Source organism: Mytilus edulis, chromosome 14 (genome assembly GCF_963676685.1).
Source record: "Mytilus edulis chromosome 14, xbMytEdul2.2, whole genome shotgun sequence".
In the NCBI taxonomy this organism is placed as follows: Eukaryota; Metazoa; Mollusca; class Bivalvia; order Mytilida; family Mytilidae; genus Mytilus; species Mytilus edulis.
The window spans coordinates 29,276,558-29,420,736 of NC_092357.1; the positions used below are offsets into that span (position 1 = coordinate 29,276,558).

The 144,179-nt window shown below is 32.4% G+C and overlaps 1 protein-coding gene and 1 long non-coding RNA gene across 4 annotated transcripts; both read left to right on the forward strand.

Annotated features, from left to right (window-relative positions):
- The first annotated feature begins 14,035 nt into the window (after nucleotides 1–14,035).
- LOC139503640 (tyrosine-protein kinase JAK2-like) lies at nucleotides 14,036–68,267 on the forward strand. Of its 3 annotated transcripts, none has more exons than XM_071293460.1 (23): nucleotides 14,036–14,195; nucleotides 23,140–24,135; nucleotides 24,515–24,676; nucleotides 26,257–26,414; nucleotides 26,669–26,931; nucleotides 29,595–29,735; nucleotides 30,505–30,635; nucleotides 34,762–34,974; nucleotides 36,440–36,591; nucleotides 37,139–37,298; nucleotides 37,955–38,402; nucleotides 42,021–42,170; nucleotides 47,417–47,580; nucleotides 49,312–49,516; nucleotides 50,946–51,064; nucleotides 51,634–51,806; nucleotides 52,237–52,503; nucleotides 54,816–54,877; nucleotides 58,161–58,708; nucleotides 59,798–60,103; nucleotides 62,282–62,451; nucleotides 64,279–64,557; nucleotides 65,404–68,267. In XM_071293460.1, the coding sequence occupies exons 2-23, from the start codon at nucleotides 23,215–23,217 to the stop codon at nucleotides 65,432–65,434; spliced, it is 5,223 nt and encodes a 1,740-aa protein (XP_071149561.1). In that variant the 5' UTR covers nucleotides 14,036–14,195; nucleotides 23,140–23,214; the 3' UTR covers nucleotides 65,435–68,267. The 3 variants fall into 3 exon arrangements, with proteins under 3 accessions (XP_071149561.1, XP_071149563.1, XP_071149564.1); XM_071293462.1 differs by having other exon boundaries at nucleotides 14,063–14,195; nucleotides 23,188–24,135; XM_071293463.1 differs by lacking the exon at nucleotides 14,036–14,195 and adding an exon at nucleotides 17,930–18,175.
- Nucleotides 68,268–80,557: 12,290 nt separating this feature from the next.
- On the forward strand, nucleotides 80,558–85,366 carry LOC139503181 (uncharacterized). The gene is made up of 3 exons (XR_011659051.1): nucleotides 80,558–80,713; nucleotides 82,741–82,999; nucleotides 84,541–85,366. It is a non-coding gene; the product is annotated as an uncharacterized lncRNA (long non-coding RNA).
- Nucleotides 85,367–144,179: the final 58,813 nt, after the last annotated feature.

Genomic DNA, 144,179 nt, shown 5'->3' on the forward strand with positions numbered 1-144,179 from the left:
AAAAAAAAAGTCAGGATAAACTAAAAAAAAAAAAATGCAGGACCGAATAGAGTGAAAAATAAAAAGGCAGGACAGAGATTACAGCTAAAAAAAAATGCAGGACAGCATTTTTCATCCTAGCCCCCCCCCCCCCCCCCCCCCCCCCATAAAAATCAAATGGTAGCTCCCTTAAAAGGTTACACAAAGTCACCTTTTCTTCAACAAAACCAAAAGCGACATGGACAGACTGGGGATGTAAAAAATATTGATAGAAGCTTTTCAATCAACACTTGAATCAACAAATGACCATTTAAATAAACCTTAACCCTAACCTTAAACCCTATTACAAAAGACAACCAATGAGAGGGTTCATGTCGAAATTCAAAAGGGATGAAATAAATGTTTTTTTTCAGAGTTTGTGTTATTTATTTATTTGATTCAAAATATGCAAACGTTACCAGAAACGATCAAACTCAAAATGCATGTTCATAACTGTTTATATATATACTCAGGTCCATGTACAGCCTTCAACAATGATCAAAGCTCATACCGCATAGACAGCCATTAAAGTCCTCGAAATTACAAATGTAAAACAATTGAAACGAGAAAACTTACGGCCTTGTTTATGTACAAAAAAGGAACGAAAACAAACATGTAACACATAAACAAACGATAACCACTGAATTACAGGCTCCTGACTTGGGACAGGCACGTACATACAGAATGCTACCTATTTTTATCCTTCACAGTCCTCCTAGATACAAGACAGTATATTGTCTTGATATCTAAGTTGTGACTTACATTGCCAAAGATGTCTAACTCCTGGACTCTGTATTTGTAATTCCTGCTTAGAGGGAGTATAATTCAGTGTTAACCATGCAATAATAGTACTTAAAAAAATGTAGGTGATTATCCTGATTTTGCAATTTCCTCAAGTCATCATTTGAATAACTGGTAGGCATTCCCATTATACTTATATCATTGTCTGATGTTACATTTTTTATTGACCTTCCCATGATGCCGACTGGTGAAGTACTGCTGACAGATCTCGCTGTCAAAGGTACCACAAAGTCAACATCTTATTCAAATGTCTGCCACTGGTTCCTTGCTCGAGTGCAGTACTTACATCCTCCACAAGGAAGCAAATTAAGTGGTATCTCTGAGCTGTAGTGTGAGCAAATGTCTTGGTGATTAGATATCCTGGATAGCCCATCTGTATTTGAATGTTTCTTACCTGGTCTGTGTTGAATGATCAGGTTATACTGTGATAAATCTTCTAGCCAGCGAGCTAACTGTCCCTCTATGTTTTTGAAGTTCATGAGCCACTTCAAACTGTTATGGTCTGTGCGTATAGTGAACTGGCCACCGTTTCACAAAGCCTTCTTAACTTACGATGATCGTATCAGTTTACGATCGGTTTACGTGTGGTTCTACGTTCCCGTTACGTGTGTTTCACAAAGGCATCGCAAAGAACTACTAAGTTGATCGCAAGTTACGTCGTGTGTATCATCGTAAGTGTATCGTAAACCGAGAAGAGTGCTTTCTTTCACGTCCGCACTTTTATCGAGTATGGCATGCCAAATAAACATTTTTAAAAATAATTATTATGGATGGCGAATTATGGAGATATTTTTATATCAATATTAATACAACTAAAGAATTTTAGTCCGTTTTCAATATTAATTCAAGACATATGACGCTTACAGTCATAGAACAAAAGTGAGTTCCCACTCAAAAAATGTCCGATCATTTCAACTAAAATCGGTACTTTTCAAAAAAATATTACCAAGTAAGTCTATGAGTGATTTTTATAAAATAGATACCATAAGATGCAGAAATGTCCGAAGTTTAATTGTTTATTTGGCCATATTTTTAGTGAGGTTCTTTTTCATTATTGAATGGGTTAAACACAAATGCATTTTTTTACGATTTTAATTTGGTTAGAACTACATAGCAAACTTTGCCGTGAGTCAAGCAATATTTTTCTTTGTGTTCACCTCGTCAGTAATAATACATATATTAACAACACTTTGTACCAATATTCTTTTCGGAGACAAAAACAGTCAAATATATTAAACGAAACTATCCGACACAGTGATGGTCTAGATTAATGGCAACGAGGGGGGGTGCATTTCTTTGTTCTGTAATTCTTTTAGCCATTCTTATCTTTTCAGCATTAAAAATATGCTAATACTTTAAGTTATGTGCCCCTTTAGAATTTGCACTACACAAATGAAACCATTTATCTATTTGGTTAAATGTCTGATTGAAACGAAACACAGAAAAATATAAATATTTTAACTTAGCTTGACTGTTTGTAATAATTTGGATATATGGGATAACAATTTAAGCAGTAGATAAGATGAAATTAGTTATATTTAATCTTATCTAGTTTGTGATATATGAGGAAATACTGAGTACCGAGAAGCTAGCGCTGAGCATAAAGTTTTATAACATATACAGCAGCATTAGTTATCCGACATTAAGAGTAATCTAGCTGGAATCTTGACAGAGTAAAAATGTTATCACCAGAACAGGTTAGATTTTATTATTGATCGCCCAAAATAGAAAAATGCTTATCAATAAAGTCGTTTTGGATTAAAATGTATTTAACTTTTATTCGTAGTGAAAGAAAAATAGGTTTTCCCAAACCCCCAAAAATCAAAAACAATGTCATCCGTCTTCGAGCATTCGTCTTCCAGATCTATAAAATATATTGTTGGTTTTTTTTAGTTTTTTTTTTTTAATTGGAATGAATTATGGATCTCTCAAATATGAAACTGAAGACGTAGGAATCATTCCGGCGAAAGAGACGTCCCTTAAAATTACCCATAAATTTTGAAATTATAAAGAAACTAAGGTTTCAACTCCATTAGACAAAGTTGATCTTCGTCTGCATGATTTGGCTATTTATTAGGTTCTGTTTGGTCTGATAGCTCTTCAACTGTTCAGTCTGTTCTTTGTGTGCATGCTTCGTTCCAAGAATCGAGAATTATAGCTCTTTGATTGTATGACTAGTTGTTGCATGTTTTTTTTCAGCTGTACATAGCTTTTTGTTGTCAATGGTTATTTTTGTCGGAACTCTTTCACGAAATTTCATTGTTTTAATAATTATTGACACAATGTAGGAGAAGGATGTAAGGTTAACTAAGTCTGCAATGGTGGACGAAATACCGATGCTTATTAATGAACATAAATTGCATGGCTAAAATCATTGAACCAGTTCTGATAAGGACCAGTTCAACATTTAATTCCAAATGATATATGTATATCAATATTTAATTTGGTATGCAGAGAACGCAGAGTTTAGTTATTTTGTTAATCAACTTTACTTTATATTCTCTTTTTTTTAGGGGGTGGGGGGGAGGGGCATTATTCTCTATTCTGTAAACCTCATTCACAACCTCATATATCTTGTGCTATTTCAAATAAATATCTGATATGCAAGCGCCTATTAGCGGGATAGGATGCTTAATACTATAAGAGTATCCACAAAGAGAGTTTTGGTGGTCTCTTTTAAAAGTCGGTGCATGAGAATATTATGCTACAACCAACCAACAAAAAGGGTTGCCTTCTAAGTATATAAAAGCTAAAGAATATGCAAAGCATGTAATTTTTACGACGCAGGAGTTTGGGTTAAAGGGGTTCCCAACCGTGAGTATTAAATAATATATACCGATTTGATTGGCCAATAACTGTTTTAACACACGACGCCATCAAATTACGTGAATATTTTGGGAATATACGTCTACGATATTCCGCAATCCACGGCTCCTAGGAAAGTTTCTTGTAGTGTAACGAAAAGCGGGAAATACGCGTTTATGTAGTTAAAAATTGGTAATTTTAAATTATTAACTTTTTTTACATTTAGGCTTCTTCCTTTTTTTTCTAAATTGTTACATTATTCGGAGAATTGCGATTTAATGTTATTTTTTAGTATCGTTTCTATCAAATTTCATTTTTATATTGAAACTAGAAATTGACCTGTTGTCTCACAAGGAAACAGCTGTTTTGACGTTTTTTCTAGAAAAGTTCTTATGTTCTTGTTCGTCAACTCAAACGAACATAAAATATTTATAAATAAAAAACCAAACACTATTTGGGATATCAGCTCGCCTGGACAGTACAGTTAAGCATATTTATTCATTTATTTACAATGTTTGTCTGCACGCCCGTAGCCGCTGCTTCAACATGTTCAACATATCATTTTCCAATTATACACAATCTACAAAAGAAATATCTTTGTTAACAATCTTTTCAAGCACGTATAATCTTAAAAAACATCCACATAAATCTTAAGCATGAATACATCAATTTTCAATATTGACAAAATAAAAGTGGGTGGGTGGGTGGGGTCAAATGACCAGACTTAACTGTCCGAAATGCAAGCGTCGAATGACAAATAACTACACATATATTTACCGTTACAATTCTTCCCGCTTATATTAGCTCGTGAAATACTCATTACTCTATAGAGAATACCTTCAAACCGGTATATCTAGTCATGTGACAAATGTCACAACAAATACACGTGTTCTTTATAACATTGATAAATACATTTAATATTCTAAAAACTTTGCACCCACATTATGTCTTCAATTCAGTGAGCAATATTGGATTTCATGCTAAATACAGGAGTTTACCAGATTAAATTTACGCGACCTATTAAAATAGTCAAAACAACAAGTTTTTATTTCAATTACAATTGAACTTTTTATATCAATTCGAGATTTATGTCATGTTGATCTGTAATATATTTATTTGTATTAAAACTTGACCAACTTCTTAAAATCTGGCAGACCGTACGCGAACAGTCCGACGTATGCGTATTTTGAAAAAGTACGCATACGGTGTGGAACATAGACATCTATCTATATTGTTGAAAACTATACTATACTATATTGCCTACTTACGGAAGCCGATAAGGGCCATTCAAAAAAAAAAAATATGTCGTAATTAAAATGTCAATTGTTCTTGAACAATTGAGAGGTCTTTCCTTTTCGAAATGTAATGTACATGTTCCAATAGTCGTAGAATGCATTGAAAAGCTCTCAAACACACACAAAACCGTTAAAAAATGACAAAAACAACAAATTCGATAATTTGGACATGACCTTGACTTTTGACCTTGTAACTTTTGTGAAGGTCATTGGTCCACAATGTCATTATAAAAGACCCCATGGGTCTAGGACTTTTCGTTCAAGAGTTAAAGCTAATTTTACCTTTTCAGAAACCGTTAACGGGGGTTATGCCCCTTAAGAATATGTCAAATCCTTTCGGTCAAAATGTAGAAAAGTTGTGCCTTAGTCACCCAAACATTTTTCACTGTTTACTATTTCTGTAAGAGTAACCGTTTTTGAGATATCGACTAAAAATTTGAAAGGTCAAAGGTCAAGGTCAACCTTAAAAAGCTTTAAAACACACTAAAAATCCTTAAAATAAGGTCAAAAACACATAATTAGCTATCTGGGACTTGACCTTGACCTTTGACCTTGTGACCTTTGTCAAGGTCATTAGTCCCAAATGTCATTGCTGAAGATCCCATGGGTCTAGGACCTTTGGTTATATAGTAAAAGCTGATTTTGTCTTTTCAGAAACCGAAATCAGGGGTTATGCCCCTTACAGAAAGGTCAAATCTCTTCGGTCAAAATGTAACAAAGTTGCGCCAAAATGACCCAAACATTTTCCACTATTTAAAACTTCTGTAAGTATAATGGTTTCTGAGATTATCCCATAACAAGGTGTTAGGTCAAAGGTCAAGGTCAACATACAAATTTGACCTTGAGGTATTTTTCAAAGATACATTAATTGATGATGATTGGTGAAGATCCTAGGTGTCTACGACTTACGGTTTCTGAGTTTTGGTGGTCAACCGACACCGGTTAATTTTCAGAGGGGCATAACCCTACCAATGAGTCGTTGAATCTTTTCGATCCAAATGTAACGAAGAACCGGGGTCTGGTCCTGAACAAATTTCACCCTTTGTTTTTTTTCTACCTATTACGGTTATGGTGTTGGAACGATAACAAGGTTTTTGGGTTTCGGAGGGATTACTCCGAACCGACAAAATATTTCGACTCACAGGGTGAGTTCCAGATAGGTATTCATGACACCTATACAAAGTGTGAATATGAAAGCGACACGTCTTACGGTTAACGCGGCTAAATTTGTCAAAGTTTAACGGAAGAATAATAATAATAAACAAAAGAAATACAGTAAGGTCTTTCCCTTTAGTAAAAGGAAAGACCTTAATTACGACAATTTTTTTTTTTTGAATGGCCCTTATCGGCTTCCGTACCTACTGGATGTCCTTAGTTTGTCTTTGTCATTTGATTGCTGTCTTAATAACGTATAACCTACATTTCCAACAGTTTTGTATAGCTAAAACGGCTATTGTGTATATAGAATAATTGTCTTTCTTTCCCTAAATATTATGCTTAAAAGAAGATGGACTGAGGAGAGATGTGCACAGGCACTTGTTTCGATCTACCAATGGGAAGGTCGACAATCCATATATATATTACATATTGATAGTCGACCTTCCCATTGATAGAAACAGGTGCATGTGGCAATGTCTCTAAATAAAAAAAAATATAAGGTAAACAGAAAAAAATGCTTCGCTTTTCAATCTTTAACTTCCCGCCTCCCCCTTCCATTTTTTTCTACTGTATTAATTTTTTAAGACATGTCGCATCTACACAAAGTCTTATTGATCTGCAGCTTACCCCTCCCCCTATTAGTTTTGGTATATATGATCTACATTAAACTCGATCCAAAAATAGTCACTAGAAAGGCATACAGTAACATATCTAAATAGTTGCAATAAATTCCATTAACCACGAAACTAATTACAGTCAGATATTTATTTCGATATTCTAATTTAAAAAAAAAAAAGACATTTCTTTTTTGGCCGAAATAACAAAAAAAAATAATTATTATCTTGTTTTGACTGTGAAACACTGATTTCAGATTTATATTGTACACATAACTTTAAAAATGGGAATAAAACATCCTTCTTTAAACGTTTTATCGATTACCACTGTGCCTGTAGTGATATAATTATAAATAGATTTCAGAACGCGGACGTGATAGAAAGCCTATTTATTAAATTGTTTTTTAAGACGTACGCCGGTAGGACATAAGATGAGTAAACAATGATTAATATTATACCTTAGATTTGCATTAAGTAAGTTGCTTGCATATACAAATAAACAAACGAAGAAAGACTTTAAGTGTAGTTCTATAATATTGAAGATTCTTCTTCGTCTTCTAACATTTGAGGCATCTCAAAGTGACCAAGAATAAAGAACGCTGCAGCCATGTTAGATGGATTAATTCATTTTCGTAGAAAAACTACGATGGAGTTACGACTGGGTATAGCTGTAGTAAGTTACGCCAGGATTTACGCATTATTTACGATCATCTTAACTTACGACGGCTTTATGAAACGGCTGTAAATCCTACGATTTATTTACGATGGACTTACGATGACACGTAGAGCTACGAAGGCTTTGTGAAACGGTACTAAGTAGATAGTGACGATATTGTCTGGTAAAGGCTACTATTGCTAGAAGTTCATTCCTTGTGGTGCAATATTTTCTCTCAGCTGGTGGCAATACCCTACTTGCATAGCTTACCGTAACACACTTACCATTTTGATTTTGACTCAATTCTGCTCCAATAGTATTTTCAGAAGCATCAGTATCCAAAATGAATGGAAAGTTATGATCAGGATATCCCAATACAGGTGGTGTAGTTAATGCATTCTTAATGCTATTAAAGGCATCTTGATGCTCTGATTCCCATTTAAACTCTTTTCCTCCTGTTAGGACATGTAAAGGTGCGGTCAGAGCGCAATAATGAGACACAAAAAGACATGTTCCCTGTGGTTATTAGCAAATCCCACATATTATGTTTCTGGTTCTTTCTTACTTTTTGGAACTGGCTATTTCTGTACCGTATCAATGTTTTTACGATCTATTGAGATTCCATCCTTGTTTACAATCTTACCGAAATTTTACCTCTTGTTGGAACAGATTACACTTTGATGGTTTCAACTTGAGATGATACTGCTTGAATCGCTCTAATACATGCCTCAGCTTCTGTAGATGATCCTCAAAACTATAACCCAAACTGATGACATCATCCAGATATGCCAAACACTCCTCCCAATTTAAACCCTGCAAAACTAACCGTACAACTCTACTAAAAGTAGCTGGAGAGTTACAGAGACCAAATGGCAGTCTGACGTGGGTACTTATAAAGTGAGAAACGGAAACAAAACGAAACGAAACGAAATATAACGAAACGAAACGAAATACAACGAAACGCAACGAAATACAACGAAACGAAACGAAACGAAATGAAAAAATGAAGAAACGAAACGAAATGGAAAATGAAGAAACGAAATACAACGAAATAAACGAAATAGGCCTATATAAAATATATCTTTTACATTGTTATAGGAGGTTAGGATTTTGATTTTAAACAGAAAATGTTGTATGAGTGCGAATGAGACAACTCTTATCCAAGCCACAGTGTAGTTTAACTTAGCAATTATAGGTTAGAGTACGGCCTTTCAATACGAACTCATGAACAATCACCGAACAAGATATAAAGGGTCAAAAATGATCAATGTAAAACTATTTAAAAAACCAACGCTATATAATTAAGATGTGGTTTGAGTGTCAATGAGACAACTCTCCATCCAAGTCGCAATGCATTTTAAAATAACAGTTCAATGAGCATTGACTTGAAAACAGAGTCTTTGCTAACACTAAACAGCAAGCTACATATAAAGTCCCCAAAATTGCCATTGAATACAAACTTTAAACAAGTAAATCAAAATATAGAAAACGAGAAACCCCTTTGAACCACACCAACCACTGAACAACAGGTTACTGACAGTAGTATTGAATATGCATCTGGTTTAAACAGTTTAACAGGCTCGCCAACCTTCAACCTAACCTTAGACAGAAGTTAAACATTATAAAATAAAAAGACGCTATAAAATATTAACTCTATGAAAAAGACGCGATTTAAACAATATCAACACTTCAGAATATGTATGATCCGCGACAAAATACAATATATACAAAACGAGAAACAGAAAACACATATGAACTACAACAACCACATGAACAACAGGCTCCTAAATAATCCAGGACAGGCATGACAGGTGCATGCATACAAAATATACACAATTAAGTGTCTTTTAAAATCTGCATGCACGTCAGTGTTAAGTTTTCGTGTTCAAATCCATATCGCCTATATTTTAAGCATTAGGTGCACTATATTTGCTGTATTCAAATAACAGGTATCATCTGACTTGGACCCCATTTCTATAGTTCATTATAAGGGGTGTACTTTATCAATAATTTGGTTTATATGATGCTAATAAGATGAAAATTGCCGTTTAAAAAATGTCATCTGACCTTGACCTGATTTTCATGGTTCATTGGTCAAAGTCCAAATTATGTCATGTCACTGAGTTTGTTTCAGAGATACTTTAAGCAATTGTTCTACTAGATTTCAGGGAAAGGAATGATTTTGTACATACAAAAAAGATGTGGTGAGATTGCCAATAAGACAACAAGAGACCCAATGACACAGTTATTAACAAATATAGGTCAACGTACGGCCTTCAACAATGAACAAAGACCATACCGCATAGTCAGCTATAAAAGGCCTGAAATAATAAATGTAAAACAATTCAAACGAATCCACCCGCCCTTTAGAGTAGTCTAGTCTGATGAACAGAACGTTGTCTATATGTCGGACTAAACTACTTTCAAAAGTAACTACACTCAAAAGTAATGATTTCATGGTTCAGTTTGAAAGCAACTTAACCAAAGATATTGGTTTAATCTACACACAAGTCCGAATTGCTGTCAGTAAGATGTTTCAATATTGAGATAATCAGCTTGCAACACGATGTAGATATTTGTTAATCACTTTAAACATGGTGGACTCTTTCTGACCATCTAGGTATGTTGATTTTCTTTCTCATCGACGTCAGCAGCGGATCCAGTCATTTTCAAAAGATTGAAGGGGTCTCCAACCCAGGAGAAAAACATTCCAAATTTAAATCTCCATTCAAATTCATGTTTGGTAAAAAAGGGAGTAACACAGAACGTTCACCTCAGATCTCTTTTTCAGTTCAATTTGGGTTTCGTTATGGCTACTCGTCAGCCGTTAGCATTTCACATTTTTAATGTCTTGTCAAATACAACTTCGCCAATTCAAACTTAGGGAGATACCATTTGATTTTTATGGGCTAGGATGAATTTTTTTGGTCCTGCATTTTATTTAGTTGTAATCTCTGTCCTACCTTTTTATTTTTCACTATATTTGGTCCTGCCTGTTTTATATAAATTTATCCCGTTTTTTGGCCCAGTTGCTCATCCTGCCTTCTTTTTTACTAAACAATCCTGTCTTGCCTTTTTTAGACTCAAATCCCTGTCCTGCAGGTTTTTTTTTTATTTCATCATAGCCCTCTCCTCCCCCCCCCCCAAAAAAAAAAAAAAATTAATCAAATGGTAGCCCCCTTAACTTGGACTCGGAACCTCGGAACTTGGAATAAAAAAAACCAATTAATTACACCACCTTTTTAAAATCAAAATCCTAACCTCCTATAACAATGTAAAAGATATATTATATATAGGCCTATTTCGTTTATTTCGTTATATTTCGTTTCTTCATTTTCCATTTCGTTTCGTTTCGTTTCTTCATTTTTTCATTTCGTTTCGTTTCGTTATATTTCGTTTCGTTTCGTTGTATTTCGTTTCGTTTCGTTATATTTCGTTTCGTTTCGTTTCGATTCCGTTTCTCACTTTATAAGTACCCGTCTGACGTGCACTTACTTCTGCATGAGAGTGGTTATTATCAGCTTTAATGGATAAAATTGTATGTGCTGGTGGGACCATATTTGAGTTTTCGTTTGTTTCTAAAACAGACTGTAATAGATGAACATCATCCAAGTATTAAAATTATAAAAGAAAATAAACCAGAAAAAGAAGAACTAAATTTTAGCCCAGTAGATCCAGAGTTTGTTAAAAAACAAATCAATAAAATTAACATCAAAAAGGCAACAGGAAAAGATGGAATATCTTCAAAAATACTAAAATTATCCGAATCTGAAATATCCAATCCAATTTCTAAAATAATAAATAAATCATTTGAATCAGCTGTTTTCCCAGATAAATTAAAAGAAGCACAAGTAATACCCCTGCATAAAAAATCAAACACTCTTGATAAAGGAAACTATAGACCTGTAAGTATATTGCCCATGATTTCAAAAATTTTTGAGAGGTCTATAGAAAATCAACTTGTTGAATATTTTAATTCATTTTTCCACATTTTTCTGTCAGCTTTTCGAAAAGGATATGGATGCCAAACCGCTTTATTAAAAATAATTGAAGATTGGAAAAAGGCTTTAGATCAGAATAAATATGTAGGCTAGCAGCTATATTAATGGACTTGTCCAAGGCTTTTGACTGCCTACCCCATGACCTCCTCCTACTAAAATTAAAATCTTATGGTGTGTCTGCCACATCTCTTAAACTTTTGGAAAGCTATTTAACTAATAGAAAACAGTGTGTTAAAGTAGGTACTAATTCAAGCTATTGGCAAACAATGTTTAAAGGGGTGCCACAAGGGTCAATATTAGGGCCAACATTATTTAATATTTTTTTAAATGACATTTTCTATTTTATTCATAAAAGTGAACTCTATAATTATGCAGATGACAACACCCTTTCATACGCAGATAACAATTTAGATAAATTAATTAAAACTTTAGAAGAAGAAAGTAAAATTTTGATAAACTGGTTCTCAATAAATAAAATGAAAGCAAATCCAGAAAAATTTCAGGCAATAGCTGTAGGTAAAAAAACTAAAGACAAAAACCTAAAATTTAAATTAGAAGGTAATGAAATAGAGTGTGAAGATAACGTTAAACTGCTAGGTGTAACAATAGATTTTAAACTAAATTTCAATGAACATGTCTCTATAATATGTAAAAAAGCATCCAAACAATTAAATGTATTAAAAAGAATAGGTAAACACCTGACTAAACTCGGAAAATTAACAATTTATTATTCTTTCATAATGTCCAACTTTAATTACTGCCCACTAGTTTGGCACTTTTGTGGGGAGGTAAATACAAAAAAGATAGAGAAAATCCAAGAGAGAGCACTAAGGTTTATCTACGAAGACCATTCAGCAAGTTATGAAGATCTACTCTGCAAATCAAAATTACCATCTTTAAAAGTAAGAAGAATGCGATCTTTGGCGATTGAAGTTTTCAAAATTATAAATAAAGATTGTCCTGTTTATCTCCATGATTTGATTCACTTAAAGGAAAACACTTACTCTTTCAGATACCAGAATACAGCAGATCTACCACATGTAAGAACAACTGCATATGGCCTACAATCTTTCAGGTATGCAGGTGCTAGGCTTTGGAATGAGCTGCCAGATGAGCTTCGTAAGCAATCATCTTTAAATCAATTCAAGAACTTGATAAATTCTTGGTCTGGCAGCTCATGCCAATGCTTTGCCTGCAAAACCAGTTAATCTCTGCTTATTATTTTTTTGTTTTGTTGCTTTATTTTCAGCATGGCAAATTTATTCTAATATCTTTACTATAGTGCTTCTGCTGCTTTTGTGCTAATTTTAGAAACTTAATGTGCTTTTATGCTTTTTATGTGCAAACCATTTCATTTGTGCTTTTGTGTTTTTATCTCATAATTGCATGTACCAGTATGTGTTAAACTTGTAAGATGCTTAAAGAACTTTTGTGCTGCATGTTTATATACTGATTGAACTCTTGCTTTATATGTTTAATGTTGTGTGCATGACTCGATATGTATGTTTTGTTTTATTTGTTGTTATGTCGGTTTTAAAAGCTCTTCAGAGCTTATGTTTGTAATTGCTTGCTTATACCGACTCTAAATAAAGCTTTATGTCTTATGTCAGTTGTCAGGCTATCAGATATTCTGTCAGCCTCTGCAGCTTGATGTGTTACAAAATATGGCTCGAAATTATTTAGTAACTCGTCAGAAAACCTGTCAAGTTCATTTACATCTGTCAAAGGTACAAAGTTATTAAACACAAAACCAATAAAAATTGGGCGCGAACGTGTAGGGTGCGAAAGTGTATTGGGCGCGAACGGACCTGATACCTTAACTGCACATGTATACCTACCCTTATATTACTGTCATTATACTTTGAACAAGGAATGAAGTGATTCCTATTACCAAATTTGTTTAGGGTGGAAATTTTCAAACTTCGGATGGGTTTAAATCGAAACTAAAACAATATGTAGACTCAAATTTTTATCTTAAAAAAAGTGCAGAATGGAATTGAAGAGTATGCAATTCAAACGTGTAAAATGCCGCATCACTGGTTTGTTATGGCTGCTTGAATCGAGTGTGATCAATCGAGTGGTTTCGCCAAAAATGCGTCGAACTAATACATGCTCCAAAAATGACATATACTGGATTTGTTGAAACTGTCATTGTATATAAGAATTTCGTAAATTGTATGCAATATTGTTAATATCAAACTTATCAAAAAAATTGTAAATGCAAAGAACTGACTTTTCAGTATTTCAAAACTAACTTTGCCGATTCTGCTGTAAGCCAAGATGATGATTTTTTACAAAACTATAGGAGAATGATTCAAAGTAGTCGAGATTTTTGTTTCGGATGTTTTCTTTGTTCGTTTGCCTGTTTTTGTGCTTTTCGTTATTTTGAAAAAAAATTCTTTCAGTGTATTTATTTTAGGGTGGTGTATTTTTCTTTTCTTTTTTTCTAGTATAATATTATAATTTTATTTGTTTTTATTGTAATTATAAAATATTATTATTACCTTTTTTTGCTAGAGGTTTTGAAATTTCGTCGTAAGCTGTACAAGTAACATAACAATTTACGGGTTGTGCATATCTGGTTCGGAGTCACCCACTTATTATAGGTAATCTTAATATTAGTCTGGGACCCTAACTCACTACACGAAGGTTGCAAATACTTGATACGACCAGATCCCAGACTTTTCCTTTCGGAATGTCTTGAGCTTTTTCTCTATTTTAGATTATGCACTTCCAGGAATTCTCGTCCTGATTCTACTTTCAGAAAACAAACGATGAAAATTTAAGAACAACAACTGACAGACTGTGATCTCAGTCTTTAAGATTGTTTACTTTGTAAAGGAATGATGTGAGTAGCTTTATCTAAATCTGATACTGACTGTCATTAACTAATTTGATATTTATTTAATAAATTCAACTGTCAGCAGTGATCAACAAAAACTGTTCATTTGACATTTGTCAACAAGTGAATTACGATGTTTCTTTAAAGGTGTGGTTTAACCAGCATCAATATTACATATACGTTGCTTTTAATACATTGGTGCATGACGAGTTGACATAAGTATCTTTTGAAAATATTAAGGCCTAAAGAAAAAATGAAACACGACATGCTCATGCAGTGTTTTCTCTAAGTCCAAAATTATGACATGTTGTCATGAAATATATATAAAAAAAAAAGAAAGATGTGGTGTGATTGTCAATGAGACAAATCTCCACAAGAGTCCAATTGTTCACCAATGAGCAAAGCCTGTATCGCATACTCACCTTCAGTCAGAGCTCAGACATAAACAAGTCTGAATCTGATTTTGACTCATAGAGGTCTAAATTTGTAAGTTTTAGGATTAGTCTCCCTTTAATGCAAGACAAAATACGACTTACATAAGTCAAATGTTGTTAAGCAAGAAATAATTGACCAGAATCAAAAAGTTGCAAATATCGACTCCTACAAGTCGATAAGTGATCAAAATTGGTTAACTTCAAGACCCACGCATATTTATAAGGAGGTCATGCATCTAAATCAAATAATGACAACATTGAAAGACAATACTTTGTCTTCTAAAGAAAAATATGAATGAGAGCCTAAAAAATCGGAGATAATGTTAATTAACCTTACAATGCAACCACCTGGAACTACACTTAATGAGGAAAAACATCTGTGTTTAGCAAGGATGTTCAATTAGACAATTACATATAGATAGCTCAAGTCCTTGTGAACTCTCAGACAGGTTTTTGCTGTCATAGGTTGTGTAGCTTGGCCACCAAGTGAAATTAAGTTTTTTCATCAACATAAATAGACCTAAATAAGTCTGTCATTTTATGACTTAGATAAGTCTAAAATTGAAAACTCATTTTATGATAAATACATGTTTTGACTTCTTAAAGGCCTGATATGACCATGTAAAACAATTCAAACCAGAAAACTAACGGCCTTATTTATATAAAAAAATGAATGAAAAACAAATATGTAACACATAAACAAACGACAACCACTGAATTACAGGCTCCTGACTTGGGACAGGCAAATACATAAATAATGTGGCGGTGTAAAACATGTCAGCGGGATCCCAACCCTCCCCCTAACCTTGGACAGTGGTATAACAGTACATTACAATAGGTATGTTTTGAAACTTTTAGGTTTATGACCCCTTCAGTCATGTCTGTAGCCCTTTTAGCATGGTTAGTTACAAATTTTTCAAACTGAAATAGTATAAAACAGCAAAGATAGTATATAATATAGTAGGAGTTGGCCCAATTAATACATATACTGAGGGAAAACTTCGTCCAATGCATGAATATTTTTTGATTCATTGCATTTTATAGTAAAAGGGGATTTTGGGGATTTTTTGGCAAATAAAACCAAGATTTTTGAAGAAAATCTTTAAACTTTTAATACAGAGATTTTTTATTTAGTTTTTTTTTTTAGGAATTGTTAACAAAATCAAAATTTCATGTTTATATTTAGATATAAGACATGTAAGAAGATGTGGCATGAGTCAGAGTGCAAATGACACAATTCTCCATCCAAGTCACAATTTATAAAAGTAAACCATTACTAGTAGGTCAAATAACAGTATTCAACATGGAGCTTTGGCTCAAATTGAACAGCAAGCTAGAAAGGTTCACAAAACATTACTAGTGTAAAACCATTCAAACGGGAAAAAAAACCGATCTATTCTATATAAAAAGCGAGCAACGAGAAACACTTATGAACCACATCAACAAACAACAACTACTGAACATCAGATTCCGGACTTAGGTCAGATGCCAACAATTGCCTTGTACAAATAACATTTATGTTTCGAGACAATGTATGGTTATTCTATATATGTACAAAATGTATCTATGCTAATCAATGAATTCAATGTTTTTTCTGTATCATAATGTTATGAGTGGCACATAACACTTTCAATACAATATATTTTTTATAGATAGTGTTGTGCGCAGCACAGTACATTCTATTGAAAATGTTCTATCTTCTTTGTAATAGAAAGTGTTGTGTGCAGCAGAGAACATTAAAATACAGAATTTTGAACATGGAATTTAATTAAAATTTCAAGCACAAGAAATTATGCAAATTCCATCATTGCCCATTATTAAAAATAATTTCAAGTTTAGATAATAGCCTGTTTGTTGTAAAAAGTAAAATCTAAGTGTTATGTATATCTATAATACTAAAATAACGAGGTTCAATTTGTCAGCTGTCATCGGGTAAAAACGACAAATCAAAGAATTCAACTTTATATATAGCTTATATAGGACAATGGTGTAGATTAAAAATTACACCACTCCAGACCCTTTTGTTTTCCACATAATTAATATTGCCAATAATTAACAAGTTCAGGGTGGAATCCCATACCGATACAAATAGTATATAATTCACCTGTGATCTATTACCTTATCTGTACGTTCCGCATCTGACAGGCGCACCACCAAACGGTGTATTTAGGATTTTGCTATATACAATGTACACAGGTCATAATCACAGGGTTGACACTACTAAATTCAATCATTGTCAAATTGTTCCATTTCAATCAGTAAGACTTTCTAAGATAACAATACGAATACAAAAAATCTGGACTTAAAATAAGGTACACATGGTACAGTTTTCAATTTGTTAGCGGGCATGACGTAAACCAGCGAATAAAAGAATTCAACTTTATTTATAACAAATATAGGATAATGCTGTTGATTAAAAAATACTCCATTTCAGGACCTTTAATTTTGTTTTCCAAATAATTAATATTACCAATAATTGGTAAGTTCCAGGTCGACGGGTTCAAACAGTTGGTTTTGAAAGCAGAGAAAACTGTGTATCTTATAATCGGCATGACTTTATCAGATGACAATACCAATACTGAAATAAGGCTTACGCATAGTTATATACTTTAATTCAATCACGGACCCGCGATATCACGGGTGTGTTCTAGTATATATAATTTTTCTTACATTTTAATGCATTTAAAATGTTTAACCCTTCCCCCCAAAAAATAATTATTCAGAATAAATAAAGTGGCTATAATTTTAATAAATTAAGCTGATGCCCACTGTCAGTTAATTCATAAACTATTTATAGTTGACCTAGTTCAATTTCCTTCAGTGTTGTCATTTGGACTAGGTTACTTTTTACTTCCTTGTTTTACATTGTTGTGAAAATCACAATGAAAAATAATCATTTAAATTGACAAATAACTGATACAATTCAATAACAAATAGAATGGATTTCCTTTTAACAAAGTTAAGTATTGTTCTCCTTGTTTAATAGAACTTTATGAAAACATTGTTTAAAATTCACTTGGGAGAGGAATCTTGTATAGCATGTAAAGGTTGCCTATCCATAAAGCAGAGTACTTTATCAAATGAGGGCCCTCATGGGGTTTTTGATAATGTGATTACTTGGCCGTTTTTTTAATGATTATTTGATTATTAAGCCAAATATTTCATGATTATTTGATTACCTAGGACTGTATTTTTAGTTTATGATTATTTGATTACTAAAGATAAGCAAATATTAATGATTATGTGATTATATTGGCAAAAAAATGGTGATTATGTGATTACTAGGACCCCCCCATGAGGGGCCTCTCAAATTAATGAAGAGCAATTGCAACATTTACAAATACATGCTAATAAAGAGATATTATGTCTTTGGTTTTTACTCCATATTGTGTCCAGTATTTGCTAAACCAGCTCAGATTTTTTGGAAATAATTTGACTTTCATGACTTTACAAACTAAGGAATTTAACAGATGTAGCAATAATTGTTTGATAGGATTTATTTTTAATGAAAATTTCTTGATTCAACTGATTGAATGGACCTTAAATTTACAGGTAAGACATATATTTAAATCCAATTAAGATGGACCCACATTTTTAAGATTAGAATCTGGTCTGATAAATTTATGTACATGAATACATAACATGTATAATACTGGACATTTATCATCATGATCATTGCCTTATCTATGGTACCATTTCTTTATTGCTAGCTAGTGTCTATCAGATATTTTCCATATATCTCCAACCATTTAAAAAAAAAGGGGGGGGGGGGGGGTCCCCAACCCAGGACAAAGGGGGGTGGTTCCAACTATATGTCCCCATTCAAATGCATTGATTGGCCCAAAAAACGGCAAGGTTCCAACCACGGACCCCGCCCCCCTCTGGATCCGCCAATGCTGGCATATTTGTGTCTGTGTTTGATTAAATTTTTGGTCATGTTACTAGTCTGAGGGTCCGTGTAACACTTATCAATTCAAAGTTTTAAAAAGTGTTGAAATTTTAGATTTTTGGAATTTTGATCAAAGTTTTAAAATATCAAAATTTCAAATTGTGTAAAAGTTTTGAAATTTTGAAATTTTAACCAAATTATTAAAATATTAAAATTCTAAATATCGTTTATAAATTTGATAGTTTAGGAATTTGATCAAACTTTTAAAATACTAAACCTAACGTGCAATTTTGATTATTTCACTTTTTGAAAGTTTGATTTTTAAAATTTTTGATTAAAATATCAAAATTAGAAAAGGGGCGAAAAGAGGCTGTAAACACTGATGTAAACACGGCTCTGATAACAATCATTCTTAGTTATAAATAAATAGCACGAAATATATCAAATCAATTTTAATTACAAGATAAATAATGAAAAGAAGAAGTCGGGTTTTTTTATGAAACATATTAGACATCACATGGGATAACAGTATCCTGAAATTTTAAGGTAATGCATCTATCAATAAAAAAACCCTATTTAAATCGGAATCAAATAAGTTGATTTAAATCTCTTATATAAGGTTAGCGTTTGAGATAAATAATTTAGAGCTATATATTTGGTGTTCCGAGTGCCCAACATTTAGAAGTATCAGTGAAAACTGACCAACTCGCAGTAAATAAATAGTATTATTCGCCTTTTTGACGTTCCTGGTAAAGGTAGATCCAGAAAGAGCGCTTCGGTCGCATGCAACTTTAAACGTTTTGTTTTCTTTTTTTATCGATTGCATGACGATACTATATTGCCTATTATGATTTATTTCAGTTCCAAGAAATGATACGGAAGGAATACTTAATGTATAGTGTCGCAATGAATGTTGTGCTAGGCGTGCTTCAGCTGGCCCCTAGACAAAAAAAGTGTACTGGTTCAGTGATTATAGACGTCATACTAAACTCCGAAATTTAACAATGAACTAAAATTAAAATCATACAAGACTTAAAAGGACAGAGGCTCCTGAATTGGGACAGGCGCACAAATGCGGCGGGGTTAAACATGTTTCGTGAGATCACAACCCTCCCCTATACCTCTAGCCAATAAAGAATGAAAAACACACAGTAATACGAACAGTAAAACGCACTAGAAAAGGAAATACAAGTCCTATGTCAGAATAGGAAACAAAAGAAACTAATCAAAATGACAATGCTAATAAATTAACAAAGGACTACTATATATAAGGCTAGCAGTTACTGCCATACGCCAGCTCCAGACCTCAATTAAACTAATTGAAAGGTTTTATATGTCTTCATTATGCACACTCTCTCCCTGTTGCATTTATTGCTAATTTGTTCCGGAACATTCATGAAATATTTGTCACTGGCAACAAAAAATCGATAATTTAAAATAGGTTGTTTACATACAAATTACGAAGAAACGTAGGATTCAATTTCCTTGGACAAAGTAGCCCTTATAGATGGATTTTGATATGTTTTAACTTCACTTTGGCCAAACACCTCTTCAATTGTTTCGGTTCTTATTTTTCTTGACTTTCAAATTTCAGTTCAGCGTTCCGCAGGTGAATTCTTTACTTAAAATTCAGCGTTTTACATTGTACTGGTGTTTCGAGAGCAACATTGGTGTACGGCCAAAAATGGAAAAATCCATCATGCAGCTGACAGTGTGGCTTCTCTTTACACGCCCCATTCTGACTGGATGTACATGTGTTCTTTTAGTTTGCTTAAAGTCGATTGTCGTACGATAACTTAAAAATGCTCAAATAACAATATGCAAATGCGGAACAATAATATCCCTTAATACAAAAAAATCCCTTTCCTTTTATTTACTATTTAAAAACAGTGGTTGATTTAGGACCCATAATGGAGCTACGTATATGATAACCAGTCCAAACGTTGTCTATAAGAGAGCAACCATTTAACTTTAAAACTGTGGTGTGATTGTTTGTCGAAGCGCTAACAATTTTATTAAGTTTTACATCGCTATTAATCAACTTGTCAGCTTCAAAATTTAACACTATAAGGCATGGAGAAAATTTGGATTCAGAATTTTTCTTTTGTCCTCTGCTGGCACAGCGGAATTTAATTTTTTATCAAATTGGGGATCAGAATATCTTAATGTACCATTATCGAAGCCCCTCTTGGTAGTATCAAAGTAAAAAGAAGTGACTATCTATATATTGGATTCCCCAAAAGATTACCATTTATCGCTGATATAAACTTGAACAGAATTTTCAATTTTCAAAATGCCGACACCTACAAATGGATAGATGGGCGCTTAATGTAGTACAGTGGCAACTATTACATAAATATGAATGCTAGATGGGCGCAATGTAGTACAGCGGCAAATATTACATAAATATGAATGCTCGTGAAAATAATGTTTATGACATACGTTTATATATGATATGAAAGGTTTCAACTTTTACAAAACCAGAGCTTTAAGTACCAAAAAAATATTAACTATAATCATTGATACAACTCAATATAATTATGATCGTCATACAACCGATAAAAATGAAAACAAAACGTTAAAAGTTACGACCGAAGCGCTTTTCTTGATCGACCTTCTTAGGGAACGCTCAAAGCTGAATATTTAGGGCCAACAACTTACAAAGAACAGATTAAAACGTTAAAGATGATCGTTCATAATGTACATGAAATGATATTCTTTAGCCAACATGATTGCAGAAAGTAAGAAGTCGTAGAGCAAAACAGAAAAATTTTTAATCAAAAGAGATAATACACCGTGTATTGAGCCTTTTATTGCTTAGAGATCAGTAGAAAATATATATACATGCTCAACCTAATCATACTATTTGACCTACTGCAAGTTGTTCAGTTTTTACTGTTACTCCTGTTTCTCCTAAAATATGGGTGCTAGAAAAATCAGCAAGTAAAATGGCCAATGTCAGAGCAGTACGTCTGGTTTTGAAATGAATTCTCTTCTTTTGAGAAATATTTATTTTGTCATCCAATTTTTCACCGCTTACAACTGTCTGTCTGTGGTTTTATTTCATACATAAACTTTTAAGTATCTGAGTATGTTTTCAATTCATATTGTTTCGTTTCGTTCCGCTTTTATTTCGTTTCGCATTTTACAGGTACCCCTCTTTTTGCCCCTTTTCTATTTTTGATATTTTAATCAAAAATTTAAAAAATCAAACTTTCAAAAAGTGAAATAATCAATATTGCACGTAAGGTTTAGTATTTTAAAAGTTTGATCAAATTCCTAAACTATTAAATTTAAAAACGATATTTGAAATTTTAATATTTTCATAATTTGGTTAAAATTTCAAAATTTCAAAACTTTTACACAATTTGAAATTTTGATATTTTAAAACTTTGATCAAAATTCCAAAAATCTAAAATTTCAAAACTTTTTAAAACTTTGAATTGATAAGTGTTACACGGACCTCTGAGGCATTGGACTTAATAGGCTTATTTGATATATATACATGTATTATACATGTAGTTAATGAAAAACTTGTCACTATCATATGGACTACCAAAGGAGTGGTATTGACTAAGACAGCAATAATGACCTAGATGTAGAAAATTTTATGTTTATTTCATTCAGTTACCATGGTTACCATGTTTTGAAAAATTCTCATGATTTCAAATTGTTCAAAGCACTGGAGTTATGATACAATTTCTTTAGGAAAGACTGAAGACCAGTCATAGTGATAACTATAAGTTACTGCCATTCATTTAAGTGCAATATTTCAGTCATGTCAGTATATATACATGATATAGGAATACGTATAAATAAAGTTTTCTATAATTTTATAATTAACAAAAACCTACGATAAACATTCCAACAACCTGACAACTTTGATTTAAAATTGTTGTCACTAAAAGAGAAACCATGCCCCACTGGTCATTACCATGAAAAATTCTTTAACAGATGGATTGTTGGTCTGTTTTCATGCCTCACCTACAATAGTAGAGGTGCATTATGTTTTCTGGTCTGTGCGTCTGTTTGTTCGTCCGTATGTCTGTCCTTCCGTCCGTTCTTCCGTCTGTTTCACTTCAGGTTAAAGTTTGTGGTCAAGGTTGTTTTTGATGAAGTTGAAGTCCAATCAACTTGAAACTTAGTATACATGTTCCTTATGATATGATCTTTCTAATTTAAATGCCAAATTAGAATTTTGACCCCAATTTAACGATTCACTGAACATAGAAAATGATAGTGCAAATTTCAGGTTAAAGTTTTTGGTCAAGGTAGTTTTTGATGAATTTGAAGTCCAATCAACTTGAAACTTAGTATACATGTTCCTTTTGACATGTATGATATGATCTTTCTAATTTAAATGCCAAATTAGAGTTTTTACCCCAATTTCACGGTCCACTAAATATAGAAAATGATAGTGCGAGTGGGGCATCCTTGTACTACATGTACTATGGACACATTCTTGTTTTGTTTTTTTGAAAGACAGATTAAATTTTTTACTGAAGAATACAAATTTCATGTGATATCTTGCTATCCAATAAGAGAAACTAGTTCTTAATAGAATAATTGCTGTGTTGTCATACCTTTAACAGGTTCATGATCACTAATACCAGATTTTTTGTTGTAGAAATTTTAAATGAATGAGAGAGAACAGAATTCACTTGACATTTTTGAGTTACCATAACAACATCAAATAACATCAATGGGGAATCATCATAGTAGTTTAAGACAATCTGGTGCCATATACATGAGAGGGATTGGAAATGACCAGTACCAGTCAGTTAACATAAAACTACACGGAATAAAAACCGATAACTACAATGTACCAACAGAGGATTTCTCACTTCCTGTACAAGATCTGTGTTACAAACTTCTTCAGGACAGATATCCGGTCGAGACTATCGGGCCAGCAGCTATCCATCTATTTGGATTGGCCTGTTTCGATCAAGATAGAAAAACTTGCACATGGCTCAATCCAAGAAAGAGTTTGAGTGACAGTATGAAAGATGGATTCAGAGGACTAAATAATTTATACCTTCGAATACGATTTTTGCCTGTTAAAAGTCAATTACAAAGCCATATCATACAGAGTTTATGCTATGACAAAGACCAATGTCCTAATCATGTAAATTACTTGGTTCATTATCTCTTCTTCCAAGTCAAAAACGACTTTGTTTCTGACAGATTGAATACTTTTTACGGTGAGCTTGTACAATCAAGCAAAGCAAGAGGAAATGCAGTGTTAGACTTACTAATCATGTCCAGGCTGTATGGTGATTCTCCGGAGAATGTATTCGATCATATCGACCATGAAAAAAACTCAAATTGTTGTTGTTATTTTGGTAAGATGAAGGAAGTAGATTCCAGCTTGAATCATGTGTTACCTAGCAGAGAGCGAAACAACTGTTGGAAGGACTATAAACTGGAAAAAAATATGAAGGCAACGTTAACAGAATACAGCAAGGAAAATCGTGCTGCGACTACGGTTGATTTGATGGTACATTATATCCAAGAACTTATGATGGACGTTAGAGAGAGATATATTTCAAAAAGGGCTGAAATGGAGGGAAAAGTGGAAATAACAGTCAATACGCAAAATGGGTTTGGTGTTTTTATTAGAGAGGTAAGGCATTCCTGTTTTGACCTGATAAGAAGTGTTATATAACATGAGGTGAAAATAACAGACTTTCTTAAAAATATTATGGTTGCAAATTGGAAACATAGTTTGAAAGTAATTTACTCCTTAATCTTGGTTATATAATGTTTCTTTTAATATTCAGTGAGCTCGCACAGTATTATCCACCAAGTAAACTAAACAGCTATATGACAAAACTAGTAAAAACATATGATATAACACACAGAACATACATACATACAGAAACCAACATCAAACATGTGAATTATATTCCTTTGTAAAGTAAATTATGACTACAATGTAATATGTATTGAACCTACATGCTACTTGTAAATATTATACATGACATTGATTGGTAATTTTGTAGCAATCAGATCGCAGTGTCCCATCTTTGTTCTGCGCAATTGATGAGCTCCAGTCAATTGATATACATCATGATAACTATATGATGGCAGACAAGAAAACTGGAAATAACAACATGAATAAATCATGGACTGTTAGAGTCCACAGAACGAATGGTACACCATTGGTGAGTACACTATAATCATGGACTATTGAGTCCACAGAACTAATGGTACACATCTGGTGAGTACACTGTTTCGAGTCCACAGAACTAATGGAACACTACTGGTAAGTACATTATAATCATGGACTGTAAGAGTCTACAGAACTAATGGTATACCACTGGTGAGTACATTATAGTCCTAGACTAAGATTCTACAGAACTAATGGAACACTACTGGTGAGTACATTATAATCCTGGACTATAAGAGTCTACAGAACTAATGGTTAATCTGTGGTGAGTACATTATAATCCTGGACTGTTAGAGTCCACAGAACTAATGGGACACCACTGGTGAGTACAATATAATCCTGGACTGTTAGAGTCCACATAACTAATGTTAAACCACTGGTGAGTACACTATAATCATGGACTGTAAAAGTCCCCCTAAATAATGGTACACCACTGGTGAGTACATTATAATCCTGAACTGGAAGAGTCTACAGAACTAATTGTACACCACTGGTGAGTACACTATAATCCTGGACTGTAAGAGTCCACAGAACGAATGGGACACCACTGATGAGAACATTATAATCCTAGAGTAAGAGTCTACAGAACTAATGGTACACCACTGGTTAGTACATTATAATCCTGGACTGTAAAGAGTCCACAGAACTAATGGGACACCTCTGGTGAGAACATTATAATCCTAGACTGTTAGAGTCCACATAACTAATGGTTAATCTGTGGTGAGTACATTATAATCCTGGACTGTTAGAGTCCACAGAACTAATGGTACACCACTGGTGAGTACACTAAAATCCTGAACTGTAAAGAGTCCACAGAACTAATGGGACACCACTAATGAGAACATTATAATCCTGGACTCTTGAGTCCACAAAACTAATGGTACACCACTGGTGAGTACTTTATAATCCTAGAATAAGAGTCCACAGAACTAATGGGACACCTCTGGTGAGAACATTATAATCCTGGACTGTTAGAATCCACAGAACTAATGGTACACCACTGGTGAGTACATTATAATCCTGGACAGTAAGAGTCTACAGAACTAATGGTACACCTCTGGTGAGAACATTATAATTCTGACTGTAAGAATCCACATAACTAATGGGACATCTCTGGTGAGTACATTATAACCCTGGACTGTAAGAGTCCACATAACTAATAGTTACGGTAACCACTGGTGAGTACATTATAATTCTGACAGTTAGTGTCCACAGAACTAATGGTACACCTCTGGTGAGATCATTATAATTCTGGACTGTAAAGAGTCCAGTGAACTAATGCTATGTCATTGGTCAGTACTTTATAATCCTGGACTGTCAGGGTAACCATGGTAACCATGAATTCCATGGGCATATATTGTAGGTGAACGATCTGTATCGTAGTTACATTTTCATAGGCTTGTTACTGCTTGTGCATGTTGTGTCCAAATTTTGCTTAATCACAAAATAAAAATATATATACTGAAATAAAATAATTCCATTTAAATCATTACTCACAACAAAAAGTGTATTCAATGTACATTGTATGTACAACATATTAAAATAGTCATCAATTTATCATTTTTTTATTGGTAGATGCTGATTTTTGACACAGTGGAAACTGCAGAATCCTTCATTTCTGGCTTAGATGGTTACTATAGAGTTATACACAATTACCATCATTTACTCTGTGACCAGGTGGCGCCACATTCACTCAAACAACTTGCCAACCTGAAATGTCATGGACCTATCAGGTAATCTTAAATTTTATAATATAGCATCATGAAATTATAAAAAAAATATATCCTTTATTGGGGGAAAATTATGTCTCATTGATAGTGGTATTTTATTTCATAATTTTGTAAAAGTCTTCATACAAGCTTATAGAAAATTTCAATTTTGTTGAACAATTGATTTATGATTTTACCTAGCTTATACCCACATTACCCCCAACATCCTGAAAAATTTGAATAACATTTTATTGAACATTTCTTTTTTCATTTTTTAGTGAAAAGCTTGCAGTAGAGAAACTGAAGAAATCTGACCATGAATTTTTTATTGTGAAACAAGATATTCATAAACAGGACAAGTTTGCTATTGTCTACACAAACGAAGGACAAATCAGGACAAAGTATTTCTTAAGAGAGGATGACAAGTTCTTTTTGGAGGGAGATACATCACAATCATATAACACCACACGGGAACTGTTCAAGGCTTTATCAGAGAGTGGTATTCTAGCCAAGACTCCTATAATAGTCAGACCAAAGAACGGTAGGAATAATTCATTATTATAGCAAAGGGGGGTTTTGGGGTTCATATAACATAACAAGGGAACTGTTCAAGGCTTTATCAGAGAGTGGTATTCTAGCCAAGACTCCTATAATAGTCAGACCAAAGAACGGTAGGAATAATTCATTATTATAGCAAAGGGGGTTTGAGGGGTTTATATAACATAACAAGGTAACTGTTCAAGGCTTTATCAGAGAGTGGTGTTCTGGCCAAGAATCCTATAATAGTCAGACCAAAGAACGGTAGGAATAATTCATTATTATAGCAAAGCCGGTTTGAGGGGTTTGTACAACATGACACGTGGAACTGTTCAAGGCTTAATCAGAGAGTGGTATTCTGGTCAAGACTCCTATATTAGTCAGACCAAAAAACGGTAGGAATAATTCATTATAGCAAGGGGGAGGAGTGGGGGGTTTGAGGGGTTTATATAACATAACAAGGGAACTGTTCAAGGCTTTATCAGAGAGTGGTGTTCTGGCCAATAATCCTATAATAGTCGGACCAAAGAACGGTAGGAATAATTCATTATAGCAAGGGGGAGGGGTGGGGGGTTTGAGGGGTTTATATAACATAACAAGGGAACTGTTCAAGGCTTTATCAGAGAGTGGTGTTCTGGCCAAGAATCCTATAATAGTCAGACCAAAGAACGATAGGAATAATTCATTATAGCAAGGGGGAGGGGTGGGAGGTTTGAGGGGTTTCATATAACACCACACAGGAACTGTTCAAGGCTTTATCAGAGAGTGGTATTCTGGCCAAGAATTCTATAATAGTCAGAACAAAGAATGGTAGGAACTATTCATTATAGCAAGGGGAGGGGTGGGGGGTTTGAGTGGGTTCATATAACATAACAAGGGAACTGTTCAAGGCTTTATCAGAGAGTGGTATTCTGGCCAAGACTCCTATATTAGTCAGACCTAAGATCGGTAGGAATAATTCATTATTATAGCAAAGCGGGTTTGAGGGGTTTGTACAACATGACACGTGGAACTGTTCAAGGCTTTATCAGAGAATGATTTTCTGGCCAAGAATCCTATAATAGTCAAACCAACGAATGGTAGGAATAATTCATTATAGCAAGGGGAGGGGTGGGGGTTTGAGGGGTTTATATAACATAACAAGGTAACTGTTCAAGGCTTTATCAGAGAGTGGTGTTCTGGCCAAGAATCCTATAATAGTCAGACCAAAGAACGGTAGGAATAATTCTTTATTATAGCAAAGCTAGTTTGAGGGGTTTGTACAACATGACACGTGGAACTGTTCAAGGCTTTATCAGAGAGTGGTGTTCTGGCCAAGAATCCTATAAAAGTCAGACCAAAGAACGGTAGGAATAATTCATTATAGCAAGGGGGAGGGGTGGGGGGTTTGAGGGGTTTATATAACATAACAAGGGAACTGTTCAAGGCTTTATCAGAGAGTGGTGTTCTGGCCAAGAATCCTATAATAGTCAGACCAAAGAACGGTAGGAATAATTCATTATAGCAAGGGGGAGGGTTGGGGGGTTTGAGGGCTTTATATAACATAACAAGGGAACTGTTCAAGGCTTTATCAGAGAGTGGTATTCTGGCCAAGAATCCTATAATAGTCAGACCAAAGAACGGTAGGAATAATTCATTATAGCAAGGGGGAGGGGTGGGGGGTTTGAGGGGTTTATAAAAACTTTATATAACATAACAAGGGAACTGTTCAAGGCTTTATCAGAGAGTGGTGTTCTGGCCAAGACTCCTATATAAGTCAGACCAAAGAACGGTAGGAATAATTCATTATAGCAAGGGGGAGGGGTGGGGGGTTTGAGGGGTTTATATAACATAACAAGGGAACTGTTCAAGGCTTTATCAGAGAGTGGTGTTCTGGCCAAGACTCCTATATTAGTCAGACCAAAGAACGGTAGGAATAATTCATTATTATAGCAAAGCGGGTTAGAGGGGTTTGTACAACATGACACGTGGAACTGTTCAAGGCTTTTATCAGAGAGTGATTTTCTAGCCAAGAATCCTTTAATAGTCAAACCAAAGAATGGTAGGAATAATTCATTATTATAGCAAAGGGGAGTCTACTGTATAAGTGTTCTTTTCGCAAAATCACAAAAAGAACACAATGGAAAAACTGTGTAACCAAGAAAATTGAAACTAAAGTTTGAACATTGAAAATTTACATTATATAGAACATTTAATTTGTTAAATCTAACCATGAAACTTATTTTCAAAACAGCGCTTACACTATACTGAAATGACTTATTTAACACATAAGTATTTTTAGTTAGGGCTATTCCAGAAAAAAATGTATGGGAGGGGGGGGTTGGAAGGCAGTTTTTGTCAGCACCCGCCACCCAGACAAATGTTATTGAGAATTATAGTGCATTAAAGTGTGAAAAGTTGCTCTGATACCCATCACCCATGTATTATTAAAACAATGTGCCTTCCAACCCCCCCATACATTTTTTTCTGGAATAACCCTTACACAAAAATACTAATGACTAAGATTTATTGTAAGTTTACTGCATTGTTCATAACTTACGATCAATCTTAATCGTAAGTTTACTTAATTGTTCATGACTTACGATCCATCTTAATCGTAAGTTTTTTCATGAAACCAACTACTGACTGATAACTGAATTATGAAAACTGTGTTAATTTTTTTTTCAGAATGTTGTGAAGTTCTTAAGAATTTGTTTGTTAACCCATCAGATACTCCAAATACAGAAGACGAAGATTCCGGTGTTATTGCAAAGAAAAAGCAGCCATTAATCTACATGCAGGGGGACATCATGACAGACGAAAAATTAGGTACTGCTGAAATTCATGTTTTGGTCCGTGAAATATTCAGTTTGGCAGCATTTGTAAGGTTTGGTGAAAATTTAGTTCTGCAGTAATTGTCCCTTGTAGAACATATATTGCACTTGCAAGCTTTTGCAATATAAAATTCTACTCTGGACAATATTCACCAATATTCATGCAATAACCCTACATTATCATGATAGATAAGACATCTTTTAATGGCTCAAATGATAAAATAAATTCATCATAGATACCAGGATTGTAAATTTGTATATGCTTCAGACACTTTTCGTCTGCAAAAGAATCATCAATGACACTTGAATAAAAAAAAGGCAAAAAGGCATAATAAAAAGGAATTTGAAGAGCATTGAGGACAAAAGGGGGTGAAAATATGGGGATTATTTTGTAAAAGATTGAATCCTACCTAACAGGTGACAGGGTGAAAAGGGAGAGTTTAAAAATGTTTTAAAGGAAAAAGAGGTAATCACACTTTTAGAACTGATGTGTTGATAGGTAGTCATAGCAAATTTTAATTGCCTGTTAGTTTAAGGCTATGGTTATTTTACGTGAAATGTAATGGTAGCTATATTATGTAAGGTCAGATGTAATCCTGATTGCCTGTTTGTTTTAGGCAATGGTTATTTTACAGAAGTGAAATGGTAGGTTAAGTAAAAAGTACTCCTTAGATTGCCTGTTTGTTTTAGGCAATGGTCATTTTGCTGAAGTGTGTTGGTAGGTAAGGTCAGAAGTAATCCTAATGGCCTGTTTCTTTTTGTAGGCAATGGTTACTTTACTGAGGTGTACAAAGGTCGTGTGAGAGGAAGTGACAAGTTTATAGCTGTAAAACAGATCAGACATCACCATGATTACCGACCCAAAGAAAGGAATCAGGAGTTACTTTGTTATGAGGTATTGTATGATTTCCCACTTCATAATCATATTGATAAAGAAATATTGTAAATTCAGAAATTATTGCTAGGTATTTATTATTGAGAATAATGCAACTGGGCAATTATGTATAGATTATAGGGTTTTCTACGCATTGATATCGCAGACCTGCCAACTATCCCTATTTTCGTGGTATCATCCTGATTTTCATCCCTCAACCCAAATCCTGATATCGGGATCTTAAAACAAGTCAAAATCCTGATTTTCACAAAATATACCTGAAAAAATTATTTGGTTTCCGGTTTTGATTTTTTTCTGATAAATTAAAAAAAATCTTTACTTGGGGACATATTATGACAAGTTTACAATCCTACTCTTATCAACGGTCACAACAGGTGTCATGATTAGTTGTTGCAGGTTAAATCGGATTACCTGATGGGTCATAACAATCCTCAAAGTTAATTGATTCTTAATTAATATTATTATTTGTAAACAGAAATTCGGTCACTTGGCCTTTCATTTTTAATCAAATTATCATATAGCACAATTTGCAATTTTATCATAGTTCCATAACGAAACTGTAGTTAACTTAAAGATGAGAACTGTAATGAACTCTTAAAAAAAACATTGTTTAGGCCACCCTTAAAAAATTGTTTGTTTGGCATTGCCGACCCAAACTATCAGCAGGTGGGTAGGTAGGTAGGGATTTTTTTTTTTTACATTTAAAGCCTTATACATGTAAATCATGAAGTCTCTAGATCAATGTTGTCTAAAGCATTGCAGCATTGTTGTGTGTACATGCTGGTGGTTTCTTTGAAAGGGGTCAACCGTCAATGTCACATTCTACATCATATGGATAATTTCATGTAAGACAGTCAGTTTTATTGGCAGAGTTAACCAAAGTACCCAGAAAAAAACACAGAACTGAGACAGGAAACTGACAAATTAACCATATAAAATGTATGACATGAAAATTGAACTTTTATTGTGGGACTGCCCATTGAACAGAGGCCTGATGTCACATCTTGAAGTTGTGGTCACAGTTTGGTAAAATTACCATAAGTTAAATGGCTCAACCACTACGGCTCCTTGTACAAATGGACAAAGATTTAAAACTTTGATTGTTTGCTTTGGTTTTATAAACATCACTTTCTACACCATATGGGTAATTTCATGGCAGTCAGTTTTAGTGGCGTACTAAACCGTAGTACTTGAAGGAAAACGCCAACCTGCGGAAGGAAACTGACTAACCTTATCATATATGACATGAAAATCAAACCTTAATTTTGCAACTGCCCAAATAGGGCTCAAGCCAATACCTAGAGGCTTAAGTAATCATACATGTAAGGTGTGACGAACTACCATACAAACATGCCTACTGCCCCTGATAAGTTTTGAGGATAAAGGATCTGTACCAAATTAGGATAGCAAAATATTAAAAATTTGGAAGGATGGCACAAATAGACATGGTGTTTATACTAATATTATCCAAGTGCAAGGTTTTTCAGGGCTAGGTTTAAAACGTATGATAAATTCAAAATGGAAATATGCAGCAGGACAGACAATTTTTGCAGATAAATAAATTATGGGTTGTAATGCTTGTTTGATTAACAGAAATCTGGACATGCATTACATGAATACAGATAAATTAATGAGCCCTTAGAATTGTGGAAAAGGAGGGGATTTTATTCATCACTAGTACACTAGATACATTTATAAATATGTTTCTGTCAGTATCTTTTATGTTTTAAGAATTAATATCTTATTCATGTTAAGAAGAAAGGCAAGAAAAGGGGGAAGTTCTTCAATTGACACAAGATGCTCGTCTTTAAAATATGTATGTTTTGTACCAGGCTAGCATCTACTGGTACAAAACTACTATAAACCTGTAAATCTGGGACCATTTTGGTCTTTAAGCTTTGGTGCTTACAGCCATAATTATCTTGAATGCATCATTGTGGTTCTGGCTATAGTAGATACTTTGTTCTCTGGTTCAATGAAAATTTGTCAATGATAAAGGAGAAGGTCCGGTAAGACCCCTTTTTGGCCCCAAAATATAGCAGTTTTACCAAATTGTTAAAATGTAAACTTTTAGTTATTTATTGGACAGTAGAATGCTTCTACTACATAAATATGGGCTGTTTTTGACAATACAATGCACATATATCGAGTACTAGCACCACTAAGTCATGCTAAATTGCTGAAATCTTCACAATTCTATCATTTTAGTTAAATTTTAGACGGTTTTTGCTTAAAACGAAAGTGGCCACATTCGTGTTCATCCTTAATATTGGAATGAGAGTTGTATTTTATGATAATACATAACATATGTAAAGGTTTAGGATGAACACGGATGCGGCCACTTTCATTTTTGACAAAAACCATCTGAAAAGTGACATTTTTTAACAAATTTGGTAGATTTTTCATTTTGAGCTTGAATCGGATCGTTTTTAATGACTAAATCAGTTAAAATCTTTCACAAAAACTAACTGAATCAAATGAAATAGACACTTAAGTGTAAAAACAGGTCAAAATCTCTTCGTCAGATGAACCTGAAATTTGAGGCCAAAATCGGTCCTTACCGGACCTACTCCTTTCAAATATTTAATAAGTTCAACAAATGTAAGAGCCACGCATATTTGTTCTGTGATGTCCCGGTGAAAAACTTCTATCTCATGAAGCGACAAAGTCAAGCAGAAATCATCTGTTTCTGCTTTACAAAAGATAAAATTTGAGTCCTCTACAAGGTCTCTTAGAACGTTTTTTCAAAGAATAGCTGAAAATTTGATTTTTGATACATTCCATCTCCCTTAACCAATGCATTGCAGCATAGGGAGATGCTTTCCCCTGCCGGCCTCTTTGACATTACTTTTGGCAGACTTTTTCTATTCCATGTCATTTAAATGTTTGCTCCCAATACAGTGTAAGACAAGCGTTTTTAAGATCGTGATTTGAAATAAGTAAAACCAGGAACAAACTCGGCGGATACGATCAAATTCCGGCACAATTTTAATTTTTTTTAAATAAAAAAAAATAAATTTCTGAAACGCAAATAAAATTATTTGGGCGGCAAGTTTTTCAGTGGGTCGGGCGGCAATGCCAAACAAATGAAATTTTATTTTAGGCCTTATCTTGAAATCAGACATGTGTCTGTTGATTTAAAATCGAGGCCATTTTGTATTCTTCTATTGTGAATAAACATCCGCCAGTAAGAGCACCTCCGAACTCAAAGAACGATAACTTTCCATTTTCTCATTAATACTGATTGACTTAATCAAAATCTGTATTTACCCTTCTAACTTTAGGACATATAGCATGTATAGGTTAAGGCCTTTTGAGTCATGGTCCAAAGATAAGAAGGTCTTTGATAGGGGAAAAGGTTTTTTTTCACTTAATATCCTTTATTTTTTAATGCCATTTTTCTGTATTCTTCAGTTATTTTGTCAATTTTAAAATAAGTACTAGAATCATGCAAATAAAAGAAATCAAGGCTTATAAGATCAGCATTAGTATACTAAAAGAAAAAGAAGAGACCTGAGACTATTTTAAGATTTAAAAAACAGTGTACACAGAAACGCTGCAAAAATTGTCCCTTAAAAATCTGGTCGCGTACTAAATCCCCCATGGAGATTTTCAAAAGTTGGCAGGTCTGATATTGTATAATATCAGCTGGGAGCCACAATGTGAACCTTTTTGGCGGGTGAACGCAGCGAACAAGCTGAAAAGTTTCACATTGTGTCCAGCAGCTGATATTTTACGATATCTATATGAAGAAAACCGATTATCTTTTTTATCATTCTATTACTGGTCTTTTCTTTCTCTCTAAGACAGTTTTATGCGTGACGAGGGAGCAAGCTTGATAACGTCTCCTCTCGCATTGTGACGTTGCTCATAACTTATCCTCTCACATTGTGACATTGCTGATAAAGCCCGGTCTCAATTTGAAGTCTTGATACAAGAATTACTGAGCGACAGAGCAGGGTGATATAGGTGTAGGGAAGGACCATAATACAGGATATCCTCACTTTTATAGTTCTTGAGTTATGACTCTTTATTTATTATGATTTATTAAAATGATGGCATCATTTGTGTCCTGTGGACACATTCGCTGTTTATTTGCCTTATATACAATATTCTTTTTTTCCAGTCACTACAAATGGGAATTTGCCGACAGCTAGGATTTGAAGATAACAGATTTTTTGTTGGTATCCAAGGTCTTTGTTTGACATCGCCATCACAAGTTATTGAGGAGTATGCACAGTATGGGTCCCTGGCAAAATTCTTTGACATGAGAAAGCCGTTTACATTGCAACATTTTATCTACATAGCAATACAGCTGGCTGAGGCTTTACTTTACATGGTAGGTCACAATGGATTTACATTTCAAGTCAATTTTTAGTTTGGAATTATTAGAAATTATTTATCCATCCTCTTTTACATGATATATGTTAATTTTAAAGACATTATGAGTAATTTAGTTTGGGTCATTAATTAAAATACTGGACATTAATGTTCTGGCAGAAATGTTTTATTTTTGTTTTTTACGAATGTTTTAATTCTAAAATTCCAAATAACTTTATTGATTTTTGTTGAAACTTTTCTCATGTTTAACTCTTCATACTTGATTTTTGCCAATGTTTATTTTTGTTATTTTCGAACACTGTTGATGTGTATACATATAAGAGATAATTGATTTTTTTTACATACAGTGACCTACAATTTCTGTGTCATTTGGTCTCTTGTGGAGAGTTGTCTTATTGGCAATAATACCACATCTTCTCTCTTTTATTATTTCTATATTAGAATACTGTAAATTCAGAAATGATTGCGTGCATTTATTATTGCGATTTTGTCATTTTAGACTTAAATGCGATTTTTATTTTTACAATTTTGAGAAAAATCCTGTTTTAATTCATATAAAATATTTCAAAATGTGAGTTTTAATTATTGCGTTTACAACTCTGTGCCATTTTTTCGCAATAATAAAAACCTTGCAATAATTTCTGAATTTACAGTATCTGTTTTTAGATTATCTCCCCTTTTGTGAAATAGTCTCCCTTGTTATTATAACCATTTAAATTTACATATAGAGAAATTTCAATTCTCAGTTCTTTCATATAAAAATGTTATTACTGTGATGATCAACAAGGATATTATTCTTATTTTCCTCGTTTATTGTATTTCAAGTCGTAGTCAAGTAAATTCTTGTCAACTACAATGCAAATTCCTTTTTTACAAAATGATCAGAATCTTGTATTTTGATTTTGAGAACATGATTATCTTGATAGTACTGTCACGAAATAGAAATTCTTCCATGATATAAGTTCCAAATAGAAAAAGTATTCTGGAATATTATTTCGACAGGAATAAATAATATTATTATACTTCACTTTAAAATGCCAGATTTTAATTGGCTAATATGAGGGAGACAATTTATTCTATGCTATGGCTGAGTGGGAGACAATTTGTTTTTGAATGTCACCCTCTCCTACAGACCAATCAAAAGTTGACAATTTAAAGGACAATTATTTGAATTTACATCAAATAATTAATTGCAATGCTCAAGTTGTAGTTGTATCTTTTGAATATACATGATATATGAGGGGGAATAGGACCTTTATCGGGACTCCGGGATCGGGTGTTTTTAAGCTCGGGATTTCGGGATTGACCCTTTCGGGATCCGGGAATCCTTTTTTTCGGATTTCGGGATGTCGGGATTTGCTTTCTTTAAATTCGGGACCTTGGGATTTTGTTTTTTCAAGTCCGGGATTTCGGGATCAAGACCCCTCCTATCCCCCCTCATATATGTTGTAATATATTTTTAGGATGAGAAGAACTTGCATCATGGCAGTATCTGTTGTAAGAATGTGATGGTGTTTAAATATGATGCAGGAGATATCTTCATCAAGCTGGCTGATAGTGGAATGTTAAATATTTATAACAAGCTGCCGATTGGTCATGTAATCAATACAAAAAGGTTTGATATCTGAACTTCTATCAATGAATAACTAAATCGAAAAAAACCTCATGTCAAAATGCAAGACTTTGCTGCTCAGTGTCCAGTGGCTAATAGTTCATGCGAATCCATCTGCTTGGTACATGTTGTAATAATAAATATGATAGATAAAAAAAAAGATGGAGATTGTATATCAAAGGAGCAATATGTTGTAGTATACAAGTAGAAAAACAATAAAATGACAAAAAAAACTTGAATGCTCACTTTACACTGTGCAACAAAAACACAAATAGTTCTGGTTTCTTATTTCTCGTTTATTATATATATTACACCGTTGATTTTCTTGTTTGAATAATTTTACAGAAGTCATTTTGGGGTCCTTTTTAGCTTGGATAATTACCTATTAGCCAATGCTTTGTGTTGAAGGCCGTATTTTGTCCTTTTTAATTGTTAACGTTTTTATATATTATGATTTGGACAGATAGTTGTCTCATTTACACTCATACCAAACCTCCTTATTTATAATTAATATTTTAGCCAAAATTTCACGTTGTTTATGTATTTGCAGACTTCCATGGGTTGCACCAGAGTTATTTAAAGACATGTCAAAGATGACAATTAGTAGTGATGTTTATGCCTTCAGTACAACTTTATGGGAATGTGCTACGTTAGGAAGAAGTCCATTGGAAGTACAGCCCCTCAAAGACTTCGATCTTGATAGTGATAAGGTAAGCACATTAAAGGAAAACAGACAATGGAATTCCATCAATTTAATAAAAGGAATATATATATACTGTGGATTCATTATTATTCATTGGGATACCAATTTTCATAGATTTCATGATTAAAGGAGAACAATGAAAAATATGTTCAACAAATTACGAGTTTTCTACAAGAATGTATGCAGACGTGCTAAAACTAAGAAATTAAATGGCCATGAATAAGTAAGTTTTCCTCAAACCACGAAAATAAGTACCCACGAAAATGACTGAATTCACAGTAGTATTATTGCAAAAAATAAAGCTGTCACATTATAAGGAACAAGCAGAGGCGGATTTAGGGGGGGGGGCAAGGGGCTCCGGCCCCCCTTTTGAGAAAAAATTTGATTGATTATATAGGGAATCACTGAAGAGTGACGGGAGCGGGCCCCCTCTTAGGCAGCCAGTGGGCCCCCACTTATGAAAATGTTTAGATCCGCCACTGACAAGATCTGGTTGAACTTCTGGAACACCTGATTGTAACATCATTAAATTTATGAAAGATTGCATCAAGTTGATCAACAACTTTCTGCCTTGAGACATGCATGCACATACAGAAATTGGAAGGGTTAAACATGTTTATGGCTGATCACTTCTTCAATTAAATGACTTCTTTCAATTTTCAGATTCAAGAATTTTACCTAAGTGGTAAAACTATTGATTTTCCTGAAGACTTGATCACCAAAGGAGACGAGGGAAGGAGTAGAGCAACAAATTCATCTGATAACTCCAGTTATAATGGAAATACAAAATGTACGAACCCATCAGAAGTTATTTATAACAGAGATTCCAATGAAGTCAGGACTAACGATTGTGAGGAGAATGAAAGTGAGGCTAAACTACCAGATTACTCAAAGGTCAATAATGGGCAGAGAACCAGTAGTGTGTTAGATCCGGAAGAACATATTTATAGCACAGGATACAGTAGTACCAGTAACACTGATAGAAACGTAAAGATTAAAAGAACTGTCACAGACATTATGGCAAAATGTTGGGCAAAAGCAGAGGATAGAATAGAAACTAATATAATTCTACGAGATCTGAGAAATGTACATTCTGGTTATGTGGACCATGGTATGCTTAGTTTTACTACTGTTAATTTAGATGTTATTGCATCAATTATCTTTACCATTTATGTTTTTGGAACCTTTGGTAGGAATTCTGTCCTGTTACTGGCTTGTGAAACATTAATTTCATTACAGAATACCATCATGAATATTCTGAGATTCTTAACTATGAACCCAATATACATAAAGTATGTTTATGGTTTACAATATATTTTATTACAGAATACCATCGTGAACAGGGCTCACACTACTTCAGAATTATAGGGAGAAGTGACTTCTCTTTTTGAAACTGATAGGGAGAAGTGGTGAGATTTGAAAGAGAAGTGCTCATTCGCGCGGGTGCGCTACAATGTTTGGATTTTACAATAGTATAAAGGGCCATATGTAAATAATGTTCTTTTTATGTTGTTCAATTCATATGAGTAAAAAATTACAATTAAAGTAACATTTGAAATTAAAAGTTGTTTTTAAAAGTTTTACTAAGGTTCTTGTGAGACACTACCAACTAAATATCTAGCACTAAAAAAAAAAATTATTTTAAAAAATGTAAAGAAATTATATCAATTACAATTTAATTAAAAATTATCTTGTGTATGAAATTCAGTGTTTCTCATAAAAAAAATATAAAAGTTATTAAGCTGGGCCATAATATATTTTTATTAGTATAATAGTCTTAGAGTTAAGCAACTTTAATCAATAGTTTGAAACATTCATAAAAAATATAGGGAATTATATACACCAATCAATTAGATGTAACCAAAAGTCTCTTAATGCGTGTGGGATGCGTAATTTTTCCCTTTGGGATCAATATTCTTCTGTCAGCTGTTCCATCCGTGCGTCCGTAGTAATTATTGTAAAAGTACGGATTTCGGTCATAGCTGGTCCGGTTCAGATCCGTAGTTTAGAAATCGGTCAATGGCGGACGAATGCAAGAAAATTTACAAAAATAAACGATGTTTGACAAGTTATTTGGAAAGGAACATGACGGTTTTAATGCCATAAATGGATTAAACATTTACTGGAGGCAACTTTTATCACGTTTAAATGAAGTATCAAACTTATTTTGCCGCCGAAATTTAGGTTGATATACGTTTTCGAGTAACAAGCACCGGAACTTGCGAAAATGCACGAAGTGATAAAAAGTTGTATTTTTTCCAAATAACCTGATGCACACTGCGAAGACAATGCTTCAACCACTTTTCTAAAGATAATGAATAGTTTATGTCTGAATTTCTTTAATTATCAGTAAAAAATTGATGTTTCATCAACTTGGTAAAAATTGAAAATGTCCAATGACGGAAGCGACTGAAAGCAACTTTCGTCAAGAACAAGGCGACTTGTTTTCACTTTTGGGGGTCGGGAAAAGCGAAGTGACGGTCGGGAGGGCGACTTCTTCGCCCAAGTCGCCTGGTAGCGTGAGCCCTGAGGAATATTCAGAGTTTATTGAACAATATATTCCATTATTCAATTTTTGGTTGTATATTGGTATCACGTTGGCGTTGTTGTCTGCGTCGTCGTCGTCCGAAGACTTTTGGTTTTCGCACTATAACTTTAGTAAAAGTAAATAGAAATCTATGAAATTTTAACACAAGGTTTATGACCACAAAAGGAAGGTTAGGAATGATTTTGGGAGTTTTGGTCCCAACAGTTTAGGAATTAGGGGCCAAAAAGGGCCCAAATAAGCATTTTCTTGATTTTCGCACTATAACTTTAGTTTACGTAAATAGAAATCTATGAAATTTTGACACAAGGTTTATGACAACAAAAGAAGGTTGGGATTGATTTTGGGAGTTTGTGTTTCAAACGTTTAGGAATTAGGGGCCAAAAAAGGGCCCAAATAAGCATTAATCTTGGTTTTCGCACAATAACTTTAGTATAAGTAAATAGAAATCAATGAAATTTAAACACAAGGTTTATGAACACAAAAAGAAGGTTGGGATAGATTTTGGGAGTTGAGGTCCCAACAGTTTAGGAATTGGGGGCCAAAAAGGGGCCCAAATAAGCATTTTTCTTGGTTTTCACACCATAACTTTAGTTTAAGTAAATAGAAGTCTATGAAATATAAACACAAGGTTTATGACAATAAAACGAAGGTTGGGATTGATTTTTGGAGTTTTGGTCCCAACAGTTTAAGGGGCCAAAGGGTCCAAAATTAAACTTTGTTTGATTTCATAAAAAATTGAATAATTGGGGTTCTTTGATATGCCGAATCTAATTGTGTATGTAGATTCTTAATTTTTGGTCCCATTTTCAAATTGGTCTACATTAAAGTCCAAATCAGGATCCAAAATTATTATATTTAGTATTGTGCAATAGCAAGAAATTTTCAATTGCACAGTATTCAGCAATAGCAAGAAATCTTCAATTGCACAGTATTGTGCATTAGCAAGAAATTTTCAATTGCACAGTATTGCGCAATAGCAAGAAATCTTCAATTGCACAGTATTGTGCAATAGCAAGTATTTTCAATTGCACAGTATTGGAATAAGGGAAAGGGGGATGTGAACAAAAAAAAATTGGAGGGGGGGGGGGGGGGTTCAATTTTTTCATTTCAGATTTCATAAATAAAAAGAAAATTTCTTCAAACATTTTTTTGAGAGGATTAATATTCAACAGCACAGTGAATTGCTCAAAGGCAAAAAAAAAATTTAAGTTCATTAGACCACATTCATTCAATGTCAGAAACCTATGCTGTGTCAACTATTTAATCACAATCCAAATTTAGAGTTGAATATTGTGTCCATACTTGCCCCAACCGTTCAGGGTTCAACCTCTGGGGTCGTATAAAGCTGCGCCCTGCATCTGGTTTCTGTCTATGAAGAAATAACATAAAAAATGTGGTGCACACTGAATAACCCGCGTAGCAGGTTATTTAACAGTGTGTACCACATTTTTTATGTTATTTTGAATAGACAGAAAAAATAGTACAGTCATTTCTTTTTAAACCGTAGAAAACCATGAAAAAAATGTTGATGACGTCACAGTCACATGACTAAATTATGTCTAGGGGCTGATAACAAAATAACGTCAGCCAATCAGAAGACAGGTTACATCCAAAATTAAATTATTGAACAATATATTCCATTACAGAGTACTATCATGAATATTCAGAAAATAATTATTCCATTACAGAGTACCATCGTGAATATTCAGAGATTGATGAACAATATATTTGATTACAGAAAATCATCGTGAATATTCAGAGATTAATGAACAATATATATTCCATTACATAATACCATCATGAATATTCAGAGATTGATGAACAATATATTCCATTACAGAATACCATCATGAATATTCACAGATTGATGAACAATATATTCCATTACAGAATACCATCATGAATATTCAGAGTTTATTGAACAATATATTCCATTACAGAATACCATCCTGAATTTTCAGAGATTAATGAACAATATATTCCATTATATAATACCATCATGAATATTCAGATATTAATAAATAATATATTCCATTTGAGAGTACCATCATCAATATTCAGATATTAATGAACCATATATTCCATTTCAGAGTACCATCATGAATATTCAGAGATTAATGAACAATATATTTCATTACAGAATACCATCATGAATATTCAGAGATTATTTTTCCATTTCAGAGTACCATCGTGAATATTCAGAGATTAATGAAAGTGACATGGAGTCATTTACCCCTTCACCAGACCAGTTTGAAAGAGTCTTTATGAAAGACATTCCTAACATTATGCAGTATTTAGAATGTGACACCAATACACACTGGACAGCTGAAGGTACTTATAATATATATAATAAAAAAGATGTTGTATGAGTGCCAATGAGACAACTCTCCATCCAATTCAATATTTGAAAAAGTAAACCATATTTTAATTAATGTTGTAAGGAGAGAGTGTCATTGTTAAAAAAAGTTGCGTGTGAAGAATTACAATGTTATAAAGATGCAGGGAAAATTTCATTGTTAAATAAAGTGGCATGGGTAGAATGTCTATATAATTAAGGGAATATAGGTAGAATGTCCATGATATGAAAGGATACAAGGGGAAAATGACAATGTAATAAATTCAAACATTAGTTGAATGACTGTAATAAAGTAAAACATTTGGAGAATGACATTGTAATAAAGTTAAACATTAGGTGAATGACTAATAAAGTAAAACATTTGGAGAATGACATTGTAATAAAGTTAAACATTAGGTGAATGACTAATAAAGTAAAACATTGGGAGAATGACATTGTAATAAAGTTAAACATTAGGTGAATGACATTGTAATAAAGTTAAACATTGGGAGAATGACATTGTAATAAAGTTAAACATTAGGTGAATGACCGTAATAAAGTAAAACATTGGGAGAATGACAGTGTAATAAAGTTAAACATTTGGTGAATGACTGTAATAAAGTAAAACATTGGGAGAATGACATTGTAATAAAGTTAAACATTGGGAGAATGACTGTAATAAAGTAAAACATTGGGAGAATGACTGTAATAAAGTTAAACATTAGGTGAATGACTAATAAAGTAAAACATTGGGAGAATGACATTGTAATAAAGTTAAACATTGGGAGAATGACATTGTAATAAAGTTAAACATTAGGTGAATGACTAATAAAGTAAAACATTGGGAGAATGACATTGTAATAAAGTTAAACATTAGGTGAATGACTAATAAAGTAAAACATTGGGAGAATGACATTGTAATAAAGTTAAACATTAGGTGAATGACTGTAATAAAGTAAAACATTGAGAGAATGACATTGTAATAATGTTAAACATTAGGTGAATGACTGTAATAAAGTAAAACATTGGGAGAATGACAGTGTAATAAAGTTAAACATTAGGTGAATGACTGTAATAAAGTAAAACATTGGGAGAATGACATTGTAATAAAGTTAAACATTAGGTGAATGACTGTAATAAAGTAAAACATTAGGAGAATGACAGTGTAATAAAGTTAAACATTAGGTGAATGACTGTAATAAAGTAAAACATTGGGAGAATGACAGTGTATTAAAGTTAAAAATTAGGTGAATGACTGTAATAAATTCAAACATTGGGAGAATGACAATGTAATAAATTCAAACATTGGGAGAATGACAATGTAATAAAGTTAAACATTAGGTGAATCTCTGTAATAAAGTAAAACATTGGGAGAATGACATTGTAATAAGGGAAACTGACAATGTAATAAAGAGAGACATTGGGAGAATGAAAATGTAATAAAGGGAGCCAGTATGGTTCAATTTTGTCAAAATAAGCTAAAAACATTGATTATGAATTAATCACTTGCAAGTGAATTATTCGACCTCATTGAATCTGTATTCATGTGAACTTCAATTTAACCTCTTAGCTTAAGATAGATAACACATGAATTGTATATGTAAAGTTTTTTTAAAGGAAAAGAAAGTCAACATTGAAAGTGAAACAAAGGTACATTGCTTGATTGCCTGATTTGATCCACAATTAATCGTTCTTATACAGGTAAAAATGTGATGGTAAACATGTATTTTTCATCTTTAATATGAAATTGAATAAACCTAGAAAAATGCAACAGCATGAGTTTGCTTAATCTTTTTTATATCTATATTTATGTTTACATCGCTTATATGGTCATAGGATGACTTTAAAGGTCAAGTCAATAGTTAATAAGATGGCGTCTAGACCAGGGTTTCCCCTGGGTCAATTTTTTTTTTCGCCACCTCTTTCGCCAAAACAATATATTTTTCGCCACTTTATTATTTTTTTCGCCAAGTAACATAACTATATTTTTCGTTTAAAATTTACCTTTTTTTCTTACCCCCCCCCCCCCCCCCCCCCCCCCCCCCTCCTTTTCCCTTAAATAAGGTGATTTTGCCCCATTGTGTCTATGATTATTCTGTCAAACTTATTTTAGAGTCTACATTTAATGAATAAACACTAAACATTTACTTTAAAACAATATATTTTGTTTTTAACATAAAAGGGGAAAATATTCATTGTATTTTAAACAACTTTTCTAAATGAGGGGCCACTATACTTTTAATAATAAAGACGATATAAGTCCTGGAATACAACAAAATTAACGGACATGTTTTGATTATATAATACCAGTATAGTTCGTAGGGAAAGTTTCTTTAAAAGAAAAATATTGATGTGCCCTTTTGTAATAAGAAGTGGTTTTTACAACAAAACAAAAGCTTTTATCACATGATATTTTGATCCCTCATTTCATGTGTAGTCATAACATTGAAGGGCTACTCTCATTTGAAGGGTTGTTCCCAACCTTTTGGATATATTTCTTCAAAACGACAGTTTTCTTTTCTTGACCATCGTAAATGAAAAAGTTGAGACTAAAACTATGCTTGAAACACACGTGTCACTCAAACGACTTTAAAGTAGTATCCCTAATCAATTACCTATATTAAAGTCAAAGGATAATTAAAGTTTTGAATTGGAGATTTTTCTTGCTTTTGATAATTTTTCGTCACAACAACAGCTTTCTTTTCTAAACTATCTTTAAAAGGAGAGGAGACGTCAAAAGTTTGCTTCAAACACGTGCGTCGCAAAGTCGTAAATAAATTCTGTATGTGACATTTAGCGGAAGCCATTTAACCATATCATTTTGTCAAACAATTCAATCAACACCTTTATTAATTAGTCCTTTGTTGTCGATAGCTATAAAAATGCAATCAGCTGATTATTGATTTCCTGTCCAAATCTTAATGAGGTCAAGGTGAATTCCGAGTATTGTCTGATCGGGTAAAGTCCGAGAAACTCGAAAAAAGTAAATAAACAAGATGGAGGAAAATAAATCGTTCTATATATTTCTTTCGCCAGATTCTTTCGCAAATGACGAATTTTTATCGCCACAATTATTATTTTTTCGCAAATTGCGAAAATGGCGACCGCCAGCGGAAACCCTGGTCTAGACTTAAATACACACAAAACGAAGCTGTGTATTTTCATGCCCGTTTCATTGTTTAATTAAGACTTTAAAGACTTTGGATAAATGTTTTACATTGTTATAAATCAAATATGAGAATTTGATTAAAGTCGGTGTACATGAATTTATCAGCTAGTGCCCCTTTAAGAGAATGACAATGTAATAAAGTAAAACATTGGGAGAATGACATGTAATAAGGGAGACATTAGGAAAATGCCAATGTAATAAGGGAGACATTGGGAGAATGCCAATGTAATAAAGTAAAACATTGGGAGAATGACTGTAATAAATTAAAACATTTGGAAAATGACAATGTAATAAAGTTAAACATTAGGAGAATGGCTAGTAAAGTAAAACATTGGGAGAATGACTGTAATAAATTAAAACATTGGGAGAATGACAATGTAATAAAGTAAAACATTGAGGAAAAATGCCAATGTAATAAAGTAAAACATTGGGAGAATGACTGAAATAAAGTAAAACATTGGAAGAATGACTGTAATAAATTAAAACATAGGAAGAATGACAATGTAATAAAGGGTGACATTGGGAGAATAACAGTGTAATAAAGTAAAACATTGGAAGAATGACTGTAATAAAGTAAAATATTGAGAGAATGACTGTAATAAAGTAAAACATTGGGAGAATGACTGTAATAAAGTAAAACATTGGGAGAATAACAGTGTAATAAAGTAAAACATTGGAAGAATGACAATGTAATAAAGGGAAACATTGGGATAATGCAATTATAATAAAGGGGGATCTTGAGGGAATGTCAATGTAATAAAGTCAAACATTGGGAGAATGACAATGTAATAAAGGGAAACATTGTGATAATGATAATGTAATAAAGGGAAACATTTGGAGAATGACAATGCAATAAAGGGAAACATTGGGATAATGCAATTGTAATAAAGGGGAATCTTGAGAGAATGTCAATGTAATAAAGTCAAACATTGGGAGAATGACAATGTAATAAAAGAGGGACGAAAGATACCAAAGGGACAGTCAAACTCGTAAATCTAAAACAAACTGACAACGCCATGGCTAAAAATGAAAAAGACAAACAAACAACAGCACACATGATACAACATAGAAAACTAAAGAATAAACAACACGAACCCCACCAAAAAACTAGGGGTGATCTCAGGTGCTCCGGAAGGGTAAGCAGATCCTGCTCCACATGCGGCACCCGTCGTGTTGCTTATGTGATAACAAATCCGGTAAATAGTCTAATTTGGTAGGTCACATTCAGGAAAGGGAAGGGGATTGTAGTTACAACGTATGGAACATATCCGATATCATTTGTGATACGGTTATTCCATAACGGTCAACCAACTCATGATGGCGTCCGTAAAATTTACGAAGGGATGATTTCAACTCACCATTTGGAACTCTTGGTTTAATAGCTTTCTTGTGAGCAGCAACCATCTATCAAGAAAATCATGATAGGAAATGCAAGCACGGGAATATCGTATCAATTATACACCCGTATATATACCCCGTATGCAGGTGCTGCTGGGATGTTGCTACTTAGAAATGGAAAGTTCACAATTGGAAAGCTGAAATCATCTCTTTTGTCGTAAAGTTTTGTTTTCAACCGACCCTCATTGTCAATTTCTAGATGTAAGTCAAGATATGAGGCCGACTTAACTGTATCTGTAGTATCCTTTATCGCTAGCTTGATTGGATAAAGGGAATCATGGGAGAATGACAATGTAATGAAAGAAAACATTTTGAGAATGACAATGTAATGAAAGAAAACATTTTGAGAATGACAATGTAATAAAGAGTGATCTTAAGGTAATGTCAATGTAATCACAGGAATCATTGGGATAATGACAATGTAATAAAGGGGAAAACATAGAGAATGCTTATGTATTAAAGAAGGACATTGGAAGCAGTGGAAAAAAGACACATCTATTATAATTTTAGGAAAGTCACCAACATGAAATGGAATCAAAATTTAAATGCTTTTTTTTATGTTTGGAGCCTATATACCATGTGGCAATTTTTGCAATATTAAAAATAAACAACCATTTTCAAATTACAGTATATGATGTTTTACATTTGTTACTGTTGTATTATCTCCCTTTGTAGATATGAGAGTTAATTTAAAGGCTAATCAGACATCACCACCGCCTGCTGTGAGGAGAGGTTTCACTGAACCTTGCAGGGACAAACTCTCTTACAATAACAAACTCCTGGATTTTAAATTCTTAATTGACAGCAAGCGGCTCAAACTTCAAGGAAGAATAGGATCTGTAAGTTCAGTATTTGTGTTTTTATTGTGTTATATTATTGACATAGGACTTGTTTGCTGTATATTATTATGTAATTACGTCCCCCACTTCTATGAGTTGGGCAATATTCCAATTACATCTGTAGTCTTTGGAGTGTTTGTCAAACGATTTTTTGTTTGTTTTTTACTCAGAAACAGGTCACTGCTTTCAATAATGAGCAAAACCATAAAATAGTATATAATCGCACCACAGGTAAATTATCATGTAGGATTTAATAATGTCCTCCATGAAAAAATGTCCACCGGACACATTTTGACAATATTTACTTATTTAAATGTGTCCTGGACACAATTTCCTACGAAAACATGTCCTCAGGTATGAAAAATTGTCCATGAACATGGACATTATTCACTACCATAATATTGTCCAGACGGACATTTTTTTGCACAAGACATTGTGTCCGCCAGGGCATTTTTTGATATGATGAAAGTATTAAATGATATTCATTGTCTTGTCATTACTGGACGCATTTTAACTTTAATTACGAACTTGAATTAATTGTTACTTTGACATAAAAATTGTCTCATTGGCACTCATACCATCCTTATCTTCATATCTATATTTTTAAATATAATTATATACATGTTAGATGCTGTTCCATTTTATTTTCCTTTGAGGACACAATTAAATAACATTCACTATGAAACTTTGTTCTGCAGATGGACCATATTTCATAACTGTTGCTGTAAAATGCTGTCCACTTAGGAGACAATATTTCATGGCAATGGACATTATTTATTTTCTATGGCCTTCTTATCTGACAATATAAAGTTCTTCATATTTGATTTTACACTTCCTTCTTATTGTTATTCTTTCATTGTCATTACCATTTGCTGGGAATTTCTTAGATCTTAAATTTCTCTATATTCACTTCCATCCATTATTTATTTGTTTACATTTGTATATTGATCAATTTCTCATCAATACCTTCATATTTTAATTAAAATGCAAGTATAATAAAACTTTGTAATGACCTTTGTATTACTTCCCTTGGAGGACACAATTTAATAGCAACTACTATGAAAATTTGTCTTGTGAGTGGACACTATTTCATATTGTTAGCAGTAAAAATCTGTCCTTTTGAGGGACACCATTCCATGGCAATGGACATTATTAAATACCAAATTTCAATGAAAAAGTGTCCATGTGGACACTTTTTCATAGGACACTATTATGTCTTACATATGCAATAAATTCGTTATATGGTTCACTACTGATCCCCTGTGGATTTTACTTACCCTCTATGGATCCGTACAGGGTCAGTAGTGAACCATATAACTTATAGTATTTAAGCTATAGAAGGTCCTGACATAATGATTGATAAAACTTTAAATCAATAATCTGATTGATTAAGGTGGTACCTAACACTACAGGGAGATAACTCTGTAAAGCCACTAGTCCTATGCCCCAGACTGAAGATATTTATTTGGACTAGTAAGTTTTTGCAAAACTTTATTTGGACCAATCAGAATGTTGAAATATTGGTGTTCAGACCAGAAGTTGAAAACATTTTTGGTGCAGACTATGTTTAAGAGCTGTTCCATTAAACTTGACTACTACTAATTCTTACTAATCTGAATGAAATTTTATTAGTTTTGAGGCATTGGATTATTGCCTTATCATAAAGGTGCTGACTGCATCCATTTTACTGGCTTTGACCTAATTATAAATCTTATTATAAAATGATTCCAGGGACATTATGGAGAAGTTAAAAGAGGCTATCTGAATACCAGTGCCCAGGGCACAGATGCCCAAAGACAACAAGTAGCAGTCAAGGTTCTGAAGGAGGATCGATATCAGTCTGTCATGGAAAATGAGGAATTTAGAAACGAGGCTGAGCTAATGTCAACGCTACGACATGATAATATTGTTCGTTTTATAGGCGTCAGTGACAACAGTATGTATACTTAATAGATCATTTACTTTTTTCTCCTATGATTTACATGAGGGTCAGTTCTTAAAACAGTTACAAGTACTTGTAGTGTAATGATGCTGGTATATATATATCAATGTATATATATAGGTAACATTGTGACTTGAATTCATGTTACACCTACAAAACATACAATTGATACTGAAAATTCAGACATTTTGCAAGATTTTTTTTATTATAAATCTCATTGCAGTAATAAGAACTTTCATTCTAATATCTGATAGATATATATATATTTGCAAAACATTTTAAGAGGAGACACATAGACTTGCAACAAACAAAATCTATACTTTAATTAAGTCAAAGTTCAATATCACAATGTCCACTTTTATATTGCTTGTTATAAAAGTGGAATAATAAGAAACCCTCAAATCTCCTGGCTACAGGCCTGAATACTCATTACTGTTCACTAAGACAATCTCCTGGCTACAGGCCTGAATACTCATGATTGTTCACATAGAATCTTGATCAATAGTGCACTTTATTAATAATTAATGGTTTTATGTACAAGTCATCATATATTTTTGGTTAATTTTATTTTGAAATTTAATAGACTGTAATAACAGAACATTCAGAATAATCAATTAAAATCACCTCAGTTGACAATGTTTTCTCTGGGGTAACAATCTGTTCTATCACCCTCACAGCTATTTATATAGGATCGCCTCAGTTGACAATGTTTTCTCTGGGGTAACAATCTGTTCTATCACCCTCACAGCTATTTATATAGGATCACCTCAGTTGACAATGTTTTCTCTAGGGTAACAATCTGTTCTATCACCGTCTCAGCTATTTATATAGGATCACCTCAGTTGACAATGTTTTCTCTGGGGTAACAATCTGTTCTATCACCCTCACAGCTATTTATATAGGATCACCTCAGTTGACAATGTTTTCTCTGGGGTAACAATCTGTTCTATCACCCTCTCAGCTATTTATATAGGATCACCTCAGTTGACAATGTTTTCTCTAGGGTAACAATCTGTTCTATCACCGTCTCAGCTATTTATATAGGATCACCTCAGTTGACAATGTTTTCTCTGGGGTAACAATCTGTTCTATCACCCTCACAGCTATTTATATAGGATCACCTCAGTTGACAATGTTTTCTCTAGGGTAACAATCTGTTCTATCACCGTCTCAGCTATTTATATAGGATCACCTCAGTTGACAATGTTTTCTCTGGGGTAACAATCTGTTCTATCACCCTCACAGCTATTTATATAGGATCACCTCAGTTGACAATGTTTTCTCTGGGGTAACAATCTGTTATATCACCCTCTCAGCTATTTATATAGGATCACCTCAGTTGACAATGTTTTCTCTAGGGTAACAATCTGTTCTATCACCGTCTCAGCTATGTACTATTAATAGACTGATGTTTTTGTTTCAGTGCTGGTAATGGAGTATATAGAGAAAGGTTGTATGAGAGATTACCTGAAAAAGAAAAAGAAGGAGAAAAATATGTTGTCGGTGACTAAGATATTAAGGATATGTGCTGATATTGCTGATGTGAGTGTTGTGATAGATATTTATTACTTGATTTATTTCACTTGACTGGGTGGGGTTTAACCGGTTCGCTTATTTAAAACCAGTCCATCTATAGCATGTATAGACAGGTGTTTTGGGATAAACTCATCAATGAAGTGTCCAGTTATTCGTCCCATATTATACACTCAGTTCATTTGTTTATCAGTTTGGTGAGACTGGTAGGTGATTAGAAATCAATAATAGTTATAATTGAATGCATCCTTATTACACACATCTTCTAATAGACTGTCCTTATGCAAATTAAAATGAAGCTTCACCCAATCAGTTGAAATAACATTGGTAATAACAATTAAAAAAAGAATTTGTTTCCTCTGTATTTTATTTCATGTTCACTTATGCTATGATCAGTGGGACATCCTAGCCACTGTTTCAAGGGAAGTAATTATACATATGAAATAAGAGCCACTTTACTTTAAAATGTGAATATTGTTTTGTAGGGTATCGCATGCTTAGCCTCTAAAAGAATTTGACTTTTGTTTTGCAGAGTATGCATACTTATCCTCTAAAAGAATTTGACAATTATTTTTTAGGGAATGGCATACTTAGCCTCTAAAAGAATTTTACACTGCGACCTGGCAGCAAGAAACGTGCTCCTGAGCTCAGAAATTCGAGCCAAGATATCAGACTTTGGATTGGCCAAATTGTTAGATAAAGAAAAAGATTACTATAGAAGATCAGAAAATAAGAATTTACCAGCATGGTGGTAAGTCCTGTTTAATAAATTTCGGATAACAAATAATTGTTAGCAGTTTTATTACAAAGATCAGGAGAGCAGTTTTATTACAAAGATCAGGATAGCAGTTTTATTACAAAGATCAGGATAGCAGTTTTATTACAAAGATCAGGATAGCAGTTTCATTACAAAGATCAGGATAGCAGTTTTATTACAAAGGATTATGGTTATATGCATGTGAAACTTGTATAAAATCCTCATTAAACAGATTTTTAACATTAATTTAGTCATAAGATAAGATAATATTTATTTCGGACTATCTGACACAAAATATTCTATTGAAATGTTAGAATAATATACAGTACTATTTATTGTTAAAACTAAGAAGAGCTATTTCAGCATGTGTAGATATTGATACGCAGACATTTTATTTTACCTTTAACAATGTTTGTATTTTTAGGTGTTCACCTGAGGCACTTAGCCATCGTAAGTTTTCCCACAAAGCTGATGTCTGGAGTTATGGTGTTGTATTATGGGAAGGATTTACGCACAGTGATTCACCAAAAGTTTGTCAAGATGTCAAACATCTTTTGTCCTCCATTAATGGAGGAAAGCGTCTGCCAAAGCCTGATCTCTGTCCTGCGGATGTTTATTTATTAATGAATCTCTGTTGGAGGCATAAGCCTGAAGAACGACCAGATTTTAATGAGGTCCATAAAAGATGCAGGTAGGATGAACATGATGTAATATTTTAAAAATAAAGTTAGAGAACGGTAACCAATTTTGGGATGTACCGACGTACATACTTACAAGGGTAAAACTTAATGACCCCTTGGCTACAGTGTGGAAATAAAAATAAAGGTTAGGTTCCAACACATTAATATGGTTAAAAAAACAATTGAGAAAAGCTAAATTTATACCCCTCTTTTTGTAAAGATATACATCAAAGTCTATGATTTGCTAAATAAACTCCCCAAAAATTTGTCTTCTTTATGCTCCCCTCATCACCTGAGGGGACATTGAGTGTATCCCTTGACTTGGTGCTTTATTTGTCCTTCTATACGTATCAAACTTATACACAATATAAAAAAGAAGATGTGGTATGATTGCATTGCCAATGAGACAACTCTACACAAGAGTCCAAATGACACAGAAATTAATAATAAAAATAGATCACCACATGTACAATGCTTATATACGACAAAACACAAATCAAATATGAATTTTGGTGATGTCACTTTCACCATTCTATAGTTATGCTCCATTGTAACTTTACATGCAAGCGAAATCATCATCTGTGTGCCATGTACACACTCTTTGTTTATTTTTTTATACGCCCGTCAAAATTTTGACGGGACATATTATGGTATACAAATGTCCGGTGTCCGTCCGTCCGTCTGTCTGTCCGTCCGTCTGTCCGTCTGTCCGACGTAAACATGTCGCACCGTAACTTGAGAACGACTTATCCAAATTTCATGAAACTTAATATAGTTGTTTCTTATGATGGTCAAATGATCTGTATACTTTTTGGTGAAAATAAGATTTAAACTTTTTGAGTTACGGCACTTCATAACTAAAACAGGGGTGTGTTTTTTTTCACATGTCGCACTGTATCTCAAAAACGATTCTTGATTATGACTTAAAACTTTAAAAACTTCTTAGTTATATTAATCTCAATATCTGTATACTTTTTAGTGATGATTCAAAATTTCATTTTTGAGTTATTGAGTATTTTGTAAAAAAGGGGGAGGGTTTTTTTACATGTCGCGCCATATCTCAAAAACTATTTATGATTATTGCTTAAAACTTTACACATGTCTTTGTTATATTAATCTCAATATCTGTATACTTTTTGGTGATGATTCAAAATTTCATTTTTGAGTTATTAGTATTTTGTAAAAAAGGGGGGGGGAGGGTTTTACATGTTGTGCCGTATCTCAAAAACGATTTATGATTATTGCTTAAAACTTTACACACTTCTTTGTTCTATTAATCTAAAGATCTGTATACTTTTTGGTGATTATTCAAAATTTTATTTTTGAGTTATTGAGTATTTTGTAAACCAGGGGAGGGTTTTTTACATGTCGTGCCGTATCTCAAAAATAAGTTATGATTATTGTTTAAAACTTTACACATTTCTTTGATATATTAATCTAAAGATCTGTATACTTTTTGGTTTTGATTCAAAATTTTATTTTGGTAATATTTAGTTTTTGTAAAAAAAAAAACAGAGTGGGGGGTTTCACAAGTCCCGCCGTGTCTCTAAAACAATATATGGTTATTGCTTAAAACTTTCTCATAAACTATTTATGATTATTTCATAAGACTTCCACATAAGACGTCGGGCGTATCATGCGCTCATGGCGCAGCTGTTTATTTAATCTGCAACCTGAAAATAATAAAGGATTAATAATCATTAAAGTCAACATTCGATCCTGTGAGTTTGTCTATCAGAATACTTTTAAGCTGACATAGAAATTCAAATAAGCATGATAAGTGACTTATTTTTATAGTAAAAGTGACTTATTTTTACAGTAAAGTGACTTATTTTTATAGTAAAGTGACTTATTTTTGTATTGAATGTGACATGTTTTTATAGTAAAAGTGACTTATTTTTTGAGTGAAAGTGACTTATTTTTATAGTGAAAGTGACTTATTATTATTGTGAAAGTGGCTTATTTTTAAAGTGAAAGGGACTTATTACTATTGTGAAAGTGACCAATTTTTATACTGAAAGTGACTTATTATTATTGTGAAAGTCGCTTTTTTTTTATAGTAAAAGTGACTTTTTATAGTCACAGTGACTAATTTTCTTAGATAAGTGACTAAATTTTTTAGAAAAGTGACTTATTTTTACAGTGAAGTGATTATTTTTATAGTGAAGTGATTATTTTTATAATAAAGTGATTATTTTTATAGTGAAGTGATTATTTTTATAATGAAGTGATTATTTTTATAATGAAGTGATTATTTTTATAGTGAAGTGATTATTTTTATAGTGAAGTGATTATTTTTATAATAAAGTAATCATTTTTATAGTGAATTGATCTATATACATCAACAGAACAGAGAAGAAATAGCTGTGGCTAGAAGAGAAACAGGTAAACTTCACTTTAAGTTGTCTTGTCTCATCCACATTTAAAGTTGTGAAAGTGGACTTTGAAAGCAACAACATTGTTTCATTATCTGATAAGTCCTGACAAGCAAGAAATTTCTGTATTTGAAAAATTTTTCGTCGTATATTGCTATCACGTTGGCGTCGTCGTCGTCGTCCGAATACTTTTAGTTTTCGCACTCTAACTTTAGTAAAAGTGAATAGAAATCAATGAAATTTTAACACAAGGTTTATGACCACAAAAGGAAGGTTGGGATTGATTTTGGGAGTTTTGGTCCCAACATTTTAGGAATTAGGGGCCAAAAAGGGCCCAAATATGCATTTTCTTGGTTTTCGCACTATAACTTTAGTATAAGTAAATAGAAATCAATGAAATTTTAACACAAGGTTTATGACCACAAAAGGAAGGTTGGGATTGATTTTTGGAGTTGAGGTAACAACAGTTTATGAATTAGGGGCCAAAAAGGGGCCCAAATAAGCATTATTTTTGGTTTTTGCACCATAACTTTAGTATAAGTAAATAGAAATCTATGAAATTTAAATACAAGGTTTATGACCATAAAAGAAAGGTTGGGTTTGATTTTGGGAGTTTTGGTCCTAACAGTTTAGGAATAAGGGGCCCAAAGGGTCCAAAATTGAACTTTGTGTGATTTCATCAAAAATTGAATAATTGGGGTTTTTTGATATGCCGAATCTAACTATGTATGTAGATTCTTAATTTTTGGTCCCGTTTTCAAATTGGTCTACATTAAGGTCCAAAGGGTCCAAAATTAAACTTAGTTTGATTTTAACAAAAATTGAATCCTTGGGGTTCTTTGATATGCTGAATTTAAAAATGTACTTAGATTTTTAATTATTGGCCTAGTTTTCAAGTTGGTCCAAATGGGGGTCCAAAATTAAACTTTGTTTGATTTCATCAAAAATTGAATAAATGGGTTCTTTGATATGCCAAATCTAACTGTGTATGTAGATTCTTAATTTTTGGTCCATTTTTCAAATTGGTCTACATTAAGGTCCAAAGGGTCCAAAATTAAACTAAGTTTGATTTTAACAAAAATTAAATTCTTGGGCTTATTTGATATGCTTTATCTAAATATGTACTTTGATTTTTGATTATGGGCCCAGTTTTCAAGTTGGTCCAAATCAGGATTCCATATCAAGTATTGTGCAATAGCAAGAAATTTTCAATTGCTCAGTATTGCACAATAGCAAGAAATATCTAATTGCACAATATTGTGCAATAGCAATTAATTTTCAATTGGAGTTATCTTTCTTTGTATATAATAGTAGTTGATAATATATGTTGGAAATTTGCCAGACATGACTATGATGTCATTTTCTATTTTTATTTGCCAATAACTTTATGTAAATAACTTCATTGGAAATTTGCCAATATAAAATGTTGCTGATGAAGCTTTTTTTCCTTATCTTATCTAAAATGTTTTTGGATAATGTATGTTGGACATTTGCCAGACATGACTATGATGTCATTTTCTATTTTTATTTGCCAATAACTTTATGTAAATAACTTCATTGGAAATTTGCCAATATAAAATGTTGCTGATGAAGTTTTTTTTATTGTTTTATACAATAAACAATGTATATTCACTTTTACTACCAACCAATCTTTACCATTCAGTGATAACAAGCACTTTATTTTACATTTTAATATTTTATGATGTATTTAAAAGAGTAGTTATTGTTGCAAACTCCATTAGAAATTTGAATTGATATCAGTTTTGGAGAAAGGGAAACGGGGATGTGAAAAAAAGGGGGGGGGTTTAAATTTTTCTCATTTCAGATTTCATAAATAAAAAGAAAATTTCTTCAAACATTTTTTTGAGAGGATTAATATTCAACAGCATAGTGAATTGCTCAAAGGCAAAAAAAAACTTTTAAGTTCATTAGACCACATTCATTCTGTGTCAGAAACCTATGCTGTGTCAACTATTTAATTTTAGATTTAAAAAGTTTGAAGAAGAAATCTTTAATTGATTTGTAAAATCTTGACATTTGTTTTGTGTAAAAAAAAACCATGTAATGTCAAAAATTTGATCACAATCCAAATTCAGAGCTGTATCACGCTTGAATGTTTTGTCCATACTTGCCCCAACTGTTCAGGGTTCGACCTCTGCGGTCGTATAAAGCTGCGCCCTGCGGAGCACCTGGTTGACTCATATATATGTTTCTTTTTTATCAATTGTCACTTACAAATCAAGTTTCAGTTTCATAGCCTAAAAATTCCTTGAAAGTACTTTATTGTCTTTCACAACATATCATACTAATGTTAGAATGGCATTTTTCTGAGGGCTATTCCAGAAAAAAATGTATGGGGGGGGGGGGGGGGGGGGGGAAGGCACTTTTTGTCAACACCTGCCACCCAGACAATTGTAATTGAGACTTATAGTGCATTATTGTGTGAAAAGTTGCTCTGATACCCATCACCCATGTATTATTAATATAATGTGCCTTCCAACCCCCCTATACATTTTTTTCTGGAATAGCTCTGATGGTGACTGTATATCACAGATGTAACAGGCAATACAATTTATTCAACGCATGTTCAATGTTCTTGTTAACAACAACAAAAAGTGTTTTATACTGAGACCTCCTTTCATTATCTGATATATACTTTAAAAGCAGAAATTTTTGTTGGGGACTTAATGTCATTTATTTCGTGGATAAGAATTATCCAGGAAAGTAAAACCCCAACAAAAATTTATTTGTAGACTTACATTAATTTATGATCTCACATAATCTTATTGACATTATAGAAATGATAAACATAAATACATACCATGAAAATCATAGGTTAATTGATTAGACATCGATATTCAAAGGTTTTCTTTAAGTTAGATGATAATCCTTTGTTTGTACAGTAATTAATAATCATCAAGAACTGTCAATCAATGTCATTTAACAGTCTAATGCATCTGTAATGCCCTCACGTTGTAATATATTTATTTAACACAATCACTGTCTTGGGATAAAACTTCAAAGGTGTGTAAAAGCCAGTTAGCATGTGCAGGTCACAACAATTGATTTAAAGGCTCACTGTTACTATGAAATGCAATTATTGTTTTTTCCAACGGCGAAAGTTAAGATCAGTTATATTGAGTATTGTCAATTATAAAGTGACATTTTCATGATTGTTTTCATAAATTTAAAAACCACGAAAACTAATCCCCACGATTTTACTTTTGGATACAAAACCATGAAATTTTAAACCCGTGAAAATGAATTTTTATACAGTATACATATCTTTTCAGTGTCCTCAAATAATCAGTCACAATCATCTTCTCGAAACACAGAGTCTAATTCAAGCCAATCAGATAGAAGCTCTCAGAGAGTTGTGTCTGATTCTTCCAACCAATCAGAAGAACTGTCAGAAGCAAAGGAAGTGCATTTGGAAAATAAAGACAAAATAAAGGAATCTGTTCATAAGATATCAAGTCAAGCAAAACTTTTAAATAAAATGCCAATTGACAATGCACCAAAAGACACCAACAATTCTGATGAAAAAATACCAGGACCCATAACTCCCTCACCAGAAACTAAAACAAGGACTGTGACTCATAATTCTAAAGCACCACTCAGTCTTAGTATTCCAAACTCGACAGCACCTAGCCATCAGACTGGACCTGCTAGTGCTAGCCCAAGTCCACCAAGACCAACAGTTTCTGGCCACCAGACGGGCGTGGTAGGAACATCATTGCCACCGACACCCCTGGTACTGATGCCGCCAGCCACCATTCCTCTCAACTATTTATTGGAAAAAAAATGTATTCGCTACAATGATTGGGACTTACTTGGTGCTGTAAGTATACAATATAGGTATTTACAGTTAAACCTGTAGATAGAGCTTACAGTCGGGGTCAGATCTACACAAAATTTCTCTTATAGAACTTTGAATTGAACTCCAACATTTTAAATGTAACAGTATTGGTAGACCTGGGTTTGAAGTCATAAAACTTTGCTCAGTGCTTGGAGCACAAAAATCATGCTCGAAACATGAAATCCAATATTTTGATTGGTTGATTTTGGAGTATGAGTACAAAAATCTGACTCGAAAGTTTTATGACTTCAAGGCCAGGTAATTAATAAGAAAGGGACCTGTTAAGACTGTCAAGGGTTGTTCTTGATAGAAGTTACCTTTGTTATGTGTCTGTATATTCTATAGGAGAGAATTGTAACTTGTCTCCTGGCCTCAAGTTTAAATCTGTTCGTCCATCAATGTATATGATTGATTATCCTGGGGTTGAAGTCATAAAACTTTGCTCAGTGCTCGGAGTACAAAAATCGTGCTCGAAAGTTTTATGACCGCAAGGCGTGAGATAACTGTATTGTATTTTAAGCTTGGCCTTCATCAAATGTAAATTTGTTTGCAAATTGAGTTTAACCAGCGACTCGTTGTGAGCTAGGTAAATGGGTATTTGTGACACTTAAATCAAGCTTTACGAAGGCCAAGCTTAAAATACAATACAGTAATCTTCATCCTAGTGCAGCATATTGAAAACAAGTTCCATTAAAAATAATTACTTAAGGTGGTACCCAACACTTTCACTAAAAATTAATTTGGCTCGTTTAATTTTCATAAAATTTTGACAATGTATTTACTTTGACCCTCTATCAAAAATATAAAAATTTCAAAAATTTTGAACCAATCGTTTTGTCAGAAAAATTACACTGGTTATATAACAGTTTGACAAACATCAATTTTAATCATTGAGAAGCTTAATATTCCCTTTACAACACAATGTAATTAAAACGTTTAGCTGACTTTACAGAGTTATCTCCCTGTAGTGTTAGGTACCACCTTAATTCTGCTTAAAATAACATAAATTAATAAAAAGTCTAAAACTGTTGCATCGTTTAAAATGATGATGGTAATAATATTTTTTTACAGGGAAATTTTGGTGTGGTGTTCAAAGGAATTTTAAGGAAGAATGGTCGGGACATAAACGTAGCCATAAAAACTTTAAAAGAAAAGAGTGTTAATAGCAAGGAAGAAATTGAGACAGAAGTTAAAATATTGGAGGATCTTGACCACCCAAATATCGTCAAGTTTTATGGGTTCTGCCGGACAGACTGTTTACTCGTGATGGAACTGGTGGATAATGGAACACTCGTTAAACATTTACAGAAATGTAAACATGAGAAAAAAGATTTAGAAACAAAAAAACTTCTAAATTTATGTCTCGGTGTTGCTGAGGTAAGGTTCAATAATTACATTAGATGTATGTTTCATTATAATACTTTATTTTGATTGGCTAACAGCAATCTTGCGTCATTCTGACTTTAATATTCATATCAAAGCGAAATGTAACTTTCATGATGACACTAGCTTCAAAAATTTAAATAAAGTGCACAGATAAATAAAAGAAACACCTCAAAGAAAAGTTTTTTTCATGATCCTAGCGAAAAAATTTAATTATAAATATTGAATGCTTCTTTTTTCGTAATTTTAAAGGGTTGCAAAAGGGTTGACATTTGCATACATATTTAGAATGAAGAACTTTTTAATAAAAATAATATATATATATATGAAATTAATGTAAAAATGTTTTTGTTTAACAATTTTTAGTGATTATCAACAATGAAAGTATTGTTAACTTCCCCTTTGGTCGGATATCATCTTCTTATTTTGAAAGGTTGATTATACATTTCAACCTGTAAAGATTTTAAAGATGCAGATCTAATTGAGCCTGTACACTTACACAATGCCTGAGTTTAATGTAATCTTATATTTTAATTTTTATTTATTTATAAAGAAGCTGAATTATATATTTCTAATCAATGATAAAAAAGGTGTCTACATGTTCTAATAGTGCCCTTAGTCTCTAGGTTGCACTTTGTAAATACAGCTGTTTCTTAAACAACACCTCTTTTTAGGGGGAGATATATAATATTCATAGATAATTAATTCTGTTTACATACTGGTTCCCAGATATGATCTCTTTACTATGTTTCATCTCATAGAGACATAACTTGAGAATGTTACCAATAGATTGATCAAATGAAATCTGTGGGAACCCTAAAGTCAAAGAAGTGTTAGTAAAGAATGTTAGTGTAAGTTTAAACTCTTAGAAGTTTGGGGCATATAAATGTTGAAAATATGCCACACAGCCCTATATTTTGACCTTTGTAAAAAATAGCAGTGCATATGAACTTTCCATCCTAGGATATAATTTTCATCTCACCTGGCCCAAAGGGCCAAGTGAGCTTTTCTCATCACTTGTCATTCAGGTCATATGGTAGTTTGAACGTCCGGCGTCTGTCGTCCGGTGTCTGTCGTCCGGCGTCTGTAAACTTTTACAAAAATCTTCTCCTGAAACCACTGGGCCAAATTTTACCAAACTTGGCCACAATCATCATTAGGGTATCTGGTTAAAAAATATGTCTGGTGACACTAGTCAACCAACCAAGATTGCCGCCACATGTGGCTAAAAATAGAACATAGGGGGTAAGATGTAGATTTTGGCTTATAACTCTGAAACCGAAGCATTTAGAGCTGACACGGGTTTAAAATTGTTTATCAGGTTAAGATTTATTTGCCCTGAAATTTTCAGATGAATCGGACAACCCGTTGTTAGGTTGCTCATGTTGCTGCCCCTCAATTAGTAATTTTAAGGAAATTTTGCCGTATTCGGTTATTATCTTGAATATTATTATAGATAGAGATAAACTGCAAAGAGCAATAATGTTCAGCCAAGTAAGTTCTACAAATAAGTAAACCTGACCAAAATGGTCAGTTGACCCCTAAAGAAGTTATTGCCCTTTATATTAAATTTTTAACAATTTTCATCATTTTTTGTTATCTTTTACAAAAATCTTCTCCTCTGAAACTACGAAGATGAATTTGACCAAAGTTGTAAACAATCATCATTTGGGTATGTAGTTTAAAAATTGTGTCTGATGACACACACCGTTTGCAAACCAAGATGGCCGACATGGCTAACAATAGTGCAAAGGGTAAAATGCAATTTTTGGCTCATATATCTAAACCCAAAGCATTTCAGGCAAATCTTTCAATAATAAAATTGTTCATTAGCTCAAGATATATCTGCCCTTAAATTTTCAAACCATTCAGGCAACCTGTTGTTGGGTTGCTGCCCCTGAATTGCCAATTTTAAGAACATTTTCAGCTTTTGGTTATTATCTTGAATGTTATTATAGATAGAGATAAACCATATCACGCTATTTGTTTTGTAAGATTCCTGTTTTTAAGAGTTTCCCTTGTCCTGCTAGACTTCATTTTACGTTTTTACGGCTCAATAATTTGACATTTCACATTTCACGCTTACAAAAAATCAGCAATCCCATGTCACACTTAGACCCCAATGAGACCCATATTTAATATTGAATAACTTCTAAGAATTTTATTTTGCAGGGCATGAAGTATTTAGCTGAGAGAAGCATTATCCATTGTGATTTAGCTGGGAGAAATGTATTATTGACCAATGATCTAACAACCAAGATATCGGACTTTGGTTTGGCCAAACTACTGCAGGAGAAGGCTTATTACAGACGATCAGGCGATAAGAAAATGAATGTTCACTGGTAGGAAGTTATATTATATTGATACACGATGATAGAATTCTGTATGGTTATTTATTACATACAAACACTGGTATGAAGTTATATTATATTGATACACGATGATAGAATTCTGTATCGTAATTTATTACATGTAATATGAATACAAACACTGGTATGAAGTTATATTATATTGATACACGATGATAGAATTCTGTATTGTAATTTATTACATACAAACACTGGTATGAAGTTATATTATATTGATACACGATGATAGAATTCTGTATCATAATTTATTACATATATTATGAATACAAGTAGATGATAAAAATATAAGCTGTGTTTGATAGCAATTTACATGATGAAAATGAATATTAAAATAAGTAAAATCATAAAAATACTGAACTCCAACGAAAATTGAAAAAGGAAAGTCCCCAATCAAATGGCAAAACCAAAAGCTCAAGCACATCAAACTAAAGGATAACAACTGTCATATCCTGACTTGGTACTGTCATTTTTGTCGAGCCTGCAACTTTTGTTGCAGAAAGCTCGACATAGGGATAGTGATCCGGCGGCGTTAGCTAACTTCTTAAAAGCTTTATATTTTAGAAGGTGGAAGACCTGGATGCTTCATACTTTGTATATAGATGCCTCATGTTACGAAGTTGCCGTCAGTCACATGTCCAATGTCCTTGACCTCATTTTCATGGTTCAGTGACCACTTGAAAAAAAAGTTCAAATTTTTTGTAATGTTGAATTCTCTCTTATTATAAGTAATAGGATAACTATATTTGATATGTGCGTACCTTACAAGGTTCTCATGTCTGTCAGACAGTTTTCACTTGACCTCGACCTCATTTCATGGATCAGTGAACAAGGTTAAGTTTTGGTGGTCAAGTCCATATCTCAGATACTATAAGCAATAGGGCTAGTATATTCAGTGTATGGAAGGACTGTAAGGTGTACATGTCCAACTGGCAGGTGTCATCTGACCTTGACCTCATTTTCATGGTTCAGTGGTTATAGTTAAATTTTTGTGTTTTGGTCTGTTTTTCTCATACTATATGCAATAGGTCTACTATATTTGTTGTATGGAACGATTGTAAGGTGTACATGTCTAGCGGGCAGATGTCATGTGACCTTGACCTCATTTTCATGGTTCAGTGGTCAAAGTTAAATTTTTGTGTTTTGGTCTGTTTTTCTCATACTATATGCAATAGGTCTACTATATTTGTTGTATGGAACGATTGTAAGGTGTACATGTCTAGCGGGCAGATGTCATGTGACCTTGACCTCATTTTCATGGTTCAGTGGTCATAGTTAAATTTTTGTGTTTTGGTCTGTTTTTCTCATACTATATGCAATAGGTCTACTATATTTGTTGTATGGAACGATTGTAAGGTGTACATGTCTAGCGGGCAGATGTCATGTGACCTTGACCACATTTTCAAGGTTCATTGGTCTATGTTTAGTTATCTTGGTTAATGTTAAGTTTATGTGACAGTTGTTATAAAGCTTAGCTTTATACTAAGGACTATCAACATAATATCAGTGATTAGTATAGAAGGCGAGACATTTCAGCGTGTGCACTCTTGTCTTAATATGTAGTAAATGGTGGATTGAACCAAGTTTTATAGCTTGCTAAACCTCTCACTTGTATGACAGTCACATCAACTTCCAATACATCTGTTAATCCATGTATGGTTACATGTAAAAGCATACTTATGCAAAGTTACATACAGGCAAGACATATCTCTGTGTCAACAGTTAATTTTTTTATTTGACTGTATTTTATTTCATATTTTGTTTTACTAATGTATTTCGAAATCATTTGTAATCTTTCCATAGGTGCTCTCCAGAATTTTTTCAAGAAAGAAAACTCTCAACTCAATCAGATATATGGAGTTATGGGATTGTGTTGTGGGAGATATTTTCGTACGGGAAACATCCAAACATTTGTGGAACAGACACAGAGATGAATAAAATTGCAGAGTTCATTATAAATAAGGGATGTCATTTAGCTCAGCCAGAACAATGCCCTGATCATGTATATCTACTAATGAAAGATTGTTGGCAAATGGAACCAAAACAACGGCCAAGTTTTTCAGGATTAGTTCAAACATTTCAGTAAGTTGAACACACATTTTTACTCTTTTTTTTTTTTTTTTAGTTATCTGCACACATATAACCCAAAACTTGTAAAAAAAAACTTGAATGAATGTTCCAAGGTATTGTTTATTTGATATCTAAAATGATAAAAAATAATGGGACGTCTATACAACAAAAGAGTTCAACAGTTAAATGTCTTTGTCTAAACCCTCTGTACATGTAGACAAACTGAAATTGAAAGAATAAATTTTTATTCAAACAGAGCTATTTGCAATTAGAAGATTGTCAAACAAATTGCCAAAAATGACAATTATGAAATTGATTACATTTTATAATAAGAATGGCTAGAAAAATATTTTTTTCTTGACAGTTATGATTCAGTAATAAGGAAAAGGTGATCAAATTGTATTGAATAAAATGTATTTAAAAGTCCTTGCATATTGAGACAATTAATATAAAATCTTAAAGAAAATGTTAGAGCTCTGCACCCTGGGGTTTAAAATTATAAGAAAACACAAAAAGGCAAGGAACAATCTTAATTACACAATGAACAGTTCTCATAATTAGTCATTGTCAATATACATACGAGACCAATACAGTATTGTTTACTTACACTAGTATGTTTAAAAGTTATAATGTACATGAAAGCTTCCTTCTATTGATATTGTGAAACCTGGATTTAAAGACCACCTGTATAAAGAGACCACTTTTGCATTCTCCCTTGAGAGGTCTGTTAATACAGGTTTGACTGTATTTGTATTTCATGCCAGTAAAAAGTACTGACTACTGGCCTTGACTGGTGATACCCTAAGCGGCTAACAGTTCACTTAACTTTGAACAATACATTATTATATTTCATTACAGATCGTATGTTAGTCCAGTGAATGATGTCTAAACGGAGGTAAAAGCACCCATGGCCAGTAGGGACAGATACAAGGAAGACAAAGACCCATAGAACATAACATTTGTACATAGTATAGAAACAAATCAAGTTTATTGTCAAGGCAACAACTTTCTAGTCCAAAAGTCAGATTATTTTTGTATACATTTGTATGTTGTTTAAATTTCTCTCTTGGTCCAATTGATGTGAGAAAAAAAATTGAAAGATATTTTTAAATTATAAATCAAATTTCAAATTTGGTTTTTCATTCTACATTTGTACAAAGAATCAGTGTTTTGAAATCTCCAGATTGAGGTTATAAAACAGATTCATTTCTGATGGTAGTTTCTGTTTACAACATGTTGTTTTAAAAACATTTTTACCTCAATGTACCACTTGATTTGTTCTTAAGGATCAAACATCATAAATTTGTCTGTAATATTGACCTAATAGTAATATGATATTTTTTTTTGTTTTTGTTTCTGTTAATATGAGGCTGACTTCATGCAGGAACTTCTGAGGAAGAAAGATAAGAAGTTAGCAATATCCTTTAACTCTACTTTCCGCTATATAGATGATGTTCTTTCACTAAATAATTCAAAATTTGGGGACCATGTGGAACGCATCTTTTCAAACAATTGCAGACTTTCCATAGAGATTTTTTGAATGGAAATAAGTTAACAGATTTATATATTGATATTACTTAGCATATAGTTGATTTCTATCTGATGTGACTCCTATATTTATATTCATCATCCAATTAAAAATATTGTTATAGATAGTTCAAGCAACCAAATAATTATTATTCACATTTTGTTAGATTTATTCATTGAACTTATTTTTTATTGTTGGCCAGTTGTTGATTTCCGTGAATTGTTTTGAGACTGTTTGTCATATCTGTTTTTCATATCTGTTTTTCTTGACTAATGATTTTTATCGCTATTTTGTGCATTTTTCCTTTGATCTTTTTTTGTGATATTTTTCATATCATGCTACTAGCTTGAGATGGAAAAATATCGCTAGAAACTAAGCAGGCACGTGCATTGCTAACAAAATTGACATGAAATTGACACGTCGTCATAGGTAAAATAGCGATAAACTGATTATCATTGGTCATCTCAACTCGATTGCCTTTCTCCCTTTCACCGTCCCGGCTCAAGTGAGAAAATCAATCTCGTTGAGATGATCAACGATAATCTATAAGTATTGTCTCTGTTGTATCTTTATATTTTTGAGAAGTGTTTTACTGACTATTTATTAACCTTTTGAGGTCTTTTTGTTGGACAAATTGCTTTTATGTGCCCTTTGTATATTCCCTTTTTTGTGAGATATATATTGCAACCTCCGCAATAAAGATTTTCCAGACTAAAAAAAATGTCCCACCTTTTGTGGGGCATCATTTATTGGAATGTAGAGTTGATATTGAGCAAACTGCTCAATGTTTTAACAAACCAAAGACATACTCACTAATTATAAATTCTTTAGATTGAAGTATTTTTTTGTTATTTTTTGTTAATATTGGTGTAAAATTCAAGAAGATTTTCATATTGTTATGTGTTGTAATCTTTTTTAAATCAACAATGCTGAAAATAATGATGTTCATTTATTGTCATGTTTTCAAAGTTGTTTTCATGTACTTATTATATAAGCTCTTGTCTAATTGGAACACATATAAATACCTTTAACATAAATGTCTTTCTAAATCAGCCCTAATACTAACACATACAGTTTTGTCATACATTTTTTCACATACTCCACAAAAATATTTCTTGAAAAGTTGACTATATATGTATTATAGTTATATTAAATTCGTAAAAATTTGCATTTGTGTTTAACCCTTTAGATAATGAAACCAAACCTCACCAAAATTATGGCCAAATAAACAAAAAAACCTCAGACATTTCTGCATCTTATGGTATCTATTTTATAAAAATTGCTCAATGATTTACTTGGTAATAGTTTTTTGAAAAAAAATGATATTAGTTGAAATGATAGGACATTTTTTGAGTGAGAACTCACTTTTGTCGTATGACTGTATAGTTTGTTTTGATGTTCACTATATAATTAGCTACAAATCAATAAAAGATCAGAAGAGTTATTATGTTTATGATTTTGTATATAATGTAAATAATTGTATTTATGGTCAATAGTTATTTTATTAGATAACTTTGTGTAGATAATTAATTATAAATTAATAGTTTTTCTTCTCAAGATGGTGGTTCTGATGTAGCCAAGAAGCATCCTTGAGTTTGAAAGGCAAATTGATTATCTGAAATACATTGTTTTACTCAACAACATAAATGTCAGAAATAGATGAAGTTATACAATCTCTTTCTACTCCACTGAGGAAAAGTTGTAGCACTGGAGTAGAATGAGATGGAAGTGGCAATGTATACAGAAAGAACAATTAAAGGAAAATTAAGAAAATAGTTATAATGGAGAGTTGTCTCATTGCAATCCATACCATATCTTCTTATATCTATAAACTTTAATTATAGGAATGTACCTAATATGTTAATAAAAGTGCCATATTTGTTAAAGATAGACCTTATTTGTGAGTCTGTGACACTCGACATAAGTACTATTTACATTATAAAACAACCACTTTTCCTTTGTTGTGTAAGATATATTCTGTAGTGATGTCTTAATTTTCAGAAACTGCTGTAATGACAGATAAATAGCGATAAGGTGTGTTATCTTGCTATATATGATATTTAGTTATGATTTTTGTTAGATTTACATTTGCTCATTTAATTTTCTTGTTGTCATGTTATTCATTATACATGTTATATATTTACATTTATCATATGTTTAGTAGTAAATACAGTAGTTTTGCATATTTGATAAATAGCCTGCTGTTTAATTCATATTGCGCAACTTTGATGCGCACCCTTTATCGCATACCCTTTATTACACCCCTACCCTTTATCGCATACCCTTTATCACACCTCTACCCTTTATCACACCCCTACTTTTTTTTTTTCCTCAAAATAGGTCAATTTTTTTTATGACGTTATTGTTTGATATGTGACGTCATGAACGTCAAGTTTTCATATTGTATTTGACGTCACGAACGTCAAGTTTTCATATTTTTTGGCAAACTTAATGCAACTATAAAAAAATACAAAACACACAAATTAATACAATAATAAACAAAATATTTTTAAAACAACAGCAGGAAAATTGTAAGGTAACCCATTTGCTTCGGATAAGTAATTGAGCAGTTCTTTTAAGGCCTTTGAAACAAGACAAAAGTAGAACTGAAGGTAACCCAGTGCTATGGATCAGAAAACAGTTCATATAATATAATACTCTTCTGTTGAAATATATGATAAAGCGTATAATACATGGCAAAATCCGTATCATATGCCGTATCACCCTCGACCAATATCATCCCTCGGGCCTAAAGGCCCTTGGGCTGATATTGATGTCTCGGGATGATACGACATATGATACGGATTTTGCCATGTATTATTCTCTATATAATATGTTATATTTGCTGCTGGACAAACCACCAATATTCTATTGTAGCTGTATTGATACAAATGCAAACAATCTTTATGGGTCAATCAGTCCTGTCACCTGTATAATGTTGTGTGTCCAATGTTGATAAAAATTAAGATAGGTGTACATATTTGAGGTCCAAGTGCAACCATAATGTAAGAACTTATTATTATTCAACAGTTTTGCACACTCTATCAACAATAACTCTACTGACATAGCTATCTTAATGAAGGTCCCCGTTTTATTAGTACAAGAAGTTGAGAGAATCTTTAGTTGAATAAACTACATATTGTTAATTTTTAATAAAAAAGTATAATATGACATAAATACATTAATATTCTTCTTATTTTGATGTATCTATATTCATCGTTTATTTTTGAAAGCAAAAGAGTATCCAAACTTAATCTGAAATTAATATTTATGTTAAAATTCTCATGTGTAAATAACTATTATCATATTTCATGTTTCTGGTGAACACATGTTTGAATGGGTTTACGCAAGTAATTTTGGGGCCCTTTATAGCTTGTTGTTCGGTGTGAGCCAAGGCTCCGTGTTGAAGGCCGTACATTGGCCTATAATTGTTTACTTTTATAAATTGTTATTTGGATGGAGAAATGTCTCATAGGCACTCATACCACATCTCCCTATATCTATTATCATATTTCATGTCTCCAGTGAACACATTAGTTTTAAGTCAATTATTGAATAGATTGTACAGTATATTAGCTTCTAGATTATTATTCAGGAAAGTCAATTATAATTTGAAGGATTGTAAATAAAATTATATGTGTTGTGTCCATATAAAAATACCGGTATTTTACATGTTTAAAAATTCACTAAGCTATGCTGTGCCATCTCCATTCTTGTATAAACTCCTATTCATTTAGTTTGGGGATTGGAAGTAAAAATCATTATTATACTGTAAAATCAGAACTATTGTGTGTATTGATTATTGCGATTTTGTCATTTTAGACTTAAATGCGGTTTTAATTTTTACGATTTTTGGAAAAATCCTGCTTAATAGTTCAAAAGTACCAGGATTATAATTTAGTACGCCAGATGCGCGTTTCGTCTACATAAGACTCCTCAGTGACGCTCATTTCAAAATAGTTATAAAGCCAAACAAGTACAAAGTTGAAGAGCATTGAGGATCCAAAATTCCCAAAAATTGTGCCAAATACGGCTAAGGTAATCTATTCCTAGGTCAAGAAAATCCTTAGTTTTACGCAATCAGGAAACTTATAAAAATGACCACATAATTGATATTCATGTCAACACCGGAGTGCTGACTACTGGGCTGGTGATACCCTCAGGGACGAAATGTCCACCAGCAGTGGCATCGACCCATTCATATAATATATTTGAAAATGCGAGTTTGAATTGTTGCGTTTAAAACTCTGTGAGGATTTTCACAATAATAAAAACCTCGCAATAATTTCTGAATTTACAGTAGTGCTGTTGATTTACATTTCAAAAATTATTCTTTTGAAAAGATACTATCAAAATTACCTGGTATATATTGATTACAAATTTAATGTGATATATGAGGGGTTCTCAGCAAAGCATACACTGTAAAATTGGGGATTATTACAGAATTTTAAACTCAAGATCTGTCTTGGTGTTTAAGCTTGGAGCATCACTGAAGGGACATTTGTGATCTAAATGGACATCTTGTGGAGTAAAATTGATGCCATCTTTAATATGTGATTCTATTAAATGTAGACTATATGCCTTCAAAACATTTAAAAAGTGGATTTACTTCATACCTATATAAGAAACTGAAAGATTTAATAACATGATGGTTGGTTCAACCTGATCCCTTTTTCGTCCTTTTTCCAGATTTTTCATAAAATGTTCCTCTTTTCAAAGGGTATCATTTCTTTTAAATTTGTATATTTGATTAGCAAAAAGTATGTTGATAAATAAAACAAACATGCATAAATAATGCATAATACCACCTGCCTCTCATTATTTCAATAGCATGTTTCAAACATTCACAAAACCGATTTTAAGGATTATATCCCATGACCCAGGTCTACCCCTTAAGGGCATACGATACAGTTACAGGGAAGGTAATGATGTTGCTAACGTAAATTGTTATTTTCGCGACATCAAACTGACTTATCGGGAAAAGATTCAGTTTTCGACTGATTTTTATTGTTCAAACTGAATTATCTTAAAAATGAGTTCATGAACCCCTCTTTTTTAAAATGGATTGATTACGGGAGAAGATTATGTGTGCCATTTTTCATGAAAACATAAATGGTGCAATTTTTTAAAATTTGATAAATATACAGCAAAAAATGATGTTTTTTCTACATTCATGAACATTTGATAAATATGAGTTATTTCTGAATAAAAAATGTATAAATTTTTAGAATACTTATAAAATACAGAAATTACAAATTATTTAACAAAAAACAATTTGAGTTTATCTTTGTAAACAAAAAAGTTATGCCTTTTTTTTCGAAAGGGTAAAATACGGCCACAAATCCAAATTTTGAGCAAATATTCAAAATTTCGACCTCATTTTACTCAAAAAGTAGTCCATGAAGGTATATTTTTTATTACATATTTGATTATCAGGTAAAAATAGTCTTATATTGAAATTTTTATCAAAATGTAAATACTGGTCAAAACTGTATAGTATGCCCTTAAATTTTAATGCAATTGGATTTTATTTTTACCATCTTTTAATTCAAATGATATTTTTATTTTATTGCTTCCCCGTCTCTTACCAATTATTTAACTATTGGTCTGATATACACTTTTATGTTGTTTCAGTTAATTTAGTTTTTTTTAATAAAAAATCATCATCTTTGTATAATGTTCAATTCATTGTTTTATGTAACAAATCACATAAAAAAATATACTTATATTATATATGGTTATACAGTAACTGTAATTTCAGAAAAAAAATGTGTGCATTTATTATTGAAAAGTCCTTGCGCTGGCAAAAATCATAAAATGGAAATAATGATATTGCCAAACTTTGATGAAGGTTAATTATTTTAGAATTTATGGTCACACTCTATTATTGCGAACCTATTGCTATCTAATTTTTTAAACCAATAAAAACTTTTCAATAATTTCTGAAGTGACAGTTTACAGTATATTTATCAGAATCTTTTTAATATACCTTTGTTTTTGTTGCTGAGATATTAATAAACAATAAACCAATTGAATGTTGTTAATTTATATGGAGTGCTTTATATCTCACTTTCAAGACTATACAACACTGATCAGGTAGTGACTGAGACGATTGGAACTTGATGTATACAGAGATGTAATATACTGGAAAAGTCATATTTTATAGATATAACAAATGTGGTATTGGTGCCAATGACGCAACTATCTATCTAAGTCGCAATTTGTTAAAGTAAACCATTATAGGTCAAAGTATGGCCCTCAACACAGAGCCTTGGCTCACGAAAATGACTAGTGTAGACCATTCAAACAGGAAAACCAATTTGTATGTTATTATGGATAAAAAGGCAGAAGTTACTAGTTAGCTTTTAAAATATTTATTGGTCAATGACTGGCTGTTGATGATACATTTCTGTGATTAGGTCATTTTGAATCTTTTTTTTGGGAATGAAAGGTAATTGTATTTAGTGTAAACAATCTATATACATGTAAGATAGTGGTACAATGTATCAGTGTCAATGAGACAACTGTCCACCCAAATCCCAATTTATAAAAGTGAACCAGTATAGGTCAAAGTATAGTCTTCATCACAATGCGCAAAAAATATGTCAAATGGCATTTTTGTAGATTTTGTGATCCTAAAAATTTAAGACATGTGGTCTTTTTCCTACTTTTAAATCAAATATACTTAATGAAAAAGTAATAGATAACCATGTTTTAAGCAACACGAACCCCACCAAAAACTAGGGGTGATCTCAGGTACTCCGGAAGGGCACGCATATCCTGCTCCATATGTGGCACCCGTCGTGTTGCTTATGCGATAACAAATCCGGTAAATAATCTAATTCGGTAGGTCACATTCATGAAAGGGAAGGGGATTGTAGTTACGATATTAACACAGTTATAGAGCGCACGTTAATCCTATCATGATTTTCTTGATAGAGGGTTGCTGCTCACAAGGAAGCTATTAAACCAAGAGTTCCAAATGGTGAAGTTGAAATCATCCCTTCGTAAATTTTACGGACGCCATCACGAGTTGGTTGACCGTTATGGAATAACCGTATCACAAATGATATCGGATATGTTCCTTACGTCGTAACTACAATCCCCTTCGGACGATGAAATTTTATAGTGCTGAATTTTTGGAAAGTTTGCTATAGCTTGCTATAGCTACTTTCCATAGGCGTCCGCCTAAACCTCCGGTGAGACGGACTATCGCAATGTTCTGCTCCAAGATAATGTAGTACTAGTGTTCGAATTCTGATTCTCGGATATTTTGTGTTACTACTCTTTTGAAAATATTATAGCTTGAATAAAAAAGGAATGAATGTTCACCGACAATTCAGATGAATTAAACTTCATTTTGAAATAAGTATCACAAACACTACTTTGCGGATCGGCCATTGGCTGAAGAGAAAATCAAAAGAAATCTACGCGAGATAGCGTTTCATTCATGAATATTTCATGAATGAACATTTTCCCGCACTATTTTTTTACTATGTACGATATGTACAACTGTTTATTATTGAATAAGTAAAGGCAGAGTGTATCGAAAGAGTCCGGTATGCGAGAACAAGTTGAAATTTGACCAAGTCGGATAATTGACAAGTGATAATGGTTTGATTTATTTTAACAATACACAGGTGATAGAAAATATAATAATCGATAATTATATGGATTTTGTCTCACGCCAAAGACGGGTAAAGGTTAATGCCGGCTTTTATAGAAAAGTGCATTGTTTTTGTCAAACTGACATCGATCTGAAAGTTTTGATGCCTAAAATCATTTGAAAACTTTTAAGTCCGTTATTTAAATACAAAGCTGTTTCACTTTCCAATGTGGATATAAGGACCTTCACTCGTTCAGCATGCTCAAGTGGATCAAACTGACAACAGAAAAACATTGTCTTAATGACAATTAGTAGCATAGCATCCGTATACTAAAAAGCAACCGAGTCATCATCTACTCATTAGAATATTATAGTTCAGTGTATCAAGACCGAGATCAAGCTAAAGACAAGTGCTGAAGAAATTATTAAAATGCTTTAATAACATTTGTCCATGTACTAGCAAAATTACTTTCTTAGTGCTTAACATTGCAGTGGCGGATCCAGAACTTTTATCCTCACACTTTATTCCTGGGGCAGTATGATTCTTTAAGATTGACCTATAAATCACATTGTGTCGTCCTAGCACAGAGGCAATGATTACTAGTATATCAAATAAATGGCTTAAAACAAAAATCTAAAATGTCATTGCCTCAATGGTAATTACACAGCAGCAACTAAAATGTGTTACAGGGTTATACGCACCTCAGATCAACATTGTATGAATCTTGTGTATATAAACTTTTTATGCCCCACCTACGATAGTAGAGGGGCATTATGTTTTCTGGTCTGTGCCTCCGTTCGTCCGTCCGTCTGTTCGTCCGTCCGTCTGTGCGTCCGTTCGCTTCAGGTTAAAGTTTTTGGTCAAGATAGTTTTTGAAGAAGTTGAAGTCTAATCAACTTGAAACTTAATACACATGTTCCCTATGATATGATCTTTCTAATTTTAATTCCAAATTAAAGTTTTGACCCTAATTTCACGGTCCACTGAACATAGAAAATGATAGTGCGAGTGGTGCATCCGTGTACTTGGGACACATTCTTGTTATTCCTGATGTCATACTACTATTGTTATGCCCCCACTATATTGAGTTTTATCCTTGTTTTTTTCTGTAAGTATGTACGTCCCTAACTTGTACGACTACGTCCATACATCCCAAAATTGATTTCTGTTCTCTTACTTTAGTTTGTCTGAACCAAATTTTATGAAACTTATACTTAATGCTTACAACCACAAAACACAAGTCAAGTTTTAATTTGGTTGGCGTCACTTTTAATGGGTGCAATTATCAGTATACCCTATCAAGTATATATACCTTTATATATAAGTTTGACTTATAGCTTTCTTCGGTTATACATTTATCAGGTGAACATAAAAACGGTCTTTAGATTCAGAAGTATAGATATATAAAACAAGAATGTGTCCATAGTACACGCATGTCCCATCTGCACTATCATTTTCTATGTTTAGTGGACCGTGAAAATGGAGTAAAAACTCTAATTTGGCATTTAAATTAGAAAGATTATATCATAGGGAACATCTATCTGTATAATACTAAAATAACGAGGTCCAATTTGTCAGCCGTCATGGGGTAAAAACGACAAATCAAAGAATTCAATTTTATATATATCCAATATAGGACAATGGTGTTGATTAAAAATTACACCACTCCAGACCCTTTTGTTTTCCACATAATTAATATTGCCAATAATTAACAAGTTCAGGGTCGAATCCGATACCAATACCAATAGTATATTTATCTGTTACCTATTACCTTATCTGTACGTTTCTCATCTGACAGGCGCAGCACCAAACGGTGTATTTCGTAAATTTGCTATAGACACGGGTCAATTGATTGGACTTCAACATCATCAAAAACTACCTCGACCAAAAACTTTAACCTGAATGGGACAGACAGAGGAACGGAAGGAAGAACGGACGAACGGACGCAAAGACCAGAAAACATAATGTCCATAAATGGGGCATTAAAAGTGATTTTTGGAAATTGCTGCCGAGACAATGGTTTAGTTTGAAAAATCCAAACTGTGATTAAATACATATATTTGAAAATATACACGTCTATAACCTATTTGAAATAATACACATATACAGTTGCAAACTTTCCAGAGGTGCTATCCAGCACTTTGATTTTTTCATGCAGTACGTTGTACGTCAATGTTTTTTTTTTGTTTTTTTGTTTTTATATAAGTCAATTCATAATAAATAGAACAAAATTGTGTCCATAGTATACGAATCCCCTCACACTATCATTTTCCATATTTAGAGGACCGTGAAATTTGGGTCAAATCTCGAAGGTGGCTTTAAAATGATCAACTCATTAGAAACATAGTTTTAAGTTTATTGGACTACAACTTCATCAAAAACTGCATTGACCAAAAAACGTTTACCTGAAGATGGACAGACGGGCGAATGAACGAGCGTGAGTACAGTCTGCAAAACATGATGCCCATAAATGGGGCATACACAATATCGTGTAACGGAATGCTGGTCTCTAATTGTTTAAATATTGATGTTGTTGGGTTGCTTTCACATTGAGGTTGACCCTGTTGGGATTGTTTGTCAGTAATACTGTACAGTTTTAAATATACCAGAATAACCATACGTTTCGACTGTGGTCTTTCATTTGATATTTTTTCGTTTTCTGTCAGTCTCCACAAATGAGCTTTTGTTCTTTCGTTGGTATCCCTCTCATCATATTTTTTACCTCACAACTATTGAATATGTAACATACTACATCTCAATGTATTAATTTTATAAAGTATCACTTAATAACCATATAGTGCAAAAGTTGTGGTAAAAAAGAACTTACAATTTGATAAAAAGAAATGACAGGTTCACCTTATTGCCCCTGAAATAAACCTACGTACATGTTTACTTGTCCTGTATAACAAAAATACAAACTATCAATATATAACATTTTTCTCCACTCCCACAATCAAGATTATGAATGGCACCTGTTTATCACGAAAATATACAAGAATGTTGACCTACTGGCTGTTTTTTAAACATCTTTTTCTTTCTGATAGACACCTTGTCAGGTGATTTTCATTCAGAGCAATATATATATCTTTAAATCAGATTTTGTTTTAAAAATATATGTTTGAAGACAATCAAGGGTATAAGAAGATAAATTAATTAGTTCAAAGTTTATGGATTAGGCTATCATCATGATCATTTTTAGTCCGTTTTAGTCATATTGCTTGTCAACTATTTCGGTATTTATAAACATTTTGATTTGAACTTTCGGCTTTCAGCGTTCCTGCGGAAGATTAATCAAAGAAGCGATTCGGATGCATGTAATTTTATAGTATTGTTTTAATTTATTCATTTTTTTCATGCAGTTTTTCGTCAACATTTTCTATATAGATCAATTAAAAAAAAAAGTGTGCCGATGGTACATGGATGCCTCGCCCGCACTAATATTTTCTATGTTCTGTGGACCGTAAAATTGGGGTCCAATCTCTAAGTTGGCATTAAAATTAAAAATCAAAAATATCATATCATAAGGAGCGTGAGTACTAAGTTGCCCCTGAAATAAACCCACGTATACTTGTCATGTATAACAAAAATACAAACTATCAATATATAACATTTTTCTCCAATTCCACAGTCAGGATTATGAATGGCACCTGTTTATCACGAAAATATACAAGGATGTTGTCCTTCTGGCTGTTTCCTTAAACATCTTACACTATTTTATTTCTTTCTGATAGACACCTTGTAAGGTAGTTTTCATTTAGAGCAATATATATATATATATATATATATATACTTTAAATCAGATTTTGATTTAAAAAAAATATATTTGAAGGAAATCAAGATAAAAATATTTCAGCGTTCCTGATGCATGCCATTTTATAGTATTGTATTCCTTTTTTTCATGCAGTTTTTTCTATATAGGTCAATTCATAATATTTAAAAATAAAACAAGATGTGTCCATAGTAAACGGATGAATAACCCTCACTATCATTTTCCATGTTCATTGGACGTGAAATTTGGTTCAAATCATTTAAGTGAGTTTATAAAACGATCATATATAATGAACATGTGTACTAAGTTTAACCTTCAATGAACTTCAACTTCATCAATAATTGCATTGATCAAAACTTTAATCTGAAAAACGTTTGCCCCTCATGCCTAAAGCGGGACAGACGGACGAATGAACGAGCGTAAGCACAGTCAGAAAAACATGATGCCAATAAATGGGGCATCACACTTATGTTGTAAGGGAATGCTGGTCTCTCATTGGTAATATATTGTTGTTGTTGTTGGAGTTTACTCTTTGAGGTTAACCCTGTTAGTATTGTTTGTCAGTAATACTGCACAGATTTAAATATATACGTTTCGACTGTTGTCTTAAATTCGATGATACTTTTTTTCGGTTTTGCCGCTCTCCACAAATGAGCTTTTGTACTTCCATTGATATCCCCCTTATTTTTTACGTTACGACATGTAGCATAATTCATCTCAACATATTCATTTTAAGATATATCACTTGGTATAAAGATATTTCATTTGATGGCATACAAAGAACATACAATTTTCCCAATGTGACATGTTCACCTAATCGCCTCTGAAAAAACCCCAACATATACTTGTCCTGTTTATATTGAGAAATACAAATGTATCACCTAGATTAAAATATCTTATTTCAAACTGGGGTTATATAATGTAAAACCTTGTTCTTAAAGTGATAGGATGAATAATAAAATCAGAGAAAGGAATAAAGCCGCACGCCTGTGTCCACAGAAAAAAGATTTCATCCTGGAATAAAATAATTATACCGACTTTACATAATGGTAGGGTAGATTTTGTTATATTTCTTTATTCATTTATATATCATATTGATTAATTAATAATGAGAAATATCCAGTTCCCTTATAACATTATAACATTCTTTAAATAACACATAGCTGAGAAGTTGAAAGAGCAGATTGTTACCCTGATATTTGAGAAGGTGATAGAGCAGATTGTTACCCCGAGAAACATGGTCAACCGCGGCGAAGCAAAGGTTGACAATGATTTTTCGAGGGTTATGAATCTGCTCCATCACCCTCAGCCATGTGATAGAGTAATTTAACACCTTCGTATTAGCAAATCGAAAATTGGCATTTTCACGTGAAGAATAATTATATTACATGGGTTATGTCAATATATATCTTATCATGAATATAATGCTTCAAAAACAAAAGATGCAACTGATCGACTAACACGGACATCCCTTAAACACCAAATCTTATAAATGAAAAAAATATAATGATTCAACAGAGTAAACATTACAGTAAGCATTTATCGCCTTCTTTAACAAAGAGCTTCGATTCTTTTGTCCTATTTCAACTGGGTTTCCTAGTGTTTTTTTATTTTGAAATAGTAGATACCTGTCTAGATCTTTATTGATACGTGCGAGTTTTCGTGGTCATCGTCATTATACATCACTTACTTTGCATGATGTCTCTATTAATGACTTACTGCTATTTATACAAAAGCCGTTATAGGTATTCATCACATTCGCACGAAACTTTATTCATTACCCCTTTCAAAACTTCATTCTCTGTTCAGTTCATGTTTGGAAACAACTGCTGCAAACCCTAATTCAAGCAATACAAAATTACAGCTTTCAATTCGGATATTCACAGAATTTTTAAACCAGTTCGCATTGGAAAAGATGAAAAAGTGAAAAGATCTTTTCTGAAACTTTCATTTGCCGACAAAGGTCTCGACGGCGTCAACTTAGGCAATATCCTTCATCATAAATTAGTTCAGTCGAAAATACCTCCTTATTTTAAAGATCAGTCTGTACCAATAATTTCTTATTATACATGTACCTATACCAAACCAATTGCAACTAAAATGTTCAATTACAAACACGTTTTGCAGGATCTCAAAAATGTCTTTTGAGTCATAATAGTTACAAATTTAACTTGGAATGAGAGTGTTCTCATTGGCACTCATATAACATCTTCTTATATCTTTGAAAAAAGAGAAAAAGATCAAAACACAATATAGAAGACAAAAGACTGAGCATTAAGAGCCCCATCAAAATCCGAGGATGATCTCAGGTTCTCAGGAATAGGTTTAAGAATATAAAAAAGAACAGACATGTAAACTAAATATATGTTTCACATTATGCGAGCTCTTAAACCTGGTTCATTATATCATTTGATTCTACATGGTGCGTATGCTCCTATTTTGGTAAATTAGTAAAAGTTCATCAAACGTTGCATATAATTAAAACAAATCAAATTCAAAGGACATTAATAATCTGGTTAATGCTTACATAACAATTGAAACAAGAATGTGCCCACATTACATGGATGCCCCTCTCTCACTATCATTTTTTATGTTCAGTGGACAGTGAACTTGGGGTAAAAATCTAATTTGGTATTTAGATTCAGAAAGATCATATCATAGGGAACATGTGTAAAAAGTTTCAAGTTGATTGGACTTCAACTTCATCAAAAACTACCTTGACCAAAAACTGTAACCTGAAATGGGACGAACGAACGGATGCACAGATGGACGAACGGGTGCACAGACGAACGAACGGACGCACAGACCAGAAAACATAATGCCCCTCTACTATTGTAGGTGGGGCATAAACGGCATAAACGGCTGCATCCCATTATAACCAATAAATTACAAGCTCATGACTTGGAACAGACTTATAAAGATATGCCCATGAGCTTTTCGTCTCCTTAAATGACAAGTAGTGTATAATCAGAACTACAAAAATAGCTGTCAATAAAAATCTTGTTTCACCTATAGTTTCGCTGTCATGATCATGAATTAATATGAACATATACCAGGAAGACTTGACTTGAAAATAACTTATTAAAAAATATGGATGAATTATGTATATCCTAGTCATGTAACCGATTTAAGGGTAAAATAATATAAGGGGAAACTCTCCGAACTCAATAACATACGAATAGTACTATTTCATGGTGAGAATCTAAATGAATGTATATTAATGCACACTAATTTTAACAGGGAATTATTCACCAAAAAATAATGGTAAGATACATTTGATTAAGGTTTATTAATAGCATATCAATTTGATTTGATTTAATGTTTTTTCTTTTTAACGCCACTGTTCGGCTATTTTGTGGCGGCCAGTTTTTATTGGTGAAGGGAGCCGGATTGCCTGGAGAAAACCACCGACCGTCGATGGGCAAACTGACAATCCTAGTCAATGAAGATTGGGGTTCGAAATCAAAACCTCAGTGTTGAATGTCTTGTGGTTACAGTAGTCACTACTTAGACCATTCAGCCCTTGAGGCCTCTAATATCATATCAAATAGTTGATACCGATAAATGAATGTAGGCAAAATATTATCAAGCAACTTGCTATTGTCAAAACTTCAAAAACACTAAAAGTTGCAGGACCTAAAGGAAACTACAATGTTAAACTAACATTTTTAAGGAGCACTAGAGTTAATTCGAGTTTTACATTTGGTTCGTGCTTTTCACAATGTTTCAGTCTCAATTTTTGTGTTTAGTTCACTTTATTCCTTTCCGTCGGTATGCTTTGCAATTGCAAGGGAGGAATTTGTGTAAAATTTCGCGGTTTTTATTGTATAAGGTATACGAAATATTTTGGCGGTTATTATTTTGGCGGATTCAAAACATTTATCAATACCTTTGCATGTGCTATTTTAAATTGGCAGCATTTGTTTTTGGCGATTTTGTTCTATCCGCGAAAAAAGCGTAAAATTAAACCCTGCGAAAATAATCCGCTATACGGTACTACATTTGCTTTGATTGGATAGGGTGGTAATCGTTGTCGTAGAACTTTTATCTATGAACTATTAAATGCAGTTCATTTGATTTTAATACAACTTGTCAAACTGTATACATATCATACATCACAATATATGTAAAAGAACAACCAACTAGATTGATTTTCACCCTAGGATAACAAACACCGGCACAGGTGATGATTCGATAGGTTAAGATTATTCAAGTCCTACATAAAAGTAAAATATAGACCCTAAAGTTAAAACTCTCATAAATGATATTTATTTTTCTACGATACACGTCTGCATTATATTTTGTTTAACAAAATTGCTTCTTTATTTTTATCTTGACTTTGCAGAATAGAGTCTTGATACTAATAAATGAAATGGCAAAATCCATCAAGCGATTGAACAACAAATGTCATATTCCTGACTTGGTACAGGCATTTTCAAATGTCATAGGAAAATGCCTGTACCAAGTCATGAATATGACAGTCGTTATCCAATCGTTTGATGTGTTTGGGCTTTTTATTTTGTCATTTGACTAGGGACTTTCCTTTTTGAATTCAATATTTTTGTGATTATATTTGTTGCTGTCTACAAATGTTCTTTTAAATTTCCTTGTCAAAATAATTATGTAGGTAGCATATTGTTTTCACAATTGAAAAGGTTATAATTTGTCAGCAATTTTCAGTGAACATATAATAAGAAATCTTCAAATGTTTTTAAAAACTATTGTCCAACTTCAAATTAATTTAATTAGCATATTTTGATAATGGATCTACTAAATATAACATACCTGTTACTGATTATTTTATATTATTGGCATCTTGTGGAAGTAGATTTATTTTATCTTAAGTATTTAGCAAGTTGGCAGGAGGACTTCGAGTCAATCATGTAAGTAGATGTCCTGATTAATTATCTCTCCTTGTTTGTGTTAAATGCATCTTTTATCACTATTGTATATTGCCTTGAGGTCAGATTTTTGTGACTGGGAAAGCCGAACTATCAGCAAAGAATCCTTTAAGTTAACTTCGGTAGAACATGGATTAGATTGGTGGATGTAAAATCACACCAATAGTTTTGACAGGCTAGTGATACAGAAGTCCAACCACCCGGCTACCGAGGTAAAACTCGAGATTATTTGATCTGTTGTGGTAATTGTTCTATGTTTGACAATGTTTTGATTTTTTACTGCTGTCGACTCTGTATCCATATTTCACATTCACATGAACAAACTTTAATGTTATTTCTTAAGTTAAGATATTTAACTTGATTACAAATGTTCTTTTTTTTATATTTCAGAAGCAGTTTTTCAGTCCAAGAATATTTATTTTCGTGCTCTGTGTAATATGCTGCATTTATCAATGTAGAGGACAAATAGAAAATGCAGCTTTCAATCCTTCAGGAGAAAACATCAGACGTGTTGTTCTTCCAGTACCAAGACCAGTGCCTGTGAATCGAGAAGAGCAAAGGCGTATCGTTATATCTTCTACAGATACAGACATGACAGAGACAGTAAATTCACGTACACGTGGTGGTGGGGGTTTTGGGTTTCCATTCGGTATGTATACTTATGCTGGTCTAAATATCAATTTGGAATTGGAGTAATTAGTTATCAAAATTACCAGGATTATGATTTAATACGCCAGACGTGCGATAACCCATCTTGACTGATGGCTCAGTAGTCAGAAAATTGCCGTTTAAAAATTGCGAAATTATAAGGAACTAACGTCTCATTATCTTAGCCAAAGTTGACCTTTAATTGATTTGGCTATAATTTATTTGTTTTTGTTTTTGTTTTGTATCGTATAGGATTCAAACATTCCGCTTTGATCGTTCCTGATGACTGTTAATCCAGAAAATTTCTTCGAACATGTGTAATAATGTCAGCTGTTGTTTTCATTTTTTCTTCATATTTATACTTTTTAATATTTTTTAATGATTGCTATTCAACTTCGGGGTGCTTCAAACATGTAAGTGATTTTAACTGCGCGAAACAAGAACAAATCTTTGCATTTATGAAACTATTTTAATTTCTTTAAAAATATATGCTTGCTTCAGATGGATATCTGATAGACAACCTTAGCTGTTGTATTGTAAATCCTTATTGAAGTTTTGGTTTAAAATGCTCTACTACTTTGTCCGTTATGTAATCTTTTTTTTTCACCTTTTCAATTCAATCTTCACATGCTTCATTGACGAGTAAATTTTAGACAAAACGTGTGTCTCGAGTTTCAAACTGTTATCCTGGTAACTAAGATGAGTTTATCACTGTGAAGATGTAATTGCTTGTTGATATTTATCGAATGTATCATCAGCAGAGTAGTTTGACATGACTTTTCTTTGATATGTTTATAATAAGAAGCTAACCGTTTACATAGGACTGAAATTTGCAAAGTACTAAAGATTTATTTTGCCAGGAAAAGATATTCATAGTAGCTGTATTTGGCAAAACCTATCGACAGTTTTGGTTCTCAATGCTTTATAACTTAATTTTGTCTGGTTTCCTTTTTTCATTCAAGCGTCACAGATGATTATTTATTTTGACGAAAGTTGCGTCTTTCGTATTGTTTTTTTATCCGGTATATATAAAAAGTTTAAATGCAGGATCGTTCTGTAGATAATGCATAATTCTATTATATACGGTCTGTATATAAGTCATTCTAATGCAATTTGGATGTAACATTTTTTTCATTGGCTTAAAGTTGCCGTCAAATCCCCAGTTGACCATGCGTAACTAAGGAAGGACCCGCCATTTTGAATTGATTGAATCAACAAATGTTCGATTACTACTATATTATCGAAAATAAAACAACACCTACCTCAAATTTGCCGTTCTAATGTAATTTTTATCCGAACTTGAAGCGTACAGGTAACGTAATAACCTCCACTTTGTAAGTGTTACGCGTCGCCAGTAAAACTGCATTTGCGACCGTCAAATCTACAATTGACGGTGGCAACTCTTCAACTACAGTACTGTTATTCCTTAATTTAATGAAGGTTATTTAAAAAGAGTTCTAACATATAATTGATTAATGTAAAATCGGCGCGAAAATTTTATGTACAGTACCTTATAGTGTTTTTATTTTGTGGATATTTTAGTTGCGTCTCAATTTTCTCCAATGACGTCGATGTTGTCGATAATGGCAATGATTGCGATGGCGTTGGTCCTGGCACCAGCGATAATACAAACGATGACGGAGACAACGACGACCCCAACAACCATTATAACACAAACAACACCAATAGCAACCACAACACCAGGAATTTCAACATCGACCGGAAGAGGAATGGAAGGACTTTAAAATGGAACCCAACATCCACATATTCCAACATCTTTATGTAATTCATATTAACCGTTTTTTTATCAAATGGAGGAATAAAAATACCTCATTTCTAAGGGTATTTTAATCTTACCTGGAAACTCGCTTGAACTGACTGGATAAATTTATATTGCTTGCATCAATCCAATGAATATTAAAATTGAGCCCATCATCCTTTTATGCCAACAGATTTATGCTATACATATCAACCGTTTCTTCACCAGATTAAGGAATGAAAATACTTCATTGGATAAATTTTGCTTCATATGAATACAAAAACAAATCAGCAGATTATCATTGGTCATCTCAACAAACTAAAAATACAAAGATAAAACTTAGGATAAATGCAGAATAGATGAAATGACATGTTTAGTTTAACTTGAATCAGGTGTTATCATTTAGTGTAACTACCGTACAGGCTCACGCGAGAAAATCAATTGTTGAGATGATCAACGATAATCTATAATTTAATATCCTTTGAGTTGTGTAAGAATTTGTTCTAATATCTACTATGTATATACTGTGTGTGTCTGGTGAATCGTATATATCTCCCTTGATAAAACGCAAAACTCATGTCTCATATGACACTATGTAGTTGTTAAAAATAAACTGGTGGATTAAAAGTATGTTTTCAAATTCGATATATTTTAATTTAGAAATCTTCTACTTTTAAAAAAATGAACATCTAGAAATGTAGTTTCAGCATATGTGAATTTACGAAACATATGGTTGCTAGCAGTTAACTCCAAAAAAATAATCAAATATTGTTTTTCGCAATGTTATATTATAAAGCCATCATCAATGTTTCTCACATAATAGTTATCAATGGTAACAGGTTAATAATTTTATACACCAGACTCGTGTTTCGTCTTCATAAGACTCATCAGTGACGCTCAGATCAAAATAGTTATTAAGCAAAACGAGTACAAAGTTGAAGAGCATTGAGGCCCAAATATTCAAAACAGTAGTGCGAAGACAATAACAATAAAAAAAGGGAAATAACAAAGACTCACAAAACCAAAAGACATTTACTCAACAGTTATAACAAATAAGAAATAACAAACAACACGAACTCCACTAAAAACTGGGAGTGAAATCATGTACTCAGGAAAGGTAAGCATTTCCTGCACCGTATCGGCACCCGTCGTGTTATTTCGTTGTTCAGTTTGGTAATGATGGAAGGTTATTATGACTGAGGAAGAATATCAGATATGATTTCTAACACACTTTAGTCATATTGGCCAATGAGCTCATGATGGCGACCGTAAACTTTCTTGAGTGATGACCTTAATTTGTCTTAGCAACTTTTGAGAAAACAGTATTCCTTGTTCAACAAAATCAACGTACTTTGAGCTAGCTCTCGAGTAACGTATCAATTAAGACACATATACTCCATATGCTGGTTTCGCTGGGATGTTGCTACACAGAAATGGAAAGTTGACTAACGCAAATTTAAAATCATCGCGTTTGTCATAAACTTTGGCATTTAACCTACCATCAGTAGTCATTTCGAGAAAAAAGTCTAAATATGAAGCAGATTTATCTGCGTCGGTAGTATCTTTTTTTCTCAAGTTCACTTGGATATATTAAATTAAAGAGATTACTGAATCTATTATCATTAAGAGACAGTACATCATCAATATACAGAAAGGTAAAATTAAAAGACTGGGCTAATATCTTTTCTCCTTTCTGTACAAGCCCTTGGATAAATTTTGCTTCATAGGAATACAAAAATCAGCAAGTAGAGGAGCGCAGTTGGTACCCATTGAGATTCAAATAGTCTGTTGGACGACCAAACCTCCAAATTCAACATATATGTTGTCAACTAAAAAGTCCAGCATGGCAGTGATATCCTCTTCGGTGTATTGTTTGCTTGACTCTGTATGATTTTTCACAAAGTAATTAAGGTTGCGTGCTTTTAAGCTGAATTCCTGCCAAAAACTAGTGCAAAACACGACTCAGGTAATTTATGCATGTAATAATACAATTCTTAGTTTTTAAAAAAATATATACTTTGGTAAAACAGGAAATCTATATAAATGACCATATACTTTTTTAGTTGAAATTCATGTCAACACCGAATTGCCGACTATTGGGCTGGTGATACCCTCGAGGTATAATATATCAATAATGTGTACTATAGTCCATTTGATTTCTATAAATCTTCAAAAACTAATTCTTAAAATTTTATCTTTACTAATAATTTTTTTTTCTTCATGTGTGTTAATGTATGATATATACGAACTCTGACTATTAATATCATAATTTTGAACCAAAAATTAAAAAAGTTACCCATTAGGTCTCTATGTTACTTCTATTGTTTTTAATATTAAATACTCAATGGAGTAGGTATGAGTAGTGTAACAGCCTTCCATTCAAAACAAAAACATTAGACATGTGCTTTAAACCTGTTTTATTGTACCATGTGACTTTACTCATTTAAATAACTCTGGTCATGTGATTACTGAGCTTTCTATATGCAATGAGAAATACAAAAGCATGCAAACAGAAAACTCACTGCAGATCAAATTTCATCAATATTACAATTTGTAAAAATTTGACTTATATCATAATAACACCTTATGTAAGAATCCTTGAGAATGAATTTCCCTTGCCTTACGGCTCGCGAAATTTAACATTCTCTCGACTGGTATTTTTCGCAAATACCCCTCCTTAACATGATATATCTGTTTAATAAAATTGAGAATCGAAATAGGGAATATGACAAAGACACAGCAACTCAACCAAAGAGCAGATAACAGCCGAAAGACATCAATGGATCGTCAACGTAGCAAGAAAATCCAGCAACCGGAGGTGGGCATTAGCTGGCCCCTAGGTGAAAACAGACGTCATACTAGTACTAATCTCCAAAATAAATATAACTGAACTAAAATTAAAAAATATTCAAGACTAATAAAGCCAAGAGGCTCCTGACTTGGGACAGGCACAATCATTCGGCGAGGTTAAACGTGTTTCGTGAGATCTCAACCGTCCCCTCTAGACAATGAAGACTAGCATAACACACATTAATACGCACAGCAAAACTTACAAGACGTCCAAGTCCGAGTACAGAAACAGATAACAAAAGAAACTTAGCAAAATGATATTTACAATCATCTCAGTTAAAAAAAAATCCTGGCTATTTTGATAATACTCGCATTTGTTACGTCTACAAAAAAATGTGTGTTTAATTATAGCGAAGTGTGGAAAGATGTAAAATAGCAGTGACAATACACATACGTCATTAAAATGTACCAAATACATTGGTGGCTCTAGTTTCAATGTTATAACATGTATGGAATGAAATAAATGGGTCATGACAAAATGGAAAAAGCCGGTTTGGTCAATGTTGTTTACTACAGAATCACCGGGTTTTGTCTATGTATATCAACCGGTTTCGTTTTGTTTCGTTTTGAAACCAAAAACTTATGAAATGCAACATTGTCCACCGAAAGAAATTCAACATATATGTTATTGTAAAAATAACTTCTCTTTCAATTGTTTTTTATATTTCATGTATAAATAAAGGCAACAGAAGTATACCGCTGTTCAAAACTCACAAATCCATGTTAAATGAATATGAATTGAAAATCTTTTTTTTTTATCACACAAAACCAAATTCAAAACTATATATTATATTCTAACACTTGTTTTATTTTAAATTTTGTAATCTTCCGTTAGTGATGTATTTGTTTAGTTTGTGTTATATCATTGACGAATTTTAGGAACGACAATGGGGTGGGTTATCGTCTCCATTAAATTCCAAAACCCTATTTTGAACTCCTCACAAGTTGTTATGACCGCAAAACAAATAATTTCCAAAAAATATGAAAATAAATGACAATGAAAACGTTTAAGCTAGTTGGGGAATTTTTCACTCTTTGGTTTTAAAATTCTGATATCTGTCAAAACTTTTAATTTTCATATAGAAAGCTTTGTGCTTAATCATATTCACAGCTGTACATTACAAAAAAAATATAATATAATAGGAGATAACTCATACAAGAAGATAACTCAGATGAAATAACTTTTATAATAGAATGTTTTAATAATTCATCTATTTTATCATGTAGCAAGAACACGAATCCAGTGAATCTATTTTGTCTAAATATAAAGCATATTGTTACAGCTCTTTTTGAGATGCAGTTTTCTATTTAGCACACACAATGATGGTTTTTCCGCGCATTATCTGATAATTTTGCACTACCTATAAAGTTAAAAAAAAAAGGACGGTGAACCATCTTTCCCATTATATTTATGATAAAAAGCATGATATAAGTTACTATTATAAATCATTTTCCGTTTGAATGGTTTTATACTAGTAATTTTTGGGCCCTTTATAGCTTGTAGTTCATTGTGTTCCAATGCTCTGTGTTGAAGGCCGTACATTGACCTATAATGGTTTACTTTTATAAATTGTTTTTTGGATGGAGAGTTGTCTCATTGGCAATCACACCACATCTTCCTAATCAATTTATACAATTAATGCTCGATTAAACTTCGTGTTCTTCATGAAAATGTACATGAACTGTATTTAAGGGGAAAGACATTATTTTTATGTTCATAGTACGAAGAAGTGACAATTAGTAGTAATTCCAAACAATCAAAGTTGGAATATAGACCGGATACATGCTAACATTGAATAACAAAAAATAACATTACAAATAATATCAACAGGTCAAATTAACAAGAGAGTACGATTTATGAGTACTCGCTATTACTGACATTCAGTTAAAAGCCAAAAACAATTAATAAAAAAAAAATCATGCATCATATTCTTGTATGTGTTTATTGGTACAAGAATGATCTTGTACAATCTAGTAATTCAGTTAAAGGTCACACGTGCACATCATGCACATATAAAGTTCTTCAATAAACTTATATATATATATGTCCTGTCAGTTTCTAATGGCTTCTTAAGTGAACTCAATGTCCTTTAATGGTGTTTTCAACCTTGACTTGAACATAACTTAATTATATATCCATGTATGGTGATTGAACTATGTATTTCCGTGTCGTGTAACCGATTTAAATATAAAATGACATAAGGGATACCTACCAAACTCAATATTGTACATAGTAAAACGTGGTGGGAATCTATGTGGATATTATTTATCGCACACTAATTCTAACAGGAAATTATCCCCCAAAAATAATGGTAAGTTACATGTGAAAAAGTTTTGTTAATATTATATCGAATAACTGATACCGAGATATAAATATTTAAGCAAAATATTGTCAAGCAATCTTATATGGTCCACCACTTCCTAGAAATTAAATAAATGCTGGACTAAAACTAAACTACTATGTAAAACTACCATTTTTGGGAATACTTGAGGTCATTCCAGTTTCACCTTTGATTTCTGTTGTTCGGTCCTCATTATTGGGTTTTGTTGACCCTCCGTCTTTATCATGTTTATGTTGTTTATTATTTTAAAAGCGAGGGCGGGATCTATGTGTCGACAACTGCATTTATTCCGTCAACCACAGTTAAACGGATATTTCATAATGTTCAGAAAGGCATTTTGGAAAGGGTTTTTCAATTTTCCGACTAGTAATCATTGATTAAAATGTCTTTGTAATCTCACTATCTTAGAGAAAGTGTTGATCATTAAATCTTTGATAAAACCACTCTTTACCTTTTTAGCTAGCTCATGTGTGTTTCCAGAAATATATATATAAAAAAAGAAAAAGAGAGAAAATGTTTTAAATATATCTGGAATGACAAACCAGATAAAGTAAAAAATAAATACGATGATTGATTGAAAAAAGGTGTTTGAATATAATTGACATTGAAAGTCACTTTGAATCACTAAACGCATCATTGATAGGTATAATCTTAAATAATGATATGGCCAGATGGCAACTTATACCTTTAAAATAAATAACCAAGTCTTTTACTTTTTATTTATAAAAGATAATTAGATTTATATAAATTAATGATATTTTAGATAAAATTTTGGAAATTTTACAAGATGTACTTTTGGCAAAAAAATGAAATTAAATCGAACTGGAAAGCTGAGTTGACATCCCTTAAAAAACACAATTCCAAAAGATTAGTTACAATGTCTTGGATAAGAGAATTCCACGGCCATCTAAACATGCTAAACAATAACTTTTTAAAAGGTAATATACTTTGCTGTTTTGTTGATTTTAGAAAAGCCTTTGACACAGTCCAGAGGAATTTTCTGTTTTCTAAAGTTTTTGAGCAAGGTGTTAGTGGCAATATTTTCCATTTAATTAAAGATATGTACACATGTGTTAAATATTCAGTTAAACTAGATTCCGGACTGACTGATTCCATACTCTCAAATGTTGGTGTTAAACAAGGGTGTATACTGAGTCCCCTTCTTTTCAATTTATTTATGAATGACTTTCCAGGATACCTTGATAAAAAGTGTGATCCAGTAGATATAGGAAATACAAGCCTAAATTGTTTAATGTATGCAGATGACATAATTTTAATGTCTCAAACCAAAGAAGGGCTACAAAATTGTTTATCCTCATTGGAACTTTATTGTCAAAAATGGCAATTATCATTGAATATAGAAAAAACTCAAATAATAGTATTTAACAAATCAGGTAAATTATTGAAAGACTGTAATTTTTATTTTGAGCAAAATCTGATCAAAAGTGTTCAAGAGTATAAATACCTAGGTATTGTAATGAGAGCATCTGGTTCTTTCAGTACTGCAGTTGAAGATCTTAGTAAGAAAGCACTTAAAGTAATTTTCATGATTAAACGTAAATTTCACTGTACACATAATAGTAAACCTTTGCTTTTAAAACTTTTTGACTCCTGTGTAAAACCAGTCCTTCTCTATGGAAGTGAATTGTGGGGTCCGTACATTCTTAACCTGGACAAAAGATTAACACAAGGTTCAAATGATGATTTAGAAAAAACTTTTTTAAATTTTGCTCCTGAAAAGGTTCACATTCGATATTGTAAATATGTACTTGGTGCCACTAAATATGCTCCTAATATTGCCAGAATGGCAGAACTTGGTCGTTATCCAATCTCTATATTTGTTATTTTGCAATCTCTTAAATACTGGCTATATTTGTATAAAGACCCTCTTTTGAATTTTTCAAAATTAGCATATAAGTCAATCGAAGAAGTTGATTGTACCTTTCCATTTACCTTCAATAAACACATTTTTAAGTTTCTAAAATTAATTAATTTTGACCATGTTTGGAATAATAAAGGAACTATGTCAGAAGGAAAACTCATATCTGCAGTGAAAAAGATATTACAAGAAAGATATGGAAATTATTTTTTCTCATGTTTGTCAGGTGAAAAGCAAAACAAACTACGCACATATTACAAGTTAAAAGAGGAATATAAACCTGAGACTTATACAAAGTTAAATATCCCAAAACAATATGTTAGACAATTATGTAAATTAAGAATTTCTAACCACAATTTACACATTGAAAAAGGCAGATATAATAAAACGCCTTTGGATCAAAGAATATGTACACATTGTATTGATAACAAAATTGAAGATGAGTTTCATTTCATATGTGAATGCAACCTCTATCACGAGGAGAGGGAAAACTTTTATGATGACATTGTTAATATTATACCATGTTTTTGCAATTTAGATAATTTTGATAAATTTAAATATTTAATGAACTGTTCGGAGACTGATGTTCTCACCAGATTTCTTATATATATAGACAAATGTATTTTGATTAGACATTCATCAGTGGGAATAATTGCATAATATTGAAATGTGAGTTTTGTCTCTTGCTTGTTATAAGTGTCAAAATTGTTGTCTGTTATGTTTATTTTTGTTTTGTATATGTTTTTTATATGTGTTTTTGTGTTTCAGCGATGATCCTTTTGTACTGGATTTTATACTGAATAAAATTAGTTAGTTAGTTTACTTTGTAAAAGTTTCCATCGATACATAAAGTTCTGCATTGGGTTCTAATGAAATTATGTCTGTAATGGTCATATATTAACCATACATTTATACCAATCGGTTTCACAACTTTTTTTTACTAATCTGTTTAAGGAATGACTGTAATATTTTTTCTGTCTATGAAGAAATAACATAAAAAATATGGTGCAAACTAAATAACGCGCGTAGCGGGTTATTTAACAGTGTGCACCACATTTTTTATGTTATTTCGAATAGACAGAAAAAATATTACAGTCATTTGTTATAATTTTTATTCTAAATTCCATTTTAAACCGTAGAAAACCATGAAAAAACATTGATGACGTCACGGTCACATGACTATATTATGTCTATGGGCTGATAACAAAATAACGTCAGCCAATAAGAAGACGCGTTATATCCAAATTAAATTATTATATAATAACTTATTTGACAAAATAACAAACAATGATTTATTTAACCAATGCTTTTCTGAAGAAGATTATCAACATTATTTTATGTCATGTTCTTTAATTCTTTTAAGAATAATTCATAATTTATTGCAAAAAGTTAATATAGAAAAAGCTGTATCATCAAAAGATATTGTTTTTGTCCATTAAATATCTAATTAATATTACTTTATCTTTAACTATTTTATTACTATTATTTGGTTTTCAATTTATAAATCCTATTATGTATCTGATCAGAAACTTGGTGGTTTTTTCTATTTATTAGAGAATTTACAAAACGAGTGTATTATTCAGAGAAGTTAGAAGTAGTTATTTTTTTAGTTAATGAAACATTTATTAGATTGATGTTTTATTTATTGATAGAATAGAATTGAAAATTATATTTATTCTTCACAAGGAGCTTTGACTTGTTTGTGACAATGTTACAAGCAACTGATAGAAATAAACAAGTTTTTTTTTAAATTAAAAAAAATGTCTTTGTAATCAGTTACCCTTTATCAATGCAAACTTCTATAGAAAATTAAAGCTCTGGAATATAGTACCTATTTGAAAATATTTATTTCCACTATATAAGGCACTGTTGGAATGATGCTACATAGAAAAAGAAATGCTCTACTTCTCATATACAAATTAGGTTGTCATATTCAAAACTTGCTTCAGGCATTTTCCGAGTGCACGTTTCAGTACAAAAACGAATAAACCATTTAAACACAAGATAGCAAAATAAACATATGTAAGTTTTAAGATAAACATGACACTAACAAGTATGTCTTGTAATAAAAGTAAAATAGCAAAAATACCTATCAAACCTGGTTAAATAGCTAGCTAACCTCTCACTTGTATGAATTGGCACATCTGAATCATTTCACTAAAACTATATATATGATAAGCTTCACCAAATACACTCCGGACAAGGCAAACGTTTTTTGTTGCGATTCAGTGATTTTGTTGCAATTCAGTGTTTTTGGTGTTCCGTTGTTTTCCGTTTATAGTTGAAGTGTTTACCTCGGTTTTAGTGTGTTACCTGCATTTGTTTCCCTCGATCGATTTATGACTTTTGAACAAAGGTAGATATAAGAAGGTGTGGTATGAGTGCCAATGAAACGATTTTCTCATCCAAGTCACAATTTGTAAAAGTAAACAATTATAGATATACGTACGGTAGTCATTTTTATAAATTTGCTGTTATTCCAGGATTAGTTTCCTAAGCTGCATTTTCCACAACTTTTTTGGAATTTTGTGTCCTCAATGCTGTTCAACTTTGTTCTTGTTTCGCTTTATAACTTTTTTGATCTGAGCGTCACTGATGAGACTTATGTAGACGAAATGCGCGTCTGGCGTATTAAATTATAATACTGGTACTATTTCTATTTGAACCCGAAGCCTTGGCTTACATTAAACAGCAAGCTATAAAGGTTTAAAAAATGACATGGGTAAAACCTATCAACAGGAAAATTGCCGGTCTAATCTTTTTTAATAAATATAAAACGAAAAGCACTTATGAACCACATCAACAAACGACACTTACTGATCAGCAGATTCCTGACTAAGGACATGTACATGTATACTACTATTGCTTTATTTGAATGGAGTGGTAATCTTAGTCTTGTAATATGTATCAAATTCCTTTGCTGGACAGTAATTTAGTTATGTTAGTTGAATACAACTTATCAATATGTCATAAATTCTCTGACAAAGAGCTTCGATTCTTTTGTTCTATTTGAACTAGGTTTCAGCCTGATAAATAAAATCAAATAAACCAAATTAAATTATTATATAATAACTTATTTGACAAAATAACAAACAATGATTTATTTAACCAATGCTTTTCTGAAGAAGATTATCAACATTATTTTATGTCATGTTCTTTAATTCTTTTAAGAATAATTCATAATTTATTGCAAAAAGTTAATATAGAAAAAGCTATATCATCAAAAGATATTGTTTTTGTCCATTAAATATCTAATTAATATTACTTTATCTTTAACTATTTTATTACTATTATTTGGTTTTCAATTTATAAATCCTATTATGTATCTGATCAGAAACTTGGTGGTTTTTTCTATTTATTAGAGAATTTACAAAACGAGTGTATTATTCAGAGAAGTTAGAAGTAGTTATTTTTTTAGTTAATGAAACATTTATTAGATTGATGTTTTATTTATTGATAGAATAGAATTGAAAATTATATTTATTCTTCACAAGGAGCTTTGACTTGTTTGTGACAATGTTACAAGCAACTGATAGAAATAAACAAGTTTTTTTTTAAATTAAAAAAAATGTCTTTGTAATCAGTTACCCTTTATCAATGCAAACTTCTATAGAAAATTAAAGCTCTGGAATATAGTACCTATTTGAAAATATTTATTTCCACTATATAAGGCACTGTTGGAATGATGCTACATAGAAAAAGAAATGCTCTACTTCTCATATACAAATTAGGTTGTCATATTCAAAACTTGCTTCAGGCATTTTCCGAGTGCATGTTTCAGTACAAAAACGAATAAACCATTTAAACACAAGATAGCAAAATAAACATATGTAAGTTTTAAGATAAACATGACACTAACAAGTATGTCTTGTAATAAAAGTAAAATAGCAAAAATACCTATCAAACCTGGTTAAATAGCTAGCTAACCTCTCACTTGTATGAATTGGCACATCTGAATCATTTCACTAAAACTATATATATGATAAGCTTCACCAAATACACTCCGGACAAGGCAAACGTTTTTTGTTGCGATTCAGTGATTTTGTTGCAATTCAGTGTTTTTGGTGTTCCGTTGTTTTCCGTTTATAGTTGAAGTGTTTACCTCGGTTTTAGTGTGTTACCTGCATTTGTTTCCCTCGATCGATTTATGACTTTTGAACAAAGGTAGATATAAGAAGGTGTGGTATGAGTGCCAATGAAACGATTTTCTCATCCAAGTCACAATTTGTAAAAGTAAACAATTATAGATATACGTACGGTAGTCATTTTTATAAATTTGCTGTTATTCCAGGATTAGTTTCCTAAGCTGCATTTTCCACAACTTTTTTGGAATTTTGTGTCCTCAATGCTGTTCAACTTTGTTCTTGTTTCGCTTTATAACTTTTTTGATCTGAGCGTCACTGATGAGACTTATGTAGACGAAATGCGCGTCTGGCGTATTAAATTATAATACTGGTACTATTTCTATTTGAACCCGAAGCCTTGGCTTACATTAAACAGCAAGCTATAAAGGTTTAAAAAATGACATGGGTAAAACCTATCAACAGGAAAATTGCCGGTCTAATCTTTTTTAATAAATATAAAACGAAAAGCACTTATGAACCACATCAACAAACGACACTTACTGATCAGCAGATTCCTGACTAAGGACATGTACATGTATACTACTATTGCTTTATTTGAATGGAGTGGTAATCTTAGTCTTGTAATATGTATCAAATTCCTTTGCTGGACAGTAATTTAGTTATGTTAGTTGAATACAACTTATCAATATGTCATAAATTCTCTGACAAAGAGCTTCGATTCTTTTGTTCTATTTGAACTAGGTTTCAGCCTGATAAATAAAATGTACAAGGCATTTAATGAATGACACTTGCAAGCGTTTTGTCTACACAGATAGTGGCACTCAAATCAAAACCGCAAGAAATCCAAAATAATAATGAAGTTGAAGACAATTCATGAGCAAACATTCCATAATTTTTTTTCCAAATATGCTTCAACGGGCCAATCTCTGAAATTTTCGCGGTCTTTTAATTTTCGCGTTTCACTTCTTTCCGCGAAAATAAAAATGCCACAAAAATGTCACTGTTTACATTATTCCTCATTTACATACTAAATGAAATTCAATCTGGATACATGTATGCATGAAACAACACACATATTATAATAAAGCACGTGTTTAGACTGTACATGCAAACCTGAACATGTTTAAGGATGTATTCTTCTGACACTTCAGTCTCGTTGAAATCTCGTTCTAGAATCATTTGCAAAACATGTGGTAAAAGTAGAAAAAAACATTATAATCAAACATAAGTCTGTGAAAAAATTGTGTATTTACAATATAAAGTTTTTGAGTAATCCAGTTTTTTTAATTGTACAACTATCAAGTCAGTCTTTTTAGACAAAATTTTGAGAAAATGGGTGAGGGGTAAAAAAACAATATTTTACAAGAATCATGTACATCCCTATCATTTTTGTTTTTTCAAATATGTATTTTTTCAATCACTTATAACAAAAAAGTTGAAATAATATGATTTTTTTAAAAAAAAATATGAGAAAATTCACAAATTTACAAAATGACAAACATGGTAAATTTGACACAAAAAAACATCAAAATTTGATTAAACTTTCTTATAATAACACCTACCTATATTTTATTTTAGTTAAATTTATTCAGATTTGTCCACTTCATCTTTATTGAAAGGATGAGAAGAATTAAATTGTTAAACTGTGATTTTTTTCACGATAATAGCCAAAAATATGTCGAAATTGATGAAAAATGGGAAAAAAATCGAAATTGGGCATTATCAAAGGGTCGTAGCAAAATAAGAAGTGCACCACCATATGATTTGTTCACAAATTATTTCTTTACAGTCACATAAACCCAAAAATCAGGTTAAGAAAAAAAATTCTAGAAATGTTTGATTCCTCAGAGGTGTACATCATTAAGGACAAAAAGAACAACCAAAAGCCACACTCTATAGAAACCCAAAACATGCAAAATATTTAGTTAACAAACGTATAAAAGGGATAAGTCATCTGCAAATGTCTCTATCAATCAAATATAGAACTGAAAGTTATAAATCGATTGTGAGAAAGCCAACAAACACAGAATCGAACTATTTTAAAATAACAAATGCCTTATTCCTGACTTCAATCAGGATAGTTTAACGGAAAATTGTGGATTGAATTAGATTAAAAAAATAAAAAAAAATAATAATGTAATTATACTTGTTTCGGCCATAATTGATTATCAATGTAAAAAATGACTTAACGTTAAAGCGGCTACCTACTTACAAAACATCTTGCAAGACATATATTAGGGTCTGTATATAAGCCGTTTAATGAGTGTTATCTAAAAGTATTTTATATAAAATTAAAATTTATGATCTGCGTCAAAATTCCAGGAGCACTATTGAGTTTATATTTTCTGGTTATTTTAGATGCGTCTTAATTTTCACCAATGACGTCAATGATGTCGATAATGTCAATACTGGCGATGGGGTTGATCCTGTTACCAGTGATAATACAAACGACAGCGACGACCACAACATCCGTTATAATACCAACAACACAAATAGCAACAACAACATCAGCGATTTCAACAACGACTGGAAGAGGTTCAGATGAAGGTTAAAATGGAACCAACATTCACATTTTTCAACATCCTTATATTATTATACCAACTGTTACTTCACCAGATTAAAAAATGAAAATACTTCATACCTGGGGTTATTTAAATATATATTGGACAATCACTTGCACTAACTGGCAAAAAAATATAATATTACTCCGGAATTTATATTTTTCGACATGCTACCTTCTCTTTGGTTGGACATCCTGATAATCGGCCAAGCAATTGTAATGAAAATAGGTAAATTCAAGATTTTAATCGGTACAATTGTGAGGGAACGTTGATTGTCAAATGGTGTCTATACACGACTCATTCTTCGGGAAATAGTCAATTTTCCACCCTATTTCCTCGTAATTCACCGAGAATAAGTTTGTCTTATAACATAGTAGGTAACCTGTCAAAATATTATAGAACCTGGAGTCAAAAGTCGGTATAATGAAAACGTTTTTTTCTAAGAGGACAAATCTAATGAGATGTAGTAGACTCTCTTTAGTTGGTCTTGTTATTGTATTTTATTGTTATTTGTTAAAATCGTAATCGACAATTCTCACTGCAGATAATATTTCATTAATTTGATAATTTGTAGTCATTTATATTATATCAATAAAATTGAGAATTGAAATAGGGAATATGTCCAAATATCCACTACTGTCCTACCTTTTATTGTGTTTGCACTGTATAATCCTGACCTTCACAAAATCCAAAATTATTTTGTATGGTGGAATCTGACATTGTTACTACCGGAAGTGTTGTCATGGAGTTCCACGTGCTTTCCATTTTCTTGTGTCTCTCGGAGCTTTTCGTCATCTTTACGAAAAAAAAAAACGCGAGAAATTGTATCATCAATGACAATGATATTACCGGAGAGTAACGAATGTTATGGAATAGGGAATCCTCATAGAAACCAAGACGGCGGTTCTACAATGTAAATAATCTTGAAAAATGTGACGGATAGGATTATACAGTGCAAACACAATAAAAGGTAGGACAGTAGTGGATATTTGGACAGGATTTTACTTCCGCTTAATGAAAAAAACATCATCTTGAGTAAACGCGGCTGATATTTAAGAATTTTTTGACAAAAACATGGTGCCAATTTTACGTGACAGCGACTATAGCCTATGTAGAGACATGAAATACAAAGCAATATGCACAGTAAAACTCAGTTTAAAAGAAGTCCTAGCCCGATGTCAGAAAAGGTAAGAAAAGAAACTATATATATATAAGCAAAATTAAAATGATAAAAATATTAGCAAACAATTCTAGCAGTTCCTGACATGCCAGCGCAGGACCTCAATTAAATTGAGTGAAAGATTGTGTCTTTATTATATGAAAATCAAATAAAAAAATCAATATTAATACATATGACATCCCTAACTGACAGCAAAATCATAACTATATCCCTTGTTAATAGTTCTTAAGAAGTCTGTTTAAAGGTTCGGTTAGATTTTGTTGTGAATACCAACATATTGTTGTGCTTTGTAGAATGTTACCATAAAAGATTGGATGCGAAATACCTGAACATATATAATGTCTGCATGTTGAATGATTTCCTTGTATTGATGATAAAATTACGTAAATGTTTTGAATATTTTGTTTTATCGAAAACCTGGTGTGATAATTTTCAGTAATACACATATTTCTTTTTTGAAATCAAATACTTTGTAACATACACGAGCGAATAAAACCAGTTGAGAAATATAAACACCACTAGATGGTGACAAGGGAATTTCTCCGTTTAAAAATGAATAATTAACAAAAATAGGAAATGAAAAATCATCTCTTTTATCACACTTTAGTGTGAAGCTTCCCGTTCAAGATATAGATATCAAGATATAAGACAAGGCAGTGCTCATTGTTAGTATAAGGTTTGTTCAAAGTCTTTTCGGCATGATAAATGGTTGACACATATGATCCCGGAATTCGAGTACTGCGATGTTTTTGCCACATTAACCGTCTTCTATAACAATTGTGGACGTTTTACAGTTGGAATAGTGATTACTTGATGGTCAGTTACTGCTGTTATGTTACATGCAACCACTACATCAATCAAATTACCTCTGTTTATGTCCCGGTTGTTACCATATATGATATCTCTATTATGGGATAAAACTGTGCTCATTAATCAATTTTATCGAAACACTTGTCTGCCAACTTTAGTTCTGCGTCTTGTACGTGTTCTTAAACGAATTTAGCTTTTGCGAATATGACTTTTGATTATGTTTAAATGAATGAAGCCTATGCTAAAATGAATTTGGCTAAAGTTAAAATGAATTTGGCTTATGTTAAAATGAATTTGCTATTGCTAAAGTGCATATAGTTTATGCTGAATCATAATTTAGTATTTAATTAGTCAATTGTGTTCTCAAATGCAAACCTCGCTTTCTTAACAAGTTGATTGTACAGTTGATGCATGCGGATTTTACTAATACTAAACATGTATATCATTTGATTTTGATAGAAAGAAGGCTAGGACCTCAATATTTTATAAAAAAAAATGCATTACTCAAAACCTGAAAGTATAAAAAAAACCAGGATATTCTCTTTAAAAAAATACAGTGTTTAAAAAAAAAGCAAAATACATATTCCGTGGAAAAAAACCCCTTCATAGCACCCCTTTAGAAATCTTATGGTTGTTCCTTATGTAAAGGGTGCACTCATTAAATGATAGTTTCTATAAATTAAGAAAAAAAAGTATTTATCAGTTGAATTAAGGATATGTCTACATGCCATTGGCATATGCTGAAATGAGTTAAGTATATGCCGAGATAAGTTAAGGATATATATTTATAAAATAGTTATGACCTTGATTCCGCGCTAAAATTTCAGTATCAGGTAAGTTAATCAGCATAATATGCTAAAATGATTTAAGCCGATTACAAGGGTCTTAGAAACCGTCTGAACGAATATCTACAAGGTATGTTCAACAGGAGAGTACTTTACAGTGAAACTTTTAATTACTTTATTTATCATGTTTATGGTAATAGAATAGATTATTGAACAGATCATGCACCAGTCAAATTTAAGTTAAATCTCTAGTGCCTGTGGTTTGTTTGGTTTGTATTAACTTATGTTATGCTGACGACGGAAACCAGGAGTTTTGTTTCAAGTTATTTATTTTCAAAACCATTTGGTGAACCCCAGTATATCGATCTCTTTGTTTGGTGAGCGTTAGTCAAATTCTGTACAATGTGTCTTTTTATTTTCAATCTTGATTACCTGAAATTCGATGTCATGTAAACGAGACTCTTGTCGCAGATCGTTCCAATAAATTGAAATTTTTGGTGATTTTTTTTTTATCTTAAAGGTTATTTTTACCCAGTTTTCATTTGGAAAATTTGTCTGTTTTGTATTTTTTTTTTAATCAAAACGGAATGTTGTTGATAAAAATATATCCGTTTTATTTTATTTCAATTGGCCTATTTTAAAAAGGTTATTATCAATACAACTATCAAAAACATCAGTTTTATTTTGCACTTGGGCAAATACAAATAAAAAAAAACAATTACGGATAATGACTATACGTCAGTAAAGTACAAATTGCGGATATAACCAATTCAAAGTATCGAACAGGAACAACCATTGGTATTTGTTTAAATAATCATGTATTTATAGTCAATTGAGACTAATTATTGTGACATTTCAAACGAATTAGATTTTATTGAATCATTGTCTATATAGCATTATTCTATTTGAATCGACAATTCATATACATCATATAATTTATAAGTTTGGTAAATATATTGTGTTTGTTTCTCTTTTGCTAGCACAAGTGAGGTTTCACCATTAAAAAGAAACCGATGTTTAGTGGTTGTCGTTTGTTTATGAGGTTCATAAATGTTTCCCGTTTCTAGTTTTTTTCTATATAGATTAGTCCATTGGTTTTCTTGTTTAAACGGTTTTACACTAGTCGTTTTTGAACCCTTACATAGCTCACTGTTAAGTGTTACCCAATGCTCTGTGTTGAATGCTGTACGTTTGCCTTTAATTGTTTACTTTTAGAAATTGTGACTGGGAATAAAGAATTGTCTCATTGGCACTAATCAAACGCTTTAGACTATCTACTAGAAAATGACACAAAATAACAGTATTTGAGCAGACTTTTAAGAAACAGACTTTTATAAAATGACCATTCCTAATATTTACATGGAAGCCATAACGAGTAAAATGTGAAAGGTTTAACCCTATTGAGGAAAAAAACGAATGAATTATGACCATATATATAGATTCTTTTAAGATTATGAAACACGATTTTGTAAATTGGTAAGATAAGACTGAATTTTGTAGAATTCTTACATCAAAAACAACTTTTGCAGACAATTATAGACCCTCTGAATCGATTATCACAATCGAATAAAAACAGGCACACAATTAATTACACCAGTTAAAAATACATTGTGTAACAAAGGCTTCCTAATAAAAATCATTGGAACAGAATGTCCTCCATAAACTTAAGGTATGTCTGATAGCATTGTATGAATCGGCTTAATATGTTGTGCAGTTATTCCGTTTTGGAAAATTCAAGCCTGAATACCTTTTACGAAAGAATATCGATAATCATGATCAACATGTATACGACAGTCAATACAAATGCAATTTCTCGTCGTGTTACCCTTTAGAGGATGTTTCATACTATGTATACAATTTTAACGAAAGAAATGAAGTATGATTAATATTTTGTTTTCAAAAATTTGTTTATCGGAAAATTGACATATGTACTGATCAGCAACTAGTGTTATAATTTTTGTGTAAAAAGGAGCTTACAAAAACCGATGAAATAAGATTTTTCTTAAATATTAGTGTGTCACTTTCACAGTGTCTATATTTATGGTTTAAGTGGTATCACACGTGTATATATAGAAACAAATGAAGTTGTGAAATTGACAAAGGGCATCAAATCAAAAATTAAAATATGTTGTATGCACTAATTGCTCCCCTTTAATAGCAAACTTGTTTTTGTACTGTTAAGAATCAAAGTTAGTAAATACCTATGGAACGCCGGAACTGTCTTATAGTGTAAATATTTAATGTGTTATGTCGCTTTGTCTTTACGTCCTGTCGTTTCTTCTTTATGTTATGTGCAAATGTCTGTATTTCATGACACGGCATCTCTGTGTTATGTCAAATTAGTTATTTGTTTGGTCAAACTGTAGTATGATTTGTCATTGCTAAAGTGTGTTGTGTACAATAGGCATTACATCATACTTTAACTACTATATATTCTGTGAATACTTCGAAACTTTATGATCAACCACCTTTACATTCTCTCATATTTTATCTATGTTGTGTCTATTCTTTTTTTCCGTAAGTCAGTTAAAAATTGCGTCCTGTCTCAAATGTGATTGTTATGCCGAATGTTCTAAAGGTTTTGTTTTGATACACCTTTGTTCTATGTAAACCTCATGATATTATAGTCTTTTGGCCTTATGTTGTGTTTATACATATGTATCTCCAGTGAAAAACACAATACATCATGGTATAGTTCCTATGCGTTTTGCCGAACAATTCATACTCTCTGTGAGCATTCATTATGTCATGTGCAAATGCCTTTTACATTATGTGCAAACAACTTATACGTTTTGTGCAAACCTCGTTTACCTTATGTGCAAACATCGTTCCCCCTATGTGCAAACATCGTTTACCCTATGTGCAAACATAGTTTACCTTATGTGCAAACACCTATTGCGTTATGTGCAAATACCGCTTACATTATGTGCAAACACCGATAACGCTATGTGCACATGCCTATTACATTATGTCCAAACATCTATTACGTTGGGTGCAAACACCAGTACGTTATGTCCAAACACCAATTACGTTATGTGCAAACACCTATTACGTTCTGGTAAACGTTTTTTTGACACAGATTAAAACAAAACGCATCAGTGATATACACTTTGAAAAATAAGAAAATTATAAGTTTTAGCTTTCTAAAAAGCTCTGAACTACTTCGCTGTATTCTTTTTCAAGGTAATATCCATTGGATGCTGAATGTGAACTGATTGTAATATATGTGCATCGGGTTGTTGATTTAGTATTGGAAATGTAGTATTTTTATATATTGATTGATATAAAAATGTTATATAAATATTAAGTTTTTTGTTCTACTTAAATAAGTTGATATAAAAAAAAAGAAGACGTGGTATGATTGCCAACTCTCCACAAGAGACCAAAATGACACAGAAATTAACAACTTTAGGTCACCGTACGGCCTTCAACAATGAGCAAAGCCCATACCGCAAAGTCATCAATAAAAGGCCCCGAAAATATTATGTAAAACAATTCAAACGAGAGCACTAACGGCCTTATTTATGTAATGTTCTCTTTCATCTGCACCAAGCGGGTCATTTCATAGGTCGCCATATCTTGCATACATTATCATAACATATGGTTTTGGAAGGCGCCGAATTACATTTATGAATTATAGACTTTTGACAAGGTCAACACATTATATATGCGTCTATTCAGATTATATTGACCGAGGACGAAGATATTTTCCCGCCACCTCTTATCTTGTATTTTTTTTTTTGGATTAGCAGGGAGTTTTGGCAAAACTGAGTCCCGAGCCCCCTCTTAATCAAACTGCTTATAGAACCAACAAACGCAGCTCCATCATTTTCAAAAATTCTAGTTCCGCCACTGGTCATTGAATGAGAAATCAAAAAGAGAAAAAAAAATTAAGGTCCATGTGTTTGTTTATCTAATGATATCTTAATGAACAACTTCTCTATTCATTTTACATCGGATGACCGTGAGGGCATTCATGTGTATTGCTGTCGCCTAAATTTCCATTACGTAACCTTCGTTTTGAGATTGTAACCGATCTATAAACATGATAATAATAAATACGCGGACATTATCGAGTGCAAAATTACATTTCTTATCACTTGTTCTTAATTTATTTTAAATGGATACTCCTAAAAATATATGTTTTTGAACATAAATTAATAATATGAAAATGTCGTTAAACTCGTTAGAAAAATAAATAAAGTAAAAAATCTTTAATATTTATACACACGTACAGAAAAAGTTTGTTACCGCATGCGGAAGAATATCTCAAGAACGTTTGCAATCTCCCATGCAGAGTTATCTGTCTTTGCTCCCTCTCTCTGCGTGGGACATTGAATGTTTTGCTGGAAAATATGAATGCCCACTCAAATTCAATATATCAGAAAAATCGAATTATTACAGAAGAGTGTCCACCATGCACTTGTACAGCAGTATAATTAATACAGTGCAATAGAATGATATACAAATGGATTAAAATTATATATACATGTAACTGTAATTTACAAATATTAAAATAATGTATAACAAAAAAACAGAGTTTACTGATTTGTATCACTTCTACGATGAGGTAGAATTTATCATCCACGCACAGAAAAAATATATATTTGTACTTTAACGTCACTTTCAGGTAAAGAGATGTGATTTGGATTTCTGAGACAAGTGCTTGTGACCGTCCACAAGAACTTGCGGTCATCCGATGTTCAGTACTCCAGTACTTTGATTAATATCTTTAACATAAAGATGTTCTCAAAAATTAATAAAACAGAACAAGGGTTTTATATTTTTTACAAATGTCTTATTATCCTTATTTTATCTTGATTCATTTTGTGAACTCAAATCGTATCAATGACATACTGCACATTTAAAGATTTTTGAAAACTGTGAGTTAGCTGGCAATTGTTTCATGGTGCTTTAAACGGATGACCAAGAGGGTTCCGAAATTCCAACAATACAAAACATGACAAGTGAACTTTCTTAATTTATAATCAGTAGCAGGAAATTTACAGAAGAATTTGAGCCTTCCCTTTCGTGTTAAAGTCTGTCACAGTTTTCTTTTCGTTATATAGGTGATTTTTAAAAAGAATTTTGACTAAATATGTTACGTCGATTTCAAGGCGAACAAGATTGCATCAATTCAAAATTGTTTCTGCACTTTGAGGATAATTTGGATTGAATCATATGAACTTCATGTCTCGCTAGCTATTAATAAAAAAAAACGTCTCGCTTTAACAGTAGCCGAGAAAAGGGGGGACCGATATATCTAAAAATGGCAATATTTAACGGAAACTGTCAAAACATATTTTAGAATGATAACATTTAGATCCAATAGAATATATTTATATGAAATTTTGAAATTTTTTAAAATAAGATTTCTCAGAATAAAGATGTGCAGCAAATCCCTTTTATGAACATTTGGCTTAATTGTGCATTTAGCTATATTTATCGAACCATTCGCGTTCATAATTAAACGCATCGAAGCTTCCCGTTTGTACCGTATATCCCGCAATAATATTCATTGAATTAATGACTCTCCGTTCGGAAAATAGGTTGATGTTTCTAATTTATACGACGATATTCGTTGAAATATTGAACAAAAAGATAAATTCATATCAACAACTGTGGAATAATGTATTGATTATAAATGTACTTTGTCGGTAAACGTGAAATTTATTTGTACGAGCTTTAGAAACATGACGAAAAGCGAGGCTTGCCGAATTTTCTCCTGTTTCGCAGCGAGAACTAATACAGTTTATATTTCTGACAATGTACATATATTGTTTACAATTTACACCTGGTATTTGAGCATAAGTTGTTTAAATCTTAACCATTGTCTCTGATTTTTACAATTATTGAAACGCGGACTCGAAGAAAACCCCAAAATGAACTATTACCCAGAAAAAATATCCATTTTACCGATTGATCAACATGGAAGCGGGTAGCAGGAAAATTTATTATTACATGTACAAACAAAGCAAACATAATGATGTTTACATGTTATTTGTATACAATAACTAGCTAATTGCAGGATAAAAGCGAATTACTTAACTGTAACCATTTTTTTTAAACTGGTGAAAAATTAAATGGGGTAAAAAAATAAATAGATTAGCTGACTATGCGGTATGGGTTTTTTGTTAAAGACCATAAGAAGATCTATTGTTATCTATTTCTTTGTCATTTGGTCTCTCGTGTAGAATTGTCTCATTGGCATTCATACCACATCTTTTTTATAGATTTTTTTTCTGAAATTCAAAGGGAAAATTATGTTATGATGACCATTTTAGCAACGAAATTATTTATTTATTCTTATAGACAACAAAAGAAACGATATGCACATCACTTATAAAAAAATAATAATAGAAGAAAACAATTACAATTTACTAGAATATGTATTTTTTTGTATCGTTCTTGATGACACGGTTCGAAAAGTTACCGGACCAAATACGGATAAATGAAAGTCATTATATGTAGTTTCAAGTTGCGGGATTTAATTTCGAGTATGGCCAGTGAAGGTGAAACAAGGCTGATAACCCTTTCATTCAGAAAAAAATATGTGTATGCGTCATTTTTGTGGATTACAGAATAAGGCAGTTTTTAATATGAAACAAATAGTGTTTTTTTTTTTGGAGAAACTGCAGCTTTTTGTTACACCCTTCTACCTGTCTGATCCAAAATCGGATCAAATTTTTCCAACATCCCTGTTAGTTTTAAAAAAAATTGTCAGATAAGAGGGGCGGGTCACCTGACCACCCCTTTTCAGGACACCCACCTGTCTCAACATGCCTTGTCAGGGACGGAGGAAATGATAAGTCTTCGGAAGGTTATTCAGAATAATATTCACAACTGTTAAAGGAAATGAACGAAAATAAAATCTTAAACATTTTGTAGGATTCCTTAGCTGCTACATGAATCGTGGGAGACGTCATTACATTTGTAGCATTAATCCAGTACACGTTTCTCGCGAGATGAAAACCCTACTGGGAGGGTAATAACAAATCATCCTGGTCTCTTGTGAAGAGTTGTCACATTGGCATTCGTACCAACTCTTCCTTTTTATATCGTATTGTTCCTTTCGGTTGCACCTCTTGAAAACTAGAGTCGTGTCTGTATATTTGTTACAATTTTCAACAAGTAAAGTGAACATTTTTTCAAAGCATGGATGCATAACGCACACTCTTAAAGTAGAGCAAAATAATTTCCCATAAAACTAGATACATTGTATGTATATAGCATTTTTACACCAATCAATATAATTAATATAAAAATCCACAGTTTGTAAGAAAGGTCAAACTTTTAATTTTCTTCATTTTCAAAATGCATATCATTGATGCGTTTTGTTTTAATCTGTGTCAAAAAGCGTTTACCAGAACGTAATAGGTGTTTGCACATAACGTAATAGGTGTTTGCACATAACGTAATAGATGTATGGACATAATGTAATAGGCATTTGCACATAACTTACATGGTGTTTGCACATAATGTAAGCGGTATTTGCACATAACGTAATAGTGTTTGCAGATAATGATGTAGTTTTTATACATAACTTAATAGGTATTTGCACATAACGCAATAGGTGTTTGCACATAAGGTAAACAATGTTTGCACATAGGGTGAACGATGTTTGCACATAAGGTAAACGAGGTTTGCACAAAACGTATTAGTTGTTTGCACATAATGTAAAAGGCATTTGTACATGACGTAATGAATGCTCACAGAGAGTATCAATTGTTCGGCAAAACGCATATGAATTATACCATGATGTATTGTGTTTTTCACTGGAGATACATATGTATAAACACAACATAATGGCAAAAGACTATAATATCATGAGATTTACATAGAACAAAGGTGTATCAAAACAAAACCTTTAGAACATTTGACATAACAATCACACTTGAGACAGGACGCAATTATTAACTGACTTACGCAAAAGAAGAATAGACACAACATAGATAAAATATGAGAGAATGTAAAGGTGGTTGATCATAAAGGTTCGAAGTATTCACAGAATATATAGTAGTTACAGCATAATGTAATGCATATTTTACACAACAAAGTTTAGCAATGACATATCATACAATTGTTTGACCAAACAAATTACTAATTTTACATAACACAGAGATGCCTAGTCAGGAAATACAGGCATCTGCACATAACATAAAGAAGAAATGACAGGACGTAAAGGAAAATCGACAAAACACATTAAATATTTACACTATAAGACAGTTCCGGCGTTCCATAAATACCCGTCTTTATTACATTCAATTGATAAATTCAACAACAGATACCGGTATCATGATGATATTTTTTGTTCAATAATCAACAATCTTCTTATTATACTGTCGAAATTTACCTAAAAAGACTTCTTTAAATAAAGCAAATGCAAACGATAATAAGAGTCCTTTCCTATAGTGAGATATTTCAATTTTACACGAGAAACTCCACACTAAACCTTACGACAAAAGGGACAATTGCTCGTTCTCTATGGTTCATTTTCCTTTTTTGGATAGTAATGTTCCTTTGTGACCATTGTACAGTGTTTATATTTCACTAATTGTTCGCTGTGTCCGTTTCTGTCGTGACGTATTAATTTTTAATGAATGTAGTCTATATTTAGATATAGGAAGATGTGGTGTGAGTGCCAATGAGACAACTCTTCATACAAATAACAATTTAAAAAGTAAACCATTATAGGTTAAAGTACGGCCTTCAACACGGAGCCTTGGCTCACACCGAACAACAAGCTATAAAGGGCCCCAAAATTACTAGTGTAAAACCATTCAAACGGGAAAACCAACGGTCTAATCTATATAAACAAAACGAGAAACACGTATATATTACATAAACAAACGACAACTACTGTACATCAGATTCCTGACTTAGGACAGGTGCAAACATTTGCAGCGGGATTAAACGGTTTAATGGATCCAAACCTTCTCCCTTTTTCTGAAACAATAGCATAACATCACAACAAAGAAATACATGTATTATTGGTATTTTTTTAAGTAAGGACTTCGTTACCACAACTTACATTAAACCGTTACTAAATCTTTCATAGATATAAAGATTTGGTTTTGAAGCTAAATTGTTCCTAAAGACAACTTATTTCAAACGGGATATCACATCCTCATTTTAACGCAGATGTTGTTTTCCGTGAAACGATTCTGGTAAACTTATCAAACCTTGAAATTTAATTATTCTAAAAGGTTACCAATTCAACATTGTAATTGGTTTAAACATATTTATTCATAGTAGATTTGGAAACACGTTTTGCAATTTATGTTAATCTTATTCCTCTTTGTAGCTTCCAGTGCTGCCTTGTAGCGGCATTAGTCGAAATCTACAAGGGTGTCTTTAACGTGCAAGATATATGACTCTCTCTTAACACAGTCAGATGCACGAGTTATCTTATTAGTTGGTTTGGCTAATATCTTGCCGTCAGTTACTGTAAGTACTCTTATATCTGTTCTTAGTAGATTTTGTTGGGTTGGGTTTTGTTTTTTTTTGGGGGGGGGGGGGAGGAATGTACAAGTACCCGTCCACTTTCTGTTATTATTGGATGCATTTCTATTTGTATCCATCTGATGAGTTAATCCTTTTTAACTGGTTTTTATAGTACGTTCTTATGATGTACTGCTATATCACTTTTCCAAGTGAAGGCGAGGGTTGGGTACCGCTTACATGTTTAAGCCCGCCATATTTCGTATGTACAAAATGTATATTTAAAAAAGAAGATGTGGTATGATTGCCACAAGAGACCAAAATTGCACGGAAATTAACAAATATAGGTCACCGTGTGCATTTCCCAAATCAGGAGCATGTAAGTCAGAGGTTTCGTTTGTTGCTGTGTTACATATTTGTGTTACGTTAATTTGTTGGTACATTTCTTATACAGTTAGTTTTCTCGTTTGAATTGCTTTTCATATTTCATTTCGGGGTCTTTGTATCTGACTTTGCGGTATGGGCTATGTTCATTATTAAAGGCCATACGGTGACACATATGTGTTAATTTATGTTTCATTTGGTCTCTTGTGAAAAATGATATCATTATCAACAATCTTCTTTGTTATATTTTAGTGTTATTTAACTTAAAAAAAGTAGTAATGTATAAATAATTTCGTTTTGTTATAACCAATCAAGTTTACAAAATTGTGACAGCAATAATTAATTCAAAAGTTTGAACAAAGAATGAAAGAAAAGAAAAAGACAGTCGACTGTCAGGTTTCTAACTGTTGATTTTAATAGGCCAAAAACAAACAGCTCTCTGGATAACAATAAAGATACGAACAAGTACCATATCGATATGTCTTGTATCAGTAATAACATAATCAGTGAGAAACGAAAATATATCCCGTTTTGCATGGATGTTAAAATAGATGATAGTGTGACAATTTTCAAGTATGTTATACGACCAGGAAACATTAATAAAAATCGAGTTAATAGCTTTGTTATTGATCTATATTTAAAAAGCAATTGTTGATGAATGTAAACATTCTTTTAACAGTGTCGTTCGTACTTATTCTATTCATTTAGTAATTATAGTTGGATTTTGCGGTTTAGTTTGACACATATTTTACAGATATGGTCAATACAACTTACCAAAAGGGAATTTGCACGTAAGTTTAAGGGAACCTTTTTGTTAGTTCTGATTTATTATTTTGATATGATGTCCTTATTACGCTTTGTAAACAAAGCCGTGTTCTAATGAGCACAAAATATGTTTGACACCTGCGCACGAACTTACTGTTCATATTAACGTTATTTCCATCGTTATCCTTTCAAATATATACATTTAAGCAGCTGGCATAAACTTTTATTATATATTTTTATAAAACAACATATATTTACCCTGCTCGTAGTTTTTTTTAAACATATGAAAAGTAATTTACAGACTCCTCGGGGAGGAAACGGGAACAGCCAATCATTTTACGGTATTTTCGTACGCTTCGACCTAAACAAATACTGAATTTGTCCTATTAGAATCGAAATAATTCCTTCATGTCATGCTCTATGCTCATTTTAACATGGGTAGGCATTATATTTGACCACATTTTACACCTCGCTAACGCTCAGTGTAAAATATTGACAAATATAATGCCTACCCATGTTAAAATGAGCATAGAGCATGACATGGCATTATATTTGACCACATTTTACACCTCGCTAACGCTCAGTGTAAAATATTGACAAATATAAAGCCTACCCATGTTAAAATGAGCATAGAGCATGACATGAAGGAATTATTTCTTAAGTATCTATTGATACATATACATTTGTCACATGTCGCGCTGTTTCTCAGAAACTATTTATGATTAGTACATTAAACTTCACAAACAAGACGAAGGGCGTATCATGCGCCCGTGGCGCAGCTGGTTTTGCAGGAAACAAGTGACCATAAAAAATATAGCATCCCTTTTCTCAAGATAAAACACTTCATTGCAAACAATATCGTTTTAAAAATGTATCCCTATATTTCGTTTGGAGATATACCATGGATTATTTAACTGTGAAATATCTCAATTATCTGCTGTATTTGCTTAGAATTGCGCTTTGATAGCGTTCAAACTCTTAAAAAATTTGAGCATGGTACAACTAACAAAAGATGATTTTTAGAACTATTATTTGACATCACACACAACTGATCAGTGAAACTACACTATACATTTTTGCTCTGACACTCTAAACTACCAAATTGAATAAGTTATTATAATACTATTGGCGTGTGAAAATGGACAGTGTAGTTCTTACAAAATCTTACCAGTGTAAGACATTATTATATAGTTGTAAAGGGATATAATAGATCATTCCACCTCTGTATCTAATATATTGCTATTTTCATGTTATTTAAAGTGGACACATAAAACACTATCAGAATCACACGAAATCGTATGATGCGTCATGAATTAACCACTACATAAAACATTTCAGGAGATCGAATGGAGAATTACATTGCTGCTCTGGTTATTACCGTTTCAATGCATCTTCTCAATGCCAGGGTAAGGCATAAAATATAATGAACAAGTTTTTTTTTTTTCATCTCGGTAGATGTTAATTTTTTTATGGTATCAATGTTATTGTTAACGTCTCCATTCCTTGAAAGCTGAATGCCTTGCATGCATTTAGTGAAAATTTCCTTATAGGCAAGCAGGTAAAAGTTAGAGTTTTGTATTCAATCATTCAAAATTCAAAATCTGCATTCTCCCTTTTTTTGAAAGACTGTTCTTCAATATTATAACAAAATGAGTAGCAAGTTCTTCAATAGTATAACAAAATGAGTGGCAAGTTCTTCAATATCATAACAAAATGAGTGGCAAGTTCTCCAATATTATAACAAAATGAGTGGCAAGTTCTTCAATATTATAACAAAATGAGTGGCAAGCTACCTACATGTATGTTTGAAACTTAACTAGATTTTCTAATTATCCTTTTTTTTTGTAGAATGTCCACCTGGGTCTTATCGTTTTTCAGATTCAGACATTAAAACCAAATGCAAAGTATGTAGCTATGGATTTTATGGTCGTTTGTGCGCCTACAAGTGTAACTGTCAAATTCGCGAGTAAGTTCTGTTATCCATAATTTTAATATCAAACCACAATTACAAGACTTAGTACTTATACCAAGGTTTCTGTCTTATAAATGGTATACTGTGTTTGTTTGTTGTTGCTTTTTTTCATTATTAAATCCAATTCTTTGAAAGAAGATGTATACTGAATGAACTTTCTTTACATAACAAAAAATAATGTTACTGTACAGTTATGATAAGTGCTATTGGTATTGGTATGAATCAAGTGCAAAACCTACATCAATGCTATCCTTTTATAGCACTTCACTATATATATGTGATGCTGTTTTCTTTTCAAGAGAATTCAAGATCTAAACAAGTGGCTGGAAATTTTAAATACAAAACCCTTCAATTAAACGTGTTCTGTATATGGAATGACCATAACCCTCTTACCTTGTAAACCCAATTCCAAAATAAATGTTGCATTTATATGAAGAACCTGTAATTTCAATTATGTTTTTCTTTGAATAAAATAAAATTCGGGGGTTGCGGGATTAGTCCACAGGAACTATTTGTTTAAATCATTTTTTTTGTAAATTTCACCTTGTTCCATTACCTTCGAAATTTGATGTTTATAGTTACATGTGTATTTTGGTAGTTAAATTTACTATGACTTGGGTCTGCTTATGGAGAATACAAATCTTTAAATAAAGCCACACCGATTTTATTTCTTGTTCTACGCATTTTTCAACACAAAAAATTGGAAAATTTTGATAAAAAATAAAAGAATTTTGCAATTTTTTTAGGCGAAGCTTAAAAAGTAAAGACGAGCGAATATAATTGTTTTAATAGATTTTTGAAAATATTGATCAAAACAAGATGGTATAAAACTAGTTTTACCACTTGTACTCTGACATTTCTGTAAGTTATATAAACTGCTAAAATGTTGGGTTTTTTTTTCTGTTCACCAAGAAATAATTGAACAAAATAATTATGTCAACTGCTTTACAATATCTCTATTGAATTGTCATCGATATCTCTACTCCTTTACTGCATATAATTTCTAACTAGAATTATCGCGACTGTCTTGCAAGAAGTAGGAACTGCTCATTCTTCCAGTACACTTGTGTTCACCTCCAGCTGTTTTAGCTGTTCATTGATGTATGTACATTTTGGTGTATTGTTTGATATCTTGATTGTCTGTGTCTCTGTCATTTTTGTGTTATCATTTAGTAATTTTTTTGGCACTTTGTATATAAATAAGATATGGTATGAGTGTCAATGAGACAATTCTCCATCAAAGTCATAACCAGGATGGAAATAACCCCTCAATGTAATAACTTATCCTTTTATGAGGAGTACTTTTCAAGTGATATAACATGTAAAGTATTGCTTTTGATAAAACCAATTTTTAGTACAAAAGGGCACATATTGATATTATTTGAAAAAACCTTTTCCCAAAAAACTATTCATCTATCTGGTATTATATCGTCAACACATGTTCAAGAATTGTGTGATACTTGTTAAATTTGATATATCTTCTTTTAATCTTTATTTAAAAAAATAAGTGGATCCCTTTTATAGAAAAGCTATTTAAATATAATGAATTTTCCCCCCTTTTAAGTTACAAAATCAAAGTTGGTTTTTTTTCTGTTCTACAACAGTTAAATAACTCCTTTTCTGAAGGACAGTCCCTCTTTTCAGGGGTAAAACATTTAAAATTTAGGTAATATAACACCTTCCTCGGTTCTTTTTTTTTCTCTAAGAATATCATTGAGGGAAAGAAATTCAAAAGCAATTAATCTAATTTAAACTCAATAACCTTGCAGTTATTTTTCTTTTCATACACCAATTTGAAAGTACACAATTTGTCAAAGTCTTAATCGTCACCAATTAAATAAAAATTGGGAATAAATTTAACGGAAACGATAAAAATAAATACACCATTAAATCGCAATTTTAGAATGAGTCTAAATATCCAAAAAAATATTAATTTTAAACTTACCAAAGTCGTATTTCCCCTACAAGAAACTTTCCTAGGATCAGTGGATTGCGGAATAACGTCCACATTTCTAAAACGTTCACGTAAATTGATTGCGTCATGTGTTAAAACAGTTATTGGCCAATCAAATCGGTATATGTAATTTAATCTGCACAGCACGAGATGACCCAATAACCCGAACTTCTACGTCGTTCGGGTTATTGGTCATCTCGTGCTGTGCAGATTAAATGGCATATACCGACTTGCTTGGTCAATAACTATAACATAATTCAAAATATATAAACAGTAGTCTTGGTTTTTAGTTGAAACCTGCTTCTAATCAATTACGGTATCCTTTCGTAAGATTTTAGAGGTTGAATTACTCTTACCGTCTTGTCACATTATGGATAGATATTCTTTATTATAAACAGATCTTGTGAAAATGTGACAATACGCCCTTGCAAGTGTATTTGCTATAATGAATCGTCTCAAAATTCTATTGAACGATATAATTGCAAAGTATATTTCATTAAGTCGTACTTTTTTCAACACATCCTACATTAGTTGTAGTATACAAGCATCTTCCATCGACAGGACTGCAACTACAATTGAAAAAGTAAATGAGAAGGCCACACCAATTTTATTCCTTGTTCGACCAATCTAATTAAAAACCGATCTCTCATCGCTCCTGTTTTCTGATATGTCGCGTCTCCCACGCGACATATCAGAAAACAGGCGCGATGAGAGATCGGTTTTTAATTAGATTGTTGTTCGACGGACCCGCCCGCACATATTTTTTTTTAATATTCCAGCTTCTTGCATTTGGAAAATCAATTGTGTTTATTTCATGCACCGTTTTTTTTTTTTCGTAAACAGCGATCTCACCATATAAACATTACTTACATTTCCCTGCAAAACTATGCTGATATTCGTTGTTAGAATAAAGTACACATACGGAGAAGTGTTTCCTTTGACTGCAATATTGATGGACGGCGGAACATACTATCGATACTTGCTGCATGTTTATGCACTTGTCCTGAGTCAAGAGCCTGTTGTTCAGTAGTTGTCGTTTGTTAGTGTGGTTGATATGTTTTTCTCCGTTTGTATATATAAGATGGTTATCCTGTTTGAATTGTTTACACTAGTTTTTATGGGTCATTTACAGCTTGCACTGCACTCTTTGGTCTGGGACAAAGCCCTACGTTGAAGCCAGAACTTTAAAAACATTATCAAGTTGGAAACAACCCTTCAAATGAATTACCCCTGAAAAGAGGGACTGTCCTTCAGAAAAGGAGTTATTTAACTGTTGTAGAACAGAAAAAAAACCAACTTTGATTTTGTAACTTAAAAGGGGGGAAAATTCATTATATTTAAATAGCTTTTCTATAAAAGGGATCCACTTATTTTTTTAAATAAAGATTAAAAGAAGATATATCAAATTTAACAAGTATCACACAATTCTTGAACATGTGTTGACGATATAATACCAGATAGATGAATAGTTTTTTGGGAAAAGGTTTTTTCAAATAATATCAATATGTGCCCTTTTGTACTAAAAATTGGTTTTATCAAAAGCAATACTTTACATGTTATATCACTTGAAAAGTACTCCTCATAAAAGGATAAGTTATTACATTGAGGGGTTATTTCCATCCTGGTTATGACTTTGATGGAGAATTGTCTCATTGACACTCATACCATATCTTATTTATATACAAAGTGCCAAAAAAATTACTAAATGATAACACAAAAATGACAGAGACACAGACAATCAAGATATCAAACAATACACCAAAATGTACATACATCAATGAACAGCTAAAACAGCTGGAGGTGAACACAAGTGTACTGGAAGAATGAGCAGTTCCTACTTCTTGCAAGACAGTCGCGATAATTCTAGTTAGAAATTATATGCAGTAAAGGAGTAGAGATATCGATGACAATTCAATAGAGATATTGTAAAGCAGTTGACATAATTATTTTGTTCAATTATTTCTTGGTGAACAGAAAAAAAAACCCAACATTTTAGCAGTTTATATAACTTACAGAAATGTCAGAGTACAAGTGGTAAAACTAGTTTTATACCATCTTGTTTTGATCAATATTTTCAAAAATCTATTAAAACAATTATATTCGCTCGTCTTTACTTTTTAAGCTTCGCCTAAAAAAATTGCAAAATTCTTTTATTTTTTATCAAAATTTTCCAATTTTTTGTGTTGAAAAATGCGTAGAACAAGAAATAAAATCGGTGTGGCTTTATTTAAAGATTTGTATTCTCCATAAGCAGACCCAAGTCATAGTAAATTTAACTACCAAAATACACATGTAACTATAAACATCAAATTTCGAAGGTAATGGAACAAGGTGAAATTTACAAAAAAAATGATTTAAACAAATAGTTCCTGTGGACTAATCCCGCAACCCCCGAATTTTATTTTATTCAAAGAAAAACATAATTGAAATTACAGGTTCTTCATATAAATGCAACATTTATTTTGGAATTGGGTTTACAAGGTAAGAGGGTTATGGTCATTCCATATACAGAACACGTTTAATTGAAGGGTTTTGTATTTAAAATTTCCAGCCACTTGTTTAGATCTTGAATTCTCTTGAAAAGAAAACAGCATCACATATATATAGTGAAGTGCTATAAAAGGATAGCATTGATGTAGGTTTTGCACTTGATTCATACCAATACCAATAGCACTTATCATAACTGTACAGTAACATTATTTTTTGTTATGTAAAGAAAGTTCATTCAGTATACATCTTCTTTCAAAGAATTGGATTTAATAATGAAAAAAAGCAACAACAAACAAACACAGTATACCATTTATAAGACAGAAACCTTGGTATAAGTACTAAGTCTTGTAATTGTGGTTTGATATTAAAATTATGGATAACAGAACTTACTCGCGAATTTGACAGTTACACTTGTAGGCGCACAAACGACCATAAAATCCATAGCTACATACTTTGCATTTGGTTTTAATGTCTGAATCTGAAAAACGATAAGACCCAGGTGGACATTCTACAAAAAAAAAGGATAATTAGAAAATCTAGTTAAGTTTCAAACATACATGTAGGTAGCTTGCCACTCATTTTGTTATAATATTGAAGAACTTGCCACTCATTTTGTTATAATATTGGAGAACTTGCCACTCATTTTGTTATGATATTGAAGAACTTGCCACTCATTTTGTTATACTATTGAAGAACTTGCTACTCATTTTGTTATAATATTGAAGAACAGTCTTTCAAAAAAAGGGAGAATGCAGATTTTGAATTTTGAATGATTGAATACAAAACTCTAACTTTTACCTGCTTGCCTATAAGGAAATTTTCACTAAATGCATGCAAGGCATTCAGCTTTCAAGGAATGGAGACGTTAACAATAACATTGATACCATAAAAAAATTAACATCTACCGAGATGAAAAAAAAAAAACTTGTTCATTATATTTTATGCCTTACCCTGGCATTGAGAAGATGCATTGAAACGGTAATAACCAGAGCAGCAATGTAATTCTCCATTCGATCTCCTGAAATGTTTTATGTAGTGGTTAATTCATGACGCATCATACGATTTCGTGTGATTCTGATAGTGTTTTATGTGTCCACTTTAAATAACATGAAAATAGCAATATATTAGATACAGAGGTGGAATGATCTATTATATCCCTTTACAACTATATAATAATGTCTTACACTGGTAAGATTTTGTAAGAACTACACTGTCCATTTTCACACGCCAATAGTATTATAATAACTTATTCAATTTGGTAGTTTAGAGTGTCAGAGCAAAAATGTATAGTGTAGTTTCACTGATCAGTTGTGTGTGATGTCAAATAATAGTTCTAAAAATCATCTTTTGTTAGTTGTACCATGCTCAAATTTTTTAAGAGTTTGAACGCTATCAAAGCGCAATTCTAAGCAAATACAGCAGATAATTGAGATATTTCACAGTTAAATAATCCATGGTATATCTCCAAACGAAATATAGGGATACATTTTTAAAACGATATTGTTTGCAATGAAGTGTTTTATCTTGAGAAAAGGGATGCTATATTTTTTATGGTCACTTGTTTCCTGCAAAACCAGCTGCGCCACGGGCGCATGATACGCCCTTCGTCTTGTTTGTGAAGTTTAATGTACTAATCATAAATAGTTTCTGAGAAACAGCGCGACATGTGACAAATGTATATGTATCAATAGATACTTAAGAAATAATTCCTTCATGTCATGCTCTATGCTCATTTTAACATGGGTAGGCTTTATATTTGTCAATATTTTACACTGAGCGTTAGCGAGGTGTAAAATGTGGTCAAATATAATGCCATGTCATGCTCTATGCTCATTTTAACATGGGTAGGCATTATATTTGTCAATATTTTACACTGAGCGTTAGCGAGGTGTAAAATGTGGTCAAATATAATGCCTACCCATGTTAAAATGAGCATAGAGCATGACATGAAGGAATTATTTCGATTCTAATAGGACAAATTCAGTATTTGTTCTTCGACGAAAACTTCCCAGTTTTCAACAACTCCACAACAAGGAAATACAAAATCTGGCAGACGTATCACATAGCCCCAGCCTTTCAACGTTATAGAAGAGTTAGAATAAAACGTATAAAAGCTTTAAAAAATTGAAATTCAGACCTCTAAAAACGTGCTCGTAAATACATATGGGTACATGTATAACAAATTCAGAGAACTATATTTTAATTAGATTGAAGCAGAAATAGAAAGTGTTAGACACAAAATAGACTTTCATCTGTTCGTTTCATTCTAATTATTATTTTTTTGTGTAGTATGAATGTTACAGAAATGCAAATTTGCATACACATTTGGGCATATCTCAATTCTTTATTATTGAATCTTAGTTCCATTGTCAGTCCTGGTAGAAGAAATGAATATCGTCATACAAATAACACGGACACACATATATGTGTGTCTTGTGTCTTCAGTGCTCTTCATATTCATGCTTTTTTAGCCTTTTTTACTGTTTTTTTATTCGAGCTAGTCGATTAGTTCTTTTTGTAGACAAAACGCGAGTGTGTCAAAATTTTATGCCTGGTATACATGTACATGATGGATTTAATATGCATCGTTCCCAACCCTTTTTTCTGCTACAATGTACAAAAAAAATGTATATGAAGTGATAACGTTGAATTATGTTTTTTTTTTTTGTTTCTTACATGTACGTGTAGTTTCACCATATGCACCACTTATCCGTGTTTTATAAATAACAAACTGCTGTTCAAAAGTCATAAATCGATTGCATGAGAGAAAACAAAACTGGGTAACAAATAAAAACTGAGAGAAACACGTCATCTATACGAGAAAATCAACGACATTACAGAACCTCTGAGGTGCCTAAACACTTAAAAATGCAAATAAACATACACAGAAACGGACTTTTTGGTAACAACTGCAATATTCCTGACTTGGTACAGGATAAGAAAATAATGGTAGATTGAACCTCCCGCTTGTATGGAATTTTTGGTACAATGATCGTCAGCTTCCTACTGTATTTAACCTTTCAGTTTTTTTTATTCAAGCGTCAAGGATGAGTTTTTGTTGACAAAATACACACCCGGTGTACAAGATTACATATCTATTATCTTTGGTGAGCCCTTGTTATGTTCCACCGGTACTGCAGCGGAGGATACATTACGTTTAACCCTTGTTCGCCTGTTTGTTCGTACGTCCCAATATCAGTGTCCATTCTCATACTGTAGGTAGTTGCCTCAGCCAATTTTTTGACACACAATTTGTACTATAGTAATACAGAACATGATCAAACATAAAACACAGATCAAGTTCTAATTCAGATGTCCTCACTTACAAAAAGTACTAGTATACAGTTATGCCCCTTTATAACATTACATGCAACCGGGAGCATCATCTGTATACCACAAATTTAAAGCTTTCACCATTTAGTTGAAACTTAACATACCAATCTTGTCATTGTATTTTTGTGTCCTACTTGCAGGGTCACCAACACCCGCATAATCAGTACTTGTACACTGTGTGTAACCTAAATTAAAAAATCATAGAAATAAAAATAAAATTGAGAATGGAAAGAGGAATATATCAAAGAGAAAAAAAATCCGACTAAAGATCAGAATACAACAAGACTTAGCTAAATTATATCGAGTCAACACGAGTCTCGTAACACCGCGACCCAACTACGCTTCTACTACGACTATACCACGTTTACACCACGCTGTAACCATTCAAGACCATAGTACGATTCTTGTACGCCATTGCCGTCCTCATCACGCGCTGCTTACGACCTGACTGCGTTCATACCACGACCATCATTCTTATTGTCATTTTCACATAAAATATATTATATATCTCCAGGTTTTGTTTGTCTGCGCAAAGAGCACAGCTACAGTGTATACAAAAATTATACATTCAAGTCGAAATTTCATATGATACCTGATTATAATAAACTTTCTGAGGTGAAACATTCTGTGGAATTAAACAATTATATCATGCTTACAAGGGGTATTTGCCAAAAATACCGGTTGAGAGGTACACATTTCCAGAGCGGTGTTAATGTGATGGTCATAGTGAGGTCGTAATAACGTCGCTGTAAGATCGTAGTGCAGTCTCACCGAATAGAATCACGCTTTCGCTACGATGATACATCGACCTTTGCGATCTTACTGCGACCTCAGTACGCTCTCACTACGCTTTTACTACAACCTAACGGCTCTGGAAATTTGTACCTCTCAACCGGTATTTTTGGCAAATACCCCCTGTAAGCATGATATATTTGTATAAAATTCCATCGGAAACTACAATAGACGGTATTAAATTATTGTTTATTCGAAATCAGGGACCTTGATCTCAGTTTACCTGATTTACTGATAGCCAGTTATAGACTATAACAGGGAACTAGTTGCTGACTTCTGTGTCATTTCGTGTCTGGTTGAAAATTGTCTCATTGGCAATCATACCATATCTTCCAATTTATATATATGATTTATTATAATAATTATGTTATATTTCTGATACTTTCAATTTGTTTCAAGTTGACAGCGTCTTGATATCACTCTTTTAGTAAGACATCAGAGATGTAGTTATATTGCTGGCACCTTTTAAGGGACCTTGGTAGCAGAGTGATCTAAGTATTCCAACTACTGTAGCATTGGCCTGTCAACACTGAAGTTTTAAGTTTAAACTTCGCACATAGTAAAGGCGCTTTAAATGACTCAATTTTGATACCTTCGAGTACCCGGGTATTTCTGTCAGAGATCAGGGGTTGTCTCCGCGCACTTTTCCTGTATCTTCACACAAAAAAAAAGAACTGACCACCACGCAATAGCCATAAGTGACGTTTAATACCGCAGTCCCACTAGGCTACGATCGCACTACGATCTGTGAAAAAAATGCAAATTTTGATTATCGTAGTACGATCGTGTAGATTACAGTAAGGTCGTATCACGTTCGTAGTGGGGTCTTCAACATCGTGATGAGCGTGGCCAACTTTGAACATGTTCAAAACAGTCGTGGTGCGGTCTTGGCGAAATCAGGTTGTAGTAAAAGCGTAGTGAGAGCAAAATAAGGTCGCAGTAAGATCGTAAAGGTCGCTGGCTGTACCATCGTAGCGAAAGCGTGATTCTATTCGGAGAGACTGCACTACGATCTCACAGCTACGTTATTACGACCTCACTAGAACCATCACGTTCTCACCGCGACCCAACTACTCTTCCGCTACGACTATACCATGTTTTCACCACGCTGTGCAAGACCATAGTACATAGTACGATTCTAGTACGCCATTGCCGTCCTCGTCACGCTCTTCTTACGACCTGACTGCGTTCAAACCACGACCATTATTCTTATTGTCATTTTCACATAAAATATATTATATATCTCCAGGTTTTGTTTGTCTGTACATGTATGTAGTTCTTGTCCATTTTCTCAACCACGCTTCTCGTTTATATAGATTAGACCGTTGGTTTTCCCGTTTGACTGGTTTTACAGTAGTAATTTTGGGGCCCTTTATAGTTTGCTGTTCGGTGTGAGCCAAGGCTCCGTGTTGAAGGCCGCACCTTGGTCTATGATGGTTTATTTTTAGAAATTGTTACTTTGATGGAGATTTGTCTTATTGGCACTCATACCACATCTTACTAAATCTATTGACACATTTGTGTCATCTCTTCTATCGTTCATAAAAATATTGTCATCTGAGCTTTATGGACCAGCAAAAGGTTGTAATTTGATTGGACTGGTCGGTCCGCAATCTCTGTTTGATCAGGATTCGTTACAAGCAAAGATCCCTCTGCCTTTACCTCAACCCCTACCACCACGCCCACGTGTTATAGAAGATTTTGATGGCATGACTGTATTGTTATATGAGAAACCTATGTATCAATCAGAAATAGAAGAAATGGAATTGTATTGATATGTAACACGATATTGACGTTATTACTGACAACGTAGTAATATCATTTGAAGATCGCGGTATGAACGTACAAATGAGTATAATCGTGGTAAGAGCATACTATAATCGCAGTAAAAGCGTGGTAAGATCGTGTTGCAATCGGATAACTCTTGGTAAACGTGATGAGCGTCGAAAGATCTTGATAAGCGTAGTGAGGTCGTAGAATAAGCGCGGTGAGAACATGGTATAATCGTAGAGGGTACGTTGTAGAAGCGTAATGAGGACGTAGTAGCAACGTGAAAGCAACGAAAATTTACATTATTATGCCGCTCATACCGCGAGCTCACCACGATCTGAATTTATTTCAGATATCGGTGAGCGTAGTGCAATCGTGGTCTAGTGGGACTGGGGCTGAACACCAAATCAATCAATAAATTAATTTACACTTTACTTTTAACAACTATCGGTTTTCATAAGACATATTTTTAAGTTAAAATTGAAATCAATTATTTTGAATGTGAACAAAAACTGTGTAACCATTGTTGTAGTAAATATTGAAATTCAATTTATACTGCACTCGTTTTATTTGAGCAGTCAAAATGCGTTGACCGTATATTTCTATGTCATATACAGTCACTGACCTGATATCACTTTTCCGCATGAATATTTTAAAAATAGAAATTGTCGAAATTATATTTATTTACTCATACGACCTCTACAACCTGTTCTTGTTTCCAATGTAAACAACGATGCGTTTAACGACTTACACTTGTTTCTTTTACAATTTTTGAAAAAAAACATATTTTACGTGTTAGTATTTTTTGTTTGCAACCTATAAATCATTATGTTTTATGTTTATTGTTGATATTTTTGTCTATAAACAAACGAATTCGTTCACCATTGATTGCGGTTTTCAGCAGGTAATGATGTACATTTCATCGTGTTGTATATTTCTCCGGCTGTGTGATAAGAGGCCTTTTTAAAGGGGGATTTCCCCCAATATTTAAATCAAATAAATAACATTAACGCACTAAACAACAATTGGAAATTTTTAGATTGTAGTATAAAGACAATAATAGTGCATTGACTTGACATATCAACGATATAAGGATTCGGCCCGAAACGGGGAAAAAGCTCGGCACAGCCTCGCATTTCCCCGTTTCTAAGCCTCATCCTTATATCGTTGATATGTCAAGTCAATGCACTATTATTGTTTATATATTTAGGAGATAACTGTATTGTATTTTAAGCTCCGACGGCATCAATTGGGGATTTGATGGTCGCAAATTAAGTTTACTGGCGACGCGTTAGCGGAGACAGTAAACGGGTATTTGCGACCATCAAATCCCAAATTGATGCCGTCGGAGCTTAAAATACAATATTGTTATCTCCATTCTAATGAAACTGACAGAAAACAACGTTAAAACATGTATTTAAAATCTGTCATATTCCGTCTGCGCTTGCGCGTACGTCCAATAGCATCAAATTGTCAATTGATGCCATGTAAGAAAGTGACGTTATCCAATCAAAATGAACGTTACAAACGTTGTTGCATTAGAATTTGTCATGATACTCATCTAAACTTCGTAGTACTGCTATAAATTTTTCGATGTAAATATACACGGTGATATACATATATTTGTGTTTCAAGATCATCATACGTGAACACGGCTTTGAATAATCATTTAAGTTTTCAAATAATATACTAATTAATGATAAGAAAAAAAAACTAAAGAAAATAACTAGATAGGAATACACGTTAAAATCTTAGATTTAAATTTAATTGATACGAATAAAATGAGTTTTTGGTTATGTGTCAAAGAGACAGCAAACCATCAATGCAAATAACCGAAGTGCATAAGAGTTCAAAGAACTATATAGTCTGCAACAACCGGCAACTGGCGATACAATATGGTCAGCTCAAGATGAGTTATAATAGATCGTCCAGATAGTGCCAGATAGTGCTTTATATGTTACATCTACAGCGATCTCTGGCCTATCAAATAATGTAAAACATATATAACATGTCAGTGGTACGTACGTGCGTTCAATTTCGATATTTATTGACTGGGATTGCTAGTTTTCTTGCTGTAGGTCGGTGGTTAGATCCGGGTGCTCCGGTTTTCTCAACATATAAACAACTTACCACGATAATATAGACAAGACAGGAGAAGGTGGCGCCGAACACATACAATTAATCAATCAATCCATGTATAGATATAAGGAGATGTAGTATGAGTGTCAATGAAACAACTCTCAATCCAAGTCACAAAATTAAACCATTATAGGTCAAAGTACGGTATTTAACATGGAGTACAGGGCCCTAAAAATTACTATTCCCGGCCTTTCATTTAAAGAACAAATGTAACAAATCATAAAAAAATATCAATGCAGGATTTAACATCAATAGAAGATATTCCGACCCCCCTTTACGCAAAATATATGGTATGTTATTGTGATGAGAAAGACACGATTCTAGACCGTCATTTGTCCTCTTACAAACGTGAAGCAGTCCTCGATTTTATGGTAGCCAGAAAAATTGCAAAAGCCATTTTCCAGTGTCACTTTATTCTCGGTTCTTAGATTTTCCTCTATCAGTTCTGGGCAAGATGAAGGCAGCAACAATCTATGTGCAGGTGACAACAGTTATATACATGTACATGTACATGATATAATTAACAGTTCATAACATATGAACAACTGGCTAACAGAAGAGATTTGTATAATATTTGATAAATAAAAAGTAACATTCAATTGTAATTTAACTGTGAAAAATCGGCGCAAATGAAAGATCGAATCTTTTTAACATTGACGCAAATGTCATACGCTCAAATATGTAGTTAAAACAAACAAAAAACATACAACCAATCTAAAGAAAATGAAAAACAATAAAATCTCTCTCGGAAATTTGGCGGGAACTATTTTTCCTCTGATTTTTCTTATATTTAGCATTGACACCTTTTTTCCCTTCTAAAACTATGTTCAAATAACAAGGTTTATTTAAGATTTTCAAACATGTCCTTTTAACAATATGTAACAAAAATTATGAAAAGAAAAGTAAGGGTTAGTGGGTAAAATTGTATTTATACTATTAACATGGACTAATCTAGAGGATATACAAAAAGTCAAATCTTGAGTATAAAAAAACCTTAAAAATTGAATAAATCTAACAATTTTCGGCCGCACGCAAACTTTGTGTACTGACACCTACGTTTATTAATTACTGTAATGTACCTACCGTCGACAAATTGTAAATGAAATGTGAAAATAATTCCCAAATATATTTTCATTTTCACCGCTGTTATATTTTCCCTACAAGCATGATGCCCGTTCTCAAATCTATCTTCTCACGAAAAACTTGGCGACTTGTGGTAATCGACTTATGGGAGAAAAATTAATTATGAATTTTTCATCTTTAAATTAAAATGTTAGAAATTTGAGTTCATGTCTGGATGTTTACCCCTTCTAGGGTGTCAAAATAATAATCGACTGTCATCAAAAAATAATATGATTAACCATATCATTTAAATCTTATTTTAGTTTAATAAAGAATACGTCATCTTTTTAATTATCTATACCTTTAACACGAAAAGTAGTAAAATTGAGCTCTTTGAAACAAAATGTTTTCTTAATCGGATCGTTTATAATTGGAATATAAAATGAAAAATGACTTAATAAGATTTATAATGACTTTTCATTTACAGGAAAATTACATGTAGCTTTTTTTTGTGTTTAGAGATACGAGCATATGCACTTAGGTCGTTCTAATTTTTGACAGTTTAGAACAATGGGATATACTCTACTGTTGGAACTGACCGCTAGACGAACCTGAATGATAAAAGTTAGTGTACTTCTCTCTTATTGTACACATTTTTGGAATATACAGATTATTTAGTGCATAATTTTATTAAAAGATTTGACTGACCATGTCCAATTATTTAATTATAGTTGGGTTAAAGTTACAATGTCCATTCATTGACCTATCAGATAGAAGAAATCTTTACAAAAAGATATTTTATCCTAATAACTGACCGCTAATTGAACTATTGACATCTTTGATTATAGAGTGTCTTGATTCTTTTTGAATTAGTCAAGATTTCATAAATGCGCAAATTAAAATTATTTATGTTTAAATGGTATAAGTCAACAGATACACTGGATGTCTCAGAAATCCGTACTTTGATATTTTACAAATATTGTCATTATTTTCTTTAGTTGCAACAAACTACAACGCCTGTATTTTCAGATCCAAATGAAAAAATGCATTTTATTCAATTTATATTTAAAGGACATTTAGATGTTCATAAAACGCAGGTTAATTGTCGTTGCAAAACGTAAGAATTTAACCTGAAGTTTGTTTTACAAAACTAATCTTGACCAGTAATCGCCTTTCGAATTCGGCGAACGACTGATAATTAATAAAGGGTACATTTTGAAAAGGTCTCTCTTGATACCCACTTTCCCACCGAAAGTTTCCAAAGTGCAGGCATCGAACATGATTTATCTGTCTGAAAATATCGAATCTCTAGCAGTGAGCGCCATTTCAAATGGGCGGTATACCTCAATACACATCAGCATGGGTAAAACAAAGGGATATCATTTGTTTGAAAAGTGCCTAGATAATTGCATGTTTTAGAAACCTAACATCAACGCCTTTAAAGTATTCATATGTGCTTGTGTAGAAACTTTCTGTATGTACAATGTATGTACATTTTATCTGTCTAAATCAGGTGCCTGTAATTCAGTGGTTGTCGTTAGGTGATGTGTTACATATTTGTCTTTTCGTTCTATTTTAATTTATTTTTGTATATAATTATATGAGGCCGTTAGTTTTCTTGTTTAAATTATTTTGAATTTGTCCTTTTATAGTTGACTATGCAGTTTGGGCACTCGTTAAAAAAAAAAGACAGTTGTGCCATTAAGAGATGCACGAAAGGATATGCTACCGTAAAAGTTTCTCAGAAAGCTTTCAAGAATTTCAAAATAGATTTTTTTTGGTAGGTATCTCATGAAAAATTTAATTTTGAAAGAAGAAATGGACTATTTATTTGAATTGGTTCCTTCGACTATCACTTACTACCTTACCTTCAAGCCAACTTCTTTTTTCCACATTCCTGTCACGCTTTTATTTTATTTTTTAATCTGACTGTTCTTTTGATATAAATTTTATCCTCTTTTGTAAAGGGTTTGGAATTTTTATAAATTTTGTTCTTTTTTACAAGCAGCTTCAGTGGTACAGTATATAAACAAATGTCACACTTAAAGAATCAGTTAGAAATCTAGTTAAAAAAGTAAACAATACTCCCATTTCTAGAATACAGAATTTACTTTAGTAACCCATAAAGATTGATTGTTGATTGAACGTTTATTGACAACTATTTCAAACATTTTCAAGACTAGAACAAATTAATAATAAATACAATATGTACATGTACATGTTAGCCCTGTAAAGAGACAGTCCGAGAAAAGGGTCAATTTGGCCTGCTACTGCAAAACGAGAGTTCTATATTGGACATAAAATAATACACCTTGTGTTTGTACCGAAGAAGCACTTACTACATAATAATTTTGAAATAAAGCATGCGATGATAGAATAATGATTTTTTAAAACGTTTCAAAGTCTTTGAAAAGTTTAGGTGAGAAATAACCGGAATTATGGTGGTCCTCTTGGTTCAATTTACAGATGACGTTATTACTTTTCGACTCTTCCACAAAGTTTTATCAAACAACATTTATTCATTATTTTTGAATGAATGGTACTTTGAGAAATTTGATAGAAAATCTATTTGATACAACTCAAATACAGAATTTGTCTGTAATACACAATATATGGAAATAAGCTAAATACATTTACGGGTGGTATGATAATGAATAAGATGATTAGATAGAGCTTTAAAATACTACTCTACAACTTCTTCTCTATAGTTCCGTTTATACTTTTTTTTGGCTTGCCATTTTAACGTTATCACTTATGACTTGAGCATTGTCACTCACATTTCTCTTCGAAAAATGTGATATCCAAAAGACCCAAAATATCGTTGGTTTGAATCCATAAACTGATAACACGACTTTAAAATACTAGTGTATCATGTCGATGATTAAACTAGGCAATGAGCTTAATATAAATGGTATACATGCTTGGGCCTATAGCGTATGGGGTTTTCTCATTTTTTAAGGCCACAGGTCTGTAATTTCTTTAATACATCTACGTCGTTTAAATTAGCGTGCACAGGTGTCTCATTTGCAATTATACAACATGATCTCTTAATTTTTAAATATACGCGATGAAAAAGACAAATATACTCTTTTAAAATGGACGACTTTCCAGAGTCAAAAGCCTCTTACCTTTGTTAGTCTAGTATGTTTTTTTTTTTAAATTTTAGTTCATTTATATGTTTTGGATACCTTGAACCTTGAATGTTTATCCCTAATATTTTATTAACTCTGCATTTACATTCAGATATCGCAGATCAAATGTACATGTATTCGTTCATAGTGTATTAATTCACGTTTTTTGATGGAGTTAAGCCTGCCTATTGATATTTTATTGTATGTTTTTCTTTGTTGTGATGTTATGCTATTGTTTCGGAAAAAGGGAGAAGGTTTGGTACATGTACCATTAAAACGTTTAATTCCGCTGCAAATGTTTGCACCTGTTCTAAGTCAGGAATCTGATATACAGTAGTTGTCATGAAATTTGAAAAAAATAGGCAGGACAGGAGTTTTGAGTAAAAAAAAAAGGCAGGATGTGACACTTGCAAAAAAAAAAAGTCAGGACGACAATTTAGGTAAAAAAAAGTCAGGATAAACTATAAAAAAAGGCAGGACAGAGATTACAGCTAACAAAATGCAGGACAAAATTTTTCATCCTAGCCCCCCATACCCCCCCCCCCCCATAAAAATCAAATGGTAGCTCCCTTAGTCCTTAATAAAATGATGAAATAAAAAGCCCAAACACATAGAACTACATGTATTCCTGACTTGGTACAGGCATATTTTTGAATGTAAAAAATGATGGATTGAACCTGTTTTCATAGCTAGCTAAAACTCTCACTTGTATGACATTCGCCGTTTAAAACACATAAATTGCATGATAAAAAAAAGTATTGACAATTCATTTGGAAATTCAACATGTACCCTAACGATAAAGAAGACATCTGAAATAATGATAGGTTTGCTCTATGTTCCTATGGAATTTCAACCAATAAGGAGAGCTGCATATTCCTTCACTGCATTATATCCTCAAAGTACATAATATACTAAGTATCTTTAAAACAACGTTATATATACTGGTTCTTACAAGTACTCAAAGAGAAAAACTCTTTCTAAATGATAAATATTCATGTAAAAAATGATGGATTGAACCGGGTTTCATAGCTAGCTAAACCTTTCACTTTATTTTTGACTGATGAGTTCGGATTTCCCTTTTATATTTTTTACTCTGTTTATGCAAACGTAAGTCTTATTTCAATCAAGTATTTACTATTAAAGCAATTAAAACCAAAATTTTAGGATATGATTTATAAAAGTACAAATAATTTAAGAGAGATTTCCAAATGTTTATTGTACATGTAAAGCAATAACATTTCTTAATTTCGTCTTTCAAAGTTTTCTCTACACATGTTACAAGTTAGTACCGCTGCAGATTGTTTTGGATTCCTCGACTTCATTGTATACGTGTGCCTGCTGCTGCCAGTTTGTATTTAGTGGTTGGTATGGCTGTAGGTAACCATCATTTTGTTCTGGTAGCTGATTGTCCTCACCATCGTTGTATACATGCGTATGTTGTTTCCAGTCATCTGAAAGGGCGTTGTACGGATTCAAATAACCATCACAGTCCAGTCCAGAAATATTTACTGCTTTTGGACTATTTTGGATACTTACTTGTCGGGGGTTATTGCAATTCAGTAGACTTTGATCTATGTAATCATAAGCTGCCTCGTGATTTACAGGTAAATTGCCCATTTCAGTGTTTCTATTAATGTTCTGGTTACCACGTCGCTTCTTCCTTATAATGGCGACGGTAGAAATAATTATAACGAAGATCAATAGAAAAATTCCGGTATAGAGCCCTGCAAACAGGGGGGTGGATGATTGGCCTAAAACAAAAAAGCGATTGAATTATTGCAATATGTTAAATAAAACAAGTATTAAATGCATATTCTTGTAGAGTATGAAAATTCCCCCATCCGTTTTGTTTTTAATTTATGAGGTTAACAACACGAAAGAACCTCTAACAGCCAGGATCATCCACAACATCCAAAAACAGATAGTAAACCGCATTTTGAGAGTCAAGAAGACTAACTGTTCTTATGGTATCTCTGATGCAGTGATTTCATAACTAAGTGCTGGTACCAGCAGCTTGTAGTTTGTATATTTCTTGCAAAAACAATCTTGATATGTTGAATATAAAGCTATTGATTGACTTTCTATTTTGGATTTTCATCGGACTTCAGTATTTTGTGATTTTACTTTGTTTACATCCCAGCTCCTTTGTTCTAACAGGGGTGATCTGAGCCGGATCACTCCTACCAGATCACCCTAGTTTGAGTTTCTTTGTTATGCATGCTTTCCTTTGTTTTGTTACATCTTGGCGGGAATGTCAAATCCACTATAAATTTATAATTAATTATACGGAAAAGACTATCTATCAAAATTCACGTAGAAAAAATCCAGTGTATATGCTGGGATTCGAACTCGAGACCTTTAGCATATCAAGCTACGACACATACCACTACACCAGGACGACTGGATACGAATTAATATTAATTTGACATACTTAAAGGAAGCAAGATCTTCTTTTTATAAGTTGGGCGAGTTGTCAAACCTTTATTCAGTGGGGTTTAAACCTTTTTCGTTAACAACATGAATAAGTGAGTTTTCAGACTGATTGTTCAATTTGATTTTACACTTTTTCAAAAGTGGGGCGAGTCGGTGAAAAAGAGTGGAGCGATTTTTTTATGAAGTGGCGATATAGTGTGGGTCGATTGGCAAGTGGGGCGAAATGATATTATTTAATATCTACTCATCGTGTTTGAGGGTCATTAAGGGTATACATCATATAGTAATATATAAAGTATATTATAATGGTTGTGTGGCATTCTAAACTAGATTTTATGAATTTTAAATGGTTTTCTGTCTAATCTAAAACAGCTGGGATGTAAAATAGTTATCCCATTCGGCCTTGGTGTGCCAGTGTTAGATCACCATCTGGCCTCCGGCCATCGGGGTGATCTTACACTGACACACCGCGTCCTTGTGGGATAACTATTAATGGCAATGACAGGGATCGTTTGTGTCTGTATTAATTATGAATTCACACTCGCATTGTGTCGAATAGAATAAAAAATTTGAACAAAAGACATTGCTTCAAAAGATTTAGAAGTCGATAATACAAAATTTTGCCTTTTGACAATTCTATCTTGATGTTGACACTTTTTTCGTCATCTTGATATCTTAGCTTGAGAACTAAATTTGTATTTATTCTCGACTCCAAGAATTGAACGATGGTCAGATAGTGCGTGAATTTTTCTTGCTTCCTGATTGGAAGATATTACGAGACGTGAATAATCAAAGTTTATTGATTGGTTAGGACAATCCAAACCAAGTAAATGTCCTTCAATCCCGTAGAGTATCGGATTTGTCCTCTCTATTTTAGCAATTAGATTTTACACAGGTAACCTTTATCTATAAATAGTCGAATCTTCTGGAGTAAACAACAACGATCTGAATATATAGATTACTTAAATAAGATTAACAAAAACTTTAAATGCCTCCCAAATCAGGGGTTAAAAAATCCACTAGCCCGACGCCCAGGACTACCGCATTTAGGCCTGGGGCAACCAAAACTTGTAACCCAATATGCCCGACGGACTAGTAACAAAAAAATATTGGCGTTTCCAATATAGAAAGTGGAAAATCCCCTCATCGTCATCCGGGATTCCCAGACTATGAAGAAGCTTTCAGAACCATGACCTAAACATTTACAGTCTTCAGAAAACTTAAACTTGATGCAATAATATTTCATTAATCATGATTATCTTCATTGATATTCAAATGAATTCGATTTTAAAGAAATAAAATTTATAACAAATACAATTGCAGTTTAGAGACTGCTCAGTTTGTAGTCTACTTAAAGCCCACAATTAGCTTACCTGTGATAAATGTAAGTATGGATATTACTGTACTTCATTTATAAAACAATTATAAAAGACACAAACTATGGATGGTGATATTTATTCACATAAATATTTGAGGTCATTTGATTATTAATAAAATAAATTTAAAACTGAAAACAAATATGAGCATTTCACATAACCAGCTGCTAATTCTTTGACAGAAACGTGATGATGTATTTGATAAAAATCACTCCAATCCTTTTATATACCCATATACTATAGCAGTGGTCAAGAGTTGTACCATATCGGGATTTGGTCAATTCATTATTACAGAATAGTCAATGAATATTCAATTATCGACTAATTGAATATATCTGCTAATGGGATATTTTTTTGCTGAAATAAGTTTTGGGTATCCAATTTGCTAAAATCTACAGAACAACGGATAAAAATTGTTAAGTTTATAGAATTCATTGTATTTTGCAGCAAACTCTGAATTTGTAAGGCATATTCGGGCTAGTAGGTCAGTTTTTTTGGGCTAGTAGTTCTTCCAACAGGGCTAGTAAAGTCCTGCTAACAATTAGCCCTGGGCTAGTGAGTTATAACAAAATTTCTTAACCCCTGCAAATAAATCAAAATTAATATGGTTAATGTCATCTGAGGATAATGTTATAATTAAAAAAGTAAGTTTATTATTGTGTACTTTATTCAAAGAGAGAAAATTAATTCTAGATACAGTTTAGTCACCGGTAGTTTGTCCATCTATATTATATTGTAAAACTATAACTGCTTTTATGTATGTGTTATATATTTACCGCCGGAAAATTCCACAAGGGCTGTGAATATTCATGAATTTTTTGATATTTTAATGACAAACATATACACAATCCCACAAGGAAAACCATTTTATATTTGTGGTGATTGGAATAGTCGTTGTTCAGATTTACCGGACTCTATTGAAGGAATAGATAAATTGCCACAAAGAAATGTGGTAGACTTTCAGCATAATGGATATGGAAATATTTTTTGTGACTTTTTAACAGATGTAAATTGCTGTATTTTGAATGGTCGAAAAACCTTACATAATGATTTTACATTTGTATCCACTAGAGGAATGAGTGTGGTGGCTTATTGTGTTTTGCCATATGAACATTTGGATAATTTTAACAATTTTAATGTAATCAGAACAAGTTCAATAGTTGAACAAATTAATGCATTGGGAAAATACGACTTGAAGAAAGCTATGCCCGATCATTCATTACTAACTTGGGATTTTACCTTGAATTTTGACTCAAATTGCTGTATAAATACACAGACAAGAGGAACTTCTGAGACAAAGAAAAAATATGATACAAGAAATTTACCGGAAGATTGGTTGTGTCAAGAATCTACTATCGCTGAAATTGATAATGCTATTTGTTTTTTTAGAAAATTCAATTGCCGATCAAAGTAATATTGATAACATGTATGAAAATTTTGTGAAAATCGTTAAAACCGAAATGTGTAATAAATTACCGGCTAAAAATATTGTTCTATCAAATGGATTTAATATTAATAAAAGAAGAAGGTGTGAAAAAGAATGGTGGAATGAGGAACTTACTTTATTGTGGAATGAAGTGTGTAAAGCCGAAAAAGTGTGGATTAAATGTAAAATTAAGCGTAATAAACGGGAGTTGCGACATACATTTGTGAATAAACGTAGGATATTCGATAAGGCCGTTCAAAGTTCTAAACGAAAATATTGGTATTCCTTACAAGAAGATTTAATAAAGTCTTGTGATAATCCAAAGGAATTTTGGAGGAAAATTGGTAAAATAGGAGTTGGTAGTGAACGCCGAAGTTTTATCCCAATGGAAGTGAAATTAAGTGATGAGTCAGTATCATGTGATAAAAATGTAGTATTAGATAAATGGAAATGTGAATTTTCTAATATGTTAAATAGAAATAATCTTAATAATGTTGAATATATTCATAGTAATGAAAATGTGTATGATGATTATCTTGATAGCTTTATATCATATGAAGAAGTGTATAATGTACTGTTGTCTTCAAAAAATGGTAAATCGCCTGGCTGTGATGAAATTACGGTTGAACTTTTTAAGAATCAAACTGCATTGTTAGCTTTAACTCGAATTTTTAATATTTGCTTTGACTCTGGTAAGATACCTGCTTTATGGTCGAAAGGTATCATTACTCCGATTCCAAAGAGCTCTACTGCAAATCCAAGAGACACTATGGCATACCGTGGAATAACTTTGGCTCCTGTATCTTATAAACTTTACTGTGGTGTATTAAACTCTCGTCTAACCGTTAAACTTGATGAACTTAATTTTCTTCATGATGAACAAAATGGTTTCAGAAAGGGACGAAATACTATAGACCATATTTCTACTTTGACTACTGTCATAGAAACACGTAAATTGCGTAAATTATCAACATTTGTAGCATTTATAGACTTTAAAAAAGCTTACGACTGGATAAACAGGGATTTGCTTTTTGGTAAATTGGAAAATTTAGGTATAAGTAGTAAAATGTTAAATGCTATTTTTTCACTTTATAGAAATGTATATTCATGTGTAAAAGTAAATGGTAATTTTACTGATTGGTTTGAGGTTAAATGTGGTTTGAAACAAGGGTGTATTCTGTCTCCAATTTTGTTTAACATTTTTATTAACGACCTTGTAGATGAAGTTAAAAAATTAGATACTGGAGTAAAAATTGATGATGAAAAAATTTGTGTACTACTTTATGCAGATGATCTTGTATTTATAACAGAAAATGAGAAAGATCTACAAAAAATGTTGGATACTTTAAATATAATATGGTGTTGTAAAAATGATTTAGTTGTAAATCTAGAGAAATCAAAAATTGTACATTTCAGAACTAAGTCTACACCAAAGACAAATTTTACTTTTGTACTTAATAATAATGATATGGAAATTGTTCCTAGTTATACTTATCTAGGTTTACTGTTGTCAGAATTTTTAGACTACAATTGTATGGCTAAGGCAGTAGCTAAATCTGCAAGTAGGTCTTTAGGTTTATTAATAGCTAAATGTAAAGCTAATGGCGGTTTTCAATTTGATACATTTACAAAAATTTTTGATACACTTGTCATGTCTGTCATTGAATACGGTGCCTCAATTTGGGGTCACCAGGATTTTTCTTGTATTAATGCTGTAAAAAATAGAGCAATGAGATTTTTTATGGGTGTGGGTAAATACACCCTAACTTAGCCTTATATGGAGATATGGGTTGGATGCCCAGTATTATATCTCAGTGGACATGTATTTTTAGATTATGGTCGAGACTTACTAAAATGTCTCATTGTAGAGTTAATAAAAAGGTTTTCTTATGGGGCAATAAATGCTGTAATAGTAAATTTAGAAATTGGAATTATAGAGTCAATGTGAAATTTAAAGAAATGGATATGGAGTTTTTATGTAATACTGATTTTTCTATTGATAAAAATACAATTAAACAAATTGAAAAGGAAAATTTTTGTAGATATAAAGAGAAGTGGTACTCTGACTTAATGTACAATGAAAGAAGTAAATTGCGAACGTATAGAATGTTTAAGCAATGTTTTAATAAAGAAAAATATTTATGTATTAATATGCCTGGAAAATATAAGAGTGCATATGCTAAATTTAGATGTGGTGTTGCACCTCTGAGAATAGAAACTGGCCGATATGAAGGCATTATGGTTGACAATAGATTATGTTTTAATGAGCAATGTAAGAAAAATAACATTATTGAAGATGAAAAACATGTCTTAATTAACTGCCCAGTATATGCAGATTTACGAGCTATTTTATTTAGACATGCTGGCTCTTTTAATTGTGATTTTGTTAATTTGTCTGATGATGATAAATTCAAATTTTTATTCACTGATGAAAATGTGTGTTACTTTTTAGCCAAAATCTGCTATGATGTATTATTAAAAAGAAAAGGTATTTTATATAATTGTAGATAATTATAATGTGTTTTGTAGAAATTTTATAGTCTCTCATAACTCTTTTTAGAGTGGCTCATGTTGTTTTAAATATTACTGTAATTTTATAAATGTATAAATGTATGTCAATTTTGAGGTGAGACTCTAATAAAGTATTTGTCTTGTCTTGTCTTGTCTATATAAATCTTTTCTGCAGAATTTATTTGGTTGAAAAAGACTTGACTTTGTTTAATTGTTAAATAATCAATGTAATCAATATGTAATCACTTGTATGAAATTGAACTTAATTGTACTGCTCAAATTATTGGGCGTCATAATTGACAATAAAAAACTTTGTATTGTATTGTACAACGTTAAACGATACTACTCCATAGCATGTGACCTCGCGTGTGTGGTAAAATTTGCTGATTGATGCACGTGGCTATTCTAGTAAATGAATTAATCTACAAAGCGAGAGCACTTTCCATTTTCATCAGCTAAGAGTCGAATAGCCTTTTTGAAAGGCTAACGCTTGTATACATTGTTTACAATTTTACAAATAATGAGGTCAAATCGAATGCATTTTTACATACAGCGTGGACGCGGCAATTCAGATCAGACAGATAGTGATCGTTAGGATTAAAGATAACGTGAACGTTAACCCATTAATTGAGATCAATTCAAATTAAGATTGATTCATAAAAGAACTTATTTTTTTAAAAACAGCATTAAATCTCTTTTTAAATCATTTAGGAATTTTGTCTTGGTTTTGTCAAATCGGATATTTATTCAGGTTCTTGGTAATGACCCTGAATCAAATTCATAGTTAATTATAATCTGTTTTGGTGAAGTCGGAATTTAACGTCTTTCTGTTGTAAATTTAAGGCAACTTTCAGTTTAGTGCTATAATTGTGATGAGTGCCACTACGGTACATGATAACTAGCGTAACCAATGTCATTATGTCGCCCATCTAAAACCCTTACGGTTCCCCACACTGTTTTTGTGATGCCTATATCTAATATAACACATAGCAAGAGTTAAATCTCTTTGTTCTTACTGCGTTATAAGATGGATAATGCACAGCAAAGGTGTGCATTAACTACCCCAGATATACTGCACAGTTCAAATCTATTTTTATCTTAAGGGGCGGTTCCTGGATTTTAAAAGGGGCGTTATTCTATCAAATTAAAAAAAAATATCACCGAGTGTAGCGAGACTAAAGACAACATTGACGATTTTAAGCTAAAACACGATACGGGTTAAAGACCTGTTCGCCCCCATCCCCGAATCCGCTATCTGCCTTGAAATTACGACAAAGTTGAACTTCGTACAAACATCGTAGTTTCAAAATAGGAAAACGAAAGGTTTCTCATTCCTTTTTTTTTTATCTAAGCTGGGACATAAACTATTTCATTATATTTTGTGTACAACGTAAATCTAAACCAGTGTTTTAAAGTTAGAAAGATAGTTAAAACAATTTTTGGTAATTTCTGCCAAAAAAAATGTATCTTAGAATATCCGAATAAAAGAAATCTGATTTGGATTAGTTTCAGACTCAATGGAATTATAACGACTTTTTGGATAGCTATTCCTATAAAAGGACTATTTTTGGATCGAATTTAATGAGGATCATATTTAAGTTAGTTTCAAAACGGGGATTAGCTGGTTAGCTGGAGATCAATCAGACTTTATTTAGATGGACGTGTCTTAAAAAGTAATACAGTAGATAAAATGGAAGTTAATGACGCCCAATAATTTGAGCAGTACAATTAAGTTCAATTTCATACAAGTGATTACATATTGATTACATTGATTATTTAACAATTAAACAAAGTCAAGTCTTTTTCAACCAAATAAATTCTGCAGAAAAGATTTATATAGACAAGACAAGACAAGACAAATACTTTATTAGAGTCTCACCTCAAAATTGACATACATTTATACATTTATAAAATTACAGTAATATTTAAAACAACATGAGCCACTCTAAAAAGAGTTATGAGAGACTATAAAATTTCTACAAAACACATTATAATTATCTACAATTATATAAAATACCTTTTCTTTTTAATAATACATCATAGCAGATTTTGGCTAAAAAGTAACACACATTTTCATCAGTGAATAAAAATTTGAATTTATCATCATCAGACAAATTAACAAAATCACAATTAAAAGAGCCAGCATGTCTAAATAAAATAGCTCGTAAATCTGCATATACTGGGCAGTTAATTAAGACATGTTTTTCATCTTCAATAATGTTATTTTTCTTACATTGCTCATTAAAACATAATCTATTGTCAACCATAATGCCTTCATATCGGCCAGTTTCTATTCTCAGAGGTGCAACACCACATCTAAATTTAGCATATGCACTCTTATATTTTCCAGGCATATTAATACATAAATATTTTTCTTTATTAAAACATTGCTTAAACATTCTATACGTTCGCAATTTACTTCTTTCATTGTACATTAAGTCAGAGTACCACTTCTCTTTATATCTACAAAAATTTTCCTTTTCAATTTGTTTAATTGTATTTTTATCAATAGAAAAATCAGTATTACATAAAAACTCCATATCCATTTCTTTAAATTTCACATTGACTCTATAATTCCAATTTCTAAATTTACTATTACAGCATTTATTGCCCCATAAGAAAACCTTTTTATTAACTCTACAATGAGACATTTTAGTAAGTCTCGACCATAATCTAAAAATACATGTCCACTGAGATATAATACTGGGCATCCAACCCATATCTCCATATAAGGCTAAGTTAGGGTGTATTTACCCACACCCATAAAAAATCTCATTGCTCTATTTTTTACAGCATTAATACAAGAAAAATCCTGGTGACCCCAAATTGAGGCACCGTATTCAATGACAGACATGACAAGTGTATCAAAAATTTTTGTAAATGTATCAAATTGAAAACCGCCATTAGCTTTACATTTAGCTATTAATAAACCTAAAGACCTACTTGCAGATTTAGCTACTGCCTTAGCCATACAATTGTAGTCTAAAAATTCTGACAACAGTAAACCTAGATAAGTATAACTAGGAACAATTTCCATATCATTATTATTAAGTACAAAAGTAAAATTTGTCTTTGGTGTAGACTTAGTTCTGAAATGTACAATTTTTGATTTCTCTAGATTTACAACTAAATCATTTTTACAACACCATATTATATTTAAAGTATCCAACATTTTTTGTAGATCTTTCTCATTTTCTGTTATAAATACAAGATCATCTGCATAAAGTAGTACACAAATTTTTTCATCATCAATTTTTACTCCAGTATCTAATTTTTTAACTTCATCTACAAGGTCGTTAATAAAAATGTTAAACAAAATTGGAGACAGAATACACCCTTGTTTCAAACCACATTTAACCTCAAACCAATCAGTAAAATTACCATTTACTTTTACACATGAATATACATTTCTATAAAGTGAAAAAATAGCATTTAACATTTTACTACTTATACCTAAATTTTCCAATTTACCAAAAAGCAAATCCCTGTTTATCCAGTCGTAAGCTTTTTTAAAGTCTATAAATGCTACAAATGTTGATAATTTACGCAATTTACGTGTTTCTATGACAGTAGTCAAAGTAGAAATATGGTCTATAGTATTTCGTCCCTTTCTGAAACCATTTTGTTCATCATGAAGAAAATTAAGTTCATCAAGTTTAACGGTTAGACGAGAGTTTAATACACCACAGTAAAGTTTATAAGATACAGGAGCCAAAGTTATTCCACGGTATGCCATAGTGTCTCTTGGATTTGCAGTAGAGCTCTTTGGAATCGGAGTAATGATACCTTTCGACCATAAAGCAGGTATCTTACCAGAGTCAAAGCAAATATTAAAAATTCGAGTTAAAGCTAACAATGCAGTTTGATTCTTAAAAAGTTCAACCGTAATTTCATCACAGCCAGGCGATTTACCATTTTTTGAAGACAACAGTACATTATACACTTCTTCATATGATATAAAGCTATCAAGATAATCATCATACACATTTTCATTACTATGAATATATTCAACATTATTAAGATTATTTCTATTTAACATATTAGAAAATTCACATTTCCATTTATCTAATACTACATTTTTATCACATGATACTGACTCATCACTTAATTTCACTTCCATTGGGATAAAACTTCGGCGTTCACTACCAACTCCTATTTTACCAATTTTCCTCCAAAATTCCTTTGGATTATCACAAGACTTTATTAAATCTTCTTGTAAGGAATACCAATATTTTCGTTTAGAACTTTGAACGGCCTTATCGAATATCCTACGTTTATTCACAAATGTATGTCGCAACTCCCGTTTATTACGCTTAATTTTACATTTAATCCACACTTTTTCGGCTTTACACACTTCATTCCACAATAAAGTAAGTTCCTCATTCCACCATTCTTTTTCACACCTTCTTCTTTTATTAATATTAAATCCATTTGATAGAACAATATTTTTAGCCGGTAATTTATTACACATTTCGGTTTTAACGATTTTCACAAAATTTTCATACATGTTATCAATATTACTTTGATCGGCAATTGAATTTTCTAAAAAAACAAATAGCATTATCAATTTCAGCGATAGTAGATTCTTGACACAACCAATCTTCCGGTAAATTTCTTGTATCATATTTTTTCTTTGTCTCAGAAGTTCCTCTTGTCTGTGTATTTATACAGCAATTTGAGTCAAAATTCAAGGTAAAATCCCAAGTTAGTAATGAATGATCGGGCATAGCTTTCTTCAAGTCGTATTTTCCCAATGCATTAATTTGTTCAACTATTGAACTTGTTCTGATTACATTAAAATTGTTAAAATTATCCAAATGTTCATATGGCAAAACACAATAAGCCACCACACTCATTCCTCTAGTGGATACAAATGTAAAATCATTATGTAAGGTTTTTCGACCATTCAAAATACAGCAATTTACATCTGTTAAAAAGTCACAAAAAATATTTCCATATCCATTATGCTGAAAGTCTACCACATTTCTTTGTGGCAATTTATCTATTCCTTCAATAGAGTCCGGTAAATCTGAACAACGACTATTCCAATCACCACAAATATAAAATGGTTTTCCTTGTGGGATTGTGTATATGTTTGTCATTAAAATATCAAAAAATTCATGAATATTCACAGCCCTTGTGGAATTTTCCGGCGGTAAATATATAACACATACATAAAAGCAGTTATAGTTTTACAATATAATATAGATGGACAAACTACCGGTGACTAAACTGTATCTAGAATTAATTTTCTCTCTTTGAATAAAGTACACAATAATAAACTTACTTTTTTAATTATAACATTATCCTCAGATGACATTAACCATATTAATTTTGATTTATTTGCAGGGGTTAAGAAATTTTGTTATAACTCACTAGCCCAGGGCTAATTGTTAGCAGGACTTTACTAGCCCTGTTGGAAGAACTACTAGCCCAAAAAAACTGACCTACTAGCCCGAATATGCCTTACAAATTCAGAGTTTGCTGCAAAATACAATGAATTCTATAAACTTAACAATTTTTATCCGTTGTTCTGTAGATTTTAGCAAATTGGATACCCAAAACTTATTTCAGCAAAAAAATATCCCATTAGCAGATATATTCAATTAGTCGATAATTGAATATTCATTGACTATTCTGTAATAATGAATTGACCAAATCCCGATATGGTACAACTCTTGACCACTGCTATAGTATATGGGTATATAAAAGGATTGGAGTGATTTTTATCAAATACATCATCACGTTTCTGTCAAAGAATTAGCAGCTGGTTATGTGAAATGCTCATATTTGTTTTCAGTTTTAAATTTATTTTATTAATAATCAAATGACCTCAAATATTTATGTGAATAAATATCACCATCCATAGTTTGTGTCTTTTATAATTGTTTTATAAATGAAGTACAGTAATATCCATACTTACATTTATCACAGGTAAGCTAATTGTGGGC

Bases quoted from the DNA above. Each gene is read 5' to 3' on its own strand.
- LOC139503640 (XM_071293460.1), top strand. From the start codon at position 23,215: ATGGGGAATCATCATAGTAGTTTAAGACAATCTGGTGCCATATACATG. The intron at 34,975-36,439 runs GTAGGTCACAAT...ATATATTTTTAG, and splicing joins CTGAGGCTTTACTTTACATG to GATGAGAAGAACTTGCATCA. The intron at 60,104-62,281 runs GTAAGGTTCAAT...TTTATTTTGCAG, and splicing joins TATGTCTCGGTGTTGCTGAG to GGCATGAAGTATTTAGCTGA.